At 39.3% G+C, this 121,896-nt stretch overlaps 1 protein-coding gene across 1 annotated transcript; it reads right to left on the bottom strand.

Annotated features, from left to right (window-relative positions):
* Window positions 1–232: 232 nt before the first annotated feature.
* pdgfd (platelet derived growth factor d) lies at window positions 233–70,451 on the bottom strand. Its single transcript, XM_074678801.1, has 7 exons — window positions 69,956–70,451; window positions 33,516–33,705; window positions 31,143–31,320; window positions 21,364–21,423; window positions 17,148–17,361; window positions 9,122–9,339; window positions 233–4,829 (listed from the first exon to the last, which is right to left on the bottom strand). The coding sequence occupies exons 1-7, from the start codon at window positions 70,071–70,073 to the stop codon at window positions 4,695–4,697; spliced, it is 1,113 nt and encodes a 370-aa protein (XP_074534902.1). The 5' UTR covers window positions 70,074–70,451; the 3' UTR covers window positions 233–4,694.
* Window positions 70,452–121,896: the final 51,445 nt, after the last annotated feature.

Below are 121,896 nucleotides of genomic sequence, written 5' to 3'. Positions count from 1 at the left end.
TTATAATGCAGGCTGGAAAAAATGAGCTTCCCCTTCTTGACTGACCAGCAGCTCCCACTGGTACAGGATATTAAATAAAAATGGTCTTGTATCATAGAAAACTACAGTCAAAAACCTGAAAAGGTAGTGGAGGCAGTATTGCTAGAAACAATTTATTTATCAAGATCAACCAGCTGATGTTTACATCAAACAAAAAAAAGGAAAGACAATAAATTATTTCAATAAAGCATACAGTTTGTTGTGAATATTTTATCTGAATACAGCAAAGCAGGTTTTTGCTAACAGTATCCCAGTAAATTTTTTATCTGCGCAGGAAATATGACAATACAACCCCTAAGAGGAGAGCTGAATCTTAACTCACCAAGAGCATGACATCTTCAAAGGTCTGTGCTTTTCTGACATTAGTTTGACCTGAGTGAACCTAAAAAATGTTAATAATTATATAAACAGCTTGAAATGCATGACGTCAGAGAAAATGTGGTTCTATGGAAAAGAACTTTGAAGGAAAACAAACAAGTTGTGAGGAAAACGAGGAATGTCACTTTGGAGCTTACAACAATGGAATGTGCTGATAACACCAAGAAAACTGGCACACACAGGATGCACACACACACACACACACACACACACACACACACACACACACACACACACACACACACACACACACACACACACACACACACACACACACACACACACACACATTTAAACTGCTATTGGTGCAGTGTCTATACGTTTTTCAACTCAGCATCTTAAAAGTAGGGACAGAAAATAATCAATGTACAGGGGTTTTTGTTTCAAAATTTTAAATCATGTTTTTTTTTGTTCAAAAATCTTTGTTTTCTTACTTTTTTTTTTCCAAATCTGAATCCTTCATTTTAGTCTTTGTTTATAAACTGAGTTGGAAAAAAGTTGAGATGTCAGATCCCCTTAATAAATCCTAAAAGCTGACTCTCATGTGATGTGCTTTTTTGGGGGGAAAATATGGCTCCTGATTTAGTATGAAAACATCATCATCATCATCTTTCAATTTTTTTCACATGGACTGGTGTTAAAAAAGCAAACAAAAATTGAAGAACTTGGAAATATCAAAGAACCGCAATTAAAATCAAATTGGCACCCCAAAAATTGTAAAAAAAAATGAATCGGGAGAGGGACTCATCCCTGCCCTACCTAAAAGTGAAAAGTTACTGAGCAACCATCGTTAGAAACTGAAATTATAAAAGGGGGATTTATCAGCAAACCATAATCTGTGAAATGTGTGTATGGGTCGTGGAAATGTTTTTGAACAGCCACACCAACATCTGTAAGAGTGTGCTGAGTTCATGGCATGGATCAATTGCATGACCTGGCAAATTCTTGGAATTAGTCTTTCCCCTGCACCTGTCATGTAACAGCCTTGACTTTACACTACTAACAGATGCACATGAAAGCACTGGCGGCACACAGCTGATCGGGTTTCACCGTGACATGAAATCGTCTCAGTGTCCACTCATTCTTTGTTTTGTCTCTCTAGAACAAAAGTAGAGTGTAAAATCCCATTTTCTCTGTGTAAATCTAGCCTGCAAGCCATTCTGAGCGTGTGACGGCGGGACTCGTGGGAGCCGATGATGACAGGGAAATGACAGATGACAGTGTCTTTTATTTCTAGCAGCTGGGTCATGCGTATGGAGCTGATAAGCAGTCGGTTGGGGATCTCTCTCCCTGTTGCTTTGATACTTGAGCTACCCACTCACATGCATGCACACATTTTACAAGCTTGTATTTGCTGCCAGCTTTCACAGACTGCTGGTGACCCTTCACCCCTTAAACAAAAGGACGTCTTCCTGAGCTGCACACAAACACATACACTCACAAATATACTCAAGTTGTGCCTCAGCATAGACCAGAAACACCACTTTAATTTCCACAGATGTACATTAAAGGTCCCATATTATGCAAAAATTACTTTAAGTCTTTTAGTGCAATTTGAGCGTCTTTGGCTTTCTTCCCAAACCACAAAATGTGATATTTATTGACAAAACCTGTACTTAGTAATGCTTGTGAATGTAAAATCCTGACCTAAAACGAGCCGTTTGGATTTTGGGGATTTGCCGACATCAGCGATCCCTTTTTTGATCAATCAGGAGCAAGTCTGACCTGATTGGTCCAGCGGAGCAGATACTCCCGGACCCCCTCCCCGCCCTCTCCTCTCCCCACTGCTGGAGAAAGGAGTGTGGCTGTTTTTGGCTGTAAACAGCCACATAGAGGGATTATTTGTTTATCAACAACGGAGGATGCACGCAACTTGGGTGCAGAAGCTATGTGGGGTATAATGGTTTGACAACCGATGTGGAGGAGTTAACCACCAAAAAACACATTTTTTGACTTAATGTCATCACTTTGACGGACAGCAAAATGCTCCCAGGTTTGTGAATAAGCAGTGAGTGGAGAGAAGAGATCAGCGCGTGGACAGATATTAGGTGGACAGACGTTTTTAGCAGAGAAACCTAGCATGTACCCAGAGAGAATTCTCACTCGTTGCTCAGCCGTCAGCAGAAAGTCACGTTAGCATGGTCGCTATCAACGCCCAAACACCGGTTGCGCTGTAATGGTTGAAACTTGACAGAAGTTGCCTCTATTTTGTAGTATTGTTTTTAACAGCTGTCCACAGAAAAATTCTACATTTTGATGCTTCTAACAGGTTGAAATTGGTGATTAAAAAACGTAAGTCGTCTGAATAAATGGAACTAAATGCTGCTTCTGCGGTCAAGATGCGTGCGCATCTTTATGATGACATAGACTGATAATCCCTCTATAGTTCTATGCACAAGCTTCCCATCTCGGAGGAAGACAAGACTGAGTGGCTGGAGTTCATTTATTAGGGAAATGTTCCAGCTACACTCAGTAAAACTGTGCATGTGTGTGCTAGTCACTTCATGGCCGACTGCTTTTCCAACTTTGCACAGTACAACAGAGGGCTAGCAAATAGACTGGTCCTGAATCCAGGCGTATTACCAACCATCTGCAAACAAACCTCGGACCCTGGAAATGTGAGTATTTTAAATGCTGTGTGCTGTGGAGCAGATGTAAGAGCTTAACTTCAGGATGCTAACTTTAGCTGCGGTTAGCCTGTAGTTTTAGGCTGTAATGTTACAATAAAAGAGCGTCACTGTTTTCTAAACACTGTGCACTTGGAGCTCGTGGCGCCGCTCTCAGTGACGTGACACAGAACAGCGGGGCGGTATCAGTGGTGGCTCATTTACATATGCAGGTCACGCCCACTAAATCAGACCGTTCTGAACAGAGGGGCTATGAGAGCCTGGAAACAATGCTGCTGTGCTTGATTTATTGGCTTTTTGGACCAAAACATGTTACTACCATTTCATGAAGACGTCAATGATCCATATTAAACTGCAGAAAAGGAGCATAATATGGGACCTTTAAGTTTTAGTGCTACTTTGTACTTAAAAGCAGTCATTCAGATCATGCTTTATATCAGCATCTACATGAGGAGGAAAATACAAAGTGTCTTATAAAAAAAGAACCAGGCTTGCTGGATTCATACTGAATGAAACAACTGAAGTAGCTGCAATCTTTCATGTCCTCTCTCCTTCTACTCTCGTTATGAGCGCTGGTATTCTACAAACAGGCCGCTTGATTGTCCTTTTTCTGTCAGCCGCACTTCCCAAAAACACTCCCCCTCTTTCTTCCTGAGTGGCTCCCCCACTTCCCTCTTGTGTATTTAGAGTGTCAAAGATGGCAGTTCATCGCGTGTTTCGAAGAATTCTTTGTAGCAGCTGGAACGCCAGGAACGCTCTGAAAACTTGGCCCAGTCTGATGGATTCTTTGATGTGGTTGAGAGCAAGCGATGAAGGGAAAGAGGGAGTCAGATTCCATGAGAAAGAAGGAAAAGAAGTCACTGGAGGAGTTGGGTTCAAGGAAGTGCAAAGAGAAGTTTGGATGTGAGCAGATAGTAATGTAAAAGAAGGGAGAGCTTCTTTGAAAAATAGAGCAGTGAACACTTCAGTAAGAGTAACTACAGCTTTTATCTTATGGTAGAAATTGGGGCCTAGAGTGAATGTGTGTGCTCCTGTGCAATTCAGACCTAGAGGGTTGTAGTTAGCCTAATTTCACATCAAGATAAAAGGTTATTTTGGTTTTCACTTCCTTCAACTGCTCTTCCTCCCTCTCTCCGTCTACCTCTTCCTCATGTTCATTCATCTCAGAATGCTCCTGGCAGAAAACTTGCATGAAGTTTCCATCAGCAGTCTTATCATAACATGACCAGACTCAAGCACAAACACAAGGCTCGGGAATAAAAAACAGTTTGCACAGTGACTGGAGAAAAACTCTGTTTCAATTCAATCAAGTTGGCAGCCATAGAAATCAGGCTTTAAAAGAAAAAGAACACTTTATGGCACTCTAGTGATGTTTAAACATTACAGGATTTAGATTCTAGGTTGCAGGGAAGGAAAATAAAAACATCTGGATTAATAATATCCGCATTCAGAGGTTGCATATTTGTGGTGATAAGGGAAGATGGTCTGCCTGCAAGAAAAAAACGTCAAGTGGTGGTTTGTCAGTCAAATTTTGCTGTCTTTTTTTGCTGCATGTGTTGCTGCATTGCTGTTATAATACAAAGTCTTTTAAAAAATAGATAAATGACAAATTTGTCCAACAGTTCCAGATCCATGGGACATCATGGAGTCTCAGCGAGGGGGCTGGGAGGGACACGCGCACTCACACTTTTCATGGTGTGTGAGGAAGATCTCATCTATGACCCAGCGCACCTTTGGCCTCCGATGGCGCTGATACAGGGTGACCTCTGGGGCATACTTCAGCACCTTATTGAGACAGAAAAGATGAAGTGAATTTACTTTTGTTTATTATTTGGCTGTCTGACTGTGATACAAATAACCCTCACTGGAAGATGAGGAGAGGTGTGATGGAGAAAGCGATAGAGAAAAGAAAATCAGAAGGTGACAGAGAAAAGAATTCATGAAAAATCAGCAGGGGAAAACCAGGTCAAAAGGTGATATAAATAAATATAAAAAAGGCAAATTTAAGTTAAAAAGAAAAAAGTACACATTTTCCTTTGTTAGGAATCAACCAAGTTTGTATTTCAAATGAACCTTTAATCTCTGCAAGTTTAAAAATATACCAAACATCATGCCGCTGAAGCTAATCAGGTATTTAGTGTTGCACTGTAGGCACTAATGGATCCACATAATACTAAAGGTGCTGCTAAAATTTTTCACTTGCAAATTAGTGTTGGGGGGTTTTCAAATAAAATTCAGGGCCCCTTTGAACTGGATTGTTTGGAAAAGTTGTTTTGAAATGGCGAGTTTTCACACAGCAATCACACCCTGATCTGGACAGTCAACTCAGCGACAACCAAAAACTTGTGGCACTCATCACATCCTAGTTGTGGTTGAGGTAGGCATTAAATTAGCTGAAATGGATACAACCCAGGGGTCTGCAACAGGGGGTCTGTGACCCCTAGGGGGTCAGTGAAGGTACTGCAGGGGGTCCATGACACTTTGGTTGATAGGGCATTTTTTTTTTGTTTCACATAATTGTCCAAATAATTATTCTCAAATACTTCGATTTTTCCTCATGTTTTTGTCTTTGAACACATGTGACAGCTAAAGATGTTATCTTTCAGTCAAAAATGAATGCATCCAGCAACAGCTCTGCATTCACTTCTAGCTCCCCAAGACAGAGGAAGACTCGCCGCTGTCGCTGCTCTGCCAATCATGTGGCCACATGTTTTATACTGGCTCTGTCAGGTGACCCAGAATAGCTTAATACTGGATGCACATTAAGAGAGTACATTTACAAGTAGTACTAAGCCTGGTTCAATGTAAAACAATTTGATATATAAAACGTTGAAAATTACAGGTTGAGTTCAAAGAATTTTGTTCGTCTTGTCAAACCAGAGGTATTGGTTCCTCTCATTAAACCTCCACTATTGCCAAGCTGGTCTTGTACCAGTACATACTGTTCTTATGGGCCCTTCACTGCAGAGGGGCAGTGAAAGCTCCTCCCATTCAGGTGCTGACTGAGAAATTTTTCTTTTGTGATGAGGCACTGACCAAGTTGCTGCTCAAAATCAAACTCTGCTTCATTTTGTTGTTAGGTTGACTGACTTGGACATATCCGCACAAAGCAAAGCGCTGTCAGTAAGCGATACATTTGTTTACTTATGCAGTGGGAAGAGAAAGTTTTGTTGCTATGATGTAATAACAACCCTGTGGTGGTTTGTGCTTTGGTTTTAATACTTAAGTCTTAACACACAGAGACCCCAGAGGGAAATGTAACAATGTATAATTTTATCATCTGAATCCAAAAGAAGCAAACAAGCTTACAGGAGTGAAAGCACATTTAGATCAATATTTGAAAAGTGGGTCTCAGACAGCTTACACAGCCCTGTTTACAGTCTATAAAAATTGTCATGAACTGACTGAAAAGCAAGACTTAGTCTGTGTATCACTTTTACTGACTTTTTTTGCAGACTACCAAGCTGAGGTGACACTTGTAATGTGAAAATGGAGTGCAAGAACAAATTGTTCCTAAACTGATGCAGTGATTTTCTACAAAACTCAGTAAAAGCGAAGCTGCCCAAGATTTATGTCAGGACTTTCCGGTGCAGAAACAATGCCGTGAGTAATGAAGTGTTTCTTTAGAAGTGAAGTCAGTAAAAGGAACAGTCACAAGTAAGAACACCTACAAAGACAAGAGAGGAGGAGGAGTATGGAAATCATTCATGAGTACAAAAACACACCACAGTAATCTTACACTCCAGAGAAACCCCATGCAAGAAGTTTCAATACATACACAGCACATGCCGACACAGACACACCTAATTCATGCTCCCACAGACAGTGACTTACATGCACAAAGAACAATTACATCCCAAATCCCACTTTTGTCTAAATTTCCATTGTATGACTTTTAAAGAGAGGGAGAGAGGGCCCTGCAGACCGTGTTTCAATAATGATGCTACACAAGAACAAAGACACAAAGAGATGGGAGGAAAAGAGAGAAAAGAATGAATGACAGGCTTAAAGAACAAGAATGGTGCATTGCAAGGGGATAAATTGAAAATGGGAATTGGGAGGAATGAAAGGATGATGGAAGCCCACAGAGGGAGATGGAGCCAAAGAGGGAGACGGAATGCTAACAATGAGCTAGAAGAGATATGGAGAGATTGAAAAAAAAAAAAAAAAAACAGACTGGCTGGGCGCTGAGATGGATGGTGAGAGAAGCAAGGAGAGAGGCTGCTGGTGCAACGCTGCCTCAGTGTTGATGCAGCACCTGGTACTGCAAGCTCACTCATTTACTCACTCGGTCACTCACTCTCTGTTTGCCATTTTTTAGCTCCATTAAAAATGTGTTCACTCAATGGTGGTCAACAGGGGCTGTAACACCACATTATGTTAAAACGTCCCAATATGTAATAATGTAATAAATTTTCACTTCATTATGTCATAACGATGCATTTTGTAATAATCTGCTGCATTTGTAATAAAATTCTTGAACGCAATATGTAATAAACTTTGACACATTATGCAATAAGTTCTTACTTATTACATTGGGGAACCCACATTTTGTAACAAGTTATGCAATATATAAGATCTCATTATAAAATGCGGCAAAGTTTATTACATATTGTGTTCAAGAATTTTATTACCAAATGCGGCAGATTAATACAAAATGTGGCATATTACATAATGAAGTTAAATCTTATTACATTATTACATATAGGGGCGTTAATAAATAATGTGGCATTACACTGGCTGCTGATCAGCACCTGCATTTAGAAAAACAAGCTGCAAATTCCTTGGTGGCTCAGATTCAACAACAAATGCAAAAGTTCAGAAGAAATATGGCAAAAGAAACTTTCTGCAAACAGAAAACGTACCAACAAAAGCAAAACGCACATCAAAAGTCAAATATGCAGCACTTTTTGCTCTGTGTTTGTACTTGTTTTTATATGTTTCTAAATTGGGAGCTTATTCTTTTCAAACTTTCCATATCCCAGCTATTTTAGAGCAGTGACCCTGTGCACTTTCAAACAACAACACACACCAATCTGCTCTGCACCTCTAGTTTAGTTTTAGTTTAGTTGAATTAGTTTATTTTGGTCTCTTTAAACATTAAAACTTATGATGTGAAAGGAACAAATGCTGAGTTAGCAATGCTATTCCTGCATTAACACCAAACAGCATGTACGGTCATTACACAAACAGGACTATTAGTCATAAAATACAGATGTGAAGTGGCCCATTTTGCCATAGCATTAGTCGCTCTGCCAAAGATTGTCCAATTAACTAATTGCGCCATGAAAGCGAAGCAGGTGCAGAATATCATATGTTGGGGGAACTTCCTTGAAAACCCTACCCAACAAATTTGAATTATGTGTGCTTATTCATTGAAATAACATGAAGAGCATTAACAGTGTCACTGAGAAAAGAGTAAGAATTTTTTTTGGGATATTTTGTTAGAAGAATATAGACTGAACAAACAGCAGTCATCAGCTAGTCATTCATCAAACATTAGAAACAAAGATGAAGGGAAGTTTTGGCAAAATATTTTAAACAGGGTAAAAAAAAAAAAAGAGTGGTTCGTGAATAAAGTAAGCAATATAAAAGCTGCTTCATAAAACAAGGCGCAGTATGCCCGCCATTAGAGCATGTAATGGTGAAGTCTACTGCCATCAAAGTTAAATTTACTTTAGTACAAGTGGTTCGTTTTCATCCCGTGTCATTGGATGTACATTCAAGGCCCTGGTTTATTTGTTTTTGTTACCACAAGTCTGGTCAAAACGAATAAATAGATAAAAGAGAAATCTGCTGGAGCCAAACAAGTACTCTGGAGATTGTGCAAAGGTCTGAACTCTTCTGGCAGCCAAAACATGGAAGACAAATCCAAGGTAACGGAGTTCTAAAGCTGGGTATCAGCGCTATACTTTATGACTATGACTATCTTTCCAGGGATTATGTAACCTGTCTTGTTGTTTTTCCCATGTCTTTATTTCACTTCACTATTTTTGATCATTTTTGTTAGAAAAGAAATAGAAAAACTCTATCCTAGCAGTTCAGCCAGGATGTCTTGGTGATGATGTAAGCCTTACCTCGTGTAGTTTGAGCGCTGTCTTGGAGGCCTGACAGGTGCAGCCGTTGTTCCAGTTGTTGGTTCCGCATCCACAGTTTCCCCCGCAGCGTTTGACCAGAAGACATCGTGGGAAGAAGACAGCATTGGTGGCCCTTAGCTCCTCACGTAGATTTACTGAGTAGTTACGAGGAGTGCAGCTGTAGCGTTTCACGTCGTCATACAGACGGTTCAGATCAACTGGAGTATTTCAGAGAAAAGCAAAAATGATGATTAGTTGAGGTTTTGTTGTCTTCATGTTTCCTTTTGTAATACTTTTCCATTTACTTTATACCTTGCTTGATGGAGGTTAGCACACTCCAACAGCACAGTTTTTATTTCATCTCCGCTATGTGACTATTTTCATCGAACATTATTGTGGTTGGTAAGACAAAACAGTGTAGCACACTTGTTGAGCTGTATTTCAAGTCAGACAGTACCGCATTCTAGGACACAAAAGCTAACTTAAGCCTTAACCTGAGTTAGTTAGCTACCTGGGTATATCATGCCAGCCATTGACCAGGCAGAGCTAACTTAACCTCACTCTTCATTTTAATGATAGACTCTCAAGTTTGAACAGACCACTGCAGAATAACTGCTGCATGTGGGTTGGAATGGACATTATCACAACAGCTATTACCAACAGCTTAGCCATTTTAGCCTTTAGCCTGGGCCGTAAAACTGTCCTGTTTAGCTTTCTTCTGCTCTTCTGTCTTTTTTCTGTCTGACAATTGGACCCCAGTGTCCACCATCACAACAAAATTAATCACAGAAGTTGTTTTTAGCAGAGAAAAATGCAGATCTCTCTCCAATACTTAGTCAGCTGGCGTGTTGTTGTCATAGAGACTTAGACGTGCAGTAAATCAATCAGGTCCTGTTCGACCCGATCAAGAAGCTATGAAGTAGTAAAATAAAACCTATATTCCAAATAACCTATATTGGCACTAATAACAACAAACTCCTCACAGCCCCTTGAGTTCAAATAACAACAAAAACATAATAAATGGCAAGAAAGAGGTGGAAGGCTAACAACGGCTGTTGTCTAAAGCTAGCAAGTGGGTTGGCAAATATTGCGTTGTTCCTTGAAGTACTGCTTCATCTCCCTTTTGGTTTTCTCTATAAATAGCTTTTCATTTGGTCTTTATCTGATCTTGGTGATGAGAGGAGTGGATGAGGTTGGAGAGAAAAGGCTGTTGTTTGAATGTAGTATATTTCAATTTGGACATTTTTTTCACAACAACAAACAACACATTTATTACTGTCACACAGCTATTAAAAAGAAGCTAAAGAACACAAGCTAGATATATTTATTACTGGGAAGGGAGGACAATATGCTATGAGTGTTAGTTAAGACTTAAACTTTCTCATTATTGATAGTGCAAAAAGGGTTGAAAGGCGAAGTGAGTATTGAGTATGAATTCATTTTACACAGCTGAATGGAGAGAGAAAAAAAGGGGATGAGATGGGAGGACACAAAGGTGTGCAGAGAGAACAGAGCAGGGGAAGAGGCTGTTGCTTATAATTGTTTGTAGATTGAATGTATTGACTGCAATCCTTAAAGTCATTACTTTAGAGAAAATAACCTCGTTGTGCACATGTGACCCATGTTCATCGGGTAGCTTCAATGGTTCAAAGCTAATTTCAGGGCGAATCACAGCGACTACTGTCGAAGCTGATAGGAAATAACGGATTAAGGCAGTGGTCCAAGGGGACACCAGGAGAGCCAGAAAGAGGGGCTTGATTAAAAACTGTATTTCTTTTTGTTTTACTAGTATTGGCATTAGAGATTACTGGCAGAATGACATTGTTGCCTTGTACAAGGAGAGCCTGGGGCAAACTGGTGCAGTTGAGTTTGTATTTTGTTCGTCATAGACATACTGTGTAATAAAAAAATGGTATGGATTTCTTGAGATGACAATGTGACCGCAACAACGGGTGGAAGAGAAACATCTCCTGAGGAATATGATATGAAAACTCAGCTTTTCCGACAGTCTGCAAGGGCATCAAAAAGACTTTAGGTGGTCTGAAGGATGAAAATGAAGAAAGGAAAACAAGCAGTGAAAGAAGAGAATGAAGCACCAATCAGCAGCAGATTGATTGCCTTGTTCACCAAGGTTATCATCAGCAGGATAATCATCACAGAACTGTCCTTATCATCGACTGTAATTACACCAGGCCATCTATCGAGTGGCCAGTGCTTCAATGCAAGGTTGCTCTGCATTGACCAAAACAGATGGTTACAACATATCAACATGTGAGAGGAAACAAGGAAATAATGGCACATATTTTAGCTCAATTCGGGAGACTTTGACATTTTTTGTATCTTGGTTTTGCATAATCTGACATACCAAATGTCTAAGACTACCCCGCAGTTCTAGTAATGTCTGTAGTTGGTTTTATTATTTGAACTCAGTTTTTTCCTATCAGCATCTTACACAGTGGATGAGATAAGGTTTACCTAACACAATTTGTGGACAATGAGTTCTGTCAATAGGCAATACAAATTCATTGATAGCCAGTTTGCAAGAACAGCCAGTGCTGAAAAAATAAACTGTATTTGGAAGGAGTTGACATTAAAATGGGTAGAAAAATACGCTCAAATATAAATTCACAATTTTTTAATACTAGTCTCAGTTCGCAGGTGGTTAAACAAGTTAATTTGCAGTAAAGATGAATGTGACCTTCTTTAGGAATCACTGGATTTGTCACTTCTTGAAATGCAATGGGTTTTTACGACTCAATACAAGAGTAAAGGACTTGTCAGGATCAGTACTCCCTCTGAGCTACAACTGAATGTCTGAGGTAGATTGGCTTGTTTTTGAGCCTTGCTGCAACAGTGCAACAACAAAGATCAGTCATGCATAGAAATTTTAGAGAAAGTGCAAGTCCTACTCTAACAATGACAGATTTGCTTGACATGCAATAACATTTATGAGAAAGAAGGAGAGAGCAGTCGAAAGGAAGTGCAGGAGGTCAAGAGAAGCCTAATGGCATTGATAATCAATAAGCAATTGTTGGCTGAAAGAAATCTTTGCTGTGGGGGGTTACCATGATGACATGGAGAGAGGGAAGCCCAGAGAACAATAAACAGTAACAATGAGAGCAGGTGATATGATCACTGCACTGGCTACACAGAAAAATAGGGGAGAAGACAGAGGCTTCACTATTTATAGTTTCATTTTTTTAAAGTTGTTTTCAGTTAGCTGGAAAGATATCATGTAGACATACCAGAGTGTTGGGTGAATGTGTTTTCTTTCTGAAATCCCTGCACTTCTGCTGTACAGGGGGCTAAATAAAAGGTGGATTATGTCTGCATTCAGTGAGTCTTAACAGGTTATATGAGGCAAACCTTTTCAAACAGTTACAGTTTAGTCACATTTTAACCACATTGAAAAAAAAAAGGATTTCATTGAGTCAAGTGGAAAATGAAACTTCAAAGAAGGTTAACACAGCAAAAAATCTTCTGGGACCAAATCTTTAAAGCTTCTGGTTGTTATTAATCACCAACTTGTATCCCTTTTAAAAGAATGTGTCTACTTGAAATTATTTAAAGCATTCTTTGAGGCCCGAAACCACCATGCCGAATAAGTCTAATGAACTACTGTGTCTTCCAGAATGATGCATATGGCCAAGTTTGTAAATGACTAATTATTCAAATGAGAAAATAGTGGATATTTAAAAAAATCTAAATAATCTCCAAAAGCAAAGTATGACCTTTTTCTTCTTTAAAACAAACATGTCTTTCTGTGGAGAACTGTATCAAAGAGGACAGGAGTCCTGTCATTTCTGATTTTATTTTTCTTGGAAAAGCAAGCTGACAGTTGTTTTGTAGGGAGGGAAAGGGAAAATACTTCTTTCATATTTGATGAAAAGTGCAAATGTCAAGAATCATGACAGGTGTCTTTTATGTTTGTAATGTTTGTTCACACTTCCAAGGCTGAATGTGAGCAAGCTTGCCCAAAAGGGCTCTGTGTCCTGTAACAGTCCTGATGGGCACATTCAATGCTGCTTTTATAGCATCTAACACAAGCAACAATGTGTGTGAGGGCTACGTGTTTAAATCCACACAGCATGACTGGAAACAAAAGTACAGGTCACGCTTGACTGTACAGCAGCATATGAAGAATGTATGTGGTGTGTGCGCGTGTGCTTTGGGGATCAAGCGTGTGATTTCTTTTAACAGGAATATGTGTGATCTCAGGAAAGCTGCGGCATGGAACTCTGTCCCCTGGAAAATACAACATGGAAAAATAAAGAAAAAACATGACTGAGATGTCACTCACTCATGCAGACACTAATGTGAAAAGAGTTGAGGATAAATTAACTTCTTATAATATTCTGCTCATTCTACACAAAGTCATTACGGTGTAAGCTTCAATATGCCTTAGTTACTTGGACTTACAGTGTTCCAATTAATATTACCATCAGGCTTACTGTCCTTCATGGGAACAAAGGTGGGTGTGCTTCCAAGTGTGTGTGTGTGTGTGTGTGTGTGTGTGTGTGTGTGTGTGTGTGTGTGTGTGTGTGTGTGTGTGTGTGTGTCTTAATGAAAACAAAGCTAAGCTGCTGACTGTGGCAGATTTCTGCTCTGCTGCACAGGTTGAATTTCCAATTAGGGGGTGCTATGCTGGTACAGTATATCAAAGACCTGCAGCAGCACCTATGCACCTTTCTAAAGTGCTGCAACATGCATGTGTACTCCCCATATACAGTACCTTTTCATGCTAGCCTAGCACACGCTTGGACTGATAAATAGAGATAGATTTGCTGTCAAGCACAAATATTTGGAACAGCAGAAGCCTGAGGTGAAAAAAAAGAACAAGGGAGAGGAGAAGTGATAGGTGAAAAAGACTCTGGTTTGTTGTCGGCTTGAACGCTTCGGTAACACTTTATTTGAAGGGGTGTGCTGACATGATGCTGTCATAACCATGCCATGACATCAGTCATGAAGATGATGGAGGCTTCAAACATGTTTGTGAATGTTGACATTAAGTGTCATTCAGTCAACTGTGTCACCTTTAATGCAAATTTGACATTATTTAGGATGTCTTTGTTATGACAGCTTGACATTCACATGCCATAACCAGTGGCATGGTGTGGGGATTTTTTTTGAGGAAGCCAAGTGAGACAAGCCTGTAATCTATATGTTTTTTTAGGGAGTGGGGTACATAAAAGACTATGCTGCAGCTTGTATATCACTATTTCATGTAATGGGATGACCTGTAGAGAGTGTCCAGAGAGCGCTCATTTTACTCACACACACTTGTTATTATAACCGACACTTTGAACACCGACACATGCCCTTTCACTCTCCAACCCTCACTCACTCATTCACACATGTACATTGTCCTCTTGACTTAACTTAAATATCTTGTTAATTTACTTAACTCCCCACTCATATGCACAACCGGCCACTTCATGCACACTGCTAATGTGCTAATCTCCCTGATTTCATTCAGTGGCTTGATGATGACGATTAGGGATGTCCCGATATTACATTTTCACTTCCGGTACGATACCAATACTGCAGCATTGAGTACTGGCCGATACCGATACTAATCCGATACAATATCAGCATTAGACATGCATACTTTTATTACTTATTTTGTAGTATGTCTGTCATGTTAGAAAAGGCTTGATTAAGTGATATTATTCAAACAAAGAACAGTAGTCAGGAACAGTATGAGGAAAAACTGACCCATTCATTATTAACCATTGGGTAAGAGAAATTTTAACATTAAACATAAGAATATACTTGTAACTGAATAAAATGAAGAATAAATTAGAAGACCCAGAAAATAACCTAAATAAATCAAATAAAAACAGCAGGAGCGGGGTCTGGAATGGACTGCTTATATCAGAGTGCTTATATCAGAGATTTTAGATGCGTTCCGATACGATACCGATATTTGTTTTTTTGCTGATATCAGACCGATATCCGATATCAATATTGGACTGGGACACCTCTAGGGATGGGTACCTTTCACAATTGAACCGATACCGTACCGATGCCCAGTACCTGGCAATCGGTATCGGTGCTCAACGGTACCAATTTCCGGTACTTTTTTGTGTTCGTATGGTAAAAAATGTCAATTTAATAATAGTTAGTAGTAATAAAATCTCAAATTTCTTTAATTTCACTTATTTATTCTTCCATATATAACCTTGCAATGTTGTGTTCATGGCCAGCATGGAAAATTACCTACTCTTCCAGTCCCTCAAAGTCACAAGGATGCATTTAGGTACCTAAACATGGTACCTTTTGATTTTCCATGAATCCGTACCCGGTACCTTTGACAGAATTCGGTCAGTACCTATAAAAGTACCTTATTCGGTACCCATCCCTAGACACCTCTAACGACGATACTGTTATTTGATTGGTTTGAGGCCAAAGATAGGGTGGCTTCCCTTGACATAGTCTTGGCCAATCACAGGTGAGCAGTGTCATGACCTCAGCCTCATCTGATTGGTGAATCATTTTTGTTTTTGTTTTTTTCACCAAGGGACACCGACTCGGCTTGGCCTCCTTACGGACCACAGTATACAACATTGTATTTTCACCTCTTATTCACCACATAACATTTAGGAAGACGCTATTTTACACATCGTAAAATGCTCAATAAGAATTGGAGAGAAATAAGGAAGATATGACAGTGATGAAACTAAGAAGAATTATCGAAACTATTAAAAGGTGTATTTTCATTAAATCACAGCTACAGTCTGAAAAAACACAGGAAGCATGGCTTTCCTTGGCGTCCAGGAGAAAACAGCACTGGTCGTAACAAGCCTGATGGTCAAATGACAGAAACTGTTTACCTTTATTTTACCTTTATTTTACCAAATCAAAGTCTATTGAGCAAATAAACCAATCAGCCCCTGCACTCCAGTATAATTATGAAGGCATGTATAATTAACATTATCAAGCTGGGGTAAAGAAACTGGTAACCCACCACCTTGGCAAAGTCGCTCTCAGGTGTAGGTAACAACATCAATGAGGCCAAGTGAAAAAGAAGAAAATGTTTTCTTAAAATCATCATTTGTGAAGAAAGAGAGGCTTCACTTTTGACTGACTTAGACAACATGAGACCAAGAAAAACATTTTTTTGTAATGAACTGGCAATCTGGTTTTATGTTTTCCCAAATAACAGCATCATCATGAAGAGAGGTAGAATTTTAAGTTTTGTGAGGTCAGTTTTCAACATGAGTAACACATTGCTTGCTGTCCTTGAATACTAATGATGCTTATTTGGATTAAAAAAAAAAATCACTGTACCAGTTGGCCTCTCCTGTCTCTAGCTAAATAAAGTTGTTACAACTGGGAGAAACATATCTAGCCTGTGCTATATGACACCAAAAGGCAACAATGGGGCTTAATTACTTAATTACAACGCTGATTTATGATTTCATTCCAGTCTCCAAGACCAGAGCAGACTTTCACCACCCTCAAATACTGCTGTGCTTTCTGAAAAGGCCAGTTAGTGAGAATTGCCTCCCTGCTGTGTGGGTCTTTGTCGGTCAGCGCATGATGGTACACCCTACCTTCCATTTCCCCCTTATTACACTTGTTACAAGTGACTGCACCAGCATGCAGCAAAATACTCAGGCAAAAGCTGCTGAAGATCACCAAGCAACAGTGCTGGAGAAAGGAAAACAGTCGTGACTTTCCTTCAGAACTGTAAGAACACCTTTGATAATCAACAAAGTGCTAAGTAGAGCAAAAGCCAAGCACTGAAATGGCAAGGGGAAGCAAAGGGAACTTGAAAAGAACTTCCAGGTGGGATTGTCCTTTAAAAAGATGTATGGAATGCTTTAACACTACCTTAATAGGACGGCAGGGTCTGACACCAGATTTGGGTCAAGTCCTGAACCCTTATCAAAACAAGAAGTGTGGGGGAACCCAAAAACATGTATCAGAGTCACACACAGCTGGTGTATGTGCTCCATAATCCCTTAACATCTGCATGACAAGAAAACATGTGTTCATACATCAAAATTTTTTCTCATCTCACCTTTATTATGTCTGCTTGCCAGATGATAGGCCCTGGATCTATAATGTATGTGTGTTTGAGTGTAGATGCTGTCCAGGTCTTGTCTCCAGGTGTCTGGACTCAGGGATCTAAAAAGCTGTTCCACCGTGTCAAAAGCAGCTATGGTCCGATCCAAATCATCCAAAGAGAAAGGAACCTCTGTGACCGCCACTGGCATATGGTCTCCACCGTCGTCCTGCAAAGAATAAAGGCCAAAAGGTCAAAACTCACTGGAGTTTGTTACTGGAGCACCTGAGGGAAATCACGGGAGGCCATTTGTCAAAACCTTTAACTTACTCTATTAAGCCAGTGAACACTCCAAAAGGATGAAGAGTCAAGTGGTTTTGGTGAATTGGCATACCAGGTTTGTGTGCATAATGTCAAAGAGATAACTGTATGCACAGGGCCAGGGTTGTTGTTTTTAGACACTTTTTAGAGTCTTGACAAGTCTCATAGTTTCTGAACAGCGACATATTCTTTACCCTGCAGTTAAGCTTGTGCTAGGATTGAGAGGTCAGAACTGTTTCTTCACAAGCATTGAAAAGATATCCAAGGATTCACAGGGAGATATTTGGAGATATCTACAGATAACCTCCACACAGCAACAAAGAGAGAAAAAAACATTAAAGCCAGAGTCACCTCAGGTCATATTGACTCAGAATCCTCTTAACACATCCAGTCATTTAAAACATCCCTGCTAAACATCAAAGACAGGGCTTTTAGTGAAATGGAAAACAGATTTTCAAGGAGACATCTTGACCTGATGTCAGTCTGTCTTCTTTCACAGTGTAGCGCTCTGTTTTTTTCCCAATAATGCTTGGATGCAGAAAAGCATTTATATTAAAGATACTTTTTGTAAAGTCAGTATATAGCATTTGTATTTATTTTTAATTCTCTGGTTTTCACAGAGAAAATCAGAGAAGTGGATGTGTGTACATCATTTAAACACAAGTGTAGTAATCCAGTAAACCGTAACTGTACATTCCAACTGCCCTGGCAATGACTTATACATATCCATTCATACACACAAATAACATACACCCACACACATATGACCATTATCAATCCATGCAGAAAAACTGCCACACAGCTAACATACTTATTATCATGGTTACACAAGTCACTGAACGCAATGGCCACAGAAGTCATACTGCAGTACTTACGAAAACATTATTCAAAGGAAGCATGCCATTTTACATGTCAACTTTCATGCATAAAAGATAAGATACATGCATGCTTGAATTTATTCTGTGTGTGGGCATGTGTTAGCCTATGCAAATGGACCATATGTGATATTCATTAGTGAAGCTGTAATGTTCTCACTGTGTTTAAAGGGAGAATTATATGTGAGATGACAGCGTTCGGGCTGGGCATGCTTTTAACTGTCTTACAAATATGTTCAACAAAACAGCAAATTCTATCAGCAAAAGTTATCAACACATGGTTTGAAACATGGAGTAACTCTGAGCCACTTTGAAATAATGTTATCCTGAGATAGTTGCTCATTTCTTAGCAGCAAATGGACGAACTTTTAATGAGTAACGCCTCCGCTAAAAGCTTTATTTCTTTTGAGGGGTTTATGTCCCTCATTTTTTTTCTTGATTTGCAAACGCTTTAGTAGCACGACAGCAACCTGGGAGCAAACTATTGAGTTGAAATAAAAAGAAGTCTTTAAAAGCTTTGAATAAAATTAAGTAGTCTTTCATCATTGAATCTGATTCAGTACCATTCCTACAGGATGCAGTATGTAGCAAACACATAGCTCTTAGTCTATAACCTGCCAGTTACAATAAGTAGCCCAGAGACTGAATGTGAATCTGTCCACAGCAATGCACCAGTTTCTGTGAGGTCAGAATGGCACTGATAATGAGCAGGTGGCTCTGTGAATCCTCTTCAGGTTGGGACAGCATTCTCAACAGATACAGAAAATAACAGCAAAACCATTTCAAATCTGTGTCCACAACCTTTCTGTCAACATTTGCGTTTCACTGAACCAGTCCTGTAACACTGCTAAAGCTGTTAGTGGTTGTGTCTCCCTTCTTCAATTTGGTCAATATCTCCATCATTCAGCTCCTTGTGTGTTTTACTTCCCTCATTCCTCTTCTTTTTTTTCTCTGTTGGGGACCAGTTAGTCATTAACCAGATATCTGAAGTTATGTGTTCTCCAAATAAATCGGCATAATAATTTGATCTGCCCTGTGATTGACTGGCAACCAGTCCAGGGTGTACCCCGCCTCTTGCCCAATGACAGCTGGGAGAGGCTCCAGCCACCCCCAACCCTAAACAGCAGAACAGAATAGCGGTTAAGAAAATGAATGAATGAATGAATAATCTGATATGATTTGTGTGATCTGATTGTTCATGTTACTACCCTTGCTATTTAGAGCTAATAACCATTGTTAAGGGGTTTTAACCAATAACAACCAGGGATTCAGCATAATTTTATAAAGACGTATTTAACCCCTTGCTGCGTAAATTAATTGAAAATTATATATATATATATATATATATATATATGCATTCTTACCAGTGCTAAACTGAGTGGAGATTTGGAGAATGTAAGTCTAAATATAGCACATACAATAAATATAAATTAGCTATAGGATTCACATAGCTATAACGAGTTTACCCTCTGACCAATATACTGACACATAGTGCATTTGATTTGATCCCTGGTACATGAAGAATATGAATCAATAGGCAGTAGTGGGATGGAAAGGTCACCTCAGCTGCGCCAAGACCTGACAGGGTACAGAGCAAATTCACTATAACAGGCATCAAGGGGTTAAAAACAACTTTTCACTTACATTTAGAACTGAATACACTGACTATGTGAAAACTGCAAGTTATCGTTTCTCGTTGTAATCTCATTTGGGTCTATTATTCCTTTAACCTGGGCTTCACTTAATTTTGTCATCACTTCAGTGCTGGGTCCTGATCCAACCTCTGGAAGAATAGTTACATTCCTTGTATGAGCTTTTCATACTTTGCAGATACCTTGTTGTTATGAGAATAGACACAGAATTTTTCTTCTCTCCCTCTTTTTAATTATTGCAAGAGCTGCTCCAGCAAGCAGCAGATTAGTTCGCTTGAGCGTGAAGAGTCAACTCTTGGGCTGAGAGGAGAGAAAAGTTTGGGTACTGTTAATATAGAGAAAAACTTTGAATTTACTGAGTTTGGTGTTAAGACTTCTTTAAGGGATTTTGTTTTGTTGTTGTTGTTGTGCAAGTCAGTTTTTTGGACACAGATATCTCTTTGCTGATTTTGTTTTTGTAAACATGTACTTATTTCACGACCAAAAAGATCTCTTCCTACCTTTTAACAGTCAAATATACCACATGTGGCAAGCATTTTCTACACACTATGTTCAAACAGGCTGTTTCATCAAAGTGCTGTTACTTGTCTGATTTCAGAAAAGATGAAAGTATTAATATATAAACACTCAAACTCAAAGTTAATGGTCCTGTTTGCTTCTATAGCCCATAAAAGACAAAGCTTTGACAAAATATTGCAGGCACATCCTGCAATCATGGCTGCCTGTGATGATTCAGTCAGTCTTAGTCTTATAGGTGAAGAATACCTAAAACAGCTCTCGTCTTGTGTATTCATGCAAACATTTAAAAAATATACATAATAGTTCACAGCAGTCATTTAACAACTCTTCTGAACCCTAATACGCGATTTTCATGCCTCTGTGTAGAAGTCTTACAATCTGAAGCCTATCAGTTTGAGCCTCACATCAGGCCCATAAATCACAGCACACAGAGATAAACACTTTCTCTGTACTGCTTAAGTCGAGTTAATGTAGTTTACTGAGAGAATTTAAAGCAACAAATAAACATCGGACTGGTACTGGAGTCAAACAGCACTGCAGAGAGCTTACAGTTTTCTAATGAAAATGCATCACCTTATTGCCAAGTTACCCTTTTGTTATGAGAATGGACATGTCCTCTCTTCAGTTTTATGATGTTACTAAAGCCCGTTGGCTTGTTAGTGCAGTTGGCAGGCAGTTGGCCTCCGTAGGCTGAAATGAACAACTTTTAAGCCAAAATAGATTAAAAGTTTAGAAAGTTGTCAAAAATATTGGAAAGTTTAAACATGAGTTTGAGTTCACTGTCAATAAAACAGAAACTTGAATCCACAGCAACAGACTGTGTTAGAGGGTTATAACGAGAGTGTAGCTGTGTGAGTGACTCACCATCATTGGCATAGTGACAGCCTCCCAGTTGGTGTTGGATGCAGGCAGGGGAGAGTCGTACTGTAGGAACAGAGAGCACAGATACTCAATCTTGCATTGAATACCTTACAGAAGAAAAAGAGGCTGGGAGGTGAAAAGAAATTTGTCCCCGATGAAACCTGAATTAAGTTTACCTTTACTGTTGGTTTTTACGATTAGCATGTTCCTACATTTGATCATAGGTGCTTACAACATTCATTGAGTAATGAAAAAATGACCTAGAGCACAAGACAGATTCTTACTGTCCATTGCCTTTGCTATTTTAAAACTACACATATCTTCCTTTTTGAAACCTTTTTCATCAAAGTTCATCTAACATATCCTAGAGCCTGCCTGTCTTACTGATGAACTGTAGGCATGTAAGAAAAAAATCCCATAAGAATTCCCAATGAAGCTGATCACAGTATGTCTTTTCATGTGTGCGAGTGTGTGAGCATCAGACTCCGGTCAAAGCATGTTAAGGGGTTAAAAATTCATCAGGCTGGCATATCTGGCACACACGCTCACATTCTTTGTGTTTCTCATTCACACACACGCACACTCACTGTCTCTGGCATCACCTTCTTTACTACACACATAAAACCTCCCTGGCTATTGAATCCCTCTTCAAGAGTCTTAAATACCATCTCCGGTCAATATGGAGCAGTTAATCTGTCTCAACCACACTTCAAAGACACAGTGCGCTCACTCTGTCTTGGTGTGTGTAATGTAATAGAGTTGACATCAAAGTGTGCCGGTACGCAAAGGTTTTTGTTAACAGAATTCTTGCATGTGGCCTTTGAGTGAATGTACTGACACACCCAAGCCAGCTGTGAATGAGGTCAGAAGGTTTCCTGTAAGTGTGTGTGGTAAATGCATGTTTACAGATTCCTTGTCTCATTTCCTTTTAAGGTGAAGAACATCTGGGCCACTTGATAGGGTTGGAAGAATCTCAAGAGACAAGAATAAGATTATACTTCAGGGATTGAAATCTTCTGAGCGTGAAGAACTTCATCAGAAGCCCAACCAGCTTGGCTTTCTTATTTCCTGTCCACATTGGAATGTGGTACGTTGTTTTAACGCTTTTTTAAAAATTGCCTGCCATTTTGCACGGGTGCAATCATAAAACAAAATGCAAGAGCTTACTGTTGACTGATCAGAAGCTTCCGATCAGGCCTCGATTAGCCTCTGTACACCCGTGCAAGCTGCATGATAAACAGTGGAAATGATGGAGCTGAAGTTTGGCCTGACTTCAAAAACAGTAACACGGCTCAAAAATCAGGTCATAATCGGCCTCAGTGTATTCACAGCCTAAATCACGTATAATCTGCAACAACCTTTGAAGTGAATTGCAACCCATGCTTTACTTTATTTAGCTTATTTAAGTTCTGTGGTGCCAGAAACAGATGAAAATGTATAAACCGTACAGAACTTATTTTTGTAGGACAGTGTGCTTTAATATCACGATCAATTGATTTCTAAGTCACCCAGCTAATCTAAGATTATCTGAGCAAAGTTTATTTACACAGGATACATTTCAAATTCAAAACAAATATGAGTATCTAGATTACAATAGATAAATAAATAAATCTGTAAAAATATTTATTTAAGGTCCCATATTTTACAAAAATCACTTTATTAAGTCTTTTAGTGAAATTTGTGGGTCTTTGGCTTTCCTCCCAGCCCACAAATTGTGATATTTAATGACAAACCTGTACTTAGTAGTGCTTGTGAATGCAAAATCCTGACCTAAAACAAGCTGTTTGGATTTTGGGGATTTGCAGACGTCAGCAAGAAATCTCTCCAGCAGTGGGGAGGAGAATGCCAAAGCTGAAGAGCCATCACTGCTTTGTTTTTGGCTGTAAACAGCCACATAGTTCCATGCACAAGTTCCCCATCTCAGAAGAAGACAAGACTAAGTGGCTAGAGTTCATTTATCAAGGAAACGTTCCAGCTACACTCAATAAAACTGCGCATGTGTGTGCTAGTCACTTCACGGCCGACTGCTTTTCCAACTTTGGACAGTACAACAGAGGGCTAGCAAATAGACTGGTCCTGAATCGAGGCGCATTACCAACCATCCACCAACAAACCTCTGACCCTGGAAATGTGAGTATTTTAAATGCTGTGTGCTGTGGAGTAGATGTAAGAGCTTTTCCTCAGTAGCCCCCCCTGTTTCTGTGTTAGCTTCAGGATGCTAACTTTAGCTGCGGTTAGCCTGTTGTTTTAGGCTGTAATGTTACGATAGATATTTCCTGAAGACATCAATTATCCATATTAAACTGGAGAAAAGGAACATAATATGGGGCATTTAAGAACTTTGCAACAGGCATGGAGAATTTTAAAAAGAAAGACGTATAATCAGATGTCTGCGGTTGGACTGTTAGCATTTGGTACACGCCACATGAACATCAGTCTGTTTGGGGTTGCTAACAAGAGCTAGTTCTTAGATCATTTGTTTTATGATACACCTTCTAGTACAATCTAGGACTGGTACAGCTATGTTCAACAGTGATGGGGAAACACAGTCTTATTTACTGTAGCAGTCCAGCAGAGGGGACACCAGGGGGCTGGCCTCTTTGACCTCCATTTTGTACCGGTGGACACAGGAACAGTTGAAGATTAAGTGTGTGGTGTTTGGTGAGGAAGGCCAGAGCACTTCCTTGTTTGTTTCCTCTCCAGATGCCCAGTTACCTCCTTGAAATGCTGGGACATTTAATTCCGTAGATAAATCAGAAGGCTGGATTTATGCTGTCTCACCTTGTCTGAATTGAAGTTGATTCAATGTTAAGCAGAAAAGCAGAAAAAAGGCTCCTTGGCTTTTGTTATTGATTACTGAGATATTTGGTCTCAGCAGCAGTAGTTTGCACTCAAACCCAGTTAGACTAACTACACCAAAAACTCCAGGACAGAATCACTTGCTAAAATAATTCTGACATAGTAAAAACTTAGATTTTGAGTGTACATGATTGCTGTTGTCTATCACCCTGCACAATCACACTCAGATTGACTTGCTCATGAGTTTGTTTTTTCATTTTCTGTCATCCCTCAGAAAATGCACGAGGCCCTATGTCTGGGAAGCACATACTTGAGTCAGAATGGGTTTCTGGGAACAAACTTGGATCAAATTTCAAGAACATAAGTCTTTCCCTGCAGTACCTGGCTTAGCAGGACTACCCACTCAAAATACAATACTAGCGCTTGTTTGATGTCAGGCAGTATAATCTATATTGGAAACAACTAAAGATCTTTGGGTTCTGAAGTCTGACAAGGCTAGGCTGTGTATTCAAAGAGTGTTTTTTGAATCTTTATAACCAAATAACTCCTTAAATGTTAATCTTATGCAATCAAAAGCACTCATTACTTCATGTAAGCCTGCACTGCAGATGAGGAAGCTCACCCGCTGAAAACAAGATTTACAAAGGGATCAAAGAATGATAATTTTGGAAGAAAAACAGTGACATGAATAATGAGCAAGGTCTCTGTTTGACTGGAGTTTTGCCTGTAGATGCTTGGCTTTTGTTACATTGCAGGAGGATGGAGCTCTACTTTAATATCAGATGTAATGTCATTTTAGGTCACAATCTATTAAAGCTTTCCTAAAGTTGTTTCTCATGCAGGAAGTCATGGAAAACTGTGATATAGTCAGCCTTACTTCACCTCATCTTCACTGTTAACATCCAAATAAATTTCAGTACATTACCACATGATGGCTTCATGCTTCTGCACTGTATAAGAGCATCATTGGCTCAGTTTCTGCCGTTTGGTAATGTCCACTATAATTAGCCGTTACCCTCCATAATGACTGTGCAGAAGAGAACACGGAGAGCATAATTATCAATGATTCCTGGCAGATGCTATGGTTATTACTGACACTGCTTCCTCATCCATATCAATCAATGATTGCTCAGCCACTGATCACTCAGTGGTTAAATTGATTTTCCATCAGAAAAATGCAACAGCTATTTCTCATGTTTTCTGCCATGAGTTGAAATGGTAAAGCTGTCAGGTTTCTGTGGAGTTTCTACACAACTGATCATGCCTGCTCATCTATAAACTGACTACAGCTGGTGTTAAACAGGTTTATCCAAAAGGTTTCAAAAGGTGACAAGTAAATACAGACTTTTCAATGTCTTTATTGAATCAATCTCAAAGACAGGCTTGAAGATGCCAGTTTCCAAAGTTTAATCGTAGCTAACCTCTTTATAGCATCTCATGGCTGTCAAAGTACACAAAGGCACATTAAGTGGCTCTAACCAGAGGAATGAGAACTGCAATAGTAACTCAAACTACTCAGAGGCTTGCTAGAGCCCATAACATAACAACAACCCAAAATGTAATTTAAAAAAATGTAATAAAACCCAAAAGTTAGTAACTGACTCAAAATGTTACAGAAGTGCTGAGCCTGAAATGTAGATAAAAATTGCAATAAAATTCAAAATGTAATAATCCAACCAAATTTCACATCTTTTGGCCCAAATGGATAAACCATAGACTGTAAAAAAAAAAAAAAAAAAAGGACGTCCGCTTGCTTGGCTCGTAGTAAGGTCTCCACAAAAACTGCTCCCCCTGGTGGCTGGCTGCATTATAGGCTAGAAAATCTGTCTTTTCAGCTATTCCAGATGGGCTGTGGTAAAACTTTAAAAAATTGATACTCCTCGTAACAATGTTTCTCAAGTCCGATTGCTGTGGTGATTTGAAGATATCATTTGGCTGTCTTGTATTCAAGTCCTCTTTTTTTCTGAAAAGTTTTATTTTCATTAGTTATATGAGGTTACAAACAAGGCTTTACGTTACGTTTAACGATGATTGACAGCTGCTGTTCTCTTGTATTTTTTTTGAGGATTGTAAAATACGTCAGGAGGTAGAGTCAATACGTGATTAGACTCTCGAAAGGAAAAAAATAATTATTATTTTTGTCACCCAGCTCCACTCAGATTCTCCCAGAATCCCTCGTCTCTACTGTGCAGACTCTGGCTGCAATTGCTGCCAAGGACTGCACCTGTGACGGGGGTATTTTAGCTTCAAAACTGCGATAAATGGCAGAGCCACGCTGTCCACTCTATATACAGTCTATGGTAACAACTTGTTAGATTTTTGGTTTTTAATACATTTTTGGTTTTTATTACATTTGTTACAATTAAATTTCAGGCTCACCACTTTTGTTATATTATTTTAATGTAAACTTATTTTATTACAGTTTAGGTAAGTTCAGGCTCTGGCAAGCTTGAAATGAAATAACTGGTCAATAATGTAGCAAAAGTGCTGAGCCAAAATGTAATTAAAAAAATGTCATAGAACCCAAAATGTTATAACCAACCCAAAATAAAACAAGTTGATATATTTGGGCAAAAATATATTAAATTTTGGGTCAGTTTTTACATTTTGGAGTAACAATCATCAAAGATGTAGACAATATATATTTTAAAATTAAAACTTTTCTTTATATTAGGCATCAACATGTTAGCTGTTGATAGTGGCTTTTTTATGGGGCTTTAAATTGAAAGTCTCTCCAGGTCTTTAGCATTAGCTTGATTTCTTAGACCCAAAGTTTACTGCTTGTACCTAAACTGACTTTGAGATTTGCTGCAGTAGTAATAAAAGTCATTTGGTCTTGTTGCTATTCTCTCTTCTTCCCTTTCACTCCCTCACTTGCACTGTTTCACCTAACCTCATGGTGTTCCTTTTAGTCAGTCAACCTCAGTCCACTTTCACTACCTCTCAAATGCCTCTGTTCCCCTCTGCCTCTCTCAGCTCAGGTTGTTTTAGTCATTAGCTGACACGCTGATACCATCTCAGACACCTGTTCTCTCCTTCCAATGCTGCGTCTCCTCGTTCTCACTCTCTGCATCTTCCCCCCTCCTCCTTCCCTCTCTCTGCCTCCTCTCTTCCTCCCTCTTATCTGTTAGACAGGTCTGGAGAGAACAAATTAGACCTGCTAAATTAAGCTGCACACACAGCTCTGGTCTAGCTGAAGGGAATGTGTGCAAGTGCCTGTTTGTGTCAATGTGTGAAAAATGCAGAGACAAAAAACACACCAAGACACAGGAGTTCTTTAAAAAATAGAGAAAATAGATTATATAAGATGAGCCCCAAGAGGTAGATTTGGTTTAAAATGTACAGAGGGGTGATTATTTGACCAGAGGAGAGAAACACAAAAACAGAGAAAATCAGTGAGAACCTGAAAGAGATTAGAGAGAGAGAAATTAGATTAGAGAGTTATGCATTGAGGTACTTTAACTTTGTTGACAGGATGACTGGCTAAATGTGGCGAGGTTGCTCTCCTCTGGATTTGGTTGAGGTTATTAAAAACAGGTAAAACATGTTAATGTTTGTGAAAGCCCTCTTTGTCATAAAGCTGTTAATTAGTTTTGCCTGTGCCATAAACCTGGGACATCAGGATCTTCATTCATTTTATCTGCGTCCAATAGATACAAATTCAGTCCTTGTGCTTAAAGGTCCCGTATTCTGCTCCTTTTCTGCAGTTTAATATGGATCATTGATGTCTTCATGAAATGGTAGTTACATGTTTTGGTCCAAAAAGCCAATAAATCAAGCACAGCAGCATTGTTTCCAGGCTCTCATAGCCCCTCTGATCTCTCCCCTCTGAACGCTCTGATTTAGTGGGCGTGACCTTCATATGCAAATGAGTCACCACTGATGCCGCCCCGCTCTTCCGTGTCACTGAGAGCGGCGCCACGAGCTCTGAGTGCACAATGTTTAGAATACAGCGAAGCTCGTTTACCGTAACATTACAGGCTAAAACAACGGGCTAACCGCAGCTAAAGTTAGCATCCTGAAGCTAACACAGAGACAGGGGGGACACTGAGGAAAAGTTCTTACATCTGCTCCACAGCACACAGCATTTAAAATACTCACATTTCCAGGGTCTGAGGTTTGTTGGTGGATGGTTGGTAATGGGCCTGGATTCAGGACCAGTCTATACACTAGCCCTCTGTTTTACTGTCCAAAGTTGGTAAAGCAGTTGGCCAGTCACATGTGTGACTAGCACACATGTATGTTTTTACTGAGTGTAGCTGGCACGTTTCCTTGATAAATGAACTCTAGCCACTTAGTCTTGTCTTCTGCCGAGATGGGAAGCTTGTGGGAGTGGGCGGGGAGGAGGTTTCATTTTAGGTCAGGATTTTGCATTCACATGCATTACTAAGTACAGGTTTTGTCATTAAATATCACATTTTGTGGGCTGGGAGGAAAGCCAAAGACCAACAATTTTCACGAAAAAACGTAATAAAGTGATTATTGCATAATATGGGACCTCTGAGAAAACCTAAAGAAACTGATAAGGTGCTCAACTACGTTGGCCGTACAGTAGATCTCACGCACAGAGACACACAGAAAAGCAGAACGTCAAGTGTCCTTTCTGAAGTTCAATAAAACTTTGCAACTAGCTTTAACATTTTAATTCTTTTAACACACTAACCCAGCTAACTCGTCATCAGTAATACTAAAATAAATAACACTCACAAGATCGTTTATCAGTTTTACAAGATGAGCTAACTGTGGGGATTTTACACATTTACATTGCCATTTAAAGCATTTTTCAGTGGCTATTACACACATCTTTTTAAATACTCACGCCTGTACACAAGCAACTCAGACCTTTTTTAACAGTTTAATTTTTAAGGCTAAAGTCCTAATCTTAAATTTTTACTTCAACAGACCCTGTTATTTCATAAAGAACCCCCACATTTAATGCTAATGATGATGCTGGTGTTGAAATCTGCTTCAATATTGTCACCTTCTGAAAAATAATTGCTCAAGTCTTTTTTGATGAAATATATATACATTTTTTGCCTAAAACAACTCTGTATGACATATGACTCAGTTTTTGTGTTTTGAGAAAAACTTGAAAAAATTATCGACGCCAGATGATTTAATTGCTTGTAAGAAGGCCACAATACACACCCTGTGCACTGCCTGTCTGTACTTTGCTCCATTCAGACATGGAGCTGTTTATTTTGCACTTACTCATTTTGATCTCCCATGTCTAGACCCTTTCTCGTGTGGTACTTATGACGAAAACATCTGCTAAAAGAGCTGTAACATTCTCTCATTAATGCCACAAAAGCACAGCCAATTGGTAAACGGCATAAAGAACAACAGAGCTGCTGCTTACAAGAAACTCAGAGAGTGGTGTGAAAGAAGGAGCAGGACAAGACAACTGTTTGTAAAGAAAAAAGATCAACGACAGGAAAGTGTTAGCCATTTGTCTTCTGGGAGAAACACAAGTTAAAGTTAAAGTTCTTTGTATGTGTTGTAAAGCTTCTGAGTTAAACTTTCGGTTTGCAAAGCTCTGCCCTGTGGACAGAAAGATGGTGATGTTTCTTTTTTTCTCTGAACAGTTCAAACAGTTTACTCATTGTGAATACCTGCCAGATAAAAAGTGACAAAAACGGTGCTTAATGTAACAACATTCATCTGATACCTTCCTTAAGGCAGTGGTGATTGGCACATAGAATAACTCTGTAGAAGTAGGCAGTCGATTTGTTCCGATCTTATTTGCTTATTAGTTACACTGCAGTATTTACTTTAATATCAGGTTGCTTCATAACTTAAGCTTTAAACCAATGGCCAAATCAGCTGGGTTCAGTTGGATCACAAGTATTTATTTCTTAGTGAGATCATATCCATTACATGATTATTATGGTGATTGTTCATTTGAATTTATTAATCTCCAAGAATTCAGCTCAGCTCAGCTGTCGAATTGACAGAAACCTAATGTTTTTTTTAATGGTTGAAGGCTGTTACCGTGTTATAGTACTTACTACTATTATGCACATTTCTCTCAATATAAGGATAAAATTAATTTGACATTTCGCTCTGTACACAAGACTGGGTGTCGTGACCTTCTGAACTGTTTTAATTTTCTCTTGAGGACTAAGAAAAAACAGAATAAAAGCAGCGTTTTCTACTGTCAGAAACAAAAGCAATCTTTCTGCTTAGATTTCAGTGTGATAAAATGAGCCTTGGTTGATGCTTTGTAAGAGCTTTTAGTACAAACTGTAATGAGAGCAGTGTACATATTTTCACAGTGGCTGTAAAGTCATGTGTAAGAAAACAAAGAGATTCACACAAACACAGCATCTCTCTCTCTCTGTCCTGCCCTTAACCCCGTCTGTGCTCTAACCACTTTTTTTGTCTTCTTGTTCTCAGACACAAAGCAAAGCCTCTTGTTCAACTGTGTGTCTGTGACACTGTGTCTCTTCCCCTTTTTCTCTTCTGCACTCATGAAAGATCAATCCATGGGACATGTTTAAACGCTCTCTGTCTCTCTGCAGCTCTTCCTTTTCCCTTATGATTATAGGGTGGGAGAACATCTTAGAATCAGAGTCTCTCACTTTCTTCTTTCCCCTCCCTGACAGAATGACAAAGCTAATCTTCTTATCTGTTCCTTTGACAGCCTTTAAGAGACCCTTTTCTCATCCTTTATCCTCCCCTCATCCCCCAAAAGTCTGTCTCTCCTCTGCTGTCGAGTGGTTGTGTGAGAAAAGAAAAGTTAGCTAATATATTTTGGCATTTTACCATCAGTGTTGCAAGATCCCACTTCTCATCCATCTTCGATCTTTTTCCATCTTTTCCTCTGTTTTTATCACTCCATCCCTCACTTTTATGGCCAAGTGGAGGTACAAGAGTGAAGAAGCATTTTATCTAACCCAGTGTTACAGAAAAATAACAAACACCTTGAGCCACTTCTTTAAAAACGTCATGAACTTGTGTATTTGTTGGAGTGAAGTGCTCACCAGCAGTGAATAGTAGACTTTGAATCCTGGCTTTGCAACAAAGTAGTCATCAGACTTGAAGGTGACTCTAAGCGTGTTGGTTTTGGAGTTTAGACTGGGCGGAGCCTTCTGCCCACACCAGCGACCCCAAATTATAGTGCTGGTCTCCGATTGGTCCTCTACCTCCACAAAGTCATACCTGGAGAGAGAAGGAGAGGAGGATACAGACTGAGGACTTTTACTGTTTCAAGAAAATAGAAAAAGCTTGAATTTGTCATAAATGGATGGATGTTTTTGTGCCTCTCCTCATGAGTGAAAGGTGGATCTTATTTTTGCAGCTCTTTATGTATTTTAACCAAAATATTTCAATAATAAGAGAAAAGTGTTAACAGCCTGCTGTAAACAATCCCAACAACACATTCAGAGTAAGGGAGAAGTTTTCATATCACTCTGTGGTAAGAAGATATTAAAAGTCACAATGACCTGACTGAAAGGTAGGGATGGGAATCAAAAACTGGCTCCTGTTGAGAATCAATAAGATATGTTTTAATCCATCGATATCCTTAGCCTTTGTGCTTAACGATTCCCTTATCAGTTCTTTACATTGTGCCGGAGCCGCCGGGCCTTACGTCAACTAGCTTAGCAGTTGGATAACATTTCCCAAGAAAACTCTGATTCAGGATTTTCAGCTTGAAGTTTTACTGAAGAACTGACTTCATATAGAAATGTACATTACTCTCTCTCAGGAGATTCATAATAAATTCATTTGAAATGGTATAAATCACCTTATTTACCAAAACAACAAAAAAGCACAAGCTTGATGCTAACATATATGAGAAACTGCATTGATATGCTAGCAGTTAGCACACATCAGTATGACTTCAGCTTCAGAATAGAATTTCAACTTTCGTCACAGAAACATATCACATCAACTCTTTGTAAAAAATACTGAGAATTTCAAATGTCAAAAGCTAACAGGCAGTTGAAAGGCTCATGGCTGACTTCATAACTACGGAAAGCTTCCAAACAACTTAAATCATTGCTATAACCACTTTGAGACACTAGATGGCCTACTTTAATTATTAATATATTACAACACAGTACATCAACATCACATTGTGTGCAATTTTTACCTGTTTCTGTATAATTATGCTCAGAAATATCCAGACTAAGGGATAGATTACATTTTATTTACTTACTGTATAAACTCAATTAAATGTTGTTGACACAGAAAACCTGTAAAGCTACTTTTTGTACCAAGAAAATTCACAATAGAAATTGATTAAGCAATCGATAATGAATCAGATCGATAAGCAGAATCGATAAGGGCATCTGTACTCTCTACTGAAAGGTGGGCATGTTGAAGCAGCAAGTGATGAGGCTCAAAGCCTGCCTAAACTCCACCACTTTGCGTGTAGGTCGACCAAAGTTAGGTTGAGTTCAGCATTTTTAATATTGCTCCCAGTGGTAAAAGGCTTCAAAACTCTGCATCAGAAACAGATAGCTGACTTTAATCAGTCGAAGTCCATGCGTCACAAAGTCTACGGTTCTGATATGACTAATAAGTTAAAAGACTGAAACTTCATCAATGAACTGCATTATAAAAATAACTACTCTACCAAATCAGTCATTAATCCTGTCCTTGTACTTCACAGGTACTCTCGATTAAGAGTAATGTGATGACTTCAATGTTTTTTTTCAGTGCCTAAGTCCAATATCATCAATAAAACAAATTCAAACAAAAGTACCAGCATACACACAAAGCCAATGTGAAAATAAACGGTGCAAAGTTACTTTGTCCTTCTCCCTGCCTCCTTCCAAATCCTTTCTCCCCATCTCCTCCCTTGTCTTCTCCCAATTGTCTTTTCAGCCAAGTGCTTGCAAAGACGGCTGAGTTGCATTTAAGGATTAAAAAGTCTATTTTCTCTCCTGAACCTTCAAGGACAAACTTTTTATACTTCTTGCCAAAGAAGTAAACTTCAACTATCAATCTCTCTCAAAGTGATTCCACCCCCTAAACATTTTATATAATGCTCTTACATATCCTTTAAATCACAGGAAATTGTTGGTGTATTAATATGCATACATTGAGGAAATCTTTTTCCCCTTCATAAGGCTGCTTTTGTGTTTTCTTACAACTTGGGACTTATACTCGGCAAACTTTTCTTCACGTCTTTGAGACTCCAAACTGTCCTTCACATCAGTTTCTATTCCAACTCTTTTACACTGGTACTTTCATTTGACTTTTCCAGTTTACAGCTGCTTTGAAATCACTGACATTGTCTTTCTTTCCCCTGTTTGTGGGATGCGTGTTATCATACTCTCGTCATCTTTTCTGAACTTCTTTATGTGCCCCACCTACAGACAGATGTTTTTTTATCTCCACACATTTACCTGCAGACTCCATTCTCAGCCTCCTCCAGGCCAAAGTGTCCATCGAACTCCAGGTGTATGCGGCTTCCTTGCGGTGACAGTAGTTTCCATGTCAGCAGTAGGTTGCGGGGGTAGGCATTGGGGTAGCGTGGGCTGTGGATGACCCCACCCACTGGTGTGACAGTGATGTTCTCCTCCTTGCGGTACAAGTCTGTTGTAAAGCAATTGGTGTTTGTTAGTGATTACAACCAATCAGTTAGTTAGTCCAATCACAAGCAAAGCAGTTTCTTCACAGAAATCTAGACTGACACAAATGAGATTTGATAGAAGAACAAAGACATTTACAAACACACATCCCAGGAAAACAAAGCAAAAGATGAAAAATAAGAAAAGGAAAACAGTGACATTTCAGTCCAGCAATCATAGATTAGTATTTCCAATCCCAGCTGTAACAAAACTTTTGAACAAATTCATAAACACAAACTTTAGTAGAGTAGTTTGACATTTTTGAGAAAAAAAGGAAGAAAAAAGTGAAAAGATAGCGATTCAGCAGAGCCTCTGCATTGACATTAAAGAAAAAAAGATTAATGGGCAAAATGACTAACTTGTGATCACAACATTATGAAATCATGGGCACATGTGGACTTTTCTGAATAGATCATCTCACTGCAGAGACTGTCATCTGCCATCTTTGTCACATAACACTAGCGTGTGCAAGGTGCCCACTTGGTGAGCACAAACAAATGACTTGTGGGCACAAATATTTATTCATTTCACTTGACAGTGCTACAGAGGGTTCAGAAACCAGCTAAAAAGTTCAAGAGGTCAACAAAGGTTAGGTTATGTATTTCTTCTCAGACTGTTTTTAATACAACAATTCACCTGAGGCTGACAGTGGGCCAACACTGATAAGACCCCAAATCTATGATAAAAAAAGACTATAAATGTTGGAGTGCAGAGGTTAGGATAAAAGAAAAAAATCATAATAATAGATCACTGCAAGTTATTGTATGACAGCCATTTGATTCCAATGTCTATAGAATAAAAACACAATCACCCCTCATTCTACTTGATAAGACAATGATAAAGTGATCACCTGCACCTGAACTGAGTCTTATTTACTGAGGAAAAGTATAAAAACCATTGATGTGGTTGTCATGATGCTTTTTTTTAATAAGACCAGCTAGATGGCAAAACCAGTTATAGTAGTTCATCAAAATTAATAAGGGTCAAAAAAGAAAAACAAAGTAAAGTTTTGAGTGAGAAAAAGGATGATTAAACTCTGCCTTTACGGGCAGAGGGATACAGTTAGCGTTATGCTTCCTTCTTTACAACTTCTAAGACAGATGCTCATATCAGTAGCTGAGTTTCCATTACACCGAGAAATGCACAAACGTAAAAATCACAATAAAAAATGGTAATGATCACGCAACATTTTCAAAAAACCTCTCAAATTTCGATAAAAAGTTTTGGGCTCTCACGAGGTGGTTTTTCTGCAGTTCTAATGAAGTTTCTTGCAAAAGTGCAATGGAAACACCTTTTTCACAAAAATGTCATGTTGCCATAGCAACGCACCTTCCACACCTCCTTGTACTTGTCCACTGCCACACAAACAGACTGGCAGGATGGCTGAGAGCAGGTCAGAGAGCAGGAGGAGGAAGTGGCGGAGGTGTGCGTGTGCGTGTGAGTATGTGAGCTGGAGATGATGATCATTGAGTGCTTTGTTCGTGCCTCTTTTGAGTTAGCGTGATCACGGCCGACAGTTTGAGCAGTGAATAAAAAGACTAATGTTCAAGAATCTGCATCATCATGAGTGCAGCGTAGAGACCTACATTATGTTTTACTTTACAAAAGTTGTGCACATTTCTGGTCATAATAGAAACACTGGCAAGGCGAAACTGTTCTTTATCAAACCTTCAGAAATATCGCTTTTATTTTGTGAAAAAGTGTAATGGAAACGCAGCTTCATTCAAATCTCAGTCAACAACCTTGGGATGAAACCAAGTGACATTTAGAAAGAATAGCTAATGGAAGCTGGGGTGAAGTGCACGGCAAGAAAGTTTCAAAATTTTGGGGGAAATTTAGTCAATGTCTTATAGAATAAAAAAAAACAAAAAGGTTATTTTTACTCAAACATAAACCTATAAAAAATAATATCACAGAAACTGCAGTTTTTGCATCGGTCTTCTAGATTTTTTTCAGAGCTGTTTAATTCAAAAGTCATAATTAAAAGCTAGTCTTTAAGTTAGGCTGTATGTCATTTTTAAATTGACATACCAGAAGAGCACAGTCAAACAGGCAGACTCTGCAAAAACTGTTTGACATCAGCTGTTGAATAAACTTTGCAAGGTGATCCATGTTCCTGACTGAAGGCAGCTGGTTGCTCTTCTGCTATATATTTTATGTTAAAATGCACATGTTAGATTAGAGTTTTATCAACCATGGCCACTAAGTATGACTTTGTAATCTTACTACTGTGTTCTTGTAAGACTGCAACTGTCTTGAAAATCTTGGACTGAAATCTTTTAATCCATGCCTTAAGTCTACTTAGTTATCACCTTTTTTTTCTAACAGGAGATGTATGAAATATTTTCCCCATCCTTCATGTCGCCATAATCCCTCATCATACATATCTGCACAAAGAAAATGAGAATCTGTTGGCTTTTTACAGTTATCAGTCTTCTTATCTGAGCTACCTTCTCTCACAAACTGGTGCTCGGGGAAAGTCGAGTAAAATAATTGCCCATCAGAGCTGATAAACATCCTAATCTCACCCCTCTGAATGTCTAATCCTGACTAATCAGTGCAATCATAAATCTGGTTTTGATATGGCACAACAGAAGTTCTTAATTGCTCCAATCAAACTTCAGAAACAATTCAGACAACCAAAAAGTTCTTGCACACCAACAGACCTGAAAAATTGCCCTAAGGTCAGGCTGATGCTGAAGTAAGCTGAGAGGGCTGTATTTTCTGAGGGGTGTGTGTTTTTTGCTCGTGTGAGAGAGCTGAATGCATAATGAAGGCACCTCAGCATGCACCCCTGGGAGATGATGATGAAGCTTTGGCCTTCTCCGTCTTCTCTTGCTGCAAACTTGCTTTAATTCCAGCTCCTCTCCTCTTCCCACCCTGTTTTCTCTCCCTTTACCTTACTCTTCTTTGCTTCAGTCAGTAATTCTGTCTCATCGGTCATTCTGTGTTATTCATGAGTCACAACCTCTGCCAAATTTGGCTCTAGTAATTAACACTGCACCTATTTTGTGAGTGAGTGAGTACTTGTGTATGAGTGTGTGCTGCAAGTGGGTATTCATGCTTGTGTGAATGTGTGTGCACGTGCATTTATGAGTATGTGTGGGTGGTGTGTGTGTGTGTGTGTATGTGTGTGTGAGTTTGTGTGTGTGTATTGGTGCAGAGTTTGTTAGTAAAAGGATTCTTCCACTCTGCTGATCAGAAGCTTCACTGTGTGGGTCCATTCAGTCATAAAAGTGCTTATGTGTCAGGAACTTTTACCCAGTAAGGTCACTTGGGAATAGTGCAGGTTTGTGTGTGAGTGTGTTTCTGTGTGTGTCTGCCTTGGTGTTCACATATGTTCACCAGGGAGTTACATGCATAGTGATTGTCACATCATGCATACATTTCAGAAATTGCAAAGTGTATATCAGTTTTCCATCTTCCCCACAAACAGGCTTGATTGAAACACATGATATTCTTAAAGGTGAGGTAGACCATACTTTCTCAAGCATTCTTGTTAATTACTGTTGAGTCTTTCATATAATAAAAAGTAATGCATTAAGTTTGATTTCCTTGTAGATACACAAATATGGCAGCTCCCCCTAAATAATCAACCCTATGTCAAAGTTCAAAGAGATCAGCAAGAGAGCAAAGAGATCTTTGTCACGACTACAATGATGCTCAATCACACTTTTAATAACATTTTTTGGATCATCTGAACAACACAAGAAGATGTCGGGATAAAATTCAAAAGTTTGCCTGCTGTCATGATGATGGTACAACAGAGAAGTTGTTGAGAGAAGGGAGAAAGAATGGATCTAAGATGGGAGGCCTGTTGATCCCCACCATAGACTGTTTAGTTTAGTTTAGTTTAGTTTAGTTTAGTTTAGTTTAGTTTAGTTTAGTTTAGTTTAGTTTATTTCGGTCACGTTGAACATAAAACTGATATACACAATACAGTGAAAATGAACAAATGTTGTGTAAATGCTATTCCTGCATCAACACCAAACAGTAAACAGCAACAAAACAAGAACAAAGAAATCAACATAACAAATAACAAAACATGACCGAAAAGGTGAAGGCTGAAGCCTTTTCTTATTTTGCCTACCCTTTTTAAACTCATTTTCTACTCAGCTTACTTTAAATTTATGTAGGACAGTAAGGTTAACATAACCAAATATTCATTTATCAGAAATCAGAGACAGACTACTTGCCAATCCAAAACCTCAAAAACTATTTCACACACCATTTATGTAATCTGCAATCACCTTTTGTTTATATAATTTCTTAGAGACTGTATATAGAGTGGACAACGGAGCCAAAATACCCCCGTCCCGGGCGCAGTCATTGGTATCCATTGTGCAGCCAAAGTCAGCACAGTTAAGACCGTGAGGGATTCTGGGAGAATCTCAGTGGAACCGGACGACGAAAATAATAATTTTCTTTTTTTTCTTTCGAGAGTGTAATCTCTTCGTGGCTCTACCCCGAAAAAAATACACAACAATGGCAGCTGTCTAACAACTTGAATACAAGGCAGCCACCACAACACCACACACACCACAACAATCAGACGTGAGATACATTTCTACAAGGTGTATTAACTTTTTTCAAGTCTGACCACAGCCCATCTAGAATGACCGGTTCAGATTTTTTGACCTATACTGCAGCCCGCCACCAGGGAGAGCAGTTTTTGTGGCGACCTCACTTTGAGCAGAGCAAGATGACGTCTAATTTTTTTACAATCTATGATCCCCACCCACACAGGGCGACATCAACTGTTTCCAGCTCCCTGGTTAGCAGGAGTTGTTATTCAGGTAACAACAACTTATTTAATCGGTGCTATCTTGAACACTGAGTGGGCTAATAGCCATTTTAATTACTTTCAATGTGGTGATATTTAGAATTTACTTACTTGAGAGTCAGACATGTCTTTATTGGTAACAATCATGTAAACAATGTACCACACTAGTCTCTTCAATGCTATCATCCTCATCTTCATCCTCACACCAGCCAATATCTATTATATGTAACACTGGACAAGAGGAATCCCATCCTGCAGGGAACTACCTCTTCTGAAAGCCAGCTACACTTGGCATTCTTTTGCAATTATATTTTTGTTGTTTGAATCTAAAACTCATGGTATTTTATGTGTCTATACGTTTATATATTGTGCAAGTTCTGATCTATCATGTGCTGTACTTTATGCATACATTAATTCATGTTCATCCATGCATGCAGGTTAGTGTGATGGTGGGAAGAGACAGCAAGCATTAAGAAGAATGAAGACGCTAAATTGAGAATATATGTAAATTTGCTCAGCAGCACCGGGCTCTTTAACATGCAGTTCCTCTGTGACACCATTGACCTTACTATAAATCATGCAGTGATGTCAATGATTCCTTTGCAAATTCATGCAAATGATACAAGAAAAGAAAGAGGTTTTTATTTTAAATCCAGTCTACCGAACAGACAGAATTAGAAAGTGACAGATACATTTCCAGGCTACAATAAAAGGCAGCAAGTGATTTTTATCTTGTTCGTCTTGGTAGTGGGTACGACAAAGCTTTTGTCTGTAGTTCACAGACTTAACGCAATCAGTTATTGAATCTAATTAAAATGTATTTCATTAAGAAGCTCCCTTGAATCTTTACATGTGTTCAATTAATTAGTTTTCTGATAATCTGAGGATTTTGTATAAAAAATTCTTTACTTGTTTATTTTTTGTTGGTGTAAAGTCCACACATCAACATAAAACTCTGCAAAGTTAACACTTCAGCCTGATGGTCCAATTAGCTGGACTACAGGCCCAAAACATATATTTAAAAAAGCAAGTGCCACCATCTAAACTGTCTCAGCACAGAATGGGCACAGGATGAGTTAAATATGTGAAATTAAGAGAGGCTGTTACTTGGCTTAACTGTGCATGTCAGGAAGTTTTCTGCCAGCAAATCGCCTCCAAACATACTGCCAAGAAAAGTTTCAGTTTAATTTGTTCTTCAACTCACTTTTTCCTCTCTCTTCTCTTCTGCCTTATTACTTGTCCATACCACAAGTGTTGTCAGTTACAAGCAAATCATTACAATAAAAATAAATGCAATTGCTACAATTGTGCTGAATCAAGTCTGACGTGAGGGTATTCCAAAGTGACTCATTTTGCCAAGTTAGGCTAAAATGATCAAAGCAAGCACCACCAGTCTTTGATCTTTGCATGCCTGTATTAGTTAACCATCTCAACATGTACTAGAATACAGTCTCCATTCAACTCCACTTAGAGTACCAAACTGCAGCTTGCCATGAGTTGCTGACTCTCATCTGTTTTTGATTGCTTGTGAGTAGTCAAGCAATGATGTCACAGCCATTAAAGGTCCAATATAAAAAAAATGACTTTATTAAGTCTTTTAGTGAAATTTGTGGGTCTTTGGCTTTCCTCCCAGTGCACAAAATGTGATATTAAATGACAAAACCTGTACTTAGTAATGCTTGTGAATGTAAAATCCTGACCTAAAACGAGCTGTTTGGATTTTGGGGATTTGCTGACGTCAGCGATTCCCTTTGTTGACCAATCAGGAGCAAGTCTGACCTGATTGGTGCACCAGAGCAGATACCCCGAACCCTCTCCCCGTTGAAGAAGTTGAAGAGCCATCACTGCTTTGTTTTTGGCTGTAAACAGCCACATAGTTCCATGCACAAGCTTCCTACCTCAGAAGAAGACAAGACTACGTGGCTAGAGTTCATTTATCAAAGAAATGTGCCAGCTACACTCAGTAAAACTGTGCATGTGTGTACTTCATGGCCAACAGCTTTTCCAACTTTGGACAGTACAACAGAGGGCTAGCAAACAGACTGGTCCTGAATCCAGGAGCATTACCAACCATCCACCAACAAACCTCAGACCCTGGAAATGTGAGTATTTTAAATGCTGTGTGCTGTGGAGCAGATGTAAGAGCTTTTCCTCAGTGTTCCCCCTGTCTCTATGTTAGCTTCAGGATGCTAACTTTAGCTGTGGTTAGCCTGTTGTTTTAGCCTGTAATTTTACGGTAAACAAGCTTCGCTGTTTTCTAAACATTGTGCACTAGGAGCTCATGGCGCTGCTCTCAGTGACGCGGAAGAGCGGGTCGGTATCAGCAGTGGCTCATTTACATATGAAGGTCACGCCCACTAAATCAGAGCGTTCTGAACAGAGGGGCTATGAGAGCCTGGAAACAATGCTGCTGTGCTTGATTTATTGGCTTTTTGGACCAAAACATGTTACTACCATTTCATGAAGACATCAATGATCCATATTAAACTGCAGAAAAGGAGCAGAATATGGGACCTTTAAATAACATCCACACGACTGCTTAGTCATAGCAGATGACTGGCCTACAATGAACATAGTTTAAAAGTAGTTACTGTTTTTTTATTCGCTCCATTACCCACTAGCATCTTCTTTATTCAAGAAAATAGTACCCCCGGAGAGAACAGGGGTGGAACGTAATCTGCTGCAAACCTGGAACCCGATGCAGCCATCTAATGACAGTTTAACTTTTATTAATTCTCGGAACAGGTAACAAAATGCGATTGCATTCAATCATCGGATCTTAGATGTATTTTCTCAACACATACCCCAGTCTCCATTTGTGAGGCTTTGAATTATGAAAACTAAAAGCCTTGTTGGTTACTTCCAGTAGCATATATCTGTAAACAATTAAATATATATATAAAGGCTGCTTTTCCTTTTTGATTAAATACTTTGTTGCCGTTGGACATGAGGGTGTTTCGCATAATCAGGGAGGAGAGTGTAAGCATTGATACGCGGCAAATGGCAGAAATTAAACCCTGGGCTGCTACTTTGTGAGTTATGGTCACAGTGCACTTTATAAGCTGGCATCCAGCAGGTATTCCTAATGGCTCTTAGGGCATAACATCACACCACAAAAGCTTAATGCTTCTCAAGAAATACTGCAAAATCAAATCATTTGTCTTGTTATATCACACTTTTTACCGGAACTTTGCTTTGAAACAGTTTCATAACACACATTTCTTTTGAAGTTGACAGAAAGTAAAAGTTCTGCAGTCTGAGGAAATATAACCATGTCAAAAGTTCTGATAATATCAATGACAGCATGACTCACCCCCTTTTAAACACACACACACACACACACACACGCACGCACGCACGCACGCACGCACGCACGCACGCACGCACGCACGCACGCACGCACGCACACACACACACACACACACACACACACACACACACACACACACACACACACAGTACATGCAATTTCTGACACTCCCAATTAAGCCTTCAGCCTCCTGATCTGACACCTAAATAACCGTGACCATGATGCTGCGTGACTGTTTCTGTGTGTTTGTTGTGCGTGGGATCTATTAAAGTGTGCTTGTGGATGTGCCAGTGTAAAGTTCCTGATTATGCGTATGCGTGTGTGTATATTAGCATAGATGCATTCCTCCTGAGACGTATGTGGGTAAATTCTCACTAATCAAACTTGGCTCCACCACCTCAAGTGCCAGGGTGTGATGTTCTTCACGACTCTGAGATCTATTTCTGAACCAAGTGCCAATCACACTCTGATCACCCAGCTACCAGTGTGCATCAGAGACCAAAAACTGGTTCTGTGAGAAAAGTAATAAACTCACAGGGAAATAATTTATGAATAAGGCAAGTTATTAATTTTTTTTAAAATTTCTCTCCTGATAAAAGTTGATTTTGTTGAAGTCACAGGTCAGAAAAAAAAAATCACTTGATATTAAAAATCTCCACTTTTTTAACCCAAGTTGTCTTCGGTGCAAGTCAGAAGCTATTTTTCTTGAGTGACAGTGAGGATATGATACTTTCTTGCTCAGAGACACACTCCCACAGGACATTACCTATAACAAGGCAACCCCATTTCCTGCGTCTGCCATCCCATGTCTAACATATCCTGTCTGACTTTCATCTTCTCACAATGAATTCTCATAAGCCCCAGCACTAGCTAACAGGACACACATAACACATTCACTTTCAGCTGTGAAAGATCCCCCAGAGACACGAGATGTTGCTGTTCTCATTCTTGGTGGCATTTCCACTTTCTATCTAAAACAGCAGGTGTTTTAAACAGTTATGGGTGGAGGTTTGGTCTGCTTTTTCGGGCTTAATTTTTCTTTCTTTCTTTCTTTCTTTCTTTCTTTCTTTCTTTCTTTCTTTCTTTCTTTCTTTCTTTCTTTCTTTCTGTCTATTTTTAGTATTCAATAAGCATTGAAACATACAAATGCTCTAACTATGCATCACATTAAAAGGGTTTTGATATTTTACAAATCACATTTCTCTTTCTAAATAACAGACTTTTTGCCACATGTCACCTTTTCTTCCATTAGCATTGTTAACCACTAGCCTCATCAACAGGGACGATGTTCTATTATTGGACCCTGTCCTGTACTAGCAGAGCTTGGTAATTTATCTCCGAACTGCTGATTGATACAGAGTCACTTGCACAGCGAGGGCTGGTGGTAATAGAACCAGTGGTAAAAATCGTTGCTAAGGTCTAACTGTTGTTTAAAGGTGCATCAAGTACAAGGCTCTGAGAAGGAAACCTAAATGAGGACAGAGGTAAACATCGATACTCCTGTGGTGCCGAAGAGGTGGAACCCCTCCACCACAAATCTATCCACAGCACAGAGACTTCCCTCTGCTTTCTCCTTGTTCACTTCACTATCTCTTAAGCCAATAGAGTAGAAAAAGCAGTGGTTGAGGGGAGGTCTCTTAACTCCAATTTTACAAGATTAAATTTGAAGTATTCCTTGATGCAGTTTGTTTACTTCTATCTTTACTCACTGGTTGCCATTGACATCAATAGATGTTAATTGTGTTTTTCAATGGGTGGGCTGGGTGACGGTCTTAATATAGACAGAAAATTCCCACTGAGGTTTAATCTCAAAAGATTTATTTTCCCATTTGGAATAGTAAGAAGGACTACATCTAAGGAGTCATATCAAATCCACAAATCTCAAAACTTTAGAACCAATACCTACCCGTACTTTCCCACGTTTTGGTACCCTTCTGCTGGGGTACCAGAAATACCCATCCAACCCCAGAAAGTGGAGCTGGAAACACTTTGATACACTGATTGGTCCAAAGAATCGTCGCTCAACCGGGGACAGCAGTGGTTAAGAACAAAACATAACCCTGCTATGTTTAAATTTTCAAGTTGACTTTATGAAGAGAACTTTCTTTGTATTTAGAAAGTGGTTTCACCAAAAAGCATGAAGCTGCTGTCGAAACTTCTTCACTGGATTTATTAGCAAGGTACTCTAAAGCATCCGAATCGCATCCGATGTGCCACCTACCAAGAAGGGCACGGCTAGATGTGGAAATACAAACAGGATTTGGCTTTACTGATTCCATCCCTACCAAACTGTACTGATCCATACCGAACTGTAGGTGGAAACGGGGCTTTTTTCTTTTTTTAAACCCTTTAAAGAGACAGAGAAAAACGTGTTAGTCATTTTTGCAGATTATGTCTTAGCTTTCTCAGACGGTCCCTGCATTGAGTATTTACAGCTTGTCTGGCAAACAAAAGGACATATTGTTTTTTTTTTCCAAGCATTATAAGAGGGAAAATGTAATTTTAAATACACAAACAAACCATTACTATTTCAGGAATAGGGAGTGAAACCATTCATTTTGTTTAAATCTGGCAGACAGGCGTGTATATAAATGTCTGATATGTGGGAAATGAAAAACGATTTAATAAAGTGGTTTGGCATGCTACATACTATGTATGCAGCCAGCTCTACGCACATTGGGATTTACTTCTCCAGTAAACAAAGATGAAATTTTAGGCGGCTGTTGTAAGCCAATTTGACTTTGGCATGAATGAACCCAAGGAATGGGGCCAACAAAAAAATCATCAGGAATATTTACCTTAAAATACAAGAACATACACATATTTTACAACCATAAATATTTATATAGTCGAAAATAACCTTTTACTGCTATACCAGGCTATCTGCTTAGCTGTTTATTCACCTGTGTTTGGACACAGAGTGTAAAACATGGCCCATTAGCAGCTAAACTGTTGGTAAACACTGCATGAGCACGTGTGTCCTTCAGTTTGTGTGTGTGTGTGTGTGTGTGTGTGTGTGTGTGTGTGTGTGTGTGTGTGTGTGTGTGTGTATTTGTGTTTGTGTCATCAGTTGTTTATGTGTGCTTAGAGGGTTTGGACGTACACAACTTTTTGTCTATATATGGGCCTGTGTGTGTGTGTGTGTGTGTGTGTGTGTGTGTGTGTGTGTGTGTGTGTGTGTGTGTGTTTGTGTGTGTATGTGTGTGTTGTTAATGCAGGAAGCTGTATGTCTCCCCTCAGAGTATTTCCACCCATGAGAAATAACCAAAGCCTGTTCCATCTGGCTAAATGTTAGCTCAAGGCATGTGTGTGTGTGTGTGTGTGTGTGTGTGTGTGTGTGTGTGTGTGTGTGTGTGTGTGTGTGTGTGTGTGTCTGCATCGCTGTGCTGCTTATCAAAGCCTGTGCTGGCTCCACTGTTTTGCACCTCTCTCATGACAAATTAGCTTTAAATATACTCCCTTGTTTCCAAGTCACACCCACACAAGCATAGGGGCATGAAAAATTGAAACACACTCACACACAAGCCCAGGAGGTGAACTAACATGCCGAAGGGTGTCAGCTTTGGTCAGTGTTGGATTTTGCCCCACATTTCTCCTTCCCCATCTCTTCTCTCCATCTTGCACCATATCTCTAACTCTTTTTCCTTTTCTGTCTTTTTACCACAAGAGATATACTGCTGAACCTCTAACTCCACTTTCTTCTCTGATTTATGCTAATATATGTGCTCACACTTAAAAATATTTTATACCATTGTCACATCTCAGGAACCAAATGGTCTCTGAGACATGACCGCAGTTTGACTGAGTTTCCAAGGTGAAATATCAGCACACTGAAAAAGAATGTTACTTCTTCTCTCACTCTTCCTCCGTCAGAACCTTTGTCACTTTTCCCTCAGATTGTCAGTTTGATATAACTTCAACTCAACTGCTCAATCCAATTTACTGCCATCATTTTTTAATGCAAATACACCCCATGTTTAACCAAGTCGGTGTATAAGTGTGGGGAATTGGAATTCTGCACTGGAGCGATGGCATGAAGAAAGCAGAATACAGAATGCACAGACAGGAGAAACCTTTCAGTTTGAACTGTCAAAGTGATGATCAGGAAGTAAAGTACATGTCTAAAGAATGTCCAGTGCATTAGGCAGACCACACAGGCATTCAGCTGAGAGTTGCATACGTGCTGAGGGTGAACATGTACATGAATTATAGAGAGCTGCAGGCCTATGTTATAATTATAGAAAAGAGCACAGTGCATGAATTATACACCTTCAGTTGGACACAACATAGCTGACACACCAGCTTGATGGTCACATACTGTAATTGTGGTCAAGAAAGTGTTGTGAATCAATGTGCATTTCTATCAAAGCATTTATTGGAAATATGTTGAGAAAAAAAATAAAATAAACGAGACATCTTAAAATTACATTCAAATATTCTTAACTTTCAACTGCTCTTTACACAAACATAAAACACCATTTGGCTGGAAATTAAGCAGGAAAAATGGCTTATATAGGAATCACAGTGAATAAAATGTTCTTTCTCTTGTCTTCTGACCACTCATGTCACATTCACTCGTTTACACCACATTCATAAATTGTTTGCAGATGCTGCTATGGAGGACTTCCTTCAGTATTAATTATCCTATTCACACACTGATGTCACAGCACCAGGAGCAGCTCCAGGGCCAAGGGTCTTGTCCTAAGACACTTAGACCAGGAAGAACAGCAAACATGGGAAAATACCTATCAGAAACATTATGTGCATGTATGAAGAATAAATGTTTTCCCTCTTGCTACTAATTATTTAGAGTGCAAGATAAATAAATAAAGTAGTTTATTGTTACACACTCTGGGTGCTAAGAGGTAGAAGGTGCAAAGGCTTTTGATACTTACTAGGGGTGCACCGATCACAGTTTTCTAGCCGATCACCAATCTTTATAAAGCCTGACCTGCGGATACCGATTTGGGCCGGTACCGATTTTTATTTTTTATAACTGACAGCATATACCTTCAATGTTCCAATCTTATTTTATTGAAAATCATGGAACAATACCTGTGAAACAATAAAATCTTTATGTTATAACTTAAATAACCAATAAAGTTTCTTGAGTTTAGATCTCAGAGCAAAAAGCGACAATGGCTGGCTGTCAGACCTTTCCAGAGGTATATAAGATCAGTTTTATATGTGAGAATGGGCCAATCACCGATTACCGATCACTGGTCCCTGATCACTGAACCCCCAAAATTAAGGAAATCGGCACCCATCGATCGGTGCATGTCTACTTACAGGTGTGAGACGCAAGTGTCACTATTTTAAAACAGTGGTACTTGGGCCCTGTTTGCATTTCCACAGCCAACTGTGCCCCCTTGTGGTAGGCCGTGTGTAAGCCAGATGCCGATAGCGGCGTCAGTTGTGTAATAGTGTGTACCCTGCTAATAAATCCAACAAAGAAGAAACCCCTTTACAGTAAATAAAAAGCAATAATGGAAGACATCCAGCAACTCGCCCTCTTCGTGATTAGCACAACAAACCTTTTTTCTGAGAAGGCTGTGAGCAGAGAGGAGAAATACAGCTGCTGCTGTTGCACAGGAAGTGACGATTCTTGCGACCAATCAACGGCTTGCAGTGTTGTGGCCCCGTCTTCTGGGATCGGATTGGTTTAGTCTGGCAACAAAACGGAGGGGTGCCAAAAATTGGTACGGCTCGTTTCAGTTGTTTAGGGATCTGTCCCTGGATTAGTCAGTGGAAACACCACAAAATGTGTGCCAAACCAAGACGAACCGAACTGAACCACTTGATGGAAACAGGGCTTTGAACTGTGTAGCAGGATGCTGGGTAAATGGCAGGACCCATAGATCGTATAAAAAAACATGGACGTAGTCTCAGCGACGTCACCCGTCTGTTCCTGATACCATGAAATGAAGCCAATCTGTGGATGCAACCACATTGGTTATGACGCTGGCTTTGAGCTTCCTTTCTATCAGCTACAGGGTGCCCGTTAGTCACATGAGCTGAACTGAGTTTCATATTGGACATCCTACAGTGTGTGCTGATAGTGATATCAGTGTTTCAGACCCAAGTGGTTTTTTGAACCGGGCTGTAAAAATGTTTTTAATGCCACAAAAGTCTGGGGTTTCTTTAGTTTTTTTGGCTTGGTGTGTATACGGCTTCCGGTCTTTCTGCAGCCAGTCTCAAGCAGATATCGATGAACAACAACTTCTAGTACTTCCACATAGGCTTCATTTTTTTTAAACCAGATGTTTATCATTTATCTTTAGTATAAAGCATTTGCATATCTTATCTTTTCAAACTAAACATCCTATTTTAAATAGAGAAAAAAAGGTGTACTAGGAACTTTTTTAAGAACTATCCATACTGACAACACAACACACATTTACCCTCCACAATCAGGCTGACTCTCAAGAAAATACAACCAACTTTAGCTCATTGAACACACACTCACAGCACACAACAGTCCTCTTTCCATCACTACTCACAGTAGTTGGTGATCTTTCCTTGTTGTGGTAGTTGGAGTGTGGTGTTTTCAATGTGTCTGTTGTGGTGCATGAGAAAGGGTGTGTGCTCTGTGGCACAGAACTTCGTTAAAGGAGAGAGTGTGTATGTGTGAGGAAGAGAGAGTGTGTATGTTCATTTGAAGCCGACACAAAAGAATGTCCTGTGACACGGACAGAGGGGTTAGACAAACATCCACAGACGTGACCAAAACAGCTTACTGAGCTCACTCACTCACTTGAAAATGACTTCACACAACTCAGCGCAGACAAGTGAGAGTGAGAGCAGAAAGACAAATGGACAGAGACAAAAATAAAAAGACAAACAGAGTGAAGGTGAGGAAAGGTTGAGAGTTAGGAATTAGAATGCACAAAGATAAATGACAGTGGGATGGATGAGATAGACGGGGCAGGCATTGACAAAGTGAAAAAGAATGGAGAGAGAAGGTTGGAAAGCAAACAGAGGGAAAATAAGCGTAAAGTCAGAACTGATAAAAAAAAGAGCAAAAGAGAATATTTCCACAGTTACTGTACTGTGAAAAGGACAAGAAAAGTCCACAAAACCCCAAGATACCTCAGCACATCAAACACTACGTGCTGCAACAAAGAGCATGTGTGAGTCACACTCAGAAAGAGAAAAAGATAATAAATGCTTTGTGTGCAATCTGTGAAGTTATGTGCAGAGCTGTGTGAGTGCATCCCTTGCTTTGTTGTGATGTGCACTCGATTTTGTGCAGATTCATCATTATTTTGTGTGATCTACTTCAAAGGAAAAGAACCAAAGGAATGAGACATTTCCAAAAAGCTGTGACTTGCAATGCATTCAAATTTTCTTTGGTACTAGAGCTTTTAGCTGGTCTTACATCTTCACCAGTGAGCCTCGATGGCCCTTTTGGGGCTCTGATTAGCATTAGCATCCACTCAGCTTCTTGGAGTGCCTCTCGGCATGTATGATTCAACACCTGTTTAAGGGGACAAATTAGACTAATGGGTACAAAGAAGAGGGATGAGCTGCAATCTGCCAACTAGGCTGGAAAAATCAGCTTTGAAAAGCCACAAAGATAACGTCCATTTTTTTAAGTTATTCAACTTTTTGTTCAGTTGAATGTTTGAGCATAAAGCTAAGATGTAATGAGCAAAAGGATGAAATTACAGTGATTTTCATTTATCTCCTTTCCTTCTGGACGCTGGCAGCACTTATCTCGACCTCAGAGCCGACCTGCCTCTTTCACCTCCCACACAAACAATTTTCACACTATCAAGCTGCAGCTAAACAAAACTGAAATTTAAAGCCCCAAATTACTTTAAATTACTGCCAAGATTTCGTATCAGTGGTTTTACATCTCCAGCATCTGTTTAAAAAGTTTATCGGGGGATGTTTTGGCCTTCGTTGAATCTACAGCAGCATACAGACAGTAAGGGCCTGATCCATCAAAGAATTGCGCATACAAAAACATGTGCAAACACACAAAGCTGATGTACTAAGATGACTGCATCTGTAGAATACTCAAAGTAGCATGTGCAATCTGTTTAGCATGTTTGTCTTCATAAATCTGCAGAATATATGCATATTATCAGAAGGCACAACATGTGTGAGGAGATGCAAAGCAATCATTTAGCACCTGCAATGTTCATTGATAACAAATGAAACTGACTGTTCTAGATACAATTTTTAAAACCAAAAAAGTGTTATGAGAAATATTTCTTGTTTTAAATTTTACACCTGCAGCATGTTCCAAAAGGGTTTGACAATGTAATTTGTGTCTACATTAGGCACGTTTGGGGCTGGCACAGCGTTACACACAAATGGTTACAGTCACTGTGACGAGAAGGAGGCATAGGTGCCAGACAACAGCGAGAGAAGCTTTTTCGACGTGCATGTCTACATATTTGGACCATCAGAAATAATCCCTAATTACACACCACCATGAAGGTAAAAACTTTTATGCACTACCTTTAAAAGGCATTAAAAGTTTTAACCAATAACCAGTTTTGTAGTTTTTATCATTCTTATGGACCCACAAACAGAACAAGTAGATTAAGAGCTTATCACCTGGACCATTACAAGGCATTACATAAAATGTTTCCCACATTTATAGCTGGCCACACTTCAACTTTGTCACATTTTGCAGAATTATGGGTAGGGATGGGTACCGAATTAGGAACTTTTTTAGGTACCGGTTGAATTCTGTTAAAAGTACCGGGTACCGATTCACGTAAAAACCAGAGGGTACCATGTTTAGGTACCCAAATGCATCCTTGTGACTTTGAGGCAGTGGAAGAGAAGTTATTTTCCATGCAAGACATGAACACAACATTGCAAGGTTATATAATGAAGAATTAATATTCTAAGTTAATTTTTTTTTTATATTTTACTTTTAAACAAATTGATATTTTTTACCGCATAAACATAAAAAAGTACCGAAAATTGGTACTGTTGAGTACTGGTATCGATTGCCAGGTACCAGGCATCAGTACTGTATCGTTCAAATGTGAAAGGCATCCATCCCTAGTTGTGGGTTTGTGAATTTAATCATATTGCCAGAGAAATAAGTGTAATTGATAGTTATATGATTCAGAGGAATGAGCTTGAGGGATTTGAAGTAAGACTGTTCTTGGTGATGTTGACGATCTTATTCCTAGTACAAGTGTAACACAGCCATTAAAGTCCCAGAGGAGCAGTATACTACAACAGTACTGATTCCTTTTTTCCTATACAGCATCTTTGTTTGAACTAAGTGTTGACCATTTTTTTTCTATTCTGAAATCCAAGTTGAAATCCACGTAAACACAAAAAGAAGCATAGCTTCACTCTTGTTGCTAAACTAATCTCTGTATCCCACCAAGCTACCATCCTAACATTCTTTGTGTCTCTTGCTCCTCTACTTAGCATCCTCCCACCCTCTGCTGTGATGTGCTCCTGCTTAACACCTTGGCTAGGCTTGCTGAATAATGCAGAGGGGACCAACACCTGCTGAGTCAGCATTAAAGACAGGTCAGTGGAGACACTATAGAGCAGAACTGCTTTAGCAGCCGTAACACCCGATGCAGAGGTGGCACAAACAAGCGAAATCATGGGTGATTTCATGCCAAAAAAAAAAAAATTACCACACATGCACGCAAACAGAGGGAGAGAGGAGAGGGAGGAGGAAGAGGGAAAGAGAGGCTGGAGCACATACAGGTGGAAGAAAGCCTAACTGTGTAAAAAGTGGCTCTGAAGGGATGAAAAGCATAATCAATGCAGCATGTTACATTGTGGAAACAGTTGCTCTCATGATAACAGCAAATGGTGGCAAGGAGAGAGGGGTAGCTTACAGTCTTAGACTCCCTGAAAAAAGCCTGAACCCCCTCTAAATTCTGTTCTTGACAGTATTAGATGAAAACATATAGAAAAAAGAATGCAATTATTGTATGCTGGTGTAATGTACAAAAACTGGTGATATCAACCTGGAATGTGGCCATAAATTCTGCAATTTCTGCAAGAGCTGGTACTTTGGATGTTGTGCAGAATGTTACCAAAAAGACAATTTGATGGTAAATCATTGAAAAAACTTTATTCAGTTGAAAGTAGAGAGAAACCAGCATGTCAAATATCAAAACTGCAGTGACTTTGAGAAATATACCTTATTTTAAAATTGATGTCTGCAGCACTTTCCAAAATGGTTGTGACAGGAGCATGTTTAGTGAAGCATCACCTCCTTTTTTTGCAACACTCATTTGTTAAAAGCAGGCTCTCACCTGCTGCTCAACAGTTCAGAGTGACAACTTTACATGGGTGACAGGTTGGCACTGCAGGAATCTATTTTAGAAGCAAACTCTTGTACAACAAAGCCCTGGTGTTGTAATGTATGCAAAATGTTGTTTGGCATCTTCTTGTTCTATTTTGCAATGCCAATTACTGAAAAGGGCCCTATCTATACTGCATCTTATATGTTGCTCCATCGCCTCTATATGTTGTTGCTTGGTGTGTAATTTTCCATGCGTAGCCATAAATTCTCTTACCATCACAATTTTGGCTTTTGAGGTGTGTTCTGATAAAAGTAGGGGGGGTTCTTCTAAGAGCAGACAGTACGGTAACCATGGTTTTCAAAAAGGATGTAAAACTTTGACTTGTCAGACCATAGGAAAATTTTCAGTAAAAGCTGCTTTCAGTAAAAGGTTAAAAAAGGTTTCCTCTTTGCATGTTACAGCTTTTAGCAACATGTGTTTGTTTGATGCAGTGAGAAGCTTTGTTCAGAGATATTGGTTCTTTGATTTGATTTTGAGCTCATGCTGTGATTTCCACAACTGTATCCTGTCTATATACAATGCAGTGCCACATGTGAGCCTTAAGATCATTAGGGATGGGATTCACAGTTGAAACGATACAGTACTGATGCCTAGTTCCTGGCAATCAGTATCGGTACTCAATGATACTACTTTTCAGTACTTTTTTGTCTTTATGTGATTAAAAATATCATTTTTTATAGAAAAAAAAATCATTTAACTTATTTATTTGTTCATTATATAACCTTGTAATGCTGTGTTTATGTCCAGCATGGAAAATCAGCTACTCTTCCACTTCATCACAGTCTCAAGGATGCACTTAGGTACCTAAACATGGTACCTTTTGATTTTATGTGAATCGGTACCTGGTACTTTTGACAGAATTTGGTCGGTACCTATAAAAGTACCCATCCCTAAAGATCATAACTATCCAGTATTGGATTTGGGTCTTCTCCCTTTTTAACAATATTGTTCCAGATTTTCTTAATCCTCTAATACTATGCACTGTAGATGACTGCATCCCCAAATTCTTTGCAACTATTTAGCACCATTACTCTTAAAGTGATTAACTACTGCCTTGCCCAGTTTCCTGCATAATGTTGCACATTAAGCTATCATATCTTGATTTTTTTTCTAGTTTGGCATGACAGTGGTAAAACAGAGTCACCAAAACACTGACAAAGTTCTGTCATAAAAACAAAACGCACAAGAGAAGCAAAAAGCACTTTCTGGCACACATCTACATGCAAACAAGCATCATTGACAATCCTGGCTGGCAAGTAGCAAAAATAGAGGAATGAAAGAGACAAAGCACAAAACCAGAGAGAACACTCCATCTTCATCGCAATGTACTTGTAGTTTTTTTGGGGGAAAACTCTAGGAAAAAGTGATTGATGAAGGGCCAGGGGGGTGGCATAAAGAAGAGTAGAAGTATACAGGCGGAGACTGAGACAGAGATCCATCACTGCAGGCAGGAGACTGTAGAAAGAGGTAAAGCAGGTGGGTGTGGAAAGCTAGCTCAAGTTGTAAGGACAGACTGTGAGGAGTGTCTGAAGGAGGGGGTGAACAGAGAAAAGCAGAGGATGAGGGATGAGAGGGGCTTGTCCCTGTGTAACCTCCTACACTGTGATGGAGTGTATTTACCGACACTTCATCAGCAATATCCTCCCCCTGTGTGTGTGTGTGCTTCTTTGCAGTTAGTGTGTGGCTTGATTCACTGTTGCATATCTTATCTGCTTCTGTGATACTCTATCTAATGTTTAGACGATGAATCATCCAACATACTGTGCCTGGATATGGATTATGAATACTTCTGTGTTGTATAACCCTGGCTCAAGGTTGGATTAGGAGCGCAGCCTTTTTGTCACGTATCAAGAATGCCGAGGGATTCTTCAGACGTCTCAACTTCTGCCAATCAAACCCGCAAATGTCAAGTATTACAGCTCCGGCACATCACACGGCATGCACTTTATGGATTTCTAACGCTGGCTCTGTGTGCAAATTTAGCGCGTCTGTTCCTACATTAAGGGATAACAGGATAATATGTGTGTGTGGGGGGCTATGCTTGTTAAAGAGTACGAGAGGGTGTGTGTGTGTGTGTGTGTGTGTGTGTGTGTGCGTGCGTGTGTTTGGTAAGGCTTGTTAGGGAAGCAGTTGGCTCCTGCTGACAGCTACTGCAGTCTGAACAGCAGGGCTGACGAGGACAATCAATTAGCCTTGCATTTGCGTACTGCGCGCACACGCACGCACGTAACCACAACCACACACACACACAAATTGATGTTTGTGTCAATGTGCACACATATAACACACAGCTAAAGCCATATACATTAACGATACATAATAAACATTAAATGTAATAACAGCTCACAAATCCTGCTTCCTTTATATCCCCTGACTTTATGCTAAACTCATAACTCTATGACAAATTGTCTGAAGCCAGCCTCTGTGTGTGAGTGTGTGTATATGTGGCCCCAGCTGTGGTAGCACAAGTTTATCAAATATCAGCCTCCATCCCTCTAAGGGCTGCTTGGATGCTGTTTTCTGGATGTATGAATGTGTGTGCGTGCGTTTGCTCAGAGCATCATGTGTGATGTTGAGCAGATGCTGATGTTGTGACAGCCGTCCCGCGCTCAGTCTGCCTGCCTCACATCAGCTGTCCACGAGCGTGCGTTCACATGTGTGTGTGTTGGGAGCGCCGGGTTAAGCAGTGGTCTGCCAGTCAGTGTGTTTCTGACCTTCTATCCACCACTGGGATCACTTATCCTGCTGCCTGCTCCACAGTAGCACATAGCACCATCCTCTTGCCATTTCTTCCCCTTCCTCCTTTTACATTCTTGTCTTTTTTTTCTGCCTGTTAACTTTTCTTTATGCCTCTCTTTCATTTTTCCTCTTCTGATATCCTTTTAACAATGTCTCTTCCTTTTTTTTCTTCTGTGCTCTTATCCATGTCCCATCACCATTTCAACCTCTCTCCCCTGTATTTTTATGCGCTCTGCTTGAATCTTCTCTTCCTCACTCTCTGCGGCTCCAACACCAAATACAGGGAGCAAATGATGAAATGAAAACGAGAGGGAAAGCTAATGAAGACAAGAAGAGACAGAGAAAGGAGAAAGACAGCAGGAGAAATGCTGAGGTACACAAATGGTGGATCAGAGAAGGAGCGGGAGAGGAAGAGGGGAAATATGAGGAGAAACGCTGACAGTTGGAGAGGAAAAGATAAAAGTGTTTGACAGAGGAGGAAAAAAAGAATCTTTTTCATTTGTGTCAGAGCACCATTGTCACAGTAACAAAGACGTAGCGCTCACAGAGCACTAGAGGATTTCTCTCTCTCTGTTTCTCTGCACACACGCGCGCGAGCACACACACACACACACACACACACACACACACACACACACACACACACACACACACACACAAATAAAACATAAATACAAGGAGTGTTTATCTCTTTCCTTCAGCAGGGACGGATCTCCCGGGGTGAGAGCGGCTTCAGCTTCTCATCATTCTGCAGTGTCATTTCTGACATTTGTCATGTTTTCACCCTCACTTAGCCCTGCTAGCACAAACCCCCTGGTATCTCAGCACTTTCTCAGAATCTGAAATTCCTCACCCAGGGAAACCTAGGTTCGGATCAGAACAGATGGATGCATGGTTTGAGGATATAAAAGAGCCATATGAACAGCAGTAGTGCCGATCAAAGGCCTCAGTCACTGCAGTATACTCAGCTCTCGATATAAAACCACCACCCTGCTGCGACAGTGTCATTGGATTTATGCAGCAATAAGTTGACTTTGTCAGCTGTAGCATAACAGTTCTCTTCCCGTACATCCTCTATGGCTAGGCGGCCTGTTGGCTATTGCTGCCTTTTGCCGCAGCTCTCTCTTCTTTGTTCGTTTCTTGTAATTTTTTTGTTTCCTTTTCATAATCTTTGCATTTGGAGTGGATCATTACTTTGTATGGCTCATTCGTTGGTCATGGACACCAAACTTTTTGTGGCATGTCAATGCTAACTGGTGCTAGGCCAGATATTTTCCTCAAGGTGAGGAGAAGGAGGTGAGGATGACGTGCTTGTTCTCAGGTGTGAGCTAAGAAGTGATGACATTGACCTGCTGGCTGAACTGGAGAATGATGGACAAGCTGTCAGCATCTATTTTCTTATGGATCTTTTTGCACTTTCCATACACTTTCTTACTTTTGTTTTCTTGATTGCTGCTGTGAGTTCAATTTTGTTGTACTTGTTACAATGACAATAAAGTTTCATTCATTCTATGATTTATTACCATATTCTGTTTGCCTGCTAAACTAATGACTGATGTGGTAAAAGAGAAAAAACAGCCCCACTTTGGGAATGTTGTTGATTTGTCTGTTTTGAAAGCAGTGATTCTCTTCTCATAGAACGGGCTCCTGCATGAATGACTAAATAGAAAAAAAAGGTTAAACAAATGAACCATCTTCTTAACACTACTTGACTCAGTTCTTGTGATGCAGGAAGAGCCTAATTACTCTGCTGTTAAAATGGTCCCTGAAGACTTTACTTGTGGATGTGAACAATTAACAGCAGCTCATCCGGAGGAGAACGCTCTTGTACTGAATGCACACAAATTCAGAGACAGAATAATTATCAATGTCATCATGTGCTAAATCCTCAAAGCTACATTAGCTGGAAAATAATGATAAAAAGGGGTTAAAGGTAGCACCAGTTTGTCCAAAGTAGGGAGCACATGCTCTTATGGATTGATGTTAAGGGTCAACTTGTACTCTAAATGACACTGAACTGTATGAAAAACATCCTTGAGACTCTAACATCAACAACACTAAGAACAAGCACGTTTGAAGCAGATAGCAACCTGAAAAAAGACAATTAGTCCATCACGATATGATGGAAAACAGGATATGATGGACTTTTGCCTCAGTGCAGAACCAAGCTTCAATCATCCAAGAACACCTTGTCTTTTGATGAAGCATAAAGTCAACTCCAAGTGGCCTGGCCGGTTAGTTAATGAGCAATGACCCCATCTTCATTTGGACAAGCACGCCTCAAGCCCTAAAATGATGCAAATTCAAAAACATATCCTTAAGTCAAAAACAAACACAGCAGCTTTAAGCATAGTCTATGGAAAAACAGCATCACACAAACAATGCAGGGTCAAAAAACAGAATCAGGGGCATTAAATTAAACAGCTTCATTGATGGGACAGAAAAAAGAAGCCATCATATTGACCGCTTGTTATAAACACCATGAGAGTGGAGTGTGTCATAATGTCATGTGACGACTGTGCCAAAACAAAGCTGTGCAGGCCTGGAGCACCTCTGTCAAAAGTTGTGATTTGCAGCCTTTATCTTCCCTGGTTGCTTTCTGTCTTTGTGTGTTTTTGACCCCAAGAGATGCCAGTCAGCACAGCCTCCGAATTAAGAAACCAGCTGGAGCACTTGTGTGGATGCTAGGCTATACACAGCTGCAGGCAAGGACATTTGTAACATGTAATTTGGCTATTTATTATTTTGGGGCTTTTATTTACTCATTCAGATCACAGGACTGAGTATGAGGGAAGAAAGTTTGTAGACATATCCAGGCTGCAAGCTTTGAGAACCATAAGTAGCTTCTGAACACTGGGCATGCAGTTTAACTGCTAAGCTCAACCTGTGCTCCTGATTGGATTGGCTTTGAGAAATTGTGACCAGAACACCAATGTTGGGGCTGTTGCAATATCAAATCCTGTTCAGGGTTGTGGGTGGCTGGAGCCTATCCCTGCCATCTTAGGGCCAGAGGCGGGTACACCCTGGACTGGTCGCCAGTCAATCGCAGGGCTGACACATACATGGTGGGCCAGAAAGATTTACCCATCGTATATCTCTATTTTGTTTGCTTAGCTTTTGTCCTAGAAACTTTAAACTTTGGATAGTTTCTCTTAAAAGGCATAGCTTTTTATGTATTTGAATTCATTTGTTTATTGTCGATTGTCGAGTATGGCATTGAAGGGTAAGCACGACCAGATTGTGGCCTTGAAGGAGGCTGGACAGACAACAGTGCAAATCATGAAAAAGGTGAATGTTTGGCGTAAGACTGTCTACTATGTCATGAAACGATACAAGGAGACAAGGAGAATACCTCCAGCAAGCCCTGGAAGAAAACATTCAGTCCGGACCAAAAGAGTTGTTGAGATGGTAAGGAACAGAATCCAAAGGAATCCTCACAGAAGCATGAGGGCAACAGCAAAGGAAGTGAACATCTCAAGAACTTCACTGAGAAGAATCGTCAAACAGGATCTCGGACTGAAAGCACTAAAAATGCAACACAGGCAACTGATTTCAGCTGCTCCTAAGAAAAAACATCTTTACAGGGGGGAAATGATGCTGCAGGAGATCCAGAGTGTCACAGACAAAGTCCTGGTTTGGTCTGATGAGAAGATCTTCACCGTTCAGGCAGTGGTCAGTTCCCAGAATGACAGGGTTTATGCACATAGTGCACAGCACCTACCCGAAGGCTGCAGAACTCATTTTTGTCGTCAGAAGCCAGCTGGAGTCATGGTGTGGGCTGCTGTTGCATCTGATGGCTCAAAGTCTCTTTTGGTCTTCATTCAGGAGGGTGTGAAAGTGAACAGCCAGGTGTACCTTCAAATGCTTGAAGGAAAAGTGTTGAAATGGTGTACGAATTGTGTTTGGAAACCAGTATATCATCACATAAGATTGTGCACCCGCTCACACATCCAATGTCACACAGGCCTGGTGCAAACAGCACTTTCCTGGCTTCTGGGACAAGAAGATGTGGCCTCCATCAAGTCCGGACATCAATCCAATGGACTTTGCGATCTGGTCTATCCTGGAGAGGGAGGTCTTAAGAGTATTTCACAGCAGTGTCACCGCTTTGAAGACAGCTCTGATGAAGTCATGGTCATAACTTGATGCAGAGGCAGTGCCAGGTCATCTCCAGGCTATGATAAAGGCAAAGGGTGGCCATACTGAGATGTAAATGTTTTTGGTGACAGAGAATAAAGTGTAGAAACTGTGTTCAATGTTTGTTATGTTTGTCTGCAAGCCTTTTTGGATAGTGCTGAAAAAACGATGGGTAAATCTTTCTGGCCCACCCAACTTTTCATGCACACACTCACACCTACAGGCCATTTAGAGTGACCATTTAACCTGATGAGCATGTTTCTGGACTGTGAAAGCCGGAGTATCTGGAGGGAACCTACACATGCCCAGGGAGAACATGCAAACTCCACACAGAAAGGCCCACTGGGGGTGAACTGGGAATTGAACTGGTGACCTTCTTGTGTGGCTGCAGTGCAACCGTTGCACCACTGTGCAGCCTACCTTCATAGTTATCTTGTCCCCAAAAAAGAAGATAATTATAACTTTGCAATATCTGTTTAAAAATGAAAACGTTTTCACTTTCTGGGTTGTTGAGAGAGTCTGTTCTCCAATCAGTTTTTGTGACTAAGTTTGAGAGCTGACCAGCATCTCCTCATACTTACCCCCCCAAAAAAAACTCAACAATAACAATAATTATCCTTTTAACATAAGTATTCGGTATACAGCTTTATAGAGATCACACCTGCTTTTGTTTATTTCAACTTAGATCGCGGTGATTCCCAAATAGCTGCAGCAGAGATCCTTCTCATTTCCCTCACAATCCCCTCTGAGAGCTGGTTTCTATGCAACACCTTGCCTTTGGGGATATGGATGTAATTAACACACCAGATGCAACTACAGAGGCACTGTTAGACTCTGGAGTTCTTTCTGTAAATATGAGGTGTGATGTGGTTTAGAAGCTGTCACCTAGTGCCAGTCTGACAGCTTACTGAGAGAATAAACGTTGCTGTTGCCTTAAATTTGTCAGCTAAGAGTATATACTTGAGCTGATTTAGGAGTGGCTCTGTCTATGTACAAGCTGTCTGAGTTCAAACAAAGCAGTTTTATTATAACATTATAAAACAGTGTTGGACAGAAACTCTCTTCAACACACCTGAGTGGTTTTTAAATACTCCTCACACTCTGTGTTTTAGTAAATTTACAAAAGCTAATTACTTTGCTTAATGTGCTCTGTCAACCTTAAAGTGATATTCCAGGCAAACCGTGTATAAACACACTCTGCTGTAGGTATGAGGATGTTAATGCACCCAAGCTGTGCACTTTATATCACACACAGTAATATCTACTTCTCTTCACTAATCTACTGGCACTCTCTCCCTCGATTGCTCTGTTTTCATACTCTTATTATCCTTCATTCGTATTCATCAGTCCTTCTCCCGCTGTCGGTGGTGCCTCCCCGTGTGTTCACAAACTCCCTCCCTCTGTCCAAACTTTCTTCTTTTCTTCTATACTCTTCTTATCCCTTAATCTCTTGTTTCTTTTTCACATTTGCTGCTTATTCAGCACACTCCCTCCCACTCCCATTTCTCTCTGTTGTGATGCCATGCACTCTCTATCACTCTTTCACACCTCTCCTCTGTCTCTTTTCATATCCATCACTCTCTTTCTCACTGAGCTTGCCTCGTGTTATTCCTCCCCCTCCCTCTCTCTGGCTCTTTCTTTAACCTGCTCGTCAGCTCTTTTTGTGGCGCTCACATATTGGCAGAATACCCCATCCTTCTCCTCCCCCTGCTTCACTTCATCCTCTTTGCGTTACCCTGTTCAACCTCAAATCTCCCCTTCAATTATAACTTTCCACTTGTTTATTCTCCAACTTTTTTCCCCACTTCTATTCATTAATTCTCCTTTCTCTGTCTCTGCTTAGCTCGATGCCATCCCCCCTAAAACTTCTTCTTTATTCCCTTCATGTTCCTCATTTCATCTGCTCTTCTCTTTCATCTGCTGGCCTAATCATATTCTTTTTTGTTCCTTGCATTTCTCTCTTTCTGCCCCTCTTTATTTGCACCATCCACCTCTTTCTCTTCATCTCATTTTCCTACTCCTCTGTTTTCTGCATCCACTGTGGCAGTCAGATGGCTCGACTACAAGACCGACAACAAGGACAGAACATCTGTCTCCCCTTCTTTATCTTTCAGCCGTACTCTGATTCCTCTCTACAGTACACTGTGTCCTCAGCTGGGCCAAGTTTCTTAAAAGCATTACTGGCTTGTAAAATGTGTTAGTTTGGCCTAAAAAGGCAACATCAGTGGCAATAAATAATCCTGGAAAAAAAAAAAAGAAAGATCACTGCCACTGACAGAATGATGGACTGATTTAAGAAGGGTGCTTGTGTAAATAAACAGTCTGCACAAATTTTGAAGAATGGTAAACTGAGCAGCTTAATTTACAACTCATGGACAGGGGTGTGAGCAGAATTCACTCCGGAGATGGTGAGCAACCACGCATATGCTGGGGGGACACAGGAGATATTAAGAGTTGCCAAGAGTTACTAAGCACTGTGTTTTACTGCACCCAGCAGAAATTTGTCCTGGCTTAAGCTGCCAGCGATGCAAGTTCAGTTAATAGTGCTGGTGAGTAACCAGCTTTGTTGAACATTTGAAGGAGTTTAATGAATGATTCAGGAAAGATTCCAACTTGCCAAAACTCACACGGTTTAAGAAAGGCTTCTAGAGAATGGAAGAGACTTTTTGTGATTTTTGTTTTGTTTTGCTTTGTTTTTTTTTGTTTTGTTTTTGTTTTTTAGCCTCATTCCACCGAATGGCTCAGTTAAATTCAGTTTGTCTGGGAAAAAGACATGAAAACCATATCCTGAACCTCAGGGGCGACCAGTCACAATAAGCTATAAATGCAGTGCATTCCCAAGCCTTTCAAATAAAATCATTGAAAATATTCATCAGTCAGTGTGTTCTATTATAAAATACCTTAGTTCTACTGTTTTGGTCTTAAATTCCTGCCTCATCTGTCCCGTTTTGTTTGCAAAAAGCTTGAAAGCTGACAGCTTGTTTCCCACATGCGCACTGCGATACCGAGTAGTATCAGGGCTAGAGGCTGTGTTTACTGTACATGAGCATTTTGAATGGCAAAAAATTTGTCAGTGAAGCAGCTTATCTGCCAATGCACATGCTCATAACTAGATTAACCATTACTTCATTGCCACAGTAGCTGAGTCAAAATGAGTGAAATCAATTAAATTCAGTCATTGCGTTCAGTGCCGTTTTCCCGGAGAACTTTTGAGGAAAAGAAAAGAAAAATATAATTTCAAGTGGTCGGCCTACTCCTGAATTAGTCATCACAAAAACAGCAAAGAATTTTGTCCGTCACTTTCAAGCTAGCACTTATGACAAACATAAATGGCTAGCTGGCTGTCCATAGGTTAGCAAATTGTTCTGTTGGCCATGTCTCCTTTGTTATGGAACACACGGTCTGGACTACGACAGGTTATGGTGAATTCAACAACCTTCACACTGCAATGAGCAAGCATGAGCACGCATCTCTGCACATACTTTGTACTGTAAATTTCAACACATTGTTGTTGGTAACATGGGTATGTGCAAATGTGAGAGTGTCTATTAAAATCAAGTTGATATAGTAGTTTAAAAAAAAAAAACTACAGAGCCCCGGAGGTGTCTCACTATAATAAAGCGAGGTAATGCTTTATTTATCCCGTTCTCTCACTACACTATTGCGTGGAGGGAACGCTTTAAGAACATGTGAAAGGCGTCCTCTCGCCTCGATAAAATATTCTGCAGCCTGGCACCTCCAGGGCTCCGTGAAAGACATATTACATGTTTTTAATGATAAATAAAAATCTAAAAAAAATGGGCGCTCGCTGTAGTTAACACTTCAGCATGACCACTGTCACAGGTCACCGCTCGCCACTGCTGCACCTACTTTATGCATAAGTAAAAACATAATTTGGTGATAAATGGCTTAAACTTTGTATAGGAACTGGCACTAGTGAATCTTAACCCTACCTCACTTTTTTAACTCCTGAAATATGTTATGATTGTGTTGGAGACGTTGCTCATCTCTGTTAGCAGGCCATGTGTTTATTTTTTTTATCTTGCAGGAGAGAGAATTTCAAGTTACAAGTTTTCTTTGTTTGGATATTCTGTGTATCTGGATTGGGGGATTCATTGTTTAGTTAAACTATTCAATCGGTCATGAGGTGAGGAAGCATGGCTATGTTTCCACCTCAATCATTGTGCTTTGAATGACCTTTCCAGTCTGGGAAGCCTGCCTGGTCTGCGGCTTGGTGAGGGTACTGCTTGTTGACAGAGTCCTTCTTGTGCTTTCTTTTTATGCTTAACCTCTGAACAGAAACTCAGATCAGATCATAATCTGCTGATGCTTGGCTTTCTACTCCATCCTCTCTCCCTCTATCCAAAAATTCCTTATCTCACCCCTCTTTCCTTCACTCCTATCAGTTCTGCTTCCCTCCATCTCCTCTTTTATACTCTCTCCATTTGCTTGCTGTTGGTTGTACTATCTCTCTTCCCAAGCTGACAGGGCAGAAAAGTAGAGGGACAGGTCTTTTAACTTGGCATATCTGCCAGAACACACCTTTCCCTCTCCCTCTCCTCAGTGCCCTCTAACTCATCTAAGCTTCCTTCTAAACTTTCACTCTTCCCCTGCTGCCCCCTGCACCAAAAATCCAAGCACAACCACATTTTTCGCCCCACACCTAACTCCACTCAATTTCCAAGACATAATCTCACTCTCTTGTCACACAAAATCCTCTCCTGCCAGACTGTCCAAGTGGTCACCACCCTGTTTCGTCTGTGCAAGGGAGGAAAGGACTGTCTGCCAAATGTTTAGGGGTGGGGTGGTTTTAGCACATGCAATTTTTGCACAAAAAGTGTGTGTGTTTGTGAGCACTGGCAGTTGTTTGTTAGGGGATACCCTTGAAAGGGAGATCCTGTAATTGTGTTAGTGTATGACTGCAAGTCAGACATTGTGGGTGGGGAGTAGTTTCTTGCTGGGTGTCCTCGGTGTGACTCATAAATTCCAGTGACCCCCTCCCTGCTGTCATCCTGCAGTTTAATGTGGTGACATAGAAACATTTGGATACAATTTGCACCCTGTCTTCAATCAGACATGAGATTATCTCTGGTAGCAGACCTCTGTTAATGCTAATGCTAATCAATTTTACCACATCTCAGTTATAAATGTGAGAAATAATCTTATGTTGTGACGAGCCTAGTTTTCAATGATGACACAAACAGCACAGAGAGGGGCTCAATAAGAGAAAGGTGCAGGTGGTTGTGCAAGTTCCTGACCCCATGGTATAGGGATACTTCTCACCTTGTCAGGATTCTAATTTGCACTATCATCTATTCACTACATATTATCCCTCTTATCACCTGGTTGCCAACGAAAAACATAAACATCATGACATGAAGATTAATAGATAGTTTATTCATATAAGAATCACTTGCCTGCAAAGCTAAGAAAAAAAAAGTCCATCTGTGTCCCTCCATGGTCAAGAAAGCTTCTATGTAATTGGTTTGTAGCAGCATCATTGTAGCACTTTATGTTGATGTTTCTATCCTCATTCACACATGAAACATGTTTATACTTTAACAAGATGAATGTCACAACTTTCACCACTATAGTTATTCTAACTACCATTTATGGGTTGAGACACACTCATCAGTTCTGCTGCCATCGCCTGGATTGCAGGACAAGATGTTGCTCTACTTTTCCCAACCAGAGATGACTGAGACTCAATCATTCCTCATGGTGCTCTCAGGCTTGCTAAGGGTTATTACCTAACTCTCAATACCAGCCCAAAATGGACACTATTGTTTTTGTAACCCACCTATACCAATTCAGAGATGGAAGAAGTAACATTTGACGTTAAATATAACATAAGTCTTTGCTGCAGATTGGTTTGATAAAATAAGTGATCTGATTTTCTCTATTGTTTTGATTTTGTTATCAATTAAACATTTTTGAATTGACAAACATTTTTGCAAAGAAAATACACACTACTATGACCTGCTGTTACTTTGCACTGCTGCCACAGCAAATTCTGCTCTATAGTGGACACTGAGGGTGTTTTCACACCTGGATCATTTGGGTCAGTTGTTCTGAAAGAGTGAGCAGCCCCACCTGGAACCCCAGCTCATTTAGGCATATGTGAACACAGCAATCGCGCTCCAATGCGGGACAAAAACAAACGGGTCAAGATTGCCAAAACTAGGTGTTCTCAGCTCGCTTCCATTCAAGCCCTGTAGCGGTTCCTTTGCAGTGATAACACAAATGCCCCAGCAACTGACTCATAACTGTGGCTCACACTGTAGTAGTGCAAGCAGTAATGAGCTCGGTTGACAACTGTACAGTCAAAACAGTAGAAGAAGAAGAAGTAGAAGAATCAACCACAGCAGCAGCAGGAGAAGAAGAGAAGGCTGAAGAACTGAGAAAAATGAGTCGTGGGCTCACGTGGAGCAGTGCAGAAATGGAGTACCTTATCTAAGTGCCTTAACGCAGTCGGGGCTCTTAAAAACTGCACGTTGATCATATAGCGCACACTGGTATGTGAGCCAGATGCTAATACTATAGGCCTAACTAGCCACACATGTTGTTGATGCACCATGGCTGTTCTTCTCAGTGGAAAGTAGGTAAGAACATACATGAGTAAATGAATGAAGATAATAAAACTCCCCACCTTCCAGGTATGATTTCTGACCAATGAGAGAAAAAAAATTAATGGCTCGTAGCAATGGTTTATATCTTTGGATGCAAGAGACTTTTGCCTTGTGAACACAAACGAACCAAGTGACAACCGCTACAATTTTATCATTTTCGCCCCTGAATCGGAACAAAGGGAAACGAGCCACAGGTGTGAATACACTCTGAGTTGAGATTTTATCCGTCTGGTCCAATGTGTCACAGAAAGCTGTTCTATCCCGTTTGCACACTTTTTGATACAATTTGGAACAGCTCTTTAATTTGAATGTGCATTTACATGTGTGTGTGTTATCAGAGGAATGGCCATCTTAAGTTCAGGGTAAAACTCAACAAGCATGACGTCACACTCATTGGTAGCCTTAGGAGCACATGTGTTCTTCTGTAGCCTGTCTGTCATTGATTATCCCTCCATGCCTTTTTTTGTCTTCCCTGTGACAACAGGGTTCTTTTAGGGGTTTTAACTGTTTGTTTCTTCCCAAAGGTTATCTAAATCTGTGTCCCCGTTCGGGTAGCTTTGTTTCCTGTGACTGTGCTAGCTTGCATGCCTGTGACACTGTTTGCAACATTGTATTTGCTCACAGAGCCAACAGGTTGAAGAGGCTTTTGATTAAAAGAAGATGAACAGATGGCAGAAGATAAAGGCAGAAATGAGAAAGGGAGAGATTGAAAGAGGAGGATCTGGGGAGATGGACTGATATGTGGTGAGGCAGAGACTGATAAGACAGCACTGAGAGTGGAGGGCAACAGATAAGAGACAAACCATAGGAATAAAAAAGTGGAGGAATCAGAAAGATGCACCAGGAGCCTTTGAATAAGATAATGTGATTCTTTCTCTGAATATAAGTTTCCTTTCTGTTCAGCAAAGAGGCCAAAACAGCAATAACATTCAATTGACTTCAAAGTTTTCAGACTGTGTGAATAAAATTAACTACGACCTTGGATAAAATCATCCTTTACGAACATCATCTTAATTCTTTCTTTCTTTTTTCTTTAATTCTTTCACATGTTACTAAAGCGTTCCCTCCACGCAATAGTGTAGTGAGAGAACGGGATAAATAAAGCATTACCTCGCTTTATTATAGTGAGACACCTCCGGGGCTCTGTAGTTTTTTTTTTTTAAACTACTATATTAATAATAAAGTGGAGACCAACTGCAGACACAGAGCAACAATGTAAGACATCCAGCAATCTGTCTTCCTTGTGATGTGCATGTGGCTCTTTGTTACAAAGTAAATCAAGCTTCGTTTCAGAGAAAGCGGTACTAGACACTTGTTTGAGCAATTACCAAGAAACTAGTGCAAAATGGGGGTACATGGGGAAGATGACCAGTCTCCCATGCCACTTTGTAACAGCCTTTCCAAATCTTCCTTCAAAAGAAAATACTGTTGGGAAGAAAGCTTGAGTGCTGATTTGTTGGAAGAGACTTCATTGGTCATGACAGCAAGAGACAAGGGAAAGTAAGTAGCACGACTTTTAATGTCACTTTTCACTGAGTTCAACTAAAAAAATTGTTACAGGTAGATTGGCAAAAACAGATGGTTTCAGAAGGAGCTACACAGATGCACAGAAATTGCACATTGCTAAAGGCAACAGGAGTTTACAACTTTAGATCTAATTTGACATCATACTGCCTCAGAATTAAGCTCAGCATGATTCAACTGTAAAGTGCAAGTCTAAAAAAAAACCCAAGATGTTATATGAAAACAATGCTGAATGTGTAAGCTACATAACTACAGCTTTACTCTCAGCCTGGGACTCAAAAGTGCTTATATCTGACCACTGTATGTTTGTTTCTGTCTGTGCCCATGCAAACACATGTCCATATTTCCCAGCCTGCAAGTTTTGCTTACTCTCACACTCACAGACATACACATGTGAACACACACAAACAGTATGTGAATGGGCAAAATGCTGAATCATGTTTACTGTGTCCTGTGTGTTTACATATGTGCTTGTGTGTTTCCCTTTTCTACAAATACACTCTGTCCCCTTATCTCACCCCGACAACTTATTTAAGGCACACACACAAACGAACACATTTAAATGGCAGACAAAAAGAACTAGAAATGCCCTGAACTAACAACGGAGGGAAAACCTTGGGGGAAATTCCTGAAATGCGTTAAGACATTCTGACAGAGCACACACACACACACTCACACTCCAAGGTGAACAATTTAGCAGACTCACAGTGGTAAATTGTTGAAAGAACAGTTACAGACCCCCTGTTGGTTAAGGTTCATCATTTCCATTGCAGGTACATAATTGCTATACAGCTAATTAGCACTAGCCACTAAAATAACTGAGTTTCCATATTTGCCTTGCTGTGGATTCAAGAGCCTCTACAAGCCTGTTTAGCATACAACCTGCCTGTCTCAGCGGCAGCTATCACAGCGAGTCGTCTTCATGCAACAAAGGATCATCAAAGGATCAAAGAGTTCACTTTGATAATGGTGATCTGATTTGATATTAACAGATCGTAAAGATGCCTCGCCAGATTTGCCAGCAGGATCAGCAGTGAGTGATAGCTCCTCTCCTGTGTGAGTGTTCAAAAACTTATGTCATCCTCAAAGCTCCTCTGACAGAATGATTTAATTGTCTGAAAGTGTGCAACACTAAAAAACCTGCACTTAATACTCAAAGGAAACATATTCTCCAGCCAAGTTCTTAGGGCATTTTCTGGGATCTAAGAATTTCCAGACAGCATCAGCGGGTGTTCCCGCATTTTGGATTAATTTGACAGATGGCAAGTGTAGACATCTCAGGGATATGTACAAAAGAGGAACTGTTTATTCCTTCGATTCAAGGTTAATTAATATAAATCAGCCTCAAGAATGTGTTTATGTTAAAAAGAATTCATTCAGGGCCTGCTGCAGATTTGGCAAAATTACCAATACGCACCCAGAGTCCATAGAGAGGAGTGGTGGATTGTTTCTTGTTAAAGCAGAGCATCAGACAGAGTGGCTATGTTAAGTTGGGGTCTACTTATAGAGCATTTAATGGTTCTGTTTAACACATTTCTGGTCTCCTTTTCTGCAAGAGAACAGAGACTTCTCCTGCAAACATGCACCAGCCAGAGCCAGGACATCTGTCATATTCCAACAAAAGGACCAGTCTCTTCTTTTGTCCAATACCAGGTGCTTTCATGACATGTAATGTTTTTTTACAGGCTCTGACTGAAGGTCCTGCAGCTGTCTTGTCCTTGACAGATTGCAATTCTGTCTTCTGCATCCACAGAAGCCTCACACACAGGTTACAACAACAACAAAACCCTGGTATTTACTTATCCGAGTTTGTTTAGATGCACTCAGTGCATGCACAGAATGTTTGGTTTCTAAAATGATTTACCTTGAACAGTCAAATGCACTCAGGAAAATCATTTGAACTTTAGAAAGCTCAGGGGTATTTGACGGAGGAGAAAATGCCATCGAAATGTTGGTGTAGACTCTAAGTCACGACCTCCTTCACTGTTTTTTTTTTTTTTTGTGTGTGTAAACACACATACACACATGGATACACACACATAGGGTGGGAGGTGAAGGATGCCTGGGGGCAGCCATCCAGGTTAGAACCTAATACAGTGGTATTTTCATGTTTCCCAGCCAAAAGCAACCCTGCAGCTGTGTGAATGCCTCTGTGTGTGTATGTGTGTAGGTGCATATGTGTGTGTGCATAATCAAAGGTACTCTAGCACAGTGACTGTAGCCTCGGGGCCAAATGAAAAGTAAGCATGGCACACCTGCAGGAAGTGAGACGAGGTTTGGGAAATCTGAAGACCTCAGTTTGAATAAAGGAGACGCACAGTTACCGTGACAAAAATCACAGTTTGTGTGAGTCAGCTGTCCACATCAGTAAAATTGGAACATCTTTGTTATCCTGCAGACTTTACTTTTCCTTTTTACTAAACCTTTATATTAACCTTTTCTCTGTCATGCTGCCTTCCCTGCCTCCTCAAGTTTTTCATAGGCAGGTCAGCAGGTCGTTCACTACCACCTGAAATGTCAGTCCATTGTCACACTTATTAACAGGAGTTTGGGCCACCAAAAGACAGTCATTGATTTACAAGAGAGGTTGTTATTGATCAACAGGAGTGAGTTTTATAGCTGATAAATATCATGTGTTATGTCAAAGTCGATCATCTTAAACATTAAAGCTTCATTTCAGCCACATTTAGAAGAATTTTCAGAAAGTACAAACGATTTTTGATCAAGTGGACAGAACAGAATTCCAGATGAACATCACAGAAAGTGAAATCATAAAGCCACAGTCTCACCGTCTCTCCTGATGTTGCACCTTATCACTTTGGCAGTGGAGACCTGAGCCCGTCCGAGTCCGGTAACAATCCCCAACAATAAAACCATCCATATCTGGAAAACCAGCGGGCCACTCATGTTGCTGTCCAACTTGATTTAGTTTTAGTTCTCCGCTTCTTGCGTTAAAAAAAAAAAAGATTTGATGTATTACCTTACCACAGACAGTTTCACTCTGAGCTAACTTTCCATTCAGCAACTTTCAGCTCGTAACCTCCCTCCTCCTCTGCCAGTAAATGAGAGCCACTTGTTGCCCCCTGAGCCCTGACGCCTTGCGCACACGGTGTCCCGTCCTGTGCCAAAATACCTCAGAATTAGTCTTCTTAGGAAAAACTACTCACACGCAGACTGAAGAGAGCGAAACTCCGAAACAGTGAAGCGCACGTGGAGGGTAATATAGCTCCGTTCACGGTCAGGCATGTGTTTAAAGGCGCCGAACTTCTTATCGTGGTGCTGCAAATAAATTCAGCTCAGTCACTCTGAAATATCTCGCATAGTTTGGTGGTTTCAAACTGGCGCGTCTGAGCTGGGAAAGTCGGTGCGTTAAAGTTTGCAGACTGCAGTCTTCAAAGTGGTGCGCGCTACCGTGCGTGCGTGTGCGTGTGTGTGCGTGGAGAGAGAGAGAGTAACAGCCTTCAGAGTAAGTGAGGGAATTTGAGAATCATCACTAACACATCAGTTCTTTTTGTTCAGCGTTTGAGCTTTCAAATCTAGTTAATGTTTTTTTTTCCCCAACACTTTCTCCTCAGAGTGGACCATAGACGAGAGAGAGGTTGTATTTTCATTGATAAACCCTCAGATGACAGCAAAGGGAGGTCACCACAAGCCACATGAGAGGAAACTAAAAAGAGGGGAAGTCTCATCTGTTCAGCCCTTGAGTGATCAGTAGTTGATAGTTAAAAACAGCTGACATGAGTTCAGATGGGATCTGTACACAGGGCAATTCCTTTCACGGTGACCTGCATTTGTTAGTTTGTTGGAGGCCCCCGTGTTTTATCTTAAACTTTCCATGACTGACACTGTCCCTCTGTTTCATCCCTCATGTCTATGATGTTATCTCTTTCACATCACTCAGTGCTTCAAACAAGCTGTCAAAACTCGTCGAACACAACACAGGCGACATGAATGCACTTGTTCAGAAATCCTAATAAGAAAATCCAGGAATCACTCAATAGGCAGCTTTGTGCTCTCTGCCAGTTTATTTCACTCAGACATTATGTTTGAAGTCATTTCAGTGAGCACATTTCAGAGTGATTTATCTAGCATTGTAAAATGTCAAGGTGTTCCATGCTTTATTTTTCCACACTGGCTTCAGCACTTGCACTGAGTTTCTAAATGTGCCTATGATCAGATCTACTCTCCTCCAGGCGCAGTTATATATGTTTGATTTATTCATCATTCCTTTCACTTTCCCAGCCTGTAACTTCCTCCCGCACTGGTCACATTTACCATCACTCCTGTTACTCTCCTTTCTTGTCACCCCTGTTGACACTAAACACACCAGCACATCTTAAGAGTAATTTAAGGTTTACAGGATGAACTCGCCAACTCAATGTTCCCGCTGACTCGGCACAAAGCCTTCTCATTTACCCCTGCAATTGGCTAATGAGTAATGCAGCACCTTTTAAAACTCAGAACCACTTAGAGGATGATATAGGTTATTAATAGTGAGGGGAAATTAATTAAAATTAAAAGCTATTAGACTTCCCAGCTGAGCTTCAAAGGCATACTGCACCCAGGGACTGAATGTGAAAGCACATATAAAGACAGCTGGCAGGCACAAATGTATCATATGGTGGGCCATGCATGCTCATGATGCCTACATGAACACTAACACCCTGGGGATGTTAGTACATTCATGATCATTAAAGGGAAACGCTGCAATATCTGGACATCGAATGGATGATGGATTTTCATTTTTTCCACATGATTTAGCATTTGGTGCATTATCATTATCACAATGTGAAAGAGAAATATGATCTCTTCTTTCTCTGTATTTTAACTTTTCTCTTTCTTTGAGTGTGTTGGTGTGTGTCCAGAGTATATGTCTGCCTAGATGACCCAGCATTATTAGTCCCCTGCAGCAACCTCACAGCGTACAGGCGCACTGTCTAAAGTGTGTTCGTCCCGGTATGGGTGACAGGCTTGGAAGCAGGTAGGTATGCAAACCACTAAATTAAAAAAAAAAAATGCTGGTTTAATCCACAGCACTAACAGAACTTTCTTCACAGTTGAAGTGGCCTTGAGAAACGCTCTGCACAGTGGAAGGACACGTCAGGGTTTGATTAAAAACCATGTTTATCGTCTGACAGAGATGACTCACACCTTGTGGTGACACAAATGTTCTGTGAAATCTTAGCCATAATTTTTCACCCATCAGTTTTGACCTGTTACATTTTTTTAATACAATTTATTGAAAAAAAAAAAGTGTGGCGTATATACAGCTGTGCTGAATATTCTGATACTTTGAGTTTCATCCTCATTAAAAAAGAATTGGAAATTTATCATGACAAAGACTTTGACCTGGAAAATGAGTTTTTTTTCCTTTCTTTAAATCTGACCCTGCAAAAGGGCAATGGGTGCACAAAGTCTCATCACTTTAGAAAGGATCAAAATTTCAACAATACTTCTTGTTGAAAGGTCCCATATTATGCAAAAATCACTTTATTAAGTCTTTTAGTGAAATTTGTGGGTCTTTGGCTTTCCTCCCAGCCCACAAAATGTGAAATTTAACAACAAAACCTGTACTTAGTGCTTGTGAATGCAAAATCCTGACCAAAAAACAAGCTGTTTGGAATTTCCAGGGTTTGCCGGTCAGCGATTCCCTTTTTGACCAATCAGGAGCAAGTCTGGCCTGATTGGTCCACCAGAGCTGTCCACTTCCCTCCTCTCGGGGAGGAGAATGCCGAAGTTGAAGAGCCATCACTGTTTTGTTTTTGGCTGTAAACAGCCACATAGTTCCATGTACAAGCCTCCCATCTCGGAAGAAGACAAGACTGAGTGGCGAGAGTTCATTTATCAAGGAAATGTGCCAGCTACACACAGTAAAACTATGCATGTGTGTGCAAGTCACTTCACGGCTGACTGCTTTTACAACTTTGGACAGTACAACAGAGGGCTAGGGAATAGACTGGTCCTGAATCCAGGCGCATTACCAAGCATCCACCAACAAACCTCGGACCCTGAATATGTGAGTATTTTAAAATGCTGTGTGCTGTGGAGCAGATGTAAGAGCTTTTCCTCAGTGTCCCCCCTGTCTCTGTGTTAGCTTCAGGATGCTAACTTTAGCTGCAGTTAGCCTGTTGTTGTAGCTTGTCATGTTACGGTAAACAAGCTTTGCTGTTTTCTAAAGATTGTGCACTCGGAGCTCGGTAGTCATGGTTACATTGCTCGCTTTCAGTGACGCGGAAGAGCGGGACTGTATCAGCGGTGTCTCGTTTACATATGAAGGTCACGCCCACTAAATCAGACTGTTCTGAACAGAGGGGCTATGAGAGCCTGGAAACAATGCTGCTGTGCTTGATTTATTGGCTTTTTGGACCAAAACATGTTACTACCACTTCATGATCACATCAATGATCCATATTAAACAGCAGAAAAAAGAGCATCATATGGGACCTTTGGAGAACTTCATTCTTAGAACAACATGTTTTTGCTTCAGTCTCTTTTGAGGTCATAATTAATTTGGTAAGTTTTTCTGGAGTTTGCAGTCTGGAGGCGCACTGTAGCTGTTTGTGAGAAGCTCAAAGCCTTAACTCCGCCTTGATGTTTTGTCAGTGTTTCCAGTGTGACATCTGACAATGAAGGGCTCCAAATCTCAGTTCTGTAAATAAATTGATGAGGTCATAGAGACCATGTGCATGGGTGAAGCAGTTTATGGTTGCCACTGCATTTTTACTCTTTCTTTGAATGCAATCTCATGCCACCATCACCAACAACTGAGTTGGAATGTGTAGGCTTGTTGATAAATAAATGAAAGTACCTGTTATTAGTTGTTTTGTTTGATAAAACACAAATATTATAAAAGTTAGAATGAGGTAGTAAATAAAAACGTATTCCCTCCATCAGATGGATAGCCTGTCCGTCAGTTTTAAATCATGCAGTCGTGGTGATAATCCATGTTGCATTTGTTCCAGCTAATTATATGATAAAAACAGAGCTCTCAGGGAAACAAGGCTTATTTCAAAGACAGACAGTGGGTGCCATTCACTCTGGCTTTCTTTTATACACACGCACACTCTTTCACACACAGTCATACACACACTGTCACAAAAGAGTTTCTGGTTTAGTTCCAACCGGGCTTGTTTCCCAGAACTGGTGTGGTCCTGATAATATATCCATGAATGTGTGAGTGAAGTGGTCTGAAAGCCATATTTATAGCCGTAATAACAAACCTTCACAGGTTTGAGGCCTTTTTTGATCCACCATAATATTCAGGCTTTGATTAACAAAAAAAAAAAGAGGTTGAAAATCTGGAAAAAAGAAGGATTGCATGGACAAGAAGAGATGAAAGATGAACTAGTGTTACAGCGGGGGGGCATTCATTAAAATATGGGCAAAATGTTCTCGTTATAGAGAGTGACTGCAGAGAGTAACAAGAAGGGAGAAACTGAAGAGAAAAGAAGAAAAATATCAACAAGAAAGGCTTGTTGAAGAATGGAAATGATTTCAGGTCAGTTGTTGGATGACATCTTTTCTTGCCATGTGGGTATAAATTTATGTCCTTGAAAGCAGTTTTGAAGACAATATCGTGGGGGAAACAAAACTCGGAAAAAATGTGTGTGCCTTTATTATTTCTAAAACATTCACACATGTAACCCATAAGTACAATCCTGTTTTTCCACATAAAACTGTGCCTTCAAATATAAACGAAAACTGGTGAAAAAGTATCAGAAGCATCAAAAGTAAAAAATAAATAAATAAATAAATAAATAAACACTCAGCAGTCTCAGCTGGCTTTAAAATTATAGAAACATCTTAGTTCAAAATGCAAACATCTCTGCAGACACTTAGCATCAGATGAACCCTATTTGTGCTGGTATTACAAGTCAAAGGTGAGAAGAACAGAGAGCACTGTTCTGTTCTCCTTTTGTCTGCCTGCTTTTTATTTTATCCTCCTTACCTCATCCCTTCGCCTACCTTTTCATCCTCTCATTCTGCGGCTTAATGTCAGATGAGGGTGGATTAGCTCTGGCAGGAGGAGACGTGACCAGTGTTTTAGTATGGAGGTGTGTGTGTGTGTGTGTGTGTGTGTGTGTGTGTGTGTGTGTGTGTGTGTGTGTGTGTGTGTGTGTGTGTGTGTGTGTGTGTGTGTGTTGATATACATGTGTTGTCCAACCAGAAACATTGGATCCATAATCCATGAAAAGCACAGTAACCTTTCCTCTTTAACCTTCACATGTCAAGAAAAGCCATTTATAAAAAGCTAAATTGAGCTGCTTTTCACAAACAGGTATTAAATGGAGCTAAATTAAATTATGTGTGATATAATCTGGTTTAGCTGTCGTGGTACTTTAAGAGGAGTTCAGCTCCTGCACGCAGAATCAGACAGAGGGACTGTATAGATGTGACCATGACATGAAGTGAGCCAGAGGATCATATTGAGCGCACAGATGTAGAGAAGAAGAGTTTTTAGCATCTTGTCTGGCTGTAGTGAGTATTTGTTATTGCAGAACTTTGTAAGTAGCTATTCCCTTTGAAGAGAAACGTAGCCTCTAACAGCCTCTTAAGAGCCTGCAGGGGTTTACTTTTGGGTACTAAGATTATACTTTTTGGGGCAAGCACCACCTTAAGATTCTATCTTTGCACTGCCATTTCAGACAGCCTCTGTGAAGTTGTTCAATTTTTGTACATTTTTCTCAATTTTTTTGAGGTTTTGTGTCCTTGTTAATGTAGACACCCTGGCCTCTGCACAACCAAGATGTCAAGTAGCAGAACAAGACACAATTTTCTTGACTTAAACAGAGTTGGAGGGTCTGACTATTTTATTCATCCAGTCTTTCTGATCTCTTCTTGTATTTGTTTGTAGGATAATATAAATCATCAGAATAGATATAATCATCTATTCTTCCGTCCTGAATATATTTGGTGTGGCTTCCCAGGTCACAATGGCAGATTCCTTGTGGTTCCCACAGTAGCATGTCTTTCTTGGCTACCCTCTGGGAATTTTTTAATGAGCTCCGCATCTGTTTGTATGAACATGTAAGTACCTGTGCATGTATGTTTGTGTGTCACACTATGAGCAATGGGGCGTGCAGGTCTTGTAAGGCTGGTTTCATGTGCTGTCCCTGTGTTGTGTAAGTGTGTAGCAGGGGAGAGAGGTGAGTGTTCTGACACGCTCCATTCCAGTCCCAGATCTCAGTAATTAGAGATCCTGTGACTCCAGAACTGAGCTGTGGCATTATGTCATCAGAGGGATGTGACCTTGTGACTATCTGTACAAAGTCAGCACAAAAAAGTATAATAATATTTATATATTTGAAGATAAAGCATTTATTTTAAAAGGACATTTTTGTTATGGAATATTTAACACATTTTAAAACAAATTTCAAGAAGAATTTCAACAGATAAATGATTGTGACTTCTACTTTAAGTGATCTTTTTTTTTTCTTTTTATGCTTTTATCAAAGGTCCCATATTATGCTCCTTTTCTGCAGTTTAATATAGATCATTGATGTCTTCATGAAATGGTGGTAACATGTTTTGGTCCAAAAAGCCAATAAATCAAGCACAGCAGCATTGTTTCCAGGCTCTCATAGCCCCTCTGTTCAGAATGGTCTGATTTAGTGGGCGTGACCTTCATATGTAAATGAGCCACCGCTGACACTGCCCGCTCTTCTGCGTCAGTGAGAGCAGCGCCACAAGCTCCGAGTGCACAATATTAAGAAAACAGCAAAGCTTGTTTACCGTAACATTACAGGCTAAAACAACAGGCTAACGGCAGCTTAAGTTAGCATCCTGAAGCCAACACAGAGACAGGGGCAACACTGAGGAAAAGCTCTTACATCTGCTCCACAGCACACAGCATTTAAAATACTCACATTTCCAGGGTCTGAGGTTTGTTGGAGGATGGTTGGTAATGCGCCTGGATTCAGGACCAGTCTATTGGCTAGCCCTCTGATGTACTGTCCAAAGTTGGTATCTGCTCCGGTGGACCAATCAGGTCAGACTTGCTCCTGATTGGTCAAAAAAGGGAATCGCTGATCTCGGCAAATCCCCAAAATCCAAACAGCTCGTTTTAGGTCAGGATTTTACATTCACAAGCTCTACTAAGTGCAGGTTTTGTCATTTAATATCACATTTTGTGGGCTGGGAGGAAAGCCAAATACCCACAAATTTCACTAAAAGACTTAATAAAGTGATTCTTGCATAATATGGGACTTTTAAGAGAGGACCAGGCTGTGGATTGAGCATGAAACAGTGGTAGAAGTGGTGAGTAACATGTTGGAAAGAAGCTGCAGGTTGGGCCCTGCCTCTTGCTAGAGGGAAAGCCTCATGAGATGCAGAACCTAACTGCTCAGCTATACCTGTGCCACAGAATGAGCTAAAGATGTATCTATTCCACTTTTAGTGTGCCATAAGTAATGAGCAAGAAATGCCTGGTAAAAAAAATTAATTAAAATTACATTAAATACAAGAAATTAAAAACATGGTGAAGGTTAAAAAAAAATAAAATAAAGAAAAACAAGACAATCCTGGTGATGGTTGAAGTGAGAACTCTTAACTGATGAGATGGGTCTCTTTTCCTGAGTCTTCAGAGTAATCACACATGCAGTTTGGCTCATCCTTTTCCACCACAGGATACTGCTTTTGCTCCATGCACATAGATTTCATGTTTTCTGACAAAATATCATCATTAATACTCTATTCAAAGCACCAAAGAGCACCAGTGCTCCCGTCAGAAAGTTGAACTCCATTCTACCAAATCATCTGACTGAATATTTAACAGTTTGTGTCCCAGGTTCACAGGGGTGTTGGTGTACTTCACAGATTATTTTTACCATTTACCCTTTAACCATGAAACCAGTGTCCTAAAACTTTTATCTAAAAAAACATCACTTTATGTAACCAACGGCAGTAAAAACTTTTTTACTTGCTCATTTTTTCCTCCATCTACTGATAAAGTGTATTTTTTCCATTAAACCAGAAGTGACTCACCATGTATTAGATGGATGGTTTTATCTGTGTCACCACATTGTTTGTTTTTATTAATGCAGTAAGTGTTCAGTATCTCTCCCTCTTAGAGTTTGTGTGTGTTCCTGTTTGTGTGTTTTTGCATAATGTGTGTTCTGTGTATGCCTTCTGTTGTCAGGTGTGTTTGTGGCAGATTATCAGAGGGTAGGTGTATTAAGCTGGCTCGATACACAAGGCAAAGGAGGATTATTATGACAGGCTTATCTGTCCTATGATTCTCTCTGCTCCACTGACACAGTTTTCTATCCTACAACTCCCTCACACACAGCACACACACTGTGCTATGAGTCAACCAGTGGGCATTAAAAAGACATCATCTCACAGAGATGTATACATCATGAAAGAAGATGCTAATAGAAACAGCAGGAGATACTACACAGGTATTGAGACAAAACACATTTTAGTAAACCTCTTCCATCTACAATCAAAGCATCACACATACACCAGGCCCGGAGATAGAGCTGAAAAGACTCAAATGCCCCAGGTCTTTATTAACAGGCACACAGTAGAGTCATAAAAGTGCATAAAAAACCCTTTATGATGATTACAAGACTGTGAAACTCTTTATTTAGTGCCTAAGCATTAAATACAAAACAAATAAGATGGCATTAAAAATAATCCTGACAGGTATTCCCTTGAACTTTAAACGTCATTGGTAAATCACAAGTCTTTTTTCATCTCCAACAAGAAACAGAGAAAGAAGTTTTACAAACTAGAGCCTTTTACGTATGCTTTTGCTTGTCCCACTCACAGTCAAAACAGTGTATAAAAAAAAAAAACTTAACAAACATCACTTACAACAAGTGTGAAAACTAGTGTTGGGAAAGAAAAGCATAAGACCAGACAAAATTATTATTTGCAAATCAGACAACAAATTTAAACCAAGTGAGGCTGCCACCTACAGCTGATGTTCATGTATGTTTTACATGAAACTATGATTTTAAATATGAAAGTGCAGATGTGCCCTTGTGTTCTTCCAGTCTATATTGCCTTTGCAGTGACACTGGCCCCTGATCAACATTGACCTGATCAACATAGCAGCATTTTGACTTAGCATGGTCATCTCCAAATATGTCGGGATGAACTGGTGGTTGATTGGTCTGAGTGGTAGGCTGAACTCACAGATGCTGGTGATATGCTTCATTAAAAGCTTGCTGAATGGTGAAAGGTTTCAGTCTGAGTAGCAGTGTTAATTTTGACTGCATTTGGAGGTTTGGTCCTAGTCTTTGTCTTTGGACAAAATCACTCGAGGTGACAGACAGGACAGAGATGGAAGAGTAAGTGCGCTCTCATTCTTTAAGACAGAGATCATGAACCAAGGTTTAGTTTGCACTGAGCTGACTGCAGACCACGTCCTTATTTAGCTTTATTAATTACACGAGCCAAAAGTAATCGGTAGTTTGTTCAATAAGTTTTACAACAGTGATAACATACGTTCTCAATCATGGGCAGATTCAACGAATGGGCACAAAAACAAACATGGATGTCATTGGTGTCTTCTCACTGTGGGAACTGAAGACAGAGCTGGCTCTCAGGTGGGAGATACTGTATCTTTCACTGCTGTGCCAGAGGACTTCAAGGATTTTTTATTCAAGCACACTGCTCAGAATATTTCTCCTTGCAGATTTTATACTTTCAAAGTGGATCCCATGTTGGTCTGATATTTTTTTCTTTCCCTTGTTTTGATTGTACTACCAAGAGGTGTGTTTGAGGTATTCCACAGTGTTTCAGAAAAAAACTCCTCAATAATAATAGGAGGTATCCCCAGGAACAGGACTGAAGGATAGTGCTCACCCTGCAAAGAAGCTGGCCACAACCAATGCTTAAACTCTTAACTGGTTCAAATGCCAATTTTACACATTGATAGGACTGATGTAACAAAGTTGTATTTATTATTATTATTATTATTATTATTATTATTATTATTATTATTATTATTATTATTATTATTATTATTATTATTATTGTTATTATTATTATTATCATTATTATCATTATTATTTTAAGTTTGAGGGTCTCAATATTTATTTCCAGTGTATGATTATTGTTCATTAACATGTTCATTAACATAAGAAAATCCCATGCATTCAAGTAGCCTACATTGATACTCTTTGTTCTCATGCTGCCTCTACTTTGCATTACTATAAGACTTATCAGTTGTTGAGGACGCATGTGACTGCCCCCCTATACAATCATAAGATAAAACACTGCCATAGAGTCATTTTGGTTGTCATTTCTACAATATACAATATCTATACTAAGAGTGCTTTTGATGATTCTGCGCTCTCATCTTCAAAAACGGATTATTTAATTAGTATGCTATATCATTAAAACAGGATTATGGGTTATTTGACTAATGAATGGACTCGTCCCATTGCTTGATGCTGTTAGAAGAATGGTTTGGTGTTATAGCTGCTTGTTGTTTGTCCTTCATGTTAATCCTTTTTATTGCTGCTATCTGACTGGATCCCTCTTTAAAGGGACTATGAGGACTTCTTAAGTAATATTGAAAAAGGTCTTTTGTAGGTATATGCATGATCATAATCCATAAATTAAAATGAGATAATCAGTGCCAAAATAGATTGTTTCAGAATGGTCAGTCAGTCTGTTCATGTCAAACAAAACCAGATTGGTTTATGGCACACTGAAGTCCCCATGACCCAACATCGTGCAGGCAGAGTTAGGCAGTGATAAGAGAGATCTGTGTTTTTCTCTCCTCAAATGGATTGCTTTGATTAATTCTGTACTAATGGTGGATACTGGGGCTGTACAGTCAAGAAGAAAAAGGACAGAAGAAAGGTAAAAGGAGAGCGATAGAGCACAAGCAAAACACAAGCTTAAGGCTAAAAAAGGGTTAAACTTTTTGTGATTATGGTCATTCCAACCCACAGTCAGCAGGTATTCTGCAGTGGTCTTTTCAAACTTGAGAGTTTATCAATAAAATGAAGAGTAAGGTTATGTTTGCTCTGCTTGGTAGATAAGGACTTTCAGACCGTAACATTACTGGGCAGTGCATAGTGCTAAATAAAGCTGACCAGTAAACTACAGTGCAAACTGAGTTTACTTGTTGTCACATTACAAACAATAGCACTATGTAACAATCAATAAATACATTTACTCATCGTTTTATATAGTAAAATGTTGTCCTGAACAAAGAAACACAGTGTGTATTAAAAAGAAGATCCAATCTCCATTCATTTGCTTCAAAAGAAATGCACACCTTGGCAAGAGTCATATGCTCATGACTTTGAGTGCAAGTGCTCATGGGAAACAGAGTCTTTATCCTTAAAAAACACTAGCTTTTTCAAACAGTCCTCAAAAAGAAATTCCTTAATTCAGTAGCAATATTTTATAAATCATGGTGATACATAAAAAAAATCAAAGAAATTTATCAAGAAAAAGTTGCTAAACCAAGCAAGTGAAAACTATTATTTTGGAAGCAAAAGAAAGGTAGAGTAACCCAATAACTCTAAGTAAAAAAAAAAAAAAAAAAAAAAAAAAAAACAGGAACACATGGAATGGGATAACAGGATGCAAGACTTCATATCAAAAGAAAGGGGTTGAAATTACATTAAGATGAAATTGGGGATCAAAAAGAAATGCCGATGAGTGATACTTGTCATAGAAAACCTTCAATCTTTTTCAGCACAGCTTGAAATCATTTAAAGGAAGTAACAATAAGAGTGTATGGTTAATTCATTTGTACTTGCATGTTTCCTAATATTGGGACTGTACGCTGAGGTTGCTCACATGTTGACATGTTTTTGATTCTCTAGAAAATGTAGGTAACGCTCACAGAAAACTCAAACTTTGCTGCCAGATGACTTGACTGAAACTCAGCCTTTGCTTCACTTACTCAGGATGCACAGTTGACGAAAGACTTATCTTCCTCATTTTGATGGATGCTCTAGTGTTTAAACTGCTGCAGGATCGCGACACATTATTCAAAGACTTTAGCAGAGCTGTTGTTATATCTGAATGCCAGGAAGAAGAAAGCTGAAGAAAGCTTTTGTGAGTGACCTTTTACGTTTTTTTCCCCAAGTTAAACTTGTGACTCAGCCTATGTATCACCATGATTTATAAAGTGCACACACTGTACATAATTTATCAGAATAAAGACTGTCTAAGTAAAATTGACATTAGAACTAATAGCCTTGCCGTCTTCTACAGTATCCTGATAAATGGCTCTGTATGCATGTGTGTCTAACCAACTGTTCAGTCAGCGGCTCCATGCTTTGAATAATTAATTCACTTGAGTATTTTTATTTTTTATTTTTTTGAACTTTACTTGATCACTTTTTGTTGTATTTCTGTTTTTGCTCCAAATGTTTGTGTATGTGAGTGTGTGTTTGGGCATCCAGGGTGGTATTTTTTATTCCCTGCAGAAGAAACAGACATCAGAAATGTCAAGTAGCCTCCAATGGCCCATTAATCCCTGCGCTTCACTGGTGGTGGTCTGCAGAGATATTTAGCATGTTACGTGACAAGATAACCCAATGCTGTCTCTCTCTTACACACACACACACACACACACACACACACACACACACACACACACACACACACACACACACACACACACACACACACACACACACACACACACACACACACACACACACGCACTCATTTTAAGCATCTTTTTTTTTTTTTCACATTAAGCCGTGTACAGTGTTGTTCACTGTAAGGCCATCTGAAGAGTAAGATTATAAGATGTGCAGGATTTCCTGATATATAAAATTCCAGTACACAGTCAAGCCTAAAGGGCATCCATTAATTCAGTGTTAACACAAAGCTTTTGGGGGTTATGTGCCAGCAGCTGTCACAACTGTACTTTTTTATTTCATTATCAAACAATTAGGAATATTTTCAAGGAGGTGAAAACTGCATCTTCATCATCTGCTTTGGAGGACATTCCCTTGTCAGAAGAAAATATATTATTCAGTGTGCTTAAATTTAAGGCACCACAGCTTGAAGGAGAATAGTTCTGTTGTCTCCACCCTTCAAATACAGTAAACAGCTCAGATTTGGTCGCCTGTACTTGGGCAGCCTTATGTAGCAACATACAGTTTACTTCCTGTAAACATATTGTAGTGGTGTTTCTTGTCTGTGTCAAGGCCACTAAAAAACTGCTGGCTTGATAACTTAGTTCCTATGCGAATTAGATGTATCTGGGTTTTTAAACTTTTAATAAAAGAAAAAATTTCTTTCACATCACACATCATCACACGGTAGAAAAACCATATGCTCCCAAGCCATGTCAGTGCTTAGCCACTCTGCTGTGTATGAGGCATCACACATCCGTATAAAGGGGCAGGCCAAAGGGGAGGAGCTCAACCTTAACTCCTGAGTGGTTTTTAATATTTAACAGCACAGGCATCAATTGAATTTATAACAAGAACAAAAATATAGATTTTATGAACTTAGTGTTATATTTTAAATGAACTTAGATTATTACGCTGTGGCTCTTACACATATAAACCATTGTGTGATTAATTCACAAGCCAAATAATGTTAGCATGACTACATTCAGTCTTAGGCACTGTGTCCAGACCAAGCAATCCATGTTTCAGAGACATTCCCTTTGTAAAATATGGGACCCAACAATAGACTAAATATAGAGTGGACAGCGTGGCTCCACCATTTACCATTGCACAGTTTTGAAGCCAAAATTCCTCATCACAGGTGCAGCCATTGTTGCAGTTGTGCAGCCAGAGTCTGCGCACTCGAGACTGTGAGGGATTCTGGGAGAATCTGAGTGGAGCTGGGTGACAAAAATAATGTATTTTTTTTTTCTTTCAAGAGTCTAATCACTTCCTGGCTCTACCTCCCGACATATTTTACGATCCCTGAAAAAAATACACAAAAGAAGCAGCTGTCAATCGTTGTTAGACGTGACGTTAAACCTTGTTTCTAACCTCTTATAGCTACTAAAAATGAAACTTTTTTTAAAAAAAAAAGAGGGCTTGAATACAAGGCAGCCAAATAATATCTTCAAATCACCACAACAATCACACGTGAGAAATTTTTCTACGAGGTGTACTAATTTTTTTTAAGTTTGACCACAGCCCATCTGGAATGAATGGAGAGCTGCATATTTTGACTTATACTGCAGCCAGTCACCAGGGGGAGCAGTTTTTCTGGCGACCTCACTTCGAGCGAAGCAAGATGACGCCCATTTTTTTTACAGTCTATGGACCCAACCACACTGGCACACTCTGAGCCCTTCTCTTTTTGTCCCTTATTCATTTCCCTTCTTGTAGTTTTAGCTCTGGTGTTTACACGAGAACAGCAGAAACAAGACTGACAATTTTTTAATAGTCATATTCAGTATGGATAAGATAACTGACACATTGGACAGCAACTATTCACAGTGGGGGTAACACTTGTCTAAAGAGAGCAGAATTAGATTTTTGTTGAAGGAAAACTAATGCATGCACAGGAGAAGACAAGTGAAGAGATTAGAGTAATCACCTTGTACACAGTACTCACCAAAATTTCCACAAACACAGATTTCCTCAGAAGCTTTACTACAGTGAGAACAGATACATAAGTCACAATGTAATGGCTTTAATAATTGATACATAATGAATGAAATGTGTCACTGTGCTTATTTTTGGTGGAGGATATACAAAACTGCTTTTTGTCTATGTGCTGTCACTTTGTCTGACACATATATGGGTTTGGTTTGCTTTTTAAATCAGCAATGTAAATACAGTCATGATCCCACTCAGTTGACCAATCACAGGACTGCTTCGTTAGGTTCATGTCAGACTATACTACTAAGTTCCTGCATCCTAAAAAGGCTAAAAGGCTGACTCAGACCTACACTGTATGCTGTACTGATGATTTGACCCAGAAGCAGACCAGTTATTTTGGAAAGTTCCTTGTTCATATGTGCTCTTTCAACCTGTTTATAAGCAGGAAATTTAACGAGCAACCCCTCCTATTGATTTTGTGGGCTTATCCAAATACTTTTTTAAAGCATTAAGAAACAAAAAGTCATAACATTGACCAGTCGCAATTCATGTGATACAGAACACACTGAATAACTCTCAAAAACTCTCTTAAAGCTTGTGTAGATGAATTTGAGGCAAAAAATATCTTTGCCCAGAATCCTAATTATCCTGGAATCCATATATTTTACTGTTTTGAGCCTCAGTGGAAAGAGGTCAGCGACCTATCACACACTTCTTTAAACTTTAGTTGTCGAGGGGGAATCTTCCTGACAGTTTCCTGCTTTACATTCATGAAATTACATTTTGAATGCTCACAACAGGGAACTACTTTTGACCACTGAGCTTCACTACTGAAGCATTGGGGCTTGAAGTGACTTGTTTTTTATGCAAAGGTTTTTTTTATAGTTTTAAACTCTTTCTTGGTGTGCCTGCTTACCTCCATTTTTTGTCACCGCTGTGCAAATTGTTCTTCACCCCTACATTATTTCGACCAACAAGGTCTCTCGTGTTTAACATCAACAGCCTTAAGGTGAGCTGGCTTAAAGTTGCAGGTAAATGCTGACTTCTGAATGAACTTGTCAGCTCAGCATCCTCAGAGACCAGCAGTCAGCTTATTAAAGCTTGGATGACAGGGTAGCTGACAAGGAACTTTCTTTGGGAATCAATATTGAACTTTTTGAGTTTAAATCACAAAAAAACTATTTCATATTCTGATCATGGATGTCTGGCTCCTCTCAGAGCATCAGTTTGTCTAGTGGCTGTTTCAGCTATTTTACACTGCCCCTGTTTCTCAAGGGGCCTTATCATGAACCCAGACACTGATAGCACCTATGAAAAGATGAGGTGCACTGTTATGTGATGAATATGTCAATCACTGACAGAGTCATTTAATTATCCTGTTATCTACTAGCTGTATTTGAAATTCATCATGTCTACATTACGTCACAATTGCACGAGATGCATTTGATTGTGATTGACAGTGAAGATATTAAACACGATTGGTAAGAGGTAGAGATAAATTAGATGAAAAGTCTTACGAGTAACATCCAGATAAGTTTGTGCATTTCAAAGCATGTGAGGCAATTAATTACTTTTACAACTGAAATTCAGTGACTCAACTTTAAGACTCAGAAAACACTGTATTGATGAACTCAAGTGTTAGTTTTCAAGGTAATGGCAATAACTACACTGTTCTCTTGCTATTGAATGACACCCATTTCCTCAAACTGTTTTGAACTAGTTTTGCTCAACCCGAAACTTTGCTAAGTCTTAAATTCTTTAACTTCATTAATACAAAGCAAATGTATCCAACTGCACTCTTTCTGATCAAATTTTAAACTCCAGTGCTTAACACATACAACTTGTGCTCTACTGCGACAACACAGCCAGAGACTCATGTCTGGTGCATTAAACACGTCTCTAATATAAAAAGACAGAAAGGCTTGGGAAATAAACTCCACAAATATGTTGGGATTCAACGTGTTGTTACATCTTGCAGCTGTGCCTCACGAGCAGCTGTGTAAATATTGGACAGATAAGAAATGTCAGTTGTAGAGCAGGAAAAAGATGCTCATACTTGAACAGATGACTCCAGGACTAATATGTCCTCCCAAAACCAGCTTATAAAAGCTGATTACATAATACAAAATAGACAAAAAGTTGAATACAGTCAATAAGCATTAGAGATTTGAATTCAAAACATCTATATAAAAAAAAACATTTCTTTCTACATATTTGTAATATATGAGTACATAGCTTATTTGAGGCAGATTACAAATACAAAATATCCCCATAAATAGGCCACAGGGAAAAGATACACACTTGATAAATGCATGGTGATACCTCTATTTGGCACGGCAGCAAGTGCTTTGTTGTTTTTCTAAACTTTACTTTTTTAATGTTTTTTATTTATTTATTTATTTATTCATTTATTTAATTATTTATTTTCAGTTATTTTGGGGGGCTTCTCATGTCTTTTAATGATATAGGAGAGGACAGTGCATAGAGTAGGAAAGGGGCTAAAAGTGGAGAATGACACGTGGGGAAACAGGCCACAGACTGGATTCGAACCTTGGACATCCACTCAAGTCAACTTTCATGGGGCGCAACCTAATGCCTATTTCTCTTTTATGTTCGAAACAATTCCTACCTCATTACTTTAATAGATATCATGAAAAAAACAGCTCATAAATATGTCAGTCAGCAAAAAGTAACACAAATGTTATTTTTCTTTGTCTCTGGGACTAAACTGCTGCAGAATAATAGAAAAAGACTAATCTTGTTTTCTGTTTTCTGTTTTTTTTTTCAGTAATGCCCCAAGAGAAACAAACTGGGCAACAACTGCCAGTGTTCATATTCCAATTATTTAACAGCTAATTATTCATCCCCCTCCGGCTCGCAGTGCAGAATGATTGGCACTAAATAAATACATGCAGAAAATAAAGATGGTGGAATCCTTCTTGCAGGCAGCTGCTCTCAGCTGAAAGAGATGGATTGCTTGCCTGTCCAGACTCTGTTGTCAGGGTGTTCCTGCTGTTTCTCTCGCTGTACCTTCAGGCTCTAAAAATGAAAGGACTTGCTTATATTCACTTTGTTTCTTTTGTATTTTTCATCATATTTCTTATTCTTGCAGTCTAAGCCTGGAAGGGGGAGGTAAATAACTTATTTTGCAATTTTTTCTTCTCAGGGGGACAACAATAATTTCAAGCTAGTTCTGTTTGTGTGGAGGCTACAGTTGTTTAAATAACTTGTAAACTACAAGACTGTTTTATGTCTACATTCAGTAAATCACACATTAACTCAGCTGGGATAATCAAACCTCATTGCCTTTTTAATATGTAGCCCTACTCTCCCTTTTTCTATTCCATCCTCTCTATGGTGCTCTTTTATGGATGCAAAGCTTAGTATAGGACATAAAACAACATTTACAAGCTGCAGGGTAAAAACTCTCTGCAACAAATCCAGAGTCACTTTGCAGACGTTTTAGTTTTTGATTCATTTCAGATTAAAGTCATTTTCAACTAATTATCTCTGTGTAAGTTGCAAAAGTATACTAGAAAGAAGGATTGCAAGCCTTTAATTCAGCATGTTGTAGTTTTTTTTTTATCTGAAGATTTCTCTGCAAAGAACAAAGCTTTTATTTATTTGCATATCGTTAAGCATCCCAAAACCTTACTGCTGTGTCTCTGACCAAGTAAGCCTTGATTTCTCAGCCATTAAAGTACTGTTAAAATCGATACAGATTCTCATGGTAGAGGATGAACAACAACTGTCCTCTTAACACTTTCAACGAAATAATATTCATTAATCTTCATTAGTCTAGGTGTATCTAGAATGCAACAACAGTAAACAAAAAATCATCACTTGTTCTGCTGCAGTCTTTTCAATATATTTTAACCACATATGTATACAAGATTATCTTTCTATGCCGTTTGTTGCTGGCTCATAAGGCTCTGTTATTGTATTTACTGGGAGCAGTAACGCACCATGAAACAGTGGAGTATGACTAGAGAGCTCCTGTCACACATTAAAATTTTAAACGACTTGATGTAAATGACATGAGACATGTCTCATGTACACAAGCTCTTTGCTGTGAATTCATATTGAAGGTATAAGGATTGTGTGGCTTTAAACACAGCTTTTGACATCAGATTGCTGCTAAACTGCCTTCAAATGCACTTCAGCACTCAAAACTGTAAGTGAAAGCATCAATACATGAATGTGAGTAAACGTGTTGACATAATTCTCTGAGTGCTTCACCAACAATTTCCAAATGCTTAAATTTATGGCCTAATACCTGCAAAGCAAAGGACACCCCCTTTAATCACAGTGCATGTATTGCGTGTACGTAAAATGTACGTACCGCATATGTGCATGCAAACCCCCAAAAACATCTGTGGTATTATAACTAATGTTCACCTATATCTCTTTTTAATTCAGCCACATGTCCTTTGATCTTCAATGCCCTTCGTCTTTTCCATGCATTTTTCATTTGGTCTTACTGTTTCAACATCATCCCCTCATCTCTTCATCCCTTCTTTCTGCCTTTGATACAGCCCACTTCTACTTTCACCCTCTTTTGCCTTCTCCTCTCCTTCCCTCCTCACCCTCCACCCCCCTTCATTGTTTCTCCCTCCTTACTCCATCTATGATGCCTTTTATCCTCTGTCCCTCCATTCTGTCCTGCTCCTGCTCTGCAACTGCCCTCTTTCTTCTGTCCTCTAATCATTTCTCTTTTTTCCTTATTTCCCCAGCAGACAACTCCAGCAGTGGACCATTTAGTCACAGGCTTTAATTAGGAGAAAGTAGATTAGGAAGGCCACTCTCTAGCCTGCTAATGGTGCACACACATGTACACACACAACACAACACTGCTACCTACACACACACACACACACACACACACACACACACACACACACACACACACACACACACACACACACACACACACACACACACAACACGCACATACGCACGCACCTTGGGCAATGTTATTTATTCAGAAATGACATTTCATGGTTCCATGTTTTATTAAAGCAAACACATTTATGAACATGTGCTGGCACCTCACAAAAGTAAATCAGGTCATTTCAAGTGTAATTGTACTGTTTTGAAATATTAATACACTGACACACACATGCAAACAGTGTCAGCTTTTAGCGTCAACGTTAGCAAAGGGTAAAAAAAAACTCTGACTTTGCATGTGGGAAACATTGCTGGCTCTAATACTGCCAGGTGATCATTATTTTAGGTGCCTGTACCTCTTTGATGTGGATATACTGATGTGTGCCATTAACCATACTCTGGGTGAAATTATATTTCTTCTATCCATGCCATTCATGTAAATTCAGATACATCCAAAATCGGAAACATGGATTTGGATTCAGACTCATTAGAAGTCTCCTGATGCTGGCGTTGAGTCATTCAGAGGCTTAAAACGATTTAGAACAAAGTCTAAATGATCTGGTTTAAGCACTGTGATTAATTACTGAGCAGCAATAAGGCAGACTGACAAGGTATAACAACAACAGCTATTCTTATAACAGTAATAGATTTAAGTGGAGGCTTAAAATAATCCTACTTGATCAGGTAAAAAAGACGGGATTAAAAGACAGAAATATGACTCATGTTAAGTGGTCTTTAAAGGTGTGTGGGAGGAAAAAGTCAATCATGACTGTTATAATCAGCACATGAAAAACACAAATACAATGCTTTATGTGTCATGTTCTATAAGGGTTAAATATATTTAGATTTCAGCATGAAAGAGAAGCAGTTGCTATGCACCCCCTGAGAGGCTGCCTGTTGCAGCAGCTCTCTCTGTATTTATTTACTTTCTATGTCTCATTTGTTGGCTATTGACACCAAACTTTTTGTATTTGCATTGGTGTTTTTACTTTTTCCACTTCTGTGTGTGTCCAGAGATCCTCCGTATAAGCGTGATTGCAGTGTCTACATCCAAGATTTTACCTGTTAGTAGCCTGTAGCATGTTAATGCTAACCGGTGCTGGAGCTGGTGTTCTCTGCGAGCTGAGCAGAAGGAGGCGAGGACGATGTCCTGGTGCTGCAGTGTGAGCCAGGAAGAAATGACACTAATCTGTCCATCCATTGTTATGGGGAATGTAAGACCCATCTCCAAGAAGATGGATAAGCTAGCCATGCTAACCTAGCACCTGAAAGAATAGGGCAGAGGGCAGGGCAGCATCTTGCCATTCACAGACATAGTTAACAGAGCTAACACCGGACACAAACACCTTATTGAAGGATTTCACCTGCTGTGAGCAGTCAGGCTACAGGAAAGTGAGACTGGACAGACAGGTGAAGAAGGCAGGTTCGGTCCTAGGCCCTGTGGAGGTGGATGTTAACTGGAGAAAGATTGTTAAGCTGTCGTCTCTGATGGACTTTTTTTCTTCTTTTTATTCCCTTTTTTTTTTTTTAGGTTGACACTTATCTATCATAAGTTATAATTATCTATTCATTCTTGACTGTTTTGTACTTTAAAGTTATTTTGTTGTTGTTGTTGTTGCTGTGACTCTAACTCTCCTTTTGGGGATTGATAAAGTACATTCCATTCTATTCTATTCTATTCTTAAAAAAAAAGGAGAAACCATTTTCAGACCCTCAGAAGTTAAAAGCATTTCCAGACACACATGCACTCAAGCAAACACACATTCCTATTTAAATTCACATATCCACAGTGCTAATACAAAAACTCAAAATAAATTTCATCCAACTCATTGAAACAAGATTATCATTGTTGACAAGAAAGTTCACTCTATCCAATCTAACTTTACGTCGCTGCAGCCGCTCCTGCAGATTAGCGATAAAACCTTATTTAGATTAGATGAAATGTGTGTTACCTCTTCCCTGCACCTGACAGAATATAATCAGAGCTTTCCGGGGGGCTTGTGTTTGAGCATGTTGGTGTTTTTTTTTTTAATGTGTAAGAATGGGTCTTCATCTCAGATGCTAGTTGAAAGCGCCTTGGTTTTAGCATGGGCCACATTAGCATGCCTTGAGCTTACCAAGAGTGTGTATGCGCTCAGTGCACAATACACACATTCACTTTATGCACATTCTCGTGTGTTATTCCTCCTAATGGTGGTGTGAATAAACATGAATTTGTCCTTTTTTGTTTGCTGCCCAGCAGGCAGTGACTGTTGTGCGCAACATCAACAGCTGTTCTCCCTGCTAAAGGACAACGAAGCAGTACTTGATCATGACATGCACAGCAAGTGGATGTTTTCTGAAAACAAAAAGTGAATTTCTTGTATGTGAGTTGATTGCAAACTTCTTTTTGAAAGTAGAAAATGGTAATGAGCAAATCGGGGCGTTGGTTGTGAGAATATATGAATGCCTCGTCGCTTTTTAACCTCTCTCTTCTTATCTTGAAACCATTTGTTTCTTACCTTCACACTTTTCTTGTTCCCATCAGTTTTTCATCTGATAAAATTTCCTTCCTTCACTAAAAACACCCACGCTCAGCCGCAAATGCTAAATCTGTGCTATTGTTTATCATCACAGAGTCTGTGATTCATACGGAATGAGAGGCTGGCATTTTAAAAACACAGGAAAACATCAGCTGTGTAGTTTTGCTCATTAAAATATGACCTGGTCTTGCAAATAACAACAGACAATGTGTCTCCCCTCAAAGCACGAAGATGGATACACTTCATTTATTCTTATGTTTTTTTCAGAGAAGCTGCTGATTTGCCACAATGCCAATTTAACTTTAAAGTGATTTAATTTGGATGAAAGAATTGTCTTTAACTCTTTAACAACTGTTGACTGGATATTATATCTGCCCTTTTTCTGCAGCAGGATTATTAAATTTACATTTCACATTTCTCATTTCACTCTTGTCCTTTCTCCCGCTCTTTTTTCATTTGCAGATGATTAACCATCATCTCATGGTGTTGGTGATGCTTTAATCTTATTGGAGATAAAGTGTCTGTCTAGCCTCAAGCCTGTAAGGTCCTTTTGCAATTGTACAAGCATATTTTTCAGTCCCTCCGGGATATCTGCTGGCCTCTTTCAGACTGATGCATCCAAAAAGACAATTTTTTTTGGCATCTTAGAGAAAAAAAAGTACCACATATTTCTGCTGTGCCAGTGTAGATGTAGATTTGAGAAAATAGTCTCAAATGCTTATTCAAGATTAGCGTTGGTACATGTTTTAATATGAAGCCTTCTTTTAGTGAAAGGTTTGAAAACCTATCTCTGGTTGGTCAACAGACTGAATGCAAAACATAATATTGCACCAAATTTGTTTTTTTCTTCATGTAAACATTGGCAAATTTTCTCCAGAGGAAGTCTGGTATACTCTAAAAATTTTTTTACTGCGCTGAATAGATTTGAAAAAATAAATAAATAAATGAAAATAAATAAATAAAATAAATAAATAAATAAAAAATAATAAAAAACAATAAATTAATAAATACCACGAAGGGGGGGAGACAAGAAATGTTAGTTTATAGCAATAAAAAAAATGAGTTCCTGCACCCTTCAAACAGTTTTGGTTCACGGTTTTAATGACAATGGAAAACATGAAGAGAAATCACCATGCATCATCAAATCTTTAAGTGTGTATTAAAGTTTTTCTGTTTCCACTGGCCCCTAAAGGTAGGGTCTACGTGAATTTTTGTTACTGGTTAGTAAACTCAACATTCAAACTGGGCACCTCCTCCTTGACTCAATGCCAGCAGCAGTGCACACCCACAGCCTCTGACCATGACTTTATGAACACACTCAATAGCAACTGCTTCAGCATAGCATTTTTACAAGGTAGAGAGCTGTGCACCTGACTTGGCATGTCAAGCTAAAGCCAACTCTCATCCCTCTTCAACCTGTGCTGCTCTCCAAGTGCCCGAAAGCAAGTGAAAGAAACTTCACCCTCGTTTAGGATTGTTTTCAATCTGTTTGGTGCTTCGTTTCACGTTGGTTGTGTTTTTCTTTTTCCCTGTTGCATCCACTGTTGTAGCAGCTCAGGATAGCTTCTTCTACTCACTAATCAGCACGCCAAGTCGCTTGCGCACTGGGCACACTGTGATTGGCTGATGTAACCACTCTGTGTCCAGAAATGTCCCAATATAGCCAAAATATCAAGAGGCTGAGGAGGGGTTTGAGGCAGACACAGGCACTGACACACATGCATAGAGGCCCTGAAGTGACAGTTGAGCAGGATTATTCCTGTAAAAGTTGACTTTTTTTTTTCTTTTTTTTTTTTTAGAAGAATCCTGCAGAAGCCAACAAATAACATGTTTTCACACACAAACTCAGATATATATTCTAGCAGCAAATTCAAGTCATTCTCTTTAGCGATTTTTGTTCAAACAGCTCTGAAGCCATGGCTGTGGTGATTCTTGTTTTTCTTGTATGGAGTGTTTTTCCATGTTTTTTTCCACAGAAACTTGGGCAGTTCCCTCTCTGCATTGGCTTCCTCCTGCACCCTCACGCCTGTTCCACATCTTGCTCATCAAGAGCCTGCACCTAAGCTCTGAGGAGAGAGGAGACCAGTGCCAGAGTATTCCAGCTTTTACTAGTGTGCCTTCTCGAGCCTCCTGCTACACCGCCCAAGCTCTGCCACTCTGCTACTCTCACTCTGGACTCTCACCTGCCTCCACATGCCTTTTCCTCTGGATCCCCCACACTAAAGACACTGGACTTCAAATCACTTCAACTGCTTCCTCTGCCTCTGCCTGCTCTTGGGTCCAGTTCAACACACATCATCACAATAATGTGCATATCATCAAAGAGCAGGCTTGCAGCGTTTCTGTGTACATTTGTTCAAATTCAGTGTCCATTTGATCAGTGGTATTATGCTGTTTAATCAATAGCTTTAATTAATAACTAGAGAGAAAACCAGTATAACCGGCTTGTCTTAGGATTGGCTACCTTCAGAATACCAAACCACATTATGATCATCACATTTTAAACTGAAAATATTGGTAGTCATAGTGTTGTCTAGACATGCAAATACGTGATGTCCTTCACAATAGTTTGGACTCTGATTTTCGATCAATGCTTTTAAACAATAGATAATCGATTTAAACTGGTTGAGTATAACTTCCTTAGTCTTTAGACATTTTATGGGAAATGGTCACCTTATTTTTTAAAATGTGAAGTTTTAATTGGGAATTGTTTTTTCATGGTACAAAAAAATCATATGCAAGACAGTAACAGCTCAGCTAATGGTGCAGTTCTTCAAGGTTTCATTAAGTGGAGGCATCAGGTTTTTGGAGTGCAATCCTTACATGACATAATTTCTTGATTTACTAAACCCATCCATAGTGCAGCAGCTGTCTTAGCTTTAATGTATGTAGACTTCAGTGTGTCAATTTTTTATGCTCTCAACATGTTGAATAATTGGTTTGATTTTTTTTAAGCACTGGAAGCAGTTAATCACTTTATCTGAAATCTATGTATGCCACTGCCTCCCCCGCTGCCTCCCTGCAGCAGCAGTTTCAAATGTTAAAAATAACTGTAGCAATAGCCTTCCCTTATGCTGTTGGTCCTGTTTGTTCTTGTAGGTCACACAGAGCCATCAATATTATTTTGTTAAATTTCTTGCATAACCAGTGAAAAACTCCTCATAAGGGTTAAAAAAAAATGCTGATTGACATCTGACTTTCTACCTATTGGCAACTTGTTGATTTTCAATTGTATCATATATTTCTCACGTTTCTTGTACATGTATTTTTTGTAAGCCTGCTTTAAAAAATAGAGGTCGTGCAAGGAAGCTCATTAAGCTTCAGTTCAACCCAAAGGCAAGACAAACCCTCACTCTGTCTATGTCTCTCTCTATCCATCAACTGCAACAACGCCTTTATCAACTGCTTACCTTCAGCCTCAGCCTGTCTGTCTGTCTCCACAGTACACACTCACTTATACTCAGACACAAACACACACAAGTGCATTCTAATTTTTTATATCACACTGTTATGATTTCAAGTCGTCAACATTGAATCTTGCAATGCAGTTTTAAACAAAGACATACACAGCGTCCATCAAAGTTTATTGCCACAAATGATACTAAAACTGCTCAAACACATGGACGCATGGAGAATGCAACCTGCTCTTTCTGAGTGTGATTTATGCAAGAGAGGGGGGTGATGTTTCTGTAGTTCTGCATTGTCTGCGAATGTTGAACCTCCAGCCTTCAATTCCAAGGGAAGGTCACTGATACCTTTAGAACAAGGAAACATTGAAGGCTTCTTTTTACCAAACGGCGACAAGAGACTTTATCACACATTTTCAAACTGTTGCAGACTTTTGAGGACTGGTAGAGGAAATCCGTGGCTCTGGGCTGAGCCTGTGTAGCAGGTTTTTCTCTTTAGATCAGTTTGTGTGTGTTTGTGAGAGATTGTGTGCCTGCTGATGTGTGTTTGCAGACTTTGCTTCTGGATGAAAATGTCTCCACTGGCTTGTATCTTGTGCTCATGTGTTCATCTATACTTCATGTTTGTGAGTGCCAGTTATCATTACAAGACTTCCCAGCTTCCCAGATCTGTGTTGTACCTGTCAATCAAACACGCGCGCGCACACACACACACACACACACACACACACACACACACACACACACACACACACACACACACACACACACACACACACACACACCAGAGTCTGTGTGCAAAATAACCCATCTTTATGACACATGATTGAGGGTTATTTGACCCCATATAGGTGCTTCATTGTATCGCATTGTGCAAAGTTTTTTAAGTGCAATCAATGCAATATCAATCATTATGAATACGGGTGTAAAGAAAAATGCGAGACAAATACCTATCTTTGCAGTTTCTTAACAAAAAATCTGGAAGCTGTTTTAAAAAGAGAAAGGGCCTCTACTGGAGTTGCGTTACGTTGATTGTACTCACTTTTTTTGCACAAATATTGACAAGTACACAAAGATGCGAATCTTGCAAGAGAGAAGGTAGTCCTTTCAAATTTCACATCAGTCTGTCATCCAATAAAGCTAAGCTTCATTATGTTACATGATGAAGCTGGTTTTGCTGACTGGGGCAGTGCTAACTTGCTTGTACAACTGTTAGCCAGAATCAAGAAAGTGTCACAAAGATCGAAGCTAATAAAGCCAGTCGAGTGTTGAAAGCATTACAGATTTGCATTGTTCTGATCACCATTTCCATTATTAAGATTCTGTGATAGGGTTACCAACTCTGTTAACATGTCTATGGTAACTCACTGAAGGCTATGTGTTTTACCATAGAGGTAATAAGCTTATCTGTTTTCATATAGGCATGCTCGCTGTGCATGCTGAGCTGCCTTTCAAACCGGCAAGGATATCATTACCAGCACTCGGTAAGTAGTCCTTACTGTTCTTTTACCAGGCAGATGAACTCACTTTGTAGTCCTTTGCAGGGAACTTAGCCAGGCAGAAGGGAGAATTGAATGCATTTGGGATTTCAGCAACAACAATAGTGACACACTTTGTTCATCTTTCTTTGCACCTGTGTCTGTTCCCCCGTGGATGAACACTTGCTGCTATTGGTAATTAGCTTTGACATTAAAAAGGACAGCTGGTGCCTATAGACCTGCACGCTGTTGAGTCCACGCAGTCCACTCTGCACTGTAAGGAACTTACAAACCCTGTGTGCAAGAGAGTAAAGCATGAATATTTGTGTGTTTCCGTACTGTGACTAAGCGTAGTGTGTGTGTGTGTGTGTGTGTGTGTGTGTGTGTGTGTGTGTGTGTGTGTGTGTGTGTGTGTGTGTGTGTGTGTGTGTGTGTGTGGTTGTGTGTGATTGTGCACACTGTACTTAAAGCGACTTATAAATGGGATTAATTAAATTTCATTATCTAAACCATCCGTTTCACTTAACTTTCTTCACTTCCATTTTTGAATATTTTAGAGATAATAAGTGCAAAGGGACAGCCCACGCTGAAAAGTTTGTGCATGTATAATTCAAACATTAAACTGTTTGAATTTATTATTTTATTTTGAGCAGCTTAGGATAAAATAACATACTTAAATGTCAAAAGGTATAAAACTATTATTCACTTATTGATATTCTCACCTAAGTATAGTTTTGGATTTTGAAAGCATGAGTAAATATTGTGCAATGATGCAATTTGTTGCAGTTATCGTGTGCAGGAGATGCATATCTTGACTGAGCAGTATTTTGAATGTGTCCTTTTTATGTTTGAGAATGCCTTGGTGTTTGAGCAGCTACACGCTTGTTTGGTTAGAACTCACTCCAGAAAAATTTGTACAGTAGCTGAAAGCAGTTAGGGAACACAATTACCATTGACCATGGGTAATGTATGTGTGTGCATGTGTTTGTGTGTTAATTAGTGTTTATAGAGTTGCTCCCTAGCCAGTAAAACTAGATCAGCAGTAAAACAACCTAATTGCCCTCACAGCCTCTCGAGATAAAGAGGGACAGGAGGTAAGAGGGGATGGAGGGAGTGAGAGAGGGCTAGGGGGAGGCATGAATGAATTAGGGTAATTAGCTCAAAAGAGATGCATGTTTTAAATGGACAGAAACCCATACAGAATGGCAGAACATGTTCCAATCACAAAAAAAGACTTCGAAAGGGGGAAATTTGTTTAGACACAAGACCACTTGATGTCTACAAGTCATAGTTACACATTCCTCTTTAATTGGTCGCCAGCACCTCACAGGTGTTTCCACTTATTTTGATTTATTAGAGTGATTATCTGGAGTTTATGTTTGGTGCATCTTTGCTGCACCAATAAGGTCACCAAACTTCTTGATCTAAGAGACTGTAAACAGTCTAATATCCGCCCTACCAGATGGAAAAACCAGCAAAGGAGTCTCACTCTCAGTTAAGTCCTCACTTTAATCTTGTTCCAGGATTTACAAAGCTGAGGGGGAAAAGAACTGTTTTCTAAATATCTATGTCTGCTGGCATATCACCCATGGAGAAAGACAGTTACCTTCAAATGCTTAAACTAATAAAAGAAAAGATGAATAGATTAAAAATAGTACTTAAACCAATCCTGCTTCTGTAAAGAAGATCAACCCTTACCTAATCTAAGAATTAGTAGCGTTTACCACCAAGCAATTCTAAGCCCACTGGCCTTCTCTTGTCAAGCCTCTGGGCATTACAGCAAACACAGGAAAGCTGTGGATGTAGCCTGTGGTAAAAGAATAACATCAGCCTGATGCTTCTTCTTGTGTATTGGTTTTATCTAAGGTCTGTCTGTCGTAGCAACAAAAACTGAGTTAGAGTTGAGTGACATCATTATAGAGTAATGTTGAAAGCAGTTGCACGCACAGCTGGCCACTGTTCAAATACACAGCATACATGGGAAGCTAATTAGCCAACAGAACTCAGATTATGTCCAAAGTTTAACCTAACAAAAGTAACCCAAGTTTTAAGGCCCAGACTGTTTTGGGATTTTTTTCTTTTGATATTTCCCTGACTTGAAACTGAAAACTTAAAAAAAGGAAACTCCCTTGCTTCGCGAGAGTCTACTACCTCGGAACGGTGCAAAATGAATTCTGGGAATGCCTGGGCCACACGCACCTAATGTATTTTTTGTGTGGGCAAGCTTAAAGGACCCTTTTGCTGGTTGCAGCCTATCTTGAAATGCAGCCTTTGAAGGGTGCACCCACTGAATTGGGAGACACAGGTCACATACATTACGCACTATGGCTGATATGATCTGTCTCTTGTGCTCTTTACATAGACTGTTTTGCCTGCATGAATTTATCACAAAAATACTATTTCAACTACACAGATGAACAAAAACAATTTGCAGTTCTCCAAAACTGTGTCACCTGCCATTATATTCTGCATTACTCCTTTTCTTTTAGACAAAATCATCAGAAAGAAGAACTCTGGTCTAGCAGTCATAGTTGTTCTTGAATTATCCCTCTTCTACCTTGGACACTTTTCCAAATGTCATCTCTGTGTGGCTGCTTTATTGATCAAAACGCTTTGAATCTTTTATTAATTACCAAAGCACAACATAATAAATAAACAAATAAATAAACAACCATGCTCAAGCAGCTAAATAAGCTTCATGTATAAGACAATGGCAGAGGGATATTTTTGAAAATTTCACGTAGACATATAGCTGTGAATGTTAATACAGTGCATGCCAAAAAAGCGTGAATTTGTGTTCATGCATGTCCGTTCGACATCATGATAGGACTCATCTCTCATCTTGAAAGTGTGTGTGTGTCAGTGTATGTACCAAGGCCTCGGAGGTTCCCCTTGTCATGCATTCTGAAATTTGCCCTGCGGCAGTTCCACTGAACAGCTGCTCTCTCCTCAAAGGCGCTCTCTCGTCTTCTGCTCCCATTCCTCTCAAGACCTCTCTCTTTCTCTCTGTTTCTGTCTCTTTTCTCTCCTCATATCTCACTTGGTATAATTGGTTGCTTCACGCTCATCTAGTTCCATCTATAACTTGAAGGAATATACATGGACTAGCACCTGGCTACACCTTTCAGGCCTCATTATACCACACTAGTGTAACCTTCACTCACTTGATGTTCACTCAATACCTCTTACTTATCTGGTCCTGCAGAAAAATGAAAGGGAGATAATTAAATGTAGACATTTTCCTTCTGTTTTTTTTTCCCATAATGTACTGTATGACACGGTGCATTCTTCCTCTCTGCATTCTCTCTTTCTCTGCACAAGTGGCAATTCAGTTCAAGTGAAACAGGTACAGGTCATTTTAAAGAAGAGATTATTATGCTTTTGACACAGCTGGATAGATTTAAATAATTTTCACCAAAACATTACTGACTTGTTATTATTCCAGGGATTGAAGTTCATCACTTTCTGGGGTAGACTGGTAGCAGTAGCCCAAATTCACTGCACCACATACACCTGTTGTCCAAAAATAGACCACATAAAGGTCTGTAAACACACAAAACACCTGAGTGAATTCTTGATGCAAAATAAATTTGATTAAACTCCCTCGGGGTTGGTTAACATAAAGAAGAAGACACATCTGTGCAAGTTTGACTTCTACCTTGAGCAGAAAAATCCCCCTTTATTTCACAGCTGTATGAATCTAATTCATAAACAAACTGAGACTGGAGGGGGGAAAAAAAGACACAGACAGTGAAAAATTCATAGTTTCTGGTGGGTTTTAAGATCAGACAGGACTGAGCTGCTTCACAAACACACTTCACGCTCACAGACACACTCCCAGGCAAACATTGCTGACTAGCTTACAGCAAATGTCCGAACATTAGCTATTTGGTGTGAATAAACTCAGATTGCACAGACAGCCCAACTGCAAGCAAGTGAGTGATGTAAGGCAAACATTTGGCCTTTGTTTTTTTTGTTTGCATGTATTTTTTAGCTTTACTTTTGTAGGGTTTTCATGTATTCTTTATATAATGTGTAAATGGGATTTTGTTTAACATTGAACTCTGAATTTCTTACAACAAAATGACACATCCTCTGATCACATCTTGCCTTTATTCTCGCTATCTCATTTTTCTCTTGTCAGTTTTATCCCCGCACCTCTCAACACCTCCACCTCGGTTTTCAATTAAAGGCGAAATGAAAGTGAAATATGACAATAAGGCATCTTCCAGCGTCTGCTGGCCAAAAAGGAGCAAGCTTTTGAATACTGGATGAGAGAGGAGAAACGAGTGGCTGCCATGAGATTAAAGTGACACGGTCTCCTCTCCTGTGTCATAAAAAAAAAAGTAATACAACCAAAGGGAGTAAAAAAGTAGGAAGCCCTTTCTCATGTTTTTTTTTCCTTAGTTTGTTTTTTGTGCATAGGTGCACTTTTTGAAAATGATACCGACACAACTCTGACTTTCTTCACTTGTCACTTTTCCTGAAACCCATTTGCCTGTCCATCTCTGATCTACCTTCTGTGTTTCTAACAAACTATTTCTCCAACCACCCTCCAGCTCCTCCCCCCTGATGGGCTCTTTAGATTTTTAATGAGCCTATATATAGCTTTGCTGGATAGGAGAAATGTTTTTCTGAAGCATTTTACCCTGAACAGCATTTCTCCTGTCACCTCGGACATCTTTCCCCATCTGCCACATTAAGTTTATGCTCGAGCATCTCATTTTTTATTGTACCACTTCCTCTATATGTGGATCTTTCCATCTAAGATATTCCTCATAACACAGTGGATGCATTAGGAGAGGAGATGGGGACCAAATATGCTTGTTTTTAAATAACAACCAGCTTTATCCATTAGGAGCTCCTCATCCTCCCACTCTCTTTAGTATGGGTGCCTGTGAGTATAATCTAGCATTCATATTTTAATGTCCAGCAGTTATATCTCCTCTTGCAAAAAGAAAAAATAGTGAAGAAGCTGCTGACAGCAAGGCAGGTGGATATATAAATATTCAAACTAAGTTCCAGCTAATGTAAGAGAGCATTCTTCCACCTTCTCTGACTGATTCATCTTCTTCTTGAATAAATGCTGTGCATTTTTTTTCCAATTGTTATAATTTAAACGGAAAACTGTGCAAGACAATAAGCACAACATTTAAATGAGCTGATTCAGGCCACAGTTAAACAATACACATCTGAAAAAACTGGAAAGTAGAACTGATGTGTTCTGCACAGCTGCTGTCTTGGTTTGGGGTTATTCTGGCGCCCCCTGTGGTTATTTCTTTGATGGTTTGTTCAGTCCTGCAAGTTTTTATCATAGTATATGTATATATCTTTTTTAACCTCACTTTGTGTTGTTTCACAAACAAAAGATTGTTTTTAAAAAAAGTCTGTTTGGAAAGTATTCAGTCAACAGTCACAGCAGGCACCAATCCCATACCATACATTAAAACCATCTTTAGAAATAGTAAAAAGTATATTGGATCACTTAAAGCTGATAAGAATTCAGTGTGGTCTCTTCATTATTCAAAGCTCAAGTTATTTTACATGGGAATATTAAAGCTGTGTGATGCATACATTTTCTTGTAGTATCAGCCAAAATGGCTTCATTGCTGCTTTGGTTTTTAATGGACCAGACATTTAGAATATAATAGAACTTTATTGTCATTGTAACAAGTACAACGAAATTGAAGTCACAGCAGCAATCAAGGAAACAAAAGTAAGAAAGTGTATAGAGAGTGCAAAACGGTCCAAACTGCTGGGAAACAATTTTCTCCTCGGGATTATAATAAAGTTAATGAAGTTAGTTAATAAAAAAATAGATGCTGACAGCTTGTCCATCATCCTCCAGTTCAGCCAGCCTCCACCTCCACCTCCACAGGGTCCAGGACTGATCTTCTTCAGCAGTCTGTTCAGTCTGTCTCCTAGATCCTGTCTGCTCACAGCAGGTGAAGCTCTTCCAATGTGGGGTTGATGTCTGATGTTAGCTCTGTTAGCCATGTCTGTGAATAGCATGATGCTACTCTGCCCTCTGGTATTCCCTCTGTTGCTGGGTTAGCACAGCTAGCTCGTCCATCTTATAGGAGTTAGATCTTACGTTCCCAATAACGATGGATGGAAGGACAGGTACATGTCGTCACTTCTTAGCTCACACCTGAGAACCAGCACGTCGTCCTCACCTCCTTCTCCTCACCTTGTGGGAAGACATCAGGCCTTACACCAGTAGCATTGACATGCTACAGGCTGCTAACAGCTGAGTTCACATGTAAACAATGCAGCCATGGCTACATGTAGGATCTCCAGACAAACACAGGAGAAAAAGTAGTAAAAATATCACTTAAACCACAAAAAGTTTGGTGTCCATGACCAACAAATGAGCCATACTAAGTAATGATCCACTCCAAATACAAAGATTACAAAAAAGAGATGAAAAAAATTACAAGAAACGGACAAAGAAAAGTGGGAGCTGCTGCAAAAGGCAGCCATAGCCAACAGGGCAGCACCTAGCAACATCATCATTCGTGGCAACTTTTTGGTGTAAGATTGATGTGTTCAAATGTATTTTTCATATATTCTAATTTTCATCTTTTCAGATGAGTGCATTTTTAAATAAGCAATCAAAGTTTTATTTTTCTTCTTCCTTATCTGTTTTTGTCAGTGAAACACTTCATGACAGTCTGAAAGCTGTTATAGTAGCCAACACTTCACTGCAAATTTTTTCCCTCAATATGTTGGTTTCTACTGGAGGGTAATTTCATGATAATTATGTCTTTAAAGGGGAAAAATCCGGTTTGAAAAACAAGACTCCCTAGAGTTATGACATAGTATGCACTGACCTCAACAAAATGCCAGCATGGAAACTGCAGTTAGTGTAGACAGGTTCCTTTTCACATGCATACAGAGTAATTTGTGCCTGGTAGAAACTGGAGTAAAATACAATAGCAGGAAACCCAAACACAGCTACACATGCAGATACATCCACACACAATACTTTCCTCGGATGTTAAAACTGTTCTCCAGTGCCGGTCGGGGATCAACGATGTGCCATCAAAATTTAAAGAGACCTTGCTGTCAGAAATCTGTCCTTTTATCACCTCTGGATACTACACGAACACTTCTTATTCCTCACTCCTCTCAACTCTTTTTACTCTCTCTCTGGCCTTCTATTCACCTTTGCCTTCTTCAACTCTGCAGATGCCTGCTTGTGATAACAGGAAGTTTTTTGTTCTTAAAAAGCATCCTGTTCTTTTTTCCAGGTGTTTTCTGTTATTTTGGCTCTTTTCCTGAAGTACATGCATCTGTCATACACAGCATTGTCCTTCAGTCTTCATAGATGCTCTGTCCACTGTCCAGTCCTCTACAAATAGTGAGTTAGTAGCCCCAAAATATAGACCTTTTAAAAAAAAAAAAGGTATCTCAATTAGTTTTGGGTTCTGAAATAAGCAAGTGGGGAAATGGGCAGAAAAAAAATAACATAACCTGTACTGTAAGAATTGCTCCAAATAAGCTGATCTTATTTTATTATAAACACAGTGTGTGCTTCAATCTAGTCTTATGACTCCAGTTACTGCAGTCATAAGACCCTTTCAACGTTACTTATTTATTTATTTATTTTCTGCCACTACTAGATGTATTTCTCTCTTTTTTTAAGATCATCAATATTATTTACAACATAATAAAATAATAATAATACGCAAGTCAGATTTGACTGTTTAAGGTAGTTTGTTTATGCACTTTTTCTACACCTAAGCTCACTGTGACTAAATCTTGAAGAAACCTCAACTTTACATGTTGTGATGCTGCTAAACTCTACTATGGACAGTCTGTTTTCTGAATTTTCTAATCATCTGCCTTACTGTCACAGTTTTCTTTTCTTTTTTTTGTTCTTTCTTTCTTTTTGTTCTTTTTTTTTAATTCAAGGACATACTTGATACAGACATGCACACACCCTTCATCAGGAAAAGAACGGCTTCCTGTTATAATTCATCATTAAACATCGGCACTGCTGTGTGTTGTGTGTATCTCTGCACACTGTGTGGTATGGATGTGCCCCTGTGTTCTGGTGTGTACACATGTGATGGAGGATGTTAACAGGTGATCAGGAAACAAGGGAACTCCAGGAAATTCCTTGGGTCATGGGAGAGAGCAGCTGCAGGGGTCTGCAGAAAATAAATTGAAGAAGGATGAAAACATGCGTGCAGGCATTATCAGACTCACAGTTGGTTGGCTATCCACAAGAAACCTTTATTATTATTATTATTATTATTATTATTATTATTATTATTATTATTATTATTATTATTTATGCACTTATTTATTTATCAAGTGCTTTAAAGATATGGTCTGCATGATTTTCCTTAAAAAATTAAAATGTCAGCTTTTACAGAAATAATCCTGCTCAAGTGATGTTTTGGTTGTACTGGGACGTTTCCGGGCGGAGTGGTTACGTCAGCAAATCACTACGCGCCCAGTGCGCAAGTGACTTTGCGAGTTGGTTAGCCAGTGGAAGAAGCTATCCCGAGCGGCTACAATAGTGGACTTAGCACTAAGCATTAAAGGTGAAAGTGAAACGAAACGCCAAACAGATCGGACAGAGATTGACGTGGGTTGACTTTCTACTGAGCAGGTATGTGTCATGTCTCAGTGATTAACTTGCGCTAACATGCCAAATCAGATGCGCTGCTCCAGAGTCTCCCAAGTAGAAACGCGATGCTGCACGTGGTTGCTGGGCCAGTGAATGTGTTTACGTTGGCTGTTTTCCAAACCGCCTCCTACATACTACATGTGACTATAGTGCGTAGTCGTCACTACTGCCTCTGCATGAATGACTGCTCTGTTGGATCTTTTATTGTAGTATACTACTCTGGTTTTCACTTTCTTGAAGCAGAACTACCGCTGATTTTTCCCCCCTGAACTAAAGAGTATTTAACATAGATCCGTGTTGAATGTAGAGGAACTATAAAGTAACAAATGAGGTCATACTAAACTTTACTTTACTATATTAAATTAAAGGGGCTGTAAGGAGTTTGATAGTGATCTTGGAAAAGGCTTCCTTTTAGAAATATCCCTGATCGTAATCCACACTTTAAAATAATATTATCAACTGCAGTATTGCTTATAACGGGTTATTTCAAATTGCTACTTCTTAGCTACCAAATAGGGTTGACCAGGATGGGATTGATTTATGAGAAAACCACGCCACCAGATGAAATTCAGTTGTGAGAAGAGATAAAATGCAGAGATAGGTGATTTTCTCAGGTAAAAATGATTTCTATGACTACTTTTGTAGTGATGGTGCACACAGGAGCCTAACTGCCAGACAAAAAAAAGGACAGAAGAGCAGAAGAAAGCTAAACAGGAGATTGATATCACTCTATAACACAGGGGCTAAGCTGTTTGTGATGTTCATTCCAACCCACAGTCAGCAGTTATTCTGCAGTGGTTTGTTCAAACTTTAGAGTCTATCAATAAAAGAAGAGTGAGGTTACTTTAACTCTGCTTGGTAGATGACTGGCAGGACATAACCAGGGTTTACTAATGTTACACATTATTGACATGTCTTGGAGCACCTGACTGCCAGCTGCGCTATAAATAGACTGCTACTAAACTACTTACAAACTGACAGTGTTTACTTGTTGTCTCGTCAGCCTACAGATAATATTGTGCTACTGATGATGCTAACATGTAGCCAGCTACTACAACATTTGCTTGATGTCACGTTTCAAATCTTAGTTCCATGTAACTGTACTGATAAATACCTCACCACCACGCATTGTATCCAGTAAAAAGTTGTCTTGAACAAAGAAAATTTGTTTTAATCCGATCTCCATTTAATTAAAAAAAAAAACACATGCCTCGCTAAAAGTAATTAATGAGAGTGTGCAGAGGCTCCATGCCACAAGGTGGCCAGTGAGTACAATTTAAACAGATCAGGAGGGAGGAGCCCAGTTTGAATGTTGTTTTCTAACAAGTAATTAAAATTCCTGCAGACCCTGCAGACCTTCAATGCAAATATCTTTTCTTTCCATTTTAATAATGTTACTCACAAATATGAAACCAATGTAAAAAGTAAAAAAAAGGATGTGAAACAAAAATGATAGCATTCATTGTTGTTAGTTTTAAACTTTCAGTCTTTTGATCACAGTTCACAGCCACTCTTCTTTAAACAGAGCATATTTATCATCTCAAACAAAAGTTTTTGGTTAATCAGTTTGTCTGAGCTGTAACACAAACTGCAGCTTGTTATCACAGCTGTTGGGAAGCTAGTTAGCCATCTGCAGAAAAACACAAACAGCAGTCAACACCAACTAAGGCTTCAAACCAGTTTAAATTCAAATTAAAACTCAGGTTCCTTCTTCTCTCGGCAAGACAGAGTAGAGAATGAGTCACAGAGTTTGACGTTAAATGAAGTTATCCATTGAACCTGTCTTTCCCATAGCCTTAACATGAACAAACAATGAACATTGATACACTTTTGACGATGCAATTTTTTACTTCATTTTTTTTTTACATGTTTGTTGAGATGAGAGCACAGGCTGGGCGTACACCTTGGTGTGTAACTTTATGTCCAACTTTGAGCTAAAGGTTACATCTGACCTAAAGTTATGTCCTGTGTTCCAATTAGACTTCAGCCCTGTTTGTGACACACCTGGTAACCTTTATGCAGGGGAAGGAGCAGGTGTGAAGTCAGATGGCAAATTCAGTGAATAATAAAGGCAATGGTTGTACTTGTTTATGAGATAATTACTGAACTGTGTTACAAAATGAGAGGGTCTGTCCTGAGACACACCTCAGACAGTGAGCTGACTTTAAGGTTTCATTTTGTCCAGTAAGTCCTGTTTGAATCAGTTGGAGAGTGCTCTTCTTAACATCAGGCATGTGAGAAAGCAATGCAGAGCTGTCCACGACCTGCAGGTGATGATGGAGCTCAGGTTTTGTGAAGAAGAGTAGCAAGTTCTGAGCTGTCAGTGCTGCATCTGTTTGTGTTTGCAGTGAGGGCATTTGGTGTACCAACTGTATGGGTTTCTATGGCTGTGTTTACACTGCTGGCCTTAATACTCAATTCCGATTTACAGCTCGAATACGATTTTTTGTTTGTTTACAGATCCTCAACTTCTTTTTTTTCTGTATGGCCTACAGCTGGTAAAAAGCAAGTAACATCTATAGATGCACAGTTCAGCACAATAATCTACCTGCCAAGACCAAAATATATACGAAAATGCCTTCATGTTCTTTAGTGAAATGTTCTTTGGCACAACTGTGATCTCCTCAAGATCAAACAGCCACCCTGACAGGTGTAACAGGAACCATGCTGCAGTAACTAACTGAAGATAGAATGGTGCATTGGGATGGAGAAGTATTGAGGTGGGTTAGGGTAGCTGAACTTGCCGGCTGTCTGCAGGAGAAGGAGAATACTGATGAGACTGAAACAGACAAATGGTGTGTGAGGAGGAGGGAGAGGAGAGGAGGCACGGGGAGCCAGGGGTGGATGACAGAAGGCAGGGGGAGGTAATGGTGGTAGTGAAAGGGAGATAAATGGTATGAGAAAGTTAATAACAAGCATTGTGGTTCCTCAGCTTGGAGAGGAGGGAATAGAAGGAGAGGGGGAAAATGAGAAGAGAGAGACAAAGAGAGGGGAGAAGTAGAATGGCTGAAATATGCATTCCCTCCAAGGTCCTCCACTGTGATCTAAGAGAAGATTGAGACAGGTGGAGAGTGAGACAAAATACGATGAGAGACTGCAATGCCTCTTTCTATTTGATATGAAATAATAAAAAGGCAAAAATAATAACATTCATGAAAACTCTAAAAAAACACCAACAAAACTACACTGGAAAAAACCTTACTGATCAGAAAACAGCAGAACAGACAAAAACCAAGGTAGTGAGGCTCACCACAACATGCAAATCTCTCTGTGTCTTATTTTGTACCCATATTTGACTCATTTCTGGCCGTAGATGATGCAAGTTATGGCCAGTAAATCAGAAACGGTCATCTGTCGATTACAGAGGGACAATTTTCCTAATATATATTTTCCCTGTTTCTTTTTAGTACTGCAGTAAATTCCATACTAAAAAAAGCTGTCTTAAAGTGAGGAAATAACTCAATTAAATGGAAATTCAGGATACAATTCAATACAGTTTGGCTTAGCAGAGGGACTGTTAAATTCACCTCTTTAACAAGTCTTGTTGCTTAGCACTCAAAGCTATTTAATCCCTGATGTCTTTGTGACATTTTCATTACACACTGCAAAGAAAAAAGAGAGAACAAAAACACCCAGAGGAGCATTAGATGGCTTTTGGAGTTTCAAGTAAGTTTTTCAATTAAGTTTAAGAATTGTTTGCCATTTATATGTGTTAAAGGCTTTTAACTGCAGCCTGCGTGGATATCATTGAGAACAAGAAGAGTTGTTTCAAGTCCACATCAAGCAGAGTCACCCTCTGAATGCAGATTTTTTTAAATGGAGCTTCATTTTTTTTGTGGTAAATGTTACAAGAGTTATATACAACAAAGGCAGGGTAATTATTCCGATATTGTTTCTTTTTACTGATTTATTTGTTTGTTTATTCATTTATTTAAATTACTTATTTATTTATAAAGCAAAAATGTAATCTTTAATTTAAGTAAAAAGGAAGAAAATGCCTCACAATTAAATGTTTAAATTATAAAGAAGTCGCATGAGTGAGGGGTGCTCAGGAGGTACACAAGACAAAACCAGAAAAGCACTCAGAGAGCGCAGACCTCCACCAAGCATATTGTGATTGCCACGCAACACGTTAGTCCTACTTTAATGTTATACTCCCTTTCAGCAGACTGTCTGCTACAGTTTGGTGTTAGTTGCAGGTTTGTACAATAATTTGTTACCCGACAGTGTTGAAAATGATAATGACCCCGTACATATTTCATATTCTTGATCTTAGTATCCACAATGTTGCCAGGATCTGGATCATGCTTTTACATCTGTCAGGAATTATGGTGACCTTGTCTTGTATTGTTTTGCAAAGCAATCAGACCATTTATCGTGGAGTTGTATTCACAAATGGTGAAAGTGTCCCTATCTCACAATGATAAAGAATCCTTTAAAAAAAATCCTGGATCCAGACGGTGATCCTGATCGCCACCAAAATTTATTCAGCTCTCCTTCATCCCATTTTGAACATTCCCTGAAAATTTCATCAAGATATGTTTGTTACTTTTTGAGTTATGTTGTTCACAGACAAATAGACAAAGTCTCCCAAAAACACAACCTCCTTGGCAGAAGTAAAAAGGTTAGGAACCACTGCCCTACATGATCCAAAAAGAAACTTTGTTACAGGGAAGCACAAAATAAGTAATTATGATGACAAGAGAAAAGTAGAATTCCCTGACAAAGGTGAAAACACGGGGAGGAGTGAGCACAGAAGAGAGAGCAACAAAGATATTAATACACCTACTCCAGCTGTAACAAACTCTGACAATAGCAGTGAGAGTTGTGGGAGAAAATAAGCACGAGAAGATTGTTACTGACACAAAGAAACCTGGGATATGAAACATACAACATGGGGTGGCACATATACTGGCTCTCTGTCAAGTGAAAGAGGGGAAGGTGGCTAAGTGGCTAGGGAGAGGCTGACACAGAGGAAGGCAATTAGTGTGTGAGAAGAAGTAAGACAGAGTGAATGATTGAATGTGTCACTGTGGGAAGGAGACGGACTGAAAATGTGGGGGAAGACTTTTGAGAAGTAAGAAGAAAACAGGTTCACCATGGAGCATACAGTAGACAAGTGAGAAATTAAAGATAAGTCATTAAAAAATGCTAAATGCTACTGTACCCTGTCAAGAAACAGATCTGTGGCTAACGCTGTAGCCACAGATCAGATTGGTTCACATACAACAGTGTATAGTGACTTCTGATGATTGAAATAGGTCAATTAGTCAAAAGACAAGTTTAAAAGACAAGTCTCCAAGTAAAAAGATTTTAAAATACTGTCACTTAGACGGGTTTAGGTCCAGCTCGGAGTGCGTTTGCGAGCTCAACACATACAGGCTCCGGCCATCTTGGATGTCAGCTACAAAGTAGAAATGCACATGTAGGCTTCTGTGAATCCTTTGTCCTTACCTCAAAGAGGAAATAGTCGTTTGGAAATTTAGTTGTGGTGTCAACATTTTGTGCAAGGGAATTTGGTATAGTTGAAATTAAGTCTTATTGGATTACTTACAGGGAATACCAGTCAACTCAACCTTTTCCTGCTCTACCATGTAGATCAGGGCTGGCTAACCAGTCACGCCACGCATATGGTCTTACAAACACACTTCCTCTCACACTTAAAGGAAATGAAAATCAAGAAATTATCAATTTTCAAATAGAGATTTACTGTGTTTGTTAGTGTGTTAAAATTTTTCCTTGGAGCTGTGTCAAAGACAAATTTCTGTTTTTACTGCAGAAGAGACAAAGTCCATCTATCTAGATAGCTATGAGCACATGAGCGATTGAGAGGAGCACGTGTAGAGAAAAGAAACTGAAACTACCCAAGCATTGATTGATACTGATCCTCAAATTGGCATCAATTCATCAATATTTTAGATTGATAAGCACACCACTGAGGATGGGTACCGAATTAGGTACTTTTATAGGTACTGATCGAATTCTGTCAAAAGCACCAATTCATATAGAATCAAAAGGTACCATGTTTAGGTACCTAAATGTATCCTTGTGATTGTGAGGGAGTGGAAGAGTGGGTAGTTTTCCATGCTGGGCATTGACACAGTATTGCAAGGTTATATATTGAAGAATAAATATGTTAAATTGAACAAATGTTATACTTTACTATAAAACAAATTCTTATTTTTTACCATATAAACACAAAAAAGTACCTAAAATTGGTACCGTTAAGTGGTACTGATTGCCAGGTACCTTATTGTTTCAAAGGTGAAAGGTACCCATCTCTACACACCACTTCCCATAACGATATATATATGTGTATGTATATTTTTATGAATGGATGGAAGAGCCGCACACTGGAAGGCAAAGAGCCACATGTGGCTCGCTAGCCGCAGGTTGGCCACCCCTGATGTAGATATTTACCAGCTCCAACCCAAACACTAACATTTCTGTGTTCTGCCTACATCTTTCTGATATGACTGTTAAAATCAATCTGCCTGTCAGGGGATTTGTAAGTATTGTGAAATTTTCCCGTAGACACCAAAATCTCGGTTAATTGTAAAACCTTGTTGTGTTACACCATGTGGGCTAAAGATTCTTCAGAACACTTCAACATCATAAATAATCCTCCAATGTTGCAGTTCTGATGTTTTCACTCTGTTTCGCTAATCAGAGAAAAAGCCACATTCTTAAAGAAATGTTTTAAGTGCCAAAACATGCTGAACAAGGTAACAACTTAAAATAATCTGTGTAAAACAGCAGTGACTCTGAGTTGTGACAAATATCTATTTTTGTGTGCGTTTCATGACATCATGCTTCTCCGTTTATTGTAACCACTCCACTTGTGTTGATGTTTGCATATTGTCGTTTTTCTTCATAACTGCTGAATGGCCGTCTCTGTTTTGAATTATTTAGCGCCTTAGGTTTACCATTTAAAATACAGAGAGACACAAAGAAGATATGGAAAACAGATACTCCATGTAAGTGCTAAAGAAGGCACAGGACAAATTAAGCATTCTATAAAGATTAATGAGTGATATTTAAGGAAGAACTGAGAGGGATGACCAGTTTACAGGCCTACAGAAACATAGAAACATCACAGATCTTGGAGACTTGTTTTTTTATGTTTGCCTCTGTTGGTTAATTAGTTTAAGAATGTTATTAATGGCCTTTGAGTACACACAAAAACTGAGTAGTTATGGAGGAAAAGGACAGTTTTCTGAGGTCTATTAATATTATTCTCCCAAACACACAGTAGAGAAACGAACAAAGGACAACAGAGGGTAGGTGAAGATGAACTATGATAACTACAAAGCCACAGGCAAAAAAGAGAGCAGCTGAAAATTTCATTTTCAGTGACATGAGATGGAATGGGACACTGATAAAAGGAGAATGAGACAACAAGCAGAGAAAAGGAGTGGGTGACAGACCCATTGAATGTGGAGATAAAAAACAATAGCAAACAAGAGAGAAAAGGAGACAAGTGAGGAGTCATTTACTGGTGATATCCAATGAAAATGTCAAAACAAAGAGGGCTTATTTCATCAGACATATGTGAAAGAGATGAAAGTGTCAGCAGCTGACAGTTGAAAAAAAACGGCCACACTTTGTTTTTATGTTGTGTAATTTTGGGTTGTAAATGAAGCTGTGCTGAAAGCTTGTTTATAAAAAAAAAACAAAAAAGAAACAACAGACTGTGAAGCCAGGAAATTAATCGCTTTTGTGCTACGGGTTTATTCTTTTTCATTATCATCAATAAATATTCCAGGAACTAGAATATGTGCAGGCTATTGTTAATGCCTTTTGGCCTTGCTATTGACAGCTTTAATAACAAAGTGAATTAAATCCGACTGAGACACTCATGAAGTCAGCGGCTAATATTTAAAGTTGGAAGGAAATTCTGGCAGAGTAACAAGTTTCAAACAAAAAGAGGACTGTGATCATTTACAATAGCAGGGAACTGAGGTGAGAAGAATTCAAATCTAATTTGCAAATAAAATCACAAACACTGCAGTTAATCTTCTCTTTCATTACATAATGAAGTTGGTGGATAATACTCATGCTCAATAAATAGGAGCAGCAGGGTGCTGTGACATCATAAAATCTTAAGACTATTGTTGCTTAATAGCAGATAAAACTACACAATTGATGACGACACGGTCATCAGTCTAAAGGAGAGGAAGTAACATAGTGCAGATTACAGAGGAAGTTATGAACTTGTGGGAGGTTTGGAGGCTGTAACAGGTAGCTTGAGAAAGAGCGAGAAGAATGAAAGATGAGCCACAGAGCGTGGGGAAGAGGTTAATAAAGAATGCAGGAGTTCAAGGTGGTTGGAGAATCAAGTAAAATGTATCTATCACAGAGTCAGGGAGAAAAAAAGGAACACATCAAATCGATTGAAAAGTGAAAACTTTTAAGCCTGAAGAAGAAAGCTAGCTGTGAGATGAGTCATGGTTTGGTTAGGCAATGAAGTATCTTTCAAGCAAATAGAGAAACAGCCAAGTTAAGGTGAGTTTAAGAAGGTGCAGATGACTTCTCCTCCTCTCTGTTTGTGAGCAGAGCAAATTTCTGACAATGACCAGATGTAAGAGATGTATTTACCGCCGCAGCCAATGTTCCAAACAAGCTCATCAGCTCAAGTAGTGGGGAAAAAAACACCAAAGGCACTTAGATCTAATCCAAATTCTAAAGTTGAAGCACATTAAACTGTCTGGGGTGTATGCGCCTGCAGGCTGACAGCACATTTGACTGCAGTAGTTGTTGGAGCAATCTGTATAGTTGCATAGAGACTACCTGATTCTCTACCACACAGACAAGGCGAGCTGAAGCTGCTGGGTGTAACAACTGGGATTTTTTCTCTCAGTAGCCTTGGGATAGTAAAAGTGCAATTTCAATTTTATTTTATTCCTGCAGCTTGATAGGCATGATTAATCTGGTCCTTACAGACCAAGAGACGGTCAAACAATTTTGTTGCTGAAAAGTCCGTAATGAGGATGTTGAATATTTTCATGGGGGTCTTTATAAACAGCTGCCCTAGCAATGAATTTATCAGTTTGTTCTTTTATTCATTTGAACATCTGGGAGAGATTGTGCTCAATTGATTGGCCCAATCAGATAAACCCGTCACACTGTAATCTCCAAACCAGATTTGTCTAATCGCCCACTTTACATGAACTCACAAAAATTGGATTATTATTCATTACTGCATTGCACTGTGCCTATCTGTATCATCTGAGTAACTGTGTGGTGAAACTGAAAATAAGGTCCAAAAAGAGATAGGTTTGAGATAACTCATAATCAGTTATGGAACAGCTAGTCAAAATACTAGACATCTTAGACTCAGACATGATTTTGAAGTTCTTTTTCTTTTTTTTTATTGAATGGGGGCATGAGTTACTTTTCAATAGTGTAAAATCCATTCGGTATCCAGTCAGCTTCCCCCCTTTGTTGATAAACAGACAGGACATTAGCTTATTTAGACATACTCTTCTGCCTTTACATGCATACAGTCATATTTTATTGATATGTCATAGCATTAACTGTACATTCTCAAAGATAAGAGATAAATCTTGCCTCCGTTCTCATCTTCCTGCACTTTTTTTACTCTCCCTTGATACAGTTGCTCAAAGTAAAAATGTGTGTAGTCATTTCTTTCCTCTCCCATGTGAGCACCCTTCTCAGCAAGATCCCCCCTTCTTTAACCTTTGACTCCTCCCCCTCCTGACTCTGACTGCAATACTTCTTCACTCCTCAGCCAACTCTTCTTTGTTTCTGTCTCTATCTCACTCCCCCTCCCACGCCTGTTCTCCTCTGTCTCTCCCACTGCGCTAGAAGGTGAAAATTGAATGAGAGTGAATGAGCGCAGTGGAAATCCCATATGAGATTCTGGGGTCTTCGCAGTTATTAATTAGCGGAGATATTTTTATCGGCATTAGCTGCTGGGAGGGAAAACATGAGCAACCCTGCAAAGAAATGTATAGACAAACACAAGCTCATACTGTACACAGTAAGCAGAGGGAGGAAGAGAGCTTCAAGAGAAATGACAAAGCAAAGGGAAATGGAACACAGAGTGTAGGGATTCATACCTGGATGAAGATTTAGACTTTGTCTGTAAAGACTTGGGCAAGCAATTTCCACTTTACAGATTTCTTTTATATGAAACACTGACCCTTTGAAGGCTCTTACGGGGCTTTGAAAATTTTGCTTTTTTGCCGAGAACATCCAGTAGACAGCATGTGCTTTGAGTCCTTACAAGATCAAATCAAAACTTCAAATCAAACTTCTCGTACCTTTCTCTGGATAAATGTGAATCACTGGATCTAACATTTGTACAATTTCTTTGATTTTCCCTCTACACTCTTTTTTTTATCTTAAACTTTCACTTATTTCATGGGTGTGAGTCTTATACCTGTAAAACCATTGAAAAAAATGATGTAATAAACTGCTTGGTGTAAAAATAAGAATTTAAGGACACATGTAAGCCAAATTGTGTGATGATTAGGGGTGTGACGATACACACAGCCCATGAGATGAAATGATAAACAATATTAGGTTCACAAGATCGAGACAAGAGGATATTATTATAATACTATGAAGAATACTAAAATGGCAGACTTTTTATTCAAAAGTATCAAAAACAATACAGGTGCATTGTGAATTTTTTATAACTTGCATCCATGCATGACTTTTAAACTGTTGAACTTCTTTTCACAAATGAAATTAAATATTAACTTTTTTAAGTTAAGGCAATATGGGCAAAACTGTGACTGAAGTAGTAATCTGCCAATGCAAAATGTGCAGAGACCAACCTTTTTTGTGTTTCTCATTGTTGTGGCTGTGGTGCTTCACTCTGCAAGTGAAGTTGGCAAGGCGTCTGTCAGTGTTATCTGGCCTTAAGCAGTTTTTATCACGTGTAATATTGTTAAAAAGCAAGCTGTGGTGGTTCTGTATTTGCATTAGCACAATGATCATACTAGCCGTACACTACTTACATATTGTGTAGGGCTAGGACGGTATGCTATTCCTGGGATTCGATTCTGTTACGGTTTTTGGGGTGCCGATTTGATTTAAGTTGCGATTCTCCGATATTTAAGATATTAGCCATTTTTAGTTTGCTTCTTTAACACCAGACCATGGGAAAAAGTCAAATGATGATGATAATGTCTACAGACATCACCAGGAGCCAGATTTTCCATAAAATGCACATCACATGAGTCAGAGAGGAACATTTTACCCAATGCTGGAGAAAAGTGTTTCGTCTGTTTCTGGCAAACAAGACATTGCAAAGGTGCATTTCTGCCCCCCATAGGTCACAAACACAAAAATTGAATAGCTCACGGTCAGATGTGCATATACATCTATGTTGATACGCTTCTGCCCTGTACCCACAAGACAGGTTTTCACCACGAGAAATACTGTCACAATTTAATCTTGCAAGATCTCATGGCACAAAATCTTGTCACAGCCCTAGTGATGATGGCTTGCACGTCAACTTTAGCAAGTGATGTTATTTCGGGAAACATCACAAGCTGCCGTTTAATGATGCAGCTAATACAGCACGGTTCCATTCACATAAGTGCTTTGTTTCTGCATGTCTTGGTGAAGAATGCTGTAACCAATCATTTTCAAAATATGGAAATCCCATTTTAGTGACTCTCATATTACAACTGTACAATGTGGGTGTTGTCACTGCTTTCTTCGTATGGTTGCATTTTTTGATTGGAGTAGTCGGCAGCATCACTTTCTCTGTCTTTCTCTCTGTTGCTCCTTCTTTCTCTTTCTCTTTCTCTTTCTCTTGCACCCGGTCAGATTCGCGTTTCCTTGGTTACTTGGATACTTAATGTCTCATCAAAACTCTGTTGTGATTGATGTCAAGGCTCTAGTTAAACTAAAACAGAGAATCTACTTTTGTGATGTAAAGAGCTCACTGTCCAATGTAAGATGTGACACAGCCAAGTGTTAAAGCTACACACTGTGTCTAGCTTTTAACATTTCTTTTACACTGTTACACTGTATAGCTAATTTACATTGGAAAAAGAGTGTATATAATCAATGTTAACGATCAACAGACAGAGAAAAAGATTTTAGTGTAAAGCACGGAAAGCTAATGGTAATTATGCATTGTGGTAGTGGACCAGAGTTAAAGATCATTATTAATGACAAAACAAAAAAAAATCAAAAACAGAAAAATAAACTGCACAACATGTCTGTAAGTATTTGCAGGGAGCTGTCACAGTAACTACAGACATGCTTTAACAATTTGCTACACACACTTGCTAGCACAAAAACACCCACACATTATGCCGGGTCGATTTGTGTAGAAGATGAATAGTCATTGGTGTGAGCGTCTGTATCGACTGGTGGAACAGCCTTTATTGATAAGGCCATAAAAGACGAGGCATCTTAGTATTAATAAGTCACCACAAAGCTGTGCTCTATATACAACATAGATATCATTAACCGTGGCACTGCTGTCACACTGGTAATGGCTATAATCAAGCTCCCTGCAGCAGTAAGAAGTTGTGTTTGTGTGTTTCTGGTGTGAGTGTGTTCACAGAACAAGTATGCAGCAGCCCTTTGAGCCTTGTTTTGTCAGAGAGTGGATAAAGCAGGGCTCCATGCATGAAAGGAAAGGCTAATTTTGTCTGATATGGCTGTGGCTGACTTGAAAATAACTCTACTTTACAGCGTGTAAAGTCTCATTAAATTGCTTTCAACTACAGGGCCAAACCGACTGGTTATTTGTGACTGTCTGGACATGTATATAGATGCCGTTATTTTCCCACTCAAATAAACATATATACATGTATGTCCTGTATAGAACAACCATGACAAACAATGGTTTATAATACTTAAGTCAACCCACATCTCTAATTTTGTTCCTCAAAAAAAGCATCAAGTTGCTCTCCCTGTATAGTCCCTCCATTCAGTGACAAATTGTGACAATTTGGGTCAGTTATGACATTCTGGGCTTTATTATTATCATTATAATTTTTATTATTAAATTTTGGGTCATTGTTAGATTTTGGGCTCTAACAGGCCCACCTTGCCCCAGCCAGGATTTGAATTGATGAATTTCTTGTTTTTAGGCAACAGTACTAACCACTGCAACATCATGCTGCCCTGTATTCCATTCTAGTAAATTTAAATGTGAATTTACTGATTGGGAAATAATTCAGAAAGTAACCTTTAAAAGAAGCAGTAATAACAGCCACATGGATAATTATATTAAGAATTGTTCCTGTATTAAAAAATATTGAGAAAATGCAATAATGGTTTTTTCCTTAAGTTGTGGTTTAGTCAGAAAAAAAAAATAAAAAACTTGTGATATGTAAATTGGATTTGTATATCATATCGTATAGGGCTGGAACAATATAATATTTTCGTGATTCAATTCTGTCCCAATTTTTGGGGTGCCGATTTGATTTAACTTGCAATTCTTCAATATTTACACTTTTTAATTTGCTTTTTTAACACTAGACCATGAAAAAAGTTAAATGATGATGATGTATACGGACTTTATCAGGAGCCATATTTTCTCATAAAATGCACATCATGTGAGTCTGTGAGAAACGTTTCACCCCTGCTGGAGAAAAGTGGTAACTTTTCCAATCCAGTTTATAAACAAAGATGAAATGAAGAAATTTAATTTGAGAGAGAAAAAAAAGTTGTTTTGACAAGGAATCCCTGATTTCGATATGGCCAAACAAAAATCCCGATATATCATACAACAATTTTTTTCTCCCATCCCTAATATCTTATTATTGAATTAAAATTGCATGCATCAGTTTGTTTAACACCTTTGTGTGGATAGATGAGAACAGGGACATTGTGGAATGTTATTGGGGCTGTTTTGGTAGTTACTCAGGTTTTGTCATCTTATAAAAGGGAATGTTGCCTTGTGCTTCAGTTTGCCCGAGAAGTTATTTCTGCCATCCTCCACATTGCAGCTTTTGTTGTTCATTTCAATGTTCTAATTCTAATTCTAATCAAGCATTTTCTTTTGGTTTTCCAAGGCATGTCATATGAGCTGTGGGGGATATAGAGCTTTTTTTTGTTTTGAAAGGAAAGAGTCCGGCATAAGGATGGGTACTGAATAAGGTACTTTTATAGGTACCGACCAAATTCTATCTGTAGTACCATACACCAATTACAGATTCATATAAAATCAAACGGTACCATGTTTCAGTATCTTAAAGCGTCTTTGTGACTGTGAGGGAGTAGGCAATTGTCCTACTGAACATGAACATGAACATAGCATTGCAATTTTATTAAGAAATGAACATGTTAAATTAAAAAAACTTTAAGATTTTTTAATTAAAGAAACTATTAATTCCTCACAACAAAAACACATACACAAAAGTACCAAAAATTGGTACCGTTGAGTACCAATACTGATTACCAGGTCCAAGGCATTGGTACTGTATTGTTTTAGTGAGAGACGATTGGGGATAGCTTTGACTAGAATACTGACTTTGGTGAATCCACTTTACAAGTTGATGTTGAGGATATTTCTGTTTGAGTGATCCAGGCTTCTTAGCTATACAGGAAGGTGCTTGGCAAACTCTTTTCTACGTTCTAGAAAAAGCAGAGCTGAGGCAGTGAGGAAAGGCTAATAGTGGCACAAGGTCTGCACACATTGGCCATAAAATATTTCTCACTATTGATAAAGGTTCCTGGAGTCATTGGAGTGTTTCTCAACCATTGCCTGATCAATAAACTAACCGGTCAAGGATGAGAAGGCAGCAGGTCAGACAAATGCACATGGAGACTCGTGTATTTTGTCGAGTAAATGAGCAGGTCTATGCAAAATTTGTAGCTGTGTGGATAACAGTACAATGACTTGATTCCACAAAGCAAAATAGATATTTGGATTTTGCTGGAGAACTGTTTTGAGGTGTTCTGTAAAAAATGTAATACAATTTAGATCAAGTAAAAAGTTTACATTGATCCGTCTGATGTGCATGTAAGAATGTTAGTTGCTGTAAGCAGCTTTCTTAGGCTGAGGTGCAGAGTTTAGATTTTAATTGGCAATTTTGTTTCTCAAAACATGTTGTCTAGACTATCAAAAACTGTAAATCTGCTTTTCAGGTTGACTGACTTCTTTCAGAATTCTTTTTATGCTTACACAACATCACTTTCAAGACACTCCTGAGTAAAATGAACTTCATGCACAAAAGTCTTGTAACTTTTCTCCAAACTTAGCTTTTCCAGAGGAAAAAAAAAACAAAAAACAAACAACATGTATAATCTTCAATTGAAATGCTTCCAAGAACAGTTATGGTGCTATTTCCAGAAGTATTGTAATCATTCTTGGAAAATTCAGATGCAAAATATGTAAGGGATTGGCTGCATGAGATGATTTTGCTTCTACTGCATTAGTACAAATTATATATGACTATTTGACACAATCACAACTCACTTATTCTCTGACATTACTGCTTTGAAGAGTATGTGCTTCTACGGATCTCCATCTTCTATCTGACTGATTTTCCAGGATTAAATTTGCAAAAAATACCTTTAAACTCAAAGAACATGGTTATTGCATTAGAAGAAGCATTCGCAGAATATATAACAATTTCTATGTTTGGCATGACATGACACATCAACATTTTCTGTGCGGTTCTCACTGTAGGCTTGCTGTATCTTCCACTCATGGAAAACAGTCTCTGAAGGAGAGTTTCGTTTACTTACATTCCAGTTTTCACTGCACTGCACTGCACATTCTTTAATGTTAAATTGCTTTGTAAATTTTGTTCAAATGCTAAAGTTGACATGCAAGCCATTTTGGAAAATGATGTTTGAGCTTTGTTATCAAACTATAACCAACACATAATCTATTGAAACATATATACATCCAGATTTTAGGGGTTTTTAAACTGTTGAGGGTGGAATGATAGAATAATGAGGGTATTTTAACAAGTGCCAAAAACATCAGATTTAATAGTGTAGCAGCAATAACAGTGTAGCAATGAAGCCACACATTTCTATTCTAGCCTAACTAGGGCTGTTACAAACCCCTGTTTGTTGCAAATGAGCAATTACTTTGCCAGTATGAATCTCAGTCCCAAAACCTGGGAACAAAGTTGAATTAAACCTCTCTACAACATTTTTAACAAGTAAAAGTTAAGACCCTCACAAACCAAAAATAATGTACAGAAGATACTAGCTTCTACTTGGAGCTTCATCCAACCCTCCATGGATATTAGTCTTGTCTTCACACTACAGAGGACCAGACTTAAATTCAATTAGGTTTTAAATAAAGGCTCTCTATTTCAACACAAATAAAAAATAAGTTTCT

The sequence above is a fragment of the Halichoeres trimaculatus genome, unplaced genomic scaffold (assembly GCF_033239565.1).
Source record: "Halichoeres trimaculatus isolate MK-OKI-2021-1 unplaced genomic scaffold, fHalTri1.1 fHalTri1_scaffold_9, whole genome shotgun sequence".
NCBI lineage: Eukaryota > Metazoa > Chordata > Actinopteri > Labriformes > Labridae > Halichoeres > Halichoeres trimaculatus.
Note: the sequence above shows the minus strand (reverse complement) of the source record. Positions and strands in the feature narration are given on the sequence as shown.

What these genes read in the sequence shown, in the direction of transcription:
- pdgfd (XM_074678801.1), bottom strand. Translation starts at nt 70,073, where the DNA reads ATGAGTGGCCCGCTGGTTTTCCAGATATGGATGGTTTTATTGTTGGGG. An exon ending in GCTGAGAATGGAGTCTGCAG is followed by an intron (nt 31,321 to 33,515) that starts GTAAATGTGTGG and finishes TTCTCTCTCCAG; the next exon opens with GTATGACTTTGTGGAGGTAG. An exon ending in GGCAAGCAGACATAATAAAG is followed by an intron (nt 9,340 to 17,147) that starts GTGAGATGAGAA and finishes GAAATACTCCAG; the next exon opens with TTGATCTGAACCGTCTGTAT.